Consider the following 144,179-nt stretch of genomic DNA (forward strand, 5'->3'; position numbering starts at 1 on the left):
TTTTATATTTCAGTGATCCAAGATCACATTGAGTCTATAGGAAAAGACAATACTATCAAGGAGGGATGAGGTGTTGCTTAATGAGCCTCTTGCTTCATGTGCTTAGTGATATGCTCCAAAACCCTCAACTACTTTCTCACATCCACATATGACCTAAACCTAAAGCCAAAATCGGTCACACCGATTCTTTCTATCCGGCGCCACCGAGTTCAGATGTCATAGCCACTGCCACAAACCCTAGGAAAATCGGTCTCACCGATAGGGATCTCGGTCTCACCGAGATGGGATTGTAATCTCTCTGTTTCCCTTCGTAACGTTTCAGTCTAACCGAAGTGAGCGATCGGTCCCATCGAGATTGCAATGTAAACTCTCTGTTTCCCTTTTGTAACATTTCGGTCTCACCGAAAAGAGCAAATCGGTCCCACTGAGTTTACCTGACCAACTCTCTGGTTAGCTAATTACCAAAATCGGTCTTACTGAGTTTGTGTAATCGGTCTCATCGAGATTACGTTATGCCCTAACCCTAATCATATCGGTCTCACCGAGTTGCGTTTCGGTCCCACCGAAAATCCTAACGGTCACTAGGTTTACTAAATCGGTCTGACCGAGTTTATTGATTCGGTCCCATTGAGATTGGTAAATTGTGTGTAACGGTTAGATTTTGTGTGGAGGCTATATATACCCCTCCACCTCCTCTTCATTCATGGAGAGAGCCATCGGAACAAACCTACACTTCCAACTTACCAGTTTTGAGAGAGAACCACCTACTCATGTGTTGAGGCCAAGATATTCCATTCCTACTATATGAATCTTGATCTCTAGCCTTCCCAAGTTGCTTTCCACTCAAATCTTCTTTCCACCAGATCCAAATCCTATGAGAGAGAGTTGAGTGTTGGGGAGACTATCATTTGAAGCACAAGAGCAAGGAGTTCATCATCAACGCACCATTTGTTACTTCTTGAAGAGTGGTGTCTCCTAGATTGGCTAGGTGTCACTTGGGAGCCTCCAACAAAGATTGTGGAGTTGAACCAAGGAGTTTGTAAGGGCAAGGAGATCGCCTACTTCATGAAGATCTACCGCTAGTGAGGAAAGTCCTTCGTGGGCGACGGCCATGGTGGGATAGACAAGGTTGCTTCTTCGTGGACCCTTCGTGGGTGGAGCCCTCCGTGGACTCGCAAAACCGTTACCCTTCGTGGGTTGAAGTCTCCATCAACGTGGATGTACGATAGCACCACCTATCGGAACCACGCCAAAAACATCCGTGTCTCCAATTGCGTTTGAATCCTCCAAACCCTTCCCTTTACTTTCTTGCAAGTTGCATGCTTTAATTTCCGCTGCCTATATACTCTTTGCATGCTTGCTTGATTTGTGTGATGATTGCTTGACTTGTCCAAAGTTCCTAAAATCTGTCAAACTCTAAAATTGGGAAAACCATAAGTTTTTAATTGGTCAAGTAGTCTAATCACCCCCCCCCCTCTAGACATACTTCAAGGTCCTACAACATGATATCCCATTGTCACCACAGATAATCACGGCAAGACATACATCAAGTGTTCTCATAAAGACTCAATCCGATAAGATAACTTCAAAGGGGAAACTCAATTCATCACAAGAGAGTAGAGGGGAAGAAACATCATAAGATCCAACTACAATAGCAAAGCTCGGGATACATCAAGATCGTGCCATAGAGGGAACACGTCAGAGAACACGAGAGAGAGAGAGAGAGAGAGAGAGAGAGATCAAACACATAGCTACTGGTACATACCCTCAGCCCCGAGGGTGAATTACTCCCTCCTCGTCATGGATAGCATCGGGATGATGAAGATGGCCACCGGTGAAGGATCCCCCCTCCGGCAGGGTGCCGGGAAGGGCTCCCGAGAGGTTTTTGGTGGCTACAGAGGCTTGCGACGGCGGAACTCCCGATCTAGGTTCTGTTCTGGAAGTTTTTGGGTACGTAGGTATATATGGGTGCAGGGGGTACGTCGGAGGAGGTACGGGGGTCCCACGAGGCAGGGGGGCGCGCCCCCACCCTCGTGAGCACCTCCTGTATCTCCTGACGTGCACTTCAAGTCCATCGGGTGGCTTTCCTTCCAAAAATAACTTCTTCAGTTGATTTCGTTCTGTTTTGACTCCGTCTGATATTCTTTTTCCTCGAAATACTGAAATAGGCATAAAACAGCAAATCTGGGCTGGGCCTCCGGTTAATAGGTTAGTCCCAAAAATAATATAAAAGTGGAAAATAAAGCCCGTAATCATTCAAAACACATAGTAATATAGCATGAATGCTTCATAAATTGTAGATACGTTGGAGACGTATCAGTGGCTACTCCCTTTTTCTTGCTCAACGCCAAGTTGGTGGCGTTCTCGCTCCTCTCTCTATCATCGTTTGTATTTTGATTTGCTTTGTAATTTAAGAAGGTTTTCTCACCAGCTTATGTCGGATTGGCCATTTGGGTTATAAAGTAGGGCAAAAGCCTAATTCGAGATATGTCATTGGATGGTTAGAAGGACAGTGGTATCTCCAGTCCACCAGAATTCAAGTCTTAGACTTGACACCGGTGCTTACATTTTTCTGAATTTATTTCAGGCCTTCAAGTGATGTGCGTTCAGTGGAGGAGACGTTCCCGTTGACTAGAAGGTGTCTGTGATGACTTCGTCAATTTCAAGATGATGTGTCGATTCAGTCTCTCGGAGGTGCTTATAGGGGTAGGGATGTGCGTGCGTTCATGGGGGTAAGTGTATGTGCGTATGTATGAGTGTCGATGTCTGTACTGTGTTAAAAAAACTAGTTAGATCACCATCGATTCTTTTAGCGGTTTCTTTTTGTTTCCGTCCAAAGAGAAGCTAACTTTTTTTGCCAGTTTAAGGCCCAGTAAGTTCTGCAATAGAGGCCAACGAATAGATTGCCCAGACCCAATAGGCATATAGGCTTCTAAACCCTCACCACGGCATTTCCTATTTGGCGCCACAGGCGCCAGTTAACGTGCATTTTTTTAACTGTCGCCCGTGGCGTCCGTAAATGGGCCAGCCCATCTAGGGGCTGGTTGACGATTTTTTTTTTGAAAATTCTGTGAACTTTTTTGAGATTAATGAACTTTTTTGAATACTGATGAACTTTTTCGAAATTTAATGAACATTTGTCTTGAAAATGGATGAACTTTTTTTGATTTATGAACTTTTTTTCGGTTCCATGAACTTTTTCTAAAAATACATGATTTTTTTTTTCAATTTCTATGAACTTTTTTCAAATTTAATGAACTTTTTCTAAATTGCATGAACTTTTTTTCAATTTGAATGAACTTTTTTTCAAATTGATGAACTTTTCAAAAATTTATGAACCTTTTTTAAAGATGTGAATGTATTTTTTCAAATGGATGAACTTTTTTTCTTTAAATCTGTAAACGATTCTTCATTTCATATTTTTAGTTCCGTAAAAAAATTAAAAACTTGAGGTAGCTCGCATCAGCAGCTTTAAAAGGAATAGAAAATGAGGCTTTTTCCACCACACCAGGGGCGCAGCACGCTAGTGGGCCGGCCCATGCTAGCAGTGCTGCAGGAGCCGGATCGTCAACGGGCGCCTGCAGCGCTGTATAGGAGCTCCCCCTCGCCACACCCATAGGCTAATTATATTTGCTTTTTCTCTTTCTCCCGGTAGACATTTGTGCTTGGGAGCTCCTCATGATGTGAACTCCATTCCTGTAAGAGGCAAGAGCACTGCAGACCCACAAACTTGCAATGAGTGTGATGGTTTAGTCCGCAAACTTGCAAAAGGTGATCACCTCATCCCTAAACTTGCAATGTATGTGAAGATTTAGTCCAAGGCCAATCAAAAGTTGATAAATGGTGCCACGATGGCCACGTCGCGGCCACCCGCTCGGCACAACATTTTTATGAAAAACCCCTCCACCTTTATAGAAATTATGAACGTTGTTGCGCTTGCGCCTACATGCCGAGGGCGCTGCTAGCAATCTGGCTAGGATTGGCGGCTGCCATACCTCAAGTTCCACCAATAAATATACTGGTATATATATGAGTACTAGTATGTGTGCATCTTGATTATAATTGATAAGGTATTGTACGTGTTGAGCCAGCTGAGTTGATTGCTGACTTGTTGATGGTCCTGATGCATCGGCAAGTGGTCTTGCGAGTTACACTCCACGCACAAATCAAAACACGTTCACCGGTTTCAAAACTCTGGAAAGTGGAAATCATTTCGTTGCATGGCCGAATGTGTGCAACAACAAACAACACGCAGGGAGCAGCAGTGGTCGGCACTGAATCGGGCCATATGAGGACGCAAGCGCGACTGAGCACAAAATGGAATAGAATAAGAAGATCAAGTAATGAATGAAAAGTGTTCTAAAAATGTAAAGAATGAAAGTTAATTTAGAATTGAAATTGAACTTTGAATTTTGAAGCAAATTTTGTTGCCGTCTGCCAAAATAAGCTCAAATATTTTAGGTATCCCCTATTGACAAAATTAATCAATTGGTTTTGAATTTTGATTGTGCTTGTTAAACACAAAGTATTTATATAACTAATATTTAGTGAAGCTCTTGCGTAATTACATTATATGTACATGGTTTTCTCCTTCGTAGATATCGCCACACCTAAGAATTATTCCTGCCTCCGCCACTGACAGTAATTAACATGGTTTCAGTACTAGTTTCAACAGTGACATAGTCCAACACATTTTTCTTTGTTGGTGTCCAATCCACAAGATGATGTACATCTGAGATTGAGTATCCAGAGCGCCTCAAATGGGTCTTACTCGCATTTGGTGACAGATCCTACTAAACAAGCACAAGATAATGACCATTTTCACATAAATGATGGCAACCCACTTAAAATTTACAGATGCGGCCAATTAGTCAATGCTTATTTTTCTCGGGCAATGCATATTTGCTTTTTTTGTGAGAATTGCATATTTGCATTACATCATGCTAGGATGTCGAGCGGGTGAGGACAATGGTGGTGGTTCATTCGGGTGAAATGTTTCTGATGGTTATATTTAGTTTGTTTCTAGGGAAGGTTATACTTAGTTGTGTGTGTGTGACCAAACTTGCTGCATCTACACAAAAAACTTGCTTTTTTTTGTTGAGCGGAACACAAAAAACTTGTTGGACAGGTGAGCCGTCTATCTAGAAGGTTGGGCTAGCACAACACCAGCGTATGTTGGTGGCGAGGGCGCGACTGCCTCGCTTGTAGCGAGGCACAGTCTAGCCTCGCGTCAAGCAGCGCCCGGAACGAGCAAGCAAATTAGGGACCGCAAGCATTGAGCATTTTTTTACTTTTTTTCACAGTTTTGCTTTAATTTTACCTTTGCTTATAATTATAAATATATCTATTATGAAAATCAATTTACATACATAATTGAAAAATGTTAGTCGTGCATTTAAAAAAGTTTACATGTATAGAAAAATATTTCTAATGTATACAAAAATGTACAATGTCCGTGGAAAAATGTAGACATCAAAATATCTATATGAGGAAAAAGATAATCATGTATTTATAAAAATTAGGTCTGCATACAAATATATTTCAGGTGAATAAAAAAGGTACAATATGTATAAAAAAGTAGACATCTAAACATATATATGAGCGTGTTACCTGTAATAAGTTTTTTTGGCAGCTACTTTAGGTTATGGCTAAGAGTTGTGAATCATCCTTGATGTGGACTTTCGCCTAGGCTTTTATAATAAAAATTTCGGGAAAGGGGCTCTTTGATTAAAAAATATAGATATGAAAAAAATATACCGCATGTGATTTTCATAAAGGTGGAGGGGTATTTCATAAAAACACCGGGCCGAGCGGGTGTGCTACAACGCGTCCAGCGTGGCGCCATTTGTCAATTTTTGATTGGCTTTAGACTAAATCTTCACATACATTGCAAGCTTAGGAATAAGATGATCACCTTTTGTAAGTTTGTGGACTAAATCATCACATCCATTACAAGTTTATGGGTCTATAGTGCTCTTGCCTCTTCATGTAAACCTTACCAATATTCAATAAAGCCTACATGCTGTTCGCTAAAAAAAAGTGATTTTTGATTTTTTGCCACTCGTTACTTCGCACTTTGACGATTAGCCACTCGTTACTTTGTATTTGCTTATTTGCCACTGCTTAGTTTGGACTTGAGTGTTTTGCCCCTGTCATGTGGGACCCGAGTGGAAATCACCAGATTGCCCCTGCCTGTTTGATTCACCAAGGAGACGAGCTCGTCTCCTCCCTCGTTCCCCGTCTGGTTCTCGTCTGTCGCTACTGGCGCTCGATGGAAGGCCGCGGCGGTTCGTTCCGGCGATTCCCCGTGGTCCTCGACGGCGGCGGCTAGGTGAACCTCTCTCTGTCTCTCTCTCTTAGCCCGGCGCCTGTCATGATGCAGGTGCTGTTATTTGCCGCCGCCGGTCCCGCGTGCTTGTGCATTGTCGTTGATCTGTTACGCCGCTGCTACTTCTTCTTGCCGACCTGTACCCCGTACTGTTGCTGTTGTTTGTGGCCCTGTGTGTTGCTGCTGCTTACTTGTGGTCAACGGAAGGCGCGGTGGAGGCGCTGGCTGCTGCCCAGCTCCATTTGGGCGCCGTCGTGTTCAGCCTTGGCGTGAACCTGGGCGACGCCATCTTTTCTGCTGCTCCCCGCTGCTGCACGTTGCTGCTGCCCATCAGCTGCCATTTGGTTCAGAGCACGAAAGTCTACGTGGCCGGCCAGTGCGGATGCACGAGACATGAGCAGCACCAACAGCACTACATGCGGCGGCGGCGACCAGCAGCAGCTGCTGTAGCACTAGTACGTAGGCGAAGAAGAGCAGCATGGGGCAAGCGGGTGTCACCGGCGAACTGAGTAGCAGGGGGCGGCGGATGGAAGTGGTTGAACGGCTCGGCGGCGGCCTGAAGCACTCGCCGGCGCTCCCTAGTCGCTGCGGTGCACTTGCTGGCGCCGTTCATCCCGATTTAGGAGGAGGCTGCAGTCAAACAGGTAAAAGGGTAGTTTTAGTTGAGTAATGCAATCTCACACCCTGCTTTATTCATGACTCAAGTGTACACTTATATACAGATTACAGCGACGGGAGAGAGAGAGAGCAGGGAGATCGTGTGAGATACAACAGCATGGGCCGGTAATCCTCCTGGCATGCAGGGATAAGCACGCACGCAGTGCGTGCCCGTTGGAGCTCCTGGCGACGCGGTCGTGGAGTTAGCCAGCTGAGGAACGTGGCGTAGTGACTTTCCAACACCCCCTGCAGTCGAAACGTGGGGCTCGTCGACGTTGAGACTGGACCGGAAGTCGAGGAAGACCAGCGTCGGTAAGCCCTTGGTGAAGATGTCGGCGAACTGCGAGCTCGTGGGGACGTGCAGGACGCGTATCTCCCCCAGTGCGACACGCTCACACACGAAGTGGAGATCAATCTCAATGCGCTTCATGCGTTGGTGCTGCACGGGGTTGCTCGACATGTACACGGCGCTGATGTTGTTGCAGTAGACCACGGTAGCACGCGACGGTGGTTGATGTAGTTCGCCAAGGAGTTGGCGCAACCACACCGACTCGGCGACGACGTTGACGACGGCCTGGTACTCGGCCTCGGCACTGGACCGTGAGACGGTGTTTTGCCTCTTCGACGACCATGTAAGGAGGTTGGAGCCGAGGTACACACAGTAGCCCGAGGTGGACTTCCGTGTGTCGGGGCAGCCGGCCCAATCGGCGTCGGGCGACGAGCTCAGTGGTGGTGTCGTGGTGGATGCGAAGCCCAAGATGCGCCGTACCACGCAAGTACCAGAGCACGCGTTTCACGAGCTGGAAGGGGCAGTCCCGGGGTGCCTGCATGAACATACAACACTGCTGGACGGCGTAGCAGAGATCAGGGCGCGTCGGCGTGAGGTACTGGAGGGCACCGGCCAAGCTGCGGTAGAGAGACGGGTCGTGGAAGAGTGGCCCGGTGTCGACGGAGAGTTTGGCCAACGTGTCGACCGGAGTGGAGAGGGGTTTGAAATTGAGCATGCCCGCACGGTCGAGGATCTCCAGTGCGTACTGTTCCTGGGAGAGGAACAATCCGCGCGCCATGGTGGTGACGTTGATGCCGAGGAAGTGATGGAGCGCGCCGAGGTCAGTCATCGAGAACTCCCGATGGAGCGCCGGAATGACCGAGTCGAGGACGACGGGGGAGTCCGCGGTGAGGATGATGTCGTCGACGTAGAGCAGCAGGTACGCCAGGTGCTGCCCGTGGCGGAGGATGAACAACGATGAGTCTTCCCGCGATGCGACGAAGCCGAGCGTGCGGAGGTAGGAGGTGAACTGAGTGAACCACACCCTCGGTGCCTGCTTGAGACCTTACAAGGAACGGTTCAGCCGGCACACATGTGATGGTGATGCAGCGTCGATGAAACCAGACGGTTGGTGGCTATAGACAGTCTCCGCAAGATGCCCATGGAGGAAGGCATTCTTGACGTCCAGCTGATGAATGGGCCACGACTTGCCGGCAGCAATGCTGAGGACCGTCCGAATGGTGGCCGGCTTGACGACGGGGCTGAACGTCTCAGCGTAGTCGACGCCGGCCTGCTGGGTGAAGCCGCGAAGCACCCACCGTGCCTTGTAGCGCGCGAGCGTCCCGTTGGGGTGGAACTTGTGCCGAAAGATCCACTTGCCTGTCACGACGTTTGCACCTGCAGGACGAGATACTAAACACCAACTATTATTCCGCATCAGTGCGTTATATTCCTCAAGCATCGCGGCGTGCCAGTTAGGGTCCTGGAGGGCTACACAATAGGAGGAAGGAATGGGACTGATGCCGGCGGCGGCGATGTGAAGTGTCTTAGGCTGGGCGAATCCGGACTTGCTGCGTGTATGCATGCGATGCTGATTGGCTGGTGGAGCGACTGGAACAGCGCGGGGCGGGAGAGACGGCACAGGTGGCGCGTCGGGAGCGGTTGCATGGGTGCAATCGGGTGCATGCGCGAGGTCTCAAGACGGAAGGTTCGGTGGACCAGGGGAGGCGCGGCGGGACGTGCATGCGCCAGGTGATTCGGTCAGCTCGGTGGAATTGGGATGTGGTGGCGGGCCCGGGCATGGCGTGGCGTGCGGGTGGAGTGGGGGCGGGCCCGGGCATGGCGGTGGAGGAGTGGCTGGAGAGGCGGGGCCAGCGGTCGATCCGAGGCGCGCGGGTGGGGTGGAAGGGTCAGGCGGCGATCCCGGGGAGGATCGACGAGGGGACCGGTACGAGGTAGGTGGCGCGCGGGTTTCTAGGAGAGATCGGATCCCGAGATTTTCTGCGGCAGCTGAGGGTGGCGTGTGCCGTGCAGGCTCTAGAGGGAGATAGGGAAAAACTTGTTCGTCAAAAGTAACGTGCCTGGAGATAATAACTTTGCGCGAGGAGAGATCAAGGCATCGATAGCCTTTGTGCTCCAGGGGGTACCCAAGAAAAACACAGCGGGACGAGCGGGGGCGAGTTTGTGCGGCGCGGTTGCAACAGTGTTGGGAAAACAAAGGCAGCCGAACACACGCATGTGGTCGTAGGCAGGATGGTGCCCTAGGAGCTGGTAGTACAATGTGACGAAGTTGATGGGAGAGCAAGGCCGCTGGTTGAGGATGTAGGTGGCCGTGTGAAGTGCTTCGACCCAGAACGGGGGTGGGAGTTTGGCATGGATGAGGAGGACGCGTAGGATATCGTTGGTAGTCCGGATGAGGCGCTCGGCCTTCCCGTTCTGCGGCGAAGTGTGAGGGCACGAGAGTCGAAACGAAGCCCCGTGACGAGAAAACAAGTCACGCAACGAAGAGGTGAGAAATTCACCGCCGTTGTCGCACTGCATGCATTGTATGGAAGTATGAAATTGCGTGAGGACGTAAGAGAAGGAGCGAGAAATAGTGTTGGCAGTGTCGGATTTGTTGCGTAATGGGAACGTCCACGAGTAGTGCGTATAATCATCTAGAATAACGAGATAGTACTGGAACCCGGAGAAGCTAAGAACAGGGGACGTCCACAAATCACAATGAACTAGTTGAAAAGGTGCACTAGTTTTTGATACAGAAAGGGAAAAGGGCAGCCGGGGCTGCTTGCCTAATTTACATGAGGAGCAAATAGTGGTGCTAGGCAAGTCTTTATTACATGAGGGAAGTAAATCATGAGCTAAAGCAGAAACGGATTTATTGCTAGCATGTCCCAAACGTTGATGCCAGAGGTCGCCGATGACGACAGAGAGAGCTTCGTGGACGCCGGAGTTGGTAAAGAATGGGTAGAGCTCCCCGTGGCTGTTGGATCTCGGAATTATTCTCCCTGTTGCTAGGTCCTTCAAGGAAAAGCTGGACGGATCAAACTCGATAGAAACAAAATTATCTTGTGTAAAACGGCGCACGGAGATTAAATTCTTGATAATAGTAGGGGAAATGAGAATGTCATTGAGAGTAAAATTGGAGAGAGATGTGGAGCCGACGGCAGTAATAGGAATAGCGAGCCGTCGCCTACGAGGATGCCTGAGGAGCGACACATAGAGGGAGAACCATACGAGGTGAGAGATCTCGTCTTACCAGCGACGTGCGACGTAGCGCCCGTGTCGAGGAACCAGTCCGGTGCGCCGTCGGCCTACTGGTGCTGCACGGAGAGGTTCTGAAGCGCGCGTACAGCTGGTTGTACTGCTCCCAAGACGGCCCGTTGGAGGAGGCCGCGATGGCCACCGGGTAGGCCTGATGAGGAGGCGGCGGACGCGGGCCTAGAACGCCCGCAGCGTTCGGTGCAGCCCACGGTGCGCGAGGCTGAGGAAGACCTGGAAGAAGCGCCCCATATGGGGCGAAGTAGCCGGTGGGCAGCGACGAGGACGAGCCGAAACCGGAAGGAGCTGCACTGCGGCCGGAGGAGGAGCCGCCAGGAGTTTGGGTGCCGAGGCCACGGCCGCGCCCACGCCCACGTCCGTGCCCTCTGCGGTCGCGATCACCAGGCTGCGGTGTGGCCGGCCCCTTGCCCCGATCGGTGGAGGCGCGATCAGGGGTGCGGTCGGAGGAGGAGCCGCCCGGGCTGTGGCCGATGGTGAGTGCGGTGGCCGTGGCTTCAGGCCGTCCGTCAAGGCGCGCCCGCTCGTTGGCCGAAATCTCCTCCATGAGCAGCCTCGAGCGCGCCTGCACGAAGGTTGGGAACGGCGATTGCATCGGCAACAGAGTAGCCATGACGTGAAACTTACGGTTGAGACCGCGGATGAGCTGAAGTGTGAGGGACTGGTCGATGACGCGCTCGTCGACGTCCTCGAGGGCATTCGCGAGGGACTTGGGACGCCTGCTGTATTCGGCGACGGAGAGGTCGCCTTGGACGAAGTTGCGGAACTCTGCACCGAGGATGACGGCGCGCCCGGGCTGGTTGTCCATGAAGAGGAGGTGGAGCTGCGACCAGATGTCGTAGGCGGAGCTGGCCGGGGTAGCGACAGCATCGAGGAGGTCGTCGTCGACCACGCCATGCATCCACAACACGATGGTGAGGTCGTCGTTCCTCCACACGATGCTCTGGCCGAGTGGCTCGGTGGCGATGTCGAGGTGGTGCTGGAACTCGTACTTGCAGGCGATGACGTAGAAGAGTTGGCGCCAACGGGAGTAGTTCCCCGACTCCAGCTGGAGCTTGGAGGTGAGTAGTGCGTGATGGAGGGCGGGAGACCGGCAACGGAGGAAGGGCCCGCGTCGGAGGCGCCCCCCCACGCGGCGAGGGACGATGGCGCCGCTGGTGCCGCCGAGTGCGAGACGGGGAGCAGGAGTACTGCCGGTGGTGCGAAGAACGCTCGTAATGGGCGTGGGAGCCAGGCGGGGTGCGGACGAGGAAGAGGCCATGGCGCCCTCGGGAACGGGCGTCTTGCCCCGGTCGGACGCGAGGGGTCTGGGGAGCACAGCGGGGGCAGTGGCGACCGAAGGAGCGGTGGCCGCGGGCGCCGGTGCGGCGGGCGCGGCGGTGGCGAGGGGCACCGCGGTGAAGGGAGCGGGCGCTGGCGTGTGGAAGTCTGCCGAACGGGTGCGGCGGAGGAGGCAGTGCATGGTGGAAGCGGAAGCAGGAAGAGGACCGGAGGTGCTCGGCGTCTGATACCAAGTTGAGTAATGCAATCCCACACCCTGCTTTATTCATGACTCAAGTGTATACTTATATACAGATTACAACGACGGGAGAGAGAAAGAGCAGGGAGATCGTGTGAGATACAACGGCATGGGCCGGTAATCCTCCTGGCATGCAGGGATAAGCACGCACGCAGTGCGTGCCCGTTGGAGCTCCTGGCGATGCAGTCGTGGAGTTTTTTTTGAGAGCAAGCATTAAGCTTTATTAAGCAACGACTTGGGCTAAATCGCCCATTACAGCGTCAGCTACAAGAGCTGGAACATCATCATCAGATACACGCACTCCTCCAGTGGGGAGAGATAATCCTAGCTTGGCTAATTGGTGGGCCGGCACATTTGCCTCCCGTCTACAATGGAGCACATCACACGAGGCGAACCAGAGATTCATTTGAAGCTTGAGATCCTCAATCAACTGTGCCTGCTTTGAGAAGTCCAGACCTCTTCTATTAAGGGCTTGTTCCACTAAAAGAGCATCAGTTTCGACAATTAGGCGCACTACACCCAGCTCTAAAGCAATATCAACCGCTTTTTGGACGGCGAGCAGCTCTGCGCCAAAAGCATCATCGACATGATCGCTTCGACCCGAACGAGCTGCGACCATCGCCCCTTCGCTGTCCCGCACTATTACACCCCATGCACCAGTCTGTTCGCCAGGGATGTGGGCTCCATCAACATTGAATTTGAGGACATCGGTCGGTGGCGGGCGCTAGAGCTGCGGTGTTGCATGTGGTTTGCCTGTTTTGCAATAATAACCCTGATACTCCTCCAAAGTGCATGCAGCCCTACAGGCGAATTGACCATGCTCCAGCGGTTTCTCGCCCTCCCTCACTTTGTTTCGCTGCGTCCACCATTGCCACCACATGACGACAATCAGCATCCGATCCTTCTCCGGTAAAGTCCACAAAGTGTCTAGGGTTGCACCTATAGACTCACATTCTTCTAGTTGTTGACGGGCATGCTTGAGATTAAGAGCCCGCCACACCTGTTTGATCTCCTTGCACTCCACAAACAGGTGTTTACCTGATTCGTTTCCGGAGTTGCACATGAAGCACTTGTGATTCTCAATAGTCATGCCCCTCCTACATAAGATATCCTTGGTGGCTAAAGTGTTGTGCGCCAATCGCCACCAAAAGTGCTTGATTTTCCCCGGGCAGGCCATACGCCAAATTCTCTTCCACTTGTCCTGACCCCCCTCATTCAGCGAGTCAACCTCGTGCTGGCCCTCCCCAGCTTGTCCCTCATCGGCTTCCACAAGGGCTCTGCTTAGTTTGTACGCTTGTTTAACTGAGAAGAGCCCTTTGGAGTCGTAATGCCATGCCGCAAAGTCGACCGCACCATCTCGTAGTGGCATCTGAAGAATCAGCTCAGCGTCTTCCTCCCAGAAATTGTCTTGAACAAGCTCCGTATCCTATTGGCCGGTACCCGGATCAATTAGTTCCGACACCCTGGTTAGTAAACTTCCTCCTCTAGGCGTAATAACTCTTCTCGACCAAGCCCTCGGGATCCATGGATCTTCCCAAATCCTGATATTCGCCCCATCTCCAACCCTCCAGATTATACCCTTGTTTATGAGCTCTATTCCATGGCAGATACTACGCCATTCATATGACATATTTGGGGCTGCTCCCGCTTCCAAAACCGAGCCGTGAGGGTAGTATTTGGCCTTCATTAGTTGTGCACATAGGATGTCGGGTTCCTGAAGCAGTCTCCACACCTGACGGGCAAGCATTGCAATATTGAAATCATGGATATCTCTGAAACCGAGACCACCTCGCCCTTTCGACCTAGTAAGTTTCTGCCATCCCACCTAATGGATTTTGTTCTGCTTATCTTGTTGGCTCCACCAGTATCGGGCAATCATGGCACTGATCTCCTCGCACAAGGTCTTGGTCAGGTAGAAAACGGACATAGCGAAGGTGGGGATAACCTGCGCCACCCCTTTCACCAAGATTTCCTTGCCTTGTCTAGACAAGGTTCGCTCATTACAGCCTTGCATTCAGTTCCAGATGGCCTCCTTCAAATATGCAAATGCCTTCTTTTTGGATCGTCCAATGTACACAGGAAGTCCCAAGTACTTCTCGTTGTATGCCTCACTAGATATGTCTAGGATGGCCTGTACCGCCGCTTTGGACTGTGGTAAGAAATTCTTACTGAACATGATTGCCGACTTCTCGTGGTTTATACACTGGCCCGAGCATTGCTCATATATTTGCAGAATACGTTGCAGCTCCTCGGCTTCACTTTCTGTAGCTTTCATAAGCAGTACCGAATCATCAACAAAAGAACAAGTGCGATATGGATGGCGCCCCGGGGCAGATTTGTATGCCGCTGAACACTCCCCTTCGTTGAGCATCATTAAGCAAAGCTGACAGACCCTCTGCACATATGACAAATAGGTACGGTGATATTGGATCGCCCTGTCGAAGTCCCCTGGATGGCTCGAACTGTTCCGAAAGATCATCATTCACCTTGATCCGGTACCTGGCCGTTGACACACACTTCATCACAAGTCTCACCCAGCGTCGGTCAAAGCCCAGCTTAATCATCATTGCTTCAAGGAAAGACCACTCGACCCGGTCATAAGCTTTGCTCATATCCACCTTGACCGCAACATACTCTTTCTTTCCTCCTCTCTTGCTCATCAGGAAATGTGAGATCTCATAGGCCATCAAGATATTATCTGTAATTAATCTCCCGGGCACAAACGCACTTTGGTTACCCGAAATGATCCGAGGCAGTACAAGCTTGAGGCGATTTGCTAGGACTTTGGAGATGATCTTGTATAAGACATTACACAAACTGATCGTGGAGTTAGCCAGCTGAGGAACGTGGCGTAGTGACTTTCCAACAGTTTTGTCCTCTGTTTTGTGCACTTATGTTGTCTATCATTTACATAGATTGTTTTTGTGTTGAAAAGTGGCAAAAAATCAATATGCAAACTAAGAAGTGTCACCAGATCAATTTCAATGTAATGAGTGGCAAAATGACAAAGTCCAAAGTAACCGGTGGCAAATAATCAAATCGCCCCCCCAAAAAAAAACACCCTTGTGCGAGATTCCATTTCCACTTCTCGCCCGAAACCCCAGCCATGGCGATCGCCGCGGATTCCACCGCCGAGCAAGCCCCGAACCCTGCTCCCCACGAGCCTTCGGACGAGCCCCGCAAGGCTCCCGACCAGCCCGACCGTGGCGAGGACAATGGGGTCGACTTCGACGAGGAGGAGGACGATCCAGAGGAGCTGGACAGGCCAGCGGCGTACAAGGAGAAGGTGAAGGCCGTCTTCCGTCGCCTGCACGCCGAGCCCGTCCGCATCCGCGTCCACGACGTCATCATCAGGGGCAATTTCAAGACCCGCGGCTCCCTCATCGAGGCGGAGGTCGGCGACCTGCTCCGCTCTGCCGGTACCGTGCAGGGCCTGGTGCGCGCCTCCAGCCATGCCAACGCGCTGCTGCGCCGTCTCGACGTGTTCGACTCCGTCTCCATCACCCTCGACGCCGGTCCGCCGGGGTTCCCCGGTACTGCGAACGTCACCATCCAAGTCGTGGAGGCGGCCAGACCCTACAATCGTGGCATCTTCTTCTTCCCCAAGAAAGAGGTGAAGATCTCTGTAAAATTGCAAGCAAGTTCCTTCAGTTTGTTATTTCTTCCGTTAGTGATGTGTTGGTCAGATGAAGTGGTGCTGAATTAGTTTGGATTCGTTACTGCTACTATGTGTGTAATTTAATTATTGCATTGCTGGCATGTTCTAAACCAAGGATGCTCAAAAGTGGCCACTTTTTTAGCTACATTACCCGACTGTTGGTAGAATTAGAGGTAACACTAATCAGTAGTCATGTGCTGTTATTCATTGTATGAATAGGAAATTTTTAATGCTTGGAGTCTTACTTTGGTTGCTTTGGTGCGTTCGTTTATCACCTAAGTTAGCATCCGCCCTCTCGAATGAATACATCTATTTATCTTAATAATTGTGTAGGATTTGTATAGATTATCAGACACAACCATTTGGTGGTGTGGCTACACTCAATTCTTCATCTCTATTTGAGAACACTCAATTGGTTACCATTTTATTATCTTGAGTGAAGCATACAACTGTGAACCATCTCTTATCCACGAAAACCACTTGACTATTGTTGATAAGGAAACATATATTTTGACGGTTGATCTACAGCATAGTAAATACACCGTATTACGTGACGCCATTCTAGTCAGAAAACAGAACCATGCAAACATCTTATTATTTGGGTAAAATAGGTAAATTGGTTTGTTATGTGACGTCATTCTAATGTCTAGTATACACTTAGTGTTAACAACATAAGAGCAGAAGATTGCATTGGAGGTCTTGAGTAATACGTGCCTTCTTTTTTAACTGCATTCAGTATCTGAAATGTTTTCGGGAATGATGCTTATATTATATTCAGGTAATATCATGGCCAGTTGAAGGATGGTTCATGTTGAAGAACCTATTTGGTTACGGGGACATGTGGGATGTTTCAGGGGAATATGGTTGGGATCAGTCATCAAAGATAGACATTGGAGTGTACCTGCCAAGATTGAAATCAATACCAACACCTTTGACGGCTCGGGCATCAATCCTTTCCGAAGATTGGCTGAAGTTTTCATCATACAAGGAGCGTCTTCTTGGCCTTAAGTTTGGTTTGCTTTCAACCTGGCACCATAACTTGTCTTATGATCTGGCATGGCGTACCTTAACTGATCCCTCACAAATGGCATCAGAATCCATAAGGAGGCAGCTAGGCCACAATCTGCTTTCTGCACTGAGTTATGCATATAAAATAGATAAAAGAGATTCAGAATTCCGGCCAACAAAAGGATATGCATTTGTCTCAACTTCTCAAGTTGGTGGTCTATGGAAAAATGGATTACGATTCTTCCGCCAGGTTCTTATGCAACTAACTTCTCGTGGTTAATCTTCCATGCAAAATTTATGCCTAGTTTACCCTCATTGCATTTTTGGTTTCTATGTCAAACATTGAAGGGGAGCCTTGGCGCAGCGGTAAAGCTGTTGCCTTGTGACCATGAGGTCATGGGTTCGAATCCTGGAAACAGTCTCTTGCAGAAATGCAAGAAAAGGCTGTGTACGGAAGACCCAAAGTGGTCGGACCCTTCCCCGGACCCTCCGCAAGCGGGAGCTATGTGCACCGGGCTGCCCTTTTTAATATGTCAAACATTCAGTACCTACTGTTTATCTGCTTTGGGTCGGGAGCTACGTGCACTGGGCTGCCCTTTTTAATATGTCAAACATTCAGTACCTACTGTTTATCTGCTTTGGGTCGGGAGCTACGTGCACTGGGCTGCCCTTTTTAATATGTCAAACATTCAGTACCTACTGTTTATCTGCTTTGTATTAGCTGCACTGTTAAGTAACCTGTGAAATAAATCAAGGAAAAAGAAGCCTAGGTGTTAATTGTGTGTTTTACCACTGCCTAGCGATTATATCACCTAAGCGCACACTTGAGCGTTTTGTTTTTCACCAAGTAACGCGCCAAATCCAGGAATGTGCTTTGTACCAGCATTACCATTTCATTAGAATACACCGTTAGATCGAATAATCCAAGAGTGATGGAGACCCTTACCACAATCAATAAGTAGACCCTCCGCAAGCGGGAGCTATGTGCACCGGGCTGCCCTTTTTAATATGTCAAACATTCAGTACCTACTGTTTATCTGCTTTGGGTCGGGAGCTACGTGCACTGGGCTGCCCTTTTTAATATGTCAAACATTCAGTACCTACTGTTTATCTGCTTTGTATTAGCTGCACTGTTAAGTAACCTGTGAAATAAATCAAGGAAAAAGAAGCCTAGGTGTTAATTGTGTGTTTTACCACTGCCTAGCGATTATATCACCTAAGCGCACACTTGAGCGTTTTGTTTTTCACCAAGTAACGCGCCAAATCCAGGAATGTGCTTTGTACCAGCATTACCATTTCATTAGAATACACCGTTAGATCGAATAATCCAAGAGTGATGGAGACCCTTACCACAATCAATAAGTAATTTCTTGTGAAACCATAGGAAGATGGATGTACAAAAGAGTGACTGTGCAAGGCCCCAGTATTTAATGCAAGTAATATCTGTTCTCTTCGGTTTTAATAAATTCCGTATGTCAGTGGAAATCTAGAATATATTGCAATTGACCATGTTACCAAAAACTCTCATTGTTTGTGAGTGACTTGTTTGTGGGGAGATTACCAGTGGAAAATAACTGTAAGTTCAATAAGAGATAGATATCAAAACTTAGCATGATCTTAACTGAATAATTTGGCATTGAACTATTTGGAAGGAATGTTCTAATGGATCACGGTCCTGAAGACAACTTTCAAATTTTTCCTCACACTTATAGCTTCACATCCCAATAGCGAACATAACCAACCATCCGAGGTCATATTATTTGAAATTAAGCCATCAAGAGTCATATTATTCTTCCTCTCACGTACAGTAGCTTCACATTCCAGTAGAGAACATAATCAATCATCCGAGGTCAAATTATTAGCACTTGAGACATCAAATTAGTCAACTATCTGATGACTGCGCGAAGGGCAGCTGAGTACTCGCCACCTGGTGGTGGAGCCAAGGTTGGGCCGGGCCCCAGACCAACCTAGGGCGGACATGCTAAACAATGTCAAACAAATGCTACCATCGTCCTCAGGATTCCGGTGTTACGACCCAGGCCACGGCCTGGCTTTTGGCTTCAAATAACCTTACCAGTGTCAATATGCAGCAATTACAAGTATTTGAGGTTTCTGGTATCTACTCACGGTTGGATAAATCAGTGTTCAGTTCATCTTTTTGATCTATCATGGATAACTTATGTTGAGTAATGCATTAGAAATCAATGCATTAGGTTACGAAAATCATGTATTAGAGTTTTAGGTACGTAAATTATTGCCATTTTTTCGTCATCAATACGTGTGTTTGGAGATATTTGGTCTGACTTTACGTGACCCAGTTCATGTGGTAAGTTTTGTTTCGATTTGGGAAGATAATTAATTACTATCCTTGGTAGGATATAGAAGAATTATTGCTCATTTGTTGGTAGTGCTCACTGTTTATTGATGAGTTATGTTTACCATGCACAATGTGATTTGAGATTTCTTGGTAGGAGCTCCTTTTGTTCTTTTCACATGAGTGGTGAACATCCAAAACTTGCATCACTCTGTTCTGCTTACCATACGGATTGCCCACTTACCCTGTTGTCCATGAGATTATTTATAATAATTGGCGAGTATTGTCATGAAAGCTGCATATAGTTAAGAGCTACACCTGGGGTGTAGGTTCTTTGATACTCTATATCTCTGTTAAGAGTTCACTGTTGGTGTCTCTGCTGTGGATGTTAGTACAGTTCATCAAAGAAGCACCAGTTTCATTATGACTGGCTAATGGTCACATGTTTCTCAAGGACTTGGACTGGAAAGGAGGAGAGTTAATAGGATTAGAAAAGATCTCAGTTTAATAAGGAAAGATCTAATAAGTCTAATTGTATTGTCCTATTAGGACTTACGAGAGGTCAAGGGCCTAATCATCCACTATATAAAGGTGGCATGTATTTATCTACGTTTGAGATAGGCAATAACAGACAATCTACTCGCTCAAAGTTATTCTAGTTTCAAACTATGTCTACCCAGTCACCTGTAGCCATGCTGGCTATCTTCAGCACGGTAGTTATCCATTGCGAATCAAGGTCCACAACAGTCTTGGTCATTTCTCTCATTCTCTTTTGTTGGTTTTGGGTTGTGGCCCTTGGATTGGTGCGTTATAACTATTTTTCATCATAAAGGCGAATATCACCTTATTCGAAGTTCCAGAGAAAGTTGGCGACCTTATGGCCGACCTTAATCAAAGCCATATGAATTGTACGGTTGTGATAGGTGTGGAAGTAGTGGAACCAATCCTTCTAATGCAATGCTACAGCACATTTGAATATGGGTAGCAAAGAGCGCTTGTGCTCCAACTCAGACCAATCAACTTGACACCTGCACATCACCTCCTTGACTCGTACTATCCACTATGAGGACCATGCCTGTTGGCACAATACCCTTGCCTCATGGCTTTGTTATAGATAGTATCTTCTAAATGGAATGAGGCAGAAGGAAGCATCTGAAAAGGATGGAAACCTAGAAGTTTGTAATTTTGTCAAATGAGTTTCCAGATAGAAGCCTTGTGAATATTTTCTCACCAAACATCACTGTTTTCTTTGCTGCAGGGGTTTGATGTTCGCGGCGCTGTTCCATTCGGTTTTTGCAATGCTGCCCTTAATGTTGGCATATCAGCAGGGGTGATTCTACCTTTGAGCAGAGGATTTATGGAATTGCCTTCACCTGTCCCTGATAGATTTTACCTAGGAGGTCTTTCTTCCCCTGTATGCAGCCTTGGTGTGATATCATCTCTGTTGGGTTTCAAAACAAGAGGAGTTGGCCCATCCGAACCACAGAGATCTGTCCCAGGCGAGTCAGTTACGGTCGACGCTGCTGCCTCTACAGGGAGGGATTACTTGGGAGGCGATCTTGCTGTTTCTGCATTTGCTGATCTATCCTTTGATTTGCCCCTAAAGCTGTTCAGAGATAATGGAATTCATGGTCATGCATTTCTTTGTGCTGGAAATCTTGCCAAGTTGTCTGAGGGTGAGTTTAAGAATTTCTCATTCCCTGAGTTTCGGCGCACATTCAGAAGCTCTGCTGGTGTTGGCATTGTCTTTCCAACCTCACTTTTCCGGATGGAGGTATGTTTTGAGATCTCGATCTTTCATTATGCAATCCGTAGTGTTTGTTGGGTGACTAACCCATGCTAGTGGGCTTCATTGTTCCAGTTAAATTACTGCCATATCTTGAAGAAACATGAACATGATCATGGAAAGAGTGGAATTCAGTTCAGCTTCTCCTTGGAGTAGATGTTCGAAAGTGGAGCAACATTTTTGACCTGTTGAAGAATTAATATTGCGTGCTATTGCACTGAACCATTTATCTTCGTCGCCGAGTCAGCTGTTTAACAAGTACTGTAGGAGACTAGTTGATCCCGTCATCCGATATATTTGACTTCTCGTGGTATGATCGAGAACTGGAAGGGTGTTGGATGCTGTATTAAATTATTCGATTTCACGGTGTTGCCATGTTTTGAAGTTGTCTTATTGGCTCGGTAGAGATTACGCTGTTGCTTTAAATTGTGATGGTTGATACTGGATAGAGTATTACTACATGTTGTTATGTTGGCAGGAGTTTTACACCATGGGGTTGGGAGGCCCTGCTACCTGTATGCATGCTTTTTATTCTGACCATTTTAACTGATATGTGTGTGCTCTATGGAATAGTGCGTGTTGGCAAGTGTTGTGTGGTGGAGGTCTGAAGAAAAGCTCCAGTGTCAGGCCGCGCAAACAGCTGGTGAACTGAGCAGAAATCAGTTGCACATCTCATCAGGGTCCTTTGGTTTCTCCGGGTTTTTGTTTTGTTTTGAAAAAGCTATCTGTTTCTTGATTCCCGCACCTCAAATGCACATGAAGCCTCCTTGACCTGTTGATTCATCTGATCCACTATGGTCATGGTCACTCTGTTTGCTACTAGTTAGCTTTGTATTGTACATTTGCACTACATAGTTGATCACTCTACATCAAATGACCAACAATCGCAAAAGTTCCAACTTACTCCCTCCGTAAATGCTCTCATATTTTTTTACAGAGGGAGGGAGTACATGCTATCACTAGATCATGTCGTCGTATCATCATGGCAGAATCTACAGGTCAGGAAGGGTTGGGTGTCGGCAGCCTTCATCGGGACTTCTCAAGTACAGTGGCCAGGTAGGCGTCCAGCTTCTCGTTCTGCTCCCTGGCGACGAACCTGATGCAGATGGGCGGCGTGACGTCGTACCTGGCGAGCAGCGCATAGGGGATGGAGAAGAGCCCGTCGCCGCAGATGAGCCCGGACGCCAGCACCGGCCCGAACACCTGCGCGCCGTCCCTGTCCGACCTGGTCCACAGGTAGAGCACCAGGCTGCCCACGCACATGTCGATGGCCACCGCCGGCACCAGCAGGAACGACATGGCCATGCCGGTGACGCTCGGGATGAAGTTCCTTGCGCGCCACTTGTAGTGCACCGCCGCCTCCCGCAGCGCGCACACCACCAGTGCCAGCACGAAGAAGCCCACGCTCATGCTCAGGCAGTGCCTGGGCAGGTCCAGGTCGCCGACGCCGACCACGGCGATGGCCCGGTAGATCTTGGCCAGCGGCACCTGGTAGATCTTGTTCCCGGCCTCCTCGTAGAAGTGGTGGAACACGGTGAACACGGCCGGGTTGACGACGCAGCCGATGCCGGTCCCGATGACCTGGCTGACGAAGAGCGCCCGCGGCGAGGTGAGCGTCAGGTACCCGGTCTTGAAGTCCGACATGAAGTCGGAGGCGGTGGAGACGATGGACGAGACGACGCCGCAGATGACGAGGCTCCCCACCACCCCGCCGTTGCCGTACCCGATCCACGACGCGAACAGCAGGATCACCAGCTTGCTGTACTGCGCCGCGAAGTTGGTCTCGGCCACCCCCGTGCCGTAGGCGTTGCAGAAGGCCAGCAGCGGCGCGAACACGTACGCCGTCGCCACGTGGTAGTGCCGCACCTGGCCGTAGAGGTGCGGGATGGCGACGGTGGACAGCAGCGCCAGCGCGGCGTAGCCGCCCATGGCGAGGGTGCCCGGGACGTGCTCCCGGAGGAACACCTGCGTCCGGCGCCGGTCGTCGAAGCTGAGCACGTTGCGCGGCACCGCGTTGGCGTCGGAGAAGGACCGCAGCGCCTCCGCCGCCTCCAGCTGGTGGTGCCGCATCGTCTGCAGGGTCCTCACCATGATCACCACCAGCTGGAAGATGCCGTCGCCCAGGATCATGCCTATGGCGCCAAACACCTGAAATTACATCACCAGTCGAATAGAGCGTGCGTGCGTGCATGTCTCGTCGAAATCTGTCGGTCGATCAGAAACCACGCACCTTGTACCCGTTGATGCCACGCAAACTGCCTTCCTGGAGATCGGCGGCGTACCAGCTCCCCTCTTTGGTTTCGATGTAGGGCCACATGAATCCCCAGGAGATGATGGCCCCGACCAGCATCGAGATGTTTATCAGGTAAGGGCTGATCATCCCGACGCCGACGTATGTTCCGTTCAAATTGAGGTAGAAGCTGCATGCAAGTATCACACAACACAAGTAGCTCTCACTGATCATCTCTAGCAAGTAGTTCTCAGTTGGAGCGCGACATGTAGAAGAATGGATGGATAAGTTACCCGCGATTGAAGGCGTCGAGCCCAAACGAAGGGAAGAAGGTCATGCCACAGTGCGGTCCGCCGGAGTAAAACCATTGGAAGATAGACATGAAAAAGCTTCCCAGGCACGAGTGGATCATCAGAGACACTTGCTTCCTGTGTTAAGAAACAGAGGCACTCCAATCGATTACCCAACCCAGCATTATCTTATCTTGTTGCTTGCTACCGGAGTTGAGCATGAGCAGTAGCTAGGTTTCATGTGACTTAGTAGCTCCGTACGTGCTTACTTTGCTTGCATGGCTCCGTAAGGGGTATGGAAGCTGTTGATGAGATGAGCCGTAGCTGAGCCGCTCGGAAACGTCAGCCGGTGGCGGATGATCATCGTCTACACGTTAACCGGCCGGCACAGTATGAATGCGTCAGAGAGCTAGTATAAGTTAAGGCGCAACGTACCGACGTACGGTTCAAGTTTCATCTCATTGGGGGCGCACGTAGGTAGGTACCTTCCTCATGGGGATAATGGCGAGAATTCCGACGAAGCTGATGAGAAAGTAGAAGGCCATAATCCGGGGAAGCGTCGGCTCGCTGACGTTTCTGCCGTTGACCTCGCCGGTGTTGATCTTCTCCGCCGTCCTATGGTCCATGGCGAGCAGGTACGACCCGAACCCTCCTAATTAGCAACGGCGCAAACACACGCGAAATCAACGGACCGGCCAGCCGAGCAGAGATTCATGGACGACGACCGATCGACGTGGCAGGCGAGGCGAGGCGTACCGCTGTAGGTCATGCTGGCGCAGGCGACGACGCAGGTCTGGACGACGACGTTCTCGTGGCGGGTGAAGGGTTCGTAGAACACGCCGAGCTTGTCGAGCAGGCGCGTCCACGCCTTGAGGAGGAAGAACCCCAGCAGGCCGGCGGTGATGTTCAGCGTGGGGACGATCCCCGACGTGAACACCAGGTTCATCATGACGCCGCTGAAGGCCGCGCCCAGAACCAGGCTCGCCACCACGGCGCGCGGCGTCACCTGCTCCGTCCATGGCGGGATGGTCTGGTCCTCGAACGCGCGCTCCGTCGACGGCCCCTCCCGCGGGTCGCCGATCGGCTCCATCGATTATCGTCCCACGGCCTAAGATTGCCGGCCTCTGAGGAGGGTGTCGATCGCGCGGGTTGTGCATGCATGCATGCAGTTGACTATTTGGGAATGGAGGAGGGACGAACGAACATGAGGGATGCATCGTTTGGCTTCTGCGATTACTATTATTGACGCGCTAATGAGAGTGGCCTGTCCAAGCAGGGACAGAACCTTCTTCATACTCCCGGAACAACATTACAGAGGGGATCAATATAAAGAGTGGTTTATCTGTCATACACGGGAGATCCTGTGCATGGATCCATCGTTCGTGATTGCTCTGAGATCCGTACCATACTTTTTAGGTTGTCAAAATTTACCTAGTTCTAAAATGTTTCGTTCGGTTTTGTTTGTTTCAACGTGTTTCATCATGTTCCGTTGTGCACAAATAAAAAATAATGCACTTGTTTTGAATCGGGTTTGCTGATACACTGTTATACACAATGAAGCATTAAGATGTAATTTGAAACTTGAAGAAAAAACCAACGTAACTCTTTGAAACAGACAAATTCTGGGGATACTTGGATGCATTCCTTGGATAGTACGTGAGCAAGGCCTCCTCCTCCTCCTCCTTCAAGAAAGAAAGTTAGGGTTCGTGCCTCTCGCCGGCGCCGGCGCAGGTCCGTCTCGTCTCCGATGGCCCTAGGACCATGGAGGCGCGGTGGATCCTGGCAAGGGCCGGCGGGAGGGCTCCGTTTTTAGTCGTTTTTTTCAATCTTGTTAGGGTTTGTGTCCTATTCAGGAAGGCGAGACGGCGACGGCTCCCTGAAGATGGAATAAAGGTCTCCCCGCCTAGCCCCCGTTTCGGCGGTGCGTCGAGCATCGTTGGTGGGCGTGTGGAGGTGTGTCTCCGGCAGATCTATCTTTGGTGGATTTGCTCGGATCTCGTCGTTGTTCGTCTATGTTCGTGTGCCTTCGGTTTGGATCCTTCCTGTCTACGTTATTTTTCATCGGCGAAGGTTGTTGTTCTGGGGTGCTGGTCCTATGGGGTCTTAACACGACGACTTCCCGACTGTCTACTACAACAAGTTGTGCCCGGCTCCGGCGATGGAGGGGCGATGACGGCGGCGCGCCTTCGGCTCGCTTCGGTGCTTGTAGTCGTCGCTAGGTGGTCTATGATTCTGGATGTAATTTTTATTTCTAATATTCGTTGTACTGCTATGATTGAAGATGAATAGATTGGAAGTTTTTCAAAAAAAAAAAAGAAACAGACAAATTCTAAAAACAGCAAAAACGTGACATGAATCTCAAAGCAAGCAGCGATGGTGGATCCATGCACAATAGAATAGTTATTCTTCATATATATGTAAAAAAAACATGCATTTTTGTTTTAAACAAATATAAACGTGGCACTATCTGAATCAATCAGATTGCCGGGTGTCCTGCTCTTTGTTGAGTGTCCGCATTCAACAAAGGCCTCCTAAGAGCATCTCCACTTGTTCAGCCCCCCAGTGTATAGGCCGGCGCTCTTTTAGGCGCTCGCGCGGCGGTTTTTAGGCCCTGAGGCAATCTAGGTCCCAGCCACACCCCCAGGTGCCGCCCCCAAGGCGTCGCAAATTCAAACTTGATCCATTCCCGCTTCCAAAAAACGCCACAAGTCCGGGGATCAGCGCCACAGTTCGACGATCATCATCTTGCCACAGTCCGGCGATCAAATAAAAAGTTCGGTGTACAAAAAGAAAGGATGCGTAGGCAATGCATCAAACGGCGGTGTCGGCCTCCGGCGTAGGAGGAGTCGGCGTGCACGGGTTGAGCCGTCGGCACGGCTTCTTTGCTGGGCGGCGTCGGCGCGGCTTCTGTGCTGTTGGGCATCGCGGAGGCATCATAACTCGGCCTTGGCGGCGGCGTGGGAGTTGGCGGCGCCGTCGACGGTATCTGGTTCAGGATGAGGCCGCGCTCCACCAGGTACCACGCCTTGAGCTTCTCGTCGTCGCTCCGGAGCATGTCCGCCTCGCCCATCAGAAAAGACAGGTCGGTGTTCCTCTTCTTCGCGGCGACGTTGGTCCGGAGCAAGTCGAGCTTGACGGCGTTGTTCGTCATCAATGCCGACCACCGCACCTCGGTTTTCTCTTCCCGCAGGGCGGCCCGGGTCTGGGCGTCGGTGAGGCAATATTCGATGGACTCTTGCACACGTGCGGTAGCCGGCTCGGCGTGTTTCGCCTTCTTGGTCCCTTTGTTGTCGTCCAGGCGACCGTCAATCGTGCCCGGCGTCGGCGTGTCCGGCTTGTACGTCTCCTTGGCCTTGGCGAGGGTGCGCCGGACATCCACCCACTTCTCGCACTTGTCGATCCGCTTGAAGACGTGGAGGTACTTGAACTCTTGGTCGTTGTTTTCCTGGCGAAACATGGCGAACATCCGCAGCAGCTGCGTCGAGGAACATCAGTCGGCGGGCGCGTGATACGTCCATTTTGCATCATGCTTTTATATCGATATTTATTGCATTATGGGCTGTTGTTACACGATTATGTCACAATACTTATGCATATTCTCTCTTATTTTACAAGGTTTACATGAAGAGGGAGAATGCTGGCAGTTGGAATTCTGGGCTAGAAAAGGAGCAAATATTAGAGACTTATTCTGCACAAGTCCAAAAGTCCTGAAACTCCACGGAATTTATTTTTGGAATTAATAAAAAATACCAAGCGAAGAAAATACCAGAGGGGGGCCATCCACCGTCCACGAGGGTGGGGGGGCGCGCCCAGGGCCTACCCCCCTGGGTGCGCCCCCTGCCTCGTGGGCCACCTGGCAGCCCTCCGGTGGCCATCTTCTGCTATATGAAGTCTTTTACCCTGAAAAAAATCATAAGCAAGCTTTCAGGATGAGACACCGCCGCCACAAGGCGGAACCTTGGCGGAACCAATCTAGGGCTCCGGCGGAGCTGTTCTGCCGGGGAAACATCCCTCCGGGAGGGGAAAATCATCACCATCGATCCTCTCATCGGGAGGGGGTCAATCTCCATCAACATCTTCACCAGCACCATCTCCTCTCAAACCCTAGTTCATCTCTTGTATCCAATCTTTGTCCCAAAACCTCAGATTGATACATGTGGGTTGCTAGTAGTGTTGATTACTCCTTGTAGTTGATGCTAGTTGGTTTATTTGGTGGAAGATTATATGTTCAGATCCTTAATGCATATTAATACCCCTCTGATTATGAGCATGAATATGATTTGTGAGTAGTTACGTTTGTTCCTGAGGACATGGGAGAAGTATTGCTATAAGTAGTCATGTGGATTTGGTATTCGTTCGATATTTTGATGAGATGTATGTTGTCTCTCCTCTAGTGGTGTTATGTGAACGTCGACTACATGACACTTCACCATTGTTTGGGCCTAGAGGAAGACATTGGGAAATAATAAGTAGATGATGGGTTGCTAGAGTGACAGAAGCTTAAACCCTAGTTTATGAGTTGCTTCGTAAGGGGCTGATTTGGATCCATATGTTTCATTCTATGGTTAGGTTTACCTTAATACTTCTTTTGTAGTTGAAGATGCTTGCAATAGGGGTTAATCATAAGTGTGATGCTTGTCCAAGAAAGGGCAGTACCCAAGCACCGGTCCACCCACATACCAAATTATCAAAGTAACGAACGTGAATCATATGAGCGTGATGAAAACTAGCTTGACGATGATTCCCACGTGTCCTCGGGAGCGCTTTTCTCTATATAAGAACTCGTCCAGGCTTGCCCTTTGCTACAAAAAGGATTGGTCCACCTTGCTGCACCTTATTTACTTTTATTACTTGTTACGCGGGACGAATTACCTTATCACAAAACTATCTGTTACCGATAATCTCAGTGCTTGCAGAGAAAACCTTACTGAAAACCGCTTGTCATTTCCTTCTGCTCCTCGTTGGGTTTGACACTCTTACTTATCAAAAGGATTACGATAGATCCCCTGCACTTGTGGGTCATCAAGACTCTTTTCTGGCGCCGTTTCCGGGAGGGAAGCGCCTTTGGTAAGTGGAACTTGGTAAGGAAAAATTTATATAGTATGCTGAAATTTACTGTCACTTGTTACTATGGAACATAATCCTTTGAGGGACTTGTTCGGGGTATCTTCACCCCGATCAGTAGAGCAAAGAGTTGCTCCTCAACCTACTGAACCCACTGAAAATGTTTACTGTGAAATTCCTTCGGGTATGATAGAGAAACTGCTAGCTAATCCTTTTACAGGAGATGGAACATTGCATCCCGATTTGCACCTAATCTATGTGGATGAAGTTTGTGGCTTATTTAAGTTTGCAGGTATGCCCGAGGATGTTATCAAGAAGAAGGTCTTCCCTTTATCTTTGAAGGGAGAGGCATTGACATGGTTTAGGCTATGTGATGATATGGGATTATGGAACTACAACCGATTGAAATTGGAATTTCATCAGAAGTTTTATCCTATGCATCTCGTTCATCGTGATCGTAATTACATATACAATTTTTGGCCTCGCGAAGGAGAAAGCATCACTCAAGCTTGGGGGAGGCTTAAGTCAATGTTATATTCATGCCCCAATCATGATCTCTCAAGAGAAATGATTATTCAAAAAATGTATGCTTGGCTTTCTCTCAACAATCGCTCCATGCTCGATACTTGTTGTACTGGTTCTTTTATGATGAAGACTATTGAATTTAGATGGGATTTATTGGAAAGAATTAAACGCAACTCTGAAGATTGGGATCTCGACGAAGGTAAGGAGTTAGGTATGACACCTAAGTTTGATTGTGTTAAATCTTTTATGGATACCGATGCTTTTCGTGAATTTAGCACTAAATATGGACTTGACTCTGAGATAGTAGCTTCTTTCTGTGAATCATTTTCTACTCATGTTGATCTCCCTAAGGAGAAGTGGTTTAAATATAATCCTCCCATTGAAGTGAAAGTAGTTGCACATATTAAAGTTGAAGAAAAGACTATCACTTATAATGATCCTATTGTTCCTACTACCTATATTGAGCAAACCACCTTTCCCTGTTAGGATAAAGGATCATGCTAAAGCTTCAACTGTGGTTCATAAGAGTAATACTAGAACACCTACACCACCTAAGCAAATTAAAGTTGAACCTAGTATTGCTATGGTTAAAGATCTCTTGGCTGATAATATTGATGGGCATGTTATTTACTTCTGTGATGAAGCTGCTAGAATTGCTAGACCCGATACTAAGAATAAACATAGACCTGTTGTAGGCATGTCTTTTATTTCTGTTAAAATAGGAGATCATTGTTATCATGGCTTATGTGATATGGGTGCTAGTCCTAGTGCAATACCTCATTCCTTATACAAAGAAATTATTCATGATATTACACATGCTGAGATAGAAGAAATTGATGTTACAATTAAGCTTGCCAATAGAGATACTATTTCACCAGTTGGGATTGTTAGATATGTTGAAGTCTTGTGTGGGAAAGTTAAATATCCTGCTGATTTTCTTATTCTTGGTTCTCCACAAGATAGCTTTTGTCCCATCATATTTGGTAGACCATTCTTGAATATTGTCAATGCTAGGATAGACTCGGAAACGGATATTGTTACGATTGGTTTAGGGGATATGTCTCATGACTTTAATTTTGCTAAATTTCATAGACAACCCCATGATAAAGAATTGCCTAGTAAGGATGAAATTATTGGTCTTGCTTCTATTACCGTGCCTCCTAATGATCCTTTAGAACAATATTTGCTAGACCATGAAAATGATATGTTTATGAATGAAAGAAGAGAGATAGATGAAGTATTCTTTAAACAGGGACCTATTTTGAAACACAACTTGCCTGTTGAAATTCTAGGGGATCCTCCACCACCCAAGGGTGATCCCGTGTTCGAGCTTAAACCACTACCTGATACTCTTAAATATGCTTATCTTGATGAAAAGAAGATATATCCTGTTATTATTAATGCTAACCTTTCTGAGCAGGAAGAGGAGAAATTATTGAAAACTCTGAAGAAGCACCGTGCTGCTATTGGATATACTCTTGATGATATTAAGGGCATTAGTCCCACTCTATGCCAACACAAAATAAAATTGGAGAAAGACGCCAAACTAGTTGTTGATCACCAACGGCGGTTAAATTCTAAGATGAAAGAAGTGGCAAGGAAAGAAATACTAAATCTCCTGGAAGCAGGTATAATTTGTCCCGTTGCTGATAGTCAGTGAGTAAGTCCTATTCATTGTGTCCCTAAGAAGGGAGGTATTATTGTCGTTCCTAATGATAAAGAAGAATTGATCCTGCAAATAATTATTACGGGTTATAGGATGGTAATTGATTTCCGCAAATTAAATAAAGCCACTAAAAATGATCATTACCCTTTGCCTTTTATTGATCAAATGCTAGAAAGATTATCGAAACATACACATTTTTGCTTTCTAGATGGTTACTCTGGTTTCTCTCAAATACCTGTGTCAAAATAGGATCAAGAAAAGACCACTTTTACTTGCCCTTTCGGTACTTTTGCTTATAGACGTATGCCTTTTGGTTTATGTAATGCACCTGCTACCTTTCAAAGATGCATGATGGCTATATTCTCTGACTTTTGTGAAAAGATTGTTGAGGTTTTCATGGATGATTTCTCCGTTTATGGATCCTCCTTTGATGATTGCTTGAGCAACCTTAATCGAGTTTTGTAGAGATGTGAAGAAACTAATCTTGTCTTGAATTGGAAAAAATGCCACTTTATGGTTAATGAAGGCATTGTCTTGGGGCATAAATTTTTTGAAAGAGGTATTGAAGTTGATAAAGCTAAAGTTGATGCTATTGAAAAGATGTCGTGTCCTAAAGACATTAAAGGTATAAGAAGTTTCCTTGGTCATGCCGGTTTTTATAGGAGGTTTATTAAGGACTTATCTAAAATTTCTAGGCCTCTGACTAATCTCTTACAAAAAGATATTCCTTTTGTTTTCGATGATGATTGTGTAGAAGCATTTGAAATACTTAAGAAAGCTTTGATTTCTGCACCTATTGTTCAGCCACCTGATTGGAATTTACCCTTTGAAATTATGTGCGATGCTAGTGATTATGCCGTAGGTGATGTTCTAGGACAAAGAGTTGATAAGAAAATAAATATTATTCAATATGCTAGTAAAACTCTAAACAACGCCTAGAGAAATTATGCTACTACTGAAGAAAATAGCAGTTGTATTTGCTTGTGATAAGTTTAGACCTTATATCGTTGACTCTAAAGTAATTGTTCACACTGATCATGCTGCTATTAAATACCTTATGGAAAAGAAAGATGCTTAACCTAGACTTATTAGATGGGTTCTCCTACTACAAGAATTTGATTTGCATATTATTGATAGAAAGGGAGCTGAGAACCCCGTTGCAGACAACTTGTCTAGGTTAGAGAATGTTCTTGATGACCCACTACCTATTGATGATAGCTTCTCTGATGAACAATTAGCTGTCATAAATGCTTCTCATACTGCTCCATGGTATGCTGATTATGCAAATTACATTGTTGCTAAATTTATACCACCTAGTTTCACGTACCAACAAAAGAACAAATTTTTCTATGATTTAAGACATTACTTCTGGGATGACCCACACCTTTATAAATAAGGAGTAGATGGTGTTATTAGACGTTGTGTACCTAAGCATGAACAGGAACAGATCCTACGCAAGTGTCACTCCGAGGCTTATGGAGGACACCACATTGGAGATAGAACTGTGCATAAGGTATTGCAATCCCGTTTTTATTGGCCTACTCTCTTCAAGAATGCCCGTAAGTTTGTCTTGTCTTGCGATGAATGTCAAAGAATTGGTAATATTAGTAGACGTCAAGAAATGCCTATGAATTATTCTCTTGTTATTGAACCATTTGATGTTTGGGGCTTTGATTACATGGACTGTTTCCTTCCTCTAATGGGTACAAACATATTTTAGTTGTTGTTGATTACGTTACTAAGTGGGTAGAAGCTATTCCAACTAGTAGTGCTGATCATAACACTTCTATTAAGATGCTTAAAGAAGTTATTTTTCCAAGGTTTGGAGTCCCTAGATACCTAATGACTGATGGTGGTTCACATTTTATTCATGGTGCTTTTCGTAAAATGCTTGCTAAGTATGATGTTAATCATAGAATTGCATCTCCATATCACCCACAGCCTAGTGGTGAAGTAGAACTGAGTAACAGAGAGCTTAAATTGATTTTGCAAAAGACTATTAATAGATCTAGAACGAATTGGTCCAAGAAACTTGATGATGCATTATGGGCTTATAGAATTGCATATAAAAATCCTATGTGTATGTCTCCATATAAAATGGTTTATGGAAAAGCATGTCACTTACCTCTCGAATTAGAACATAAGGCATATTGGGCCATTAAAGAGCTCAATTATGATTTCAAATTTGCCGGTGAGAAGAGGTTGTTTGACATTAGCTCACTTGATGAATGGAGAACTCAAGCCTATGAGAATGCCAAACTATTTAAAGAAAAAGTTAAAAGATGGCATGACAAAAGGATACAAAAGTGTGAGTTTAATGTAGGTGATTATGTGTTGCTTTTCAAGTCTCGTTTTAGATTTTTTACAGGAAAACTCCTCTCTAAATGGGAAGGTCCTTACATTATCGAGGAGGTCTATCGTTCCAGTGCCATAAAAATCAACAACTTCGAAGGCACAAGTCCGAAGGTGTTGAACGGTCAAAGAATCAAACATTATATCTCAAGTAATCCAATAAATGTTGAAACCAATGTTATTGAAACTGTAACCCCGGAGGAATACATAAGGGACACTACCCAGAATGTTTCAGACTCCGAAAAGGAATAGGTATTGGTACGATAAGTAAACCGACTCCAAAACAGTTCTAATAGTAGTTTTTCTCCATTTTGGAATATTTAAGAAAATAGGAAAAATAAGAAGTAGTCCGTGAAGGACACAAGGCATCCACGAGGGTGGAGGGCGCGCCCTACCCCCCTGGGTGCGCCCCCTGCCTCGTGGGCACCTCGTGTGCTCTCCGGACTCTGTTTTCTTGCACGATACTCCTTTTGGTCGGTAAAAAAATCATTATATAATCTCTCGAAGGTTTTGACCACCGTATCATGCAAATATCCTTTGTCTTTGTTTTGAGCCATTTTCTGTTAGAGTTGTCAAGGCCACACATCATATCGTCACCCTCCTCCAACAATGAAGGCAACGATGCTTGGCTAATGAAGATAGAACTGAAGAGAGAAGAACCCGTGGAGATCAACAAGGATGATAGGATCAAGAAGGTCATGGAGGATCAAGCTCTGGCGGCAGAAGAAGAAGACATCCTTCAACCTCATCACAACCTTCTTACCCCAACTGAGATTGAAGCTTTCAAGATGATTGAGTTAGCTTGCATACAAAACAAGTATCTCACACATGAAAATATTTTGTTGAAGGAGCATATCACCGCACTCAAGGGCATTATCCGCAAACTGGAGGATCTCCTTCGCTCAATGTGCGACTATCCATCATCACCACCACCTTAGTCACCTCCGAAGAAGGAGACATAATCACATGGGTGTGGGCACTCCCCTTGGCAACTGCCAAGCTTGGGGAGTTGCCCCGGTATCATATCACCATCACACTCCTATCTTTACCCTTTTTCTTAGTTTGATCCTTTTGGTAATATCTTGATCTAGTAGAGTAAAGTTTTGGTATGATTTAGTTTTGAGTTTTTCTTTATGATTCCTCTATGTAATCGAGTCTGTGAGCTATATATAATAAATATTAGTGTTGAGTCAAGGGCTTGATTATCTAACTTTGATCTTGAGGGAATAAAAAGAAAAAGAAAGAACAAAAAGAAATAAAGAGATCACATGGATCTTATGGAGAGTAATGACTTCACATATAAAAAGTATGATGAATAAAAGTTGTTGAGAGTTGACAAACATAGTTTTGGTCATCGTTGCAATTAATAGGAAGTAATAAAGAAAGAGAGGTTCTCACATATAAATATACTATCTTGGACATCTTTTATGATTGTGAGAACTCATTAAAATATGACATGCTAAAGAGTTGATGTTGGACAAGCAAGACAACGTAATGGGTTATGTGATGAGGATATAGACTTAGGGTAGGGTCATAGGCCTGACCTAGGTGCCCTACCCAAGGTCACTATCCTAGAAGCAAAGAAGCTCAAGAGATAACAGGAGGTACCCAAGGAAGACGTCGAGTGTTAGTCCACTCGACCAACCATATCACTCGGATACCCCAATTTTCTCAAGAAACCACTCGACCTATGAAGACCACGAGTCAGACAAAACTACAACGGTCGGACATTCACTCCGTAGTCTTCATGGACATTGATGGCACTTATAGCTGGCGTTATCAGTAACGCCCCTCCATTATGTACATTAAACCCTCTGTAACGGGGGGGGGGGGGTTGGGGTCCTGGCGCACTCTATATAAGCCACCCCCTCCTCTGGGACAAGGGTTCGCATCCCCTTTAACACACATGCATATACTGGAATCCAGTCGATCGCCTCCGGGCACCGAGACATAGGGCTTTTACCTCCTCCGAGAGGGGCCTGAACTCGTAAACACTTGCATACAACCTCGCCATAGCTAGGGCCTTGCCTCCTCCTACGTACCCCCTATTCTTACTGTTAGTCTTAGTACCACGACAGTTGACGCCCACCGTGGGGCAAAGCGTCTTAGCGACTTCCGGCGAGGTTGCAGTTTCTTCAGTCTTCATCAACATGGTTTCCGGTGGTGGTTTGATCATGGGCCACGAGTTCCGACTCGGAGCACTCATGTTCGTCGCCGACGATTCGGATTGGCTCCAGGACGTCCTTCCTATATCTGAAATAAAGTATATAGTCATGGATCATCCAACATGCTGAGCTTGCCTTTCCCTCCCATGCTAGCCAAATTCTTTGCACCAAGTAGAGATACTACTTGTGCTTCCAAAATATCCTTAAACCTGGTTTTGTCATGAGAGTCCACCATATCTACCTATGGATTGAGTAAGATCCCTCAAGTAAGTTGTCATATTGCATGCAATAAAAATTGTTCTCTAAATATGTATGACTTATTAGTGTGGAGAAAATAAGCTTTATACGATCTTGTGATATGGAAGCAATAAAAGTGACGGACTGCATAATAAAGGTCCATGTCACAAGTGGCAATATAAAGTGACTTTCTTTTGCATTAAGATTTCGTGCATCCAACCATAAAAGCACATGACAACCTCTGCTTCCCTCTGCGAAGGGCCTATCTTTTACTTTTTTCTTATACCTTTTACTAGAGTCATGGTGATCTTCACCTTTCTTTTTTATATTTTATCCTTTGGCAAGCACCTTGTGTTGGAAAGATCCTGATATACATATATCCAATTGGATGTAAGTTAGCATGAACTATTATTGTTGGCATCACCCTTGAGGTAAAAGGTTGGGAGGCAACACTATAAGCCACTATCTTTCTCTGTGTCCGATTAAAACTCCATACCCATAAGTATTGTGTGAGTGTTAGCAATTGTGAAAGACTAAATGATAGTTGAGTATGTGGACTTGCTGAAAAGCTCTTATATTGACTCTTTCTGATGTTATGATAAATTGCAATTGCTTCAATGACTGAGATTATAGTTTGTTAGTTTTCAATGAAGTTTCTGATTCATACTTGATATTGTGGATAGATTATTACTTGAGTATAAGAAATCATATGACAATATATATATGTTGCTATTATAAGAATAATCATGATGCCCTCATGTCCGTATTCTATTTTATCGACACCTCTATCTCTAAACATGTGGACATATTTTTCGATATCGGCTTCCGCTCGAGGACAAGCGAGGTCTAAGCTTGGGGGAGTTGATACGTCCATTTTGCATCATGCTTTTATATCGATATTTATTGCATTATGGGCAGTTGTTACACGTTATGTCACAATACTTATGCCTATTCTATCTTATTTTACAAGGTTTACATGAAGAGGAGAATGCTGGCAGCTGGAATTCTGGGCTGGAAAAGGAGCAAATATTAGAGACCTATTCTGCACAACTCCAAAAGTGCTGAAACTCCACGGAAGTTATTTTTGGAATTAATAAAAAATACTGAGCAAAGAAAATACCAGAGGGGGGCCACCCACCGTCCACGAGGGTGGGGGGCGCGCCCAGGGCCTACCCCTTGGGCGCGCCCCTGCCTCGTGGGCCACCTGGCAGCCCTCCGGTGGCCATCTTCTGTTATATGAAGTCTTTTACCCTGAAAAAAATTCATAAGCAAGCTTTCGGGACGAGACACCGCTGCCACAAGGTGGAACCTTGGCGGAACCAATCTAGGGCTCCGGCGGAGCTGTTCTGCCGGGGAAACATCCCTCTGGGGGAGGGGGGATCATCACCATCGTCATCACCATCGATCCTCTCATCGGGAGGGGGTCAATCTCCATCAACATCTTCACCAGCACCATCTCCTCTCAAACCCTAGTTCATCTCTTGTATCCAATCTTTGTCCCAAAACCTCAGATTGGTACATGTGGGTTGCTAGTAGTGTTGATTACTCCTTGTAGTTGATGCTAGTTGGTTTATTCGGTGGAAGATTATATGTTCAGATCCTTAATGCATATTAATACCCCTCTGATTATGAACATGAATATGATTTGTAAGTAGTTACGTTTGTTCCTGAGGACATGGGAGAAGTCTTGCTATAAGTAGTCATGTGAATTTGGTATTCGTTCGATATTTTGATGAGATGTATGTTGTCTCTCCTCTAGTGGTGTTATGGGAACATCGACTACATGACACTTCACCATTGTTTGGGCCTAGAGGAAGGCATTGGGAAGTAATAAGTAGATGATGGGTTGCTAGAGTGACAGAAGCTTAAACCCTAGTTTATGAGTTGCTTTGTAAGGGGCTGATTTGGATCCATATGTTTCATGCTATGGTTAGGTTTACCTTAATACTTCCTTTGTAGTTGTGGATGCTTGCAATAGGGGTTAATCATAAGTGGGATGCTTGTCCAAGAAAGGGTAGTACCCAAGCACTTGTCCACCCACATACCAAATTATCAAAGTAACGAACACAAATCATATGAGCGTGAGAAAAACTAGCTTGACGATAATTCCCATGTGTTCTCGGGAGCGCTTTTCTCTATATAAGAACTCGTCCAGGCTTGTCCTTTGCTACAAAAAGGATTGGGCCACCTTGCTGCACCTTATTTACTTTCATTACTTGTTAACCGTTACGAATTACCTTATCACAAAACTATCTGTTACCGATAATCTCAGTGCTTGCAGAGAAAACCTTACTGAAAACCGCTTGTCATTTCCTGCTGCTCCTCGTTGGGTTCGACACTCTTAATTATCAAAAGGACTACAATAGATACCCTACACTTGTGGGTCATCAGCTCGCACACAGCAAAAAGAAAAGGGAGAGACCGGCGTGCCATACCTGATCCTCGATGCCGGCGCCACTCTCCGGGCGAGCTGCGATCTCCTCACGATCCCATGCCATTTGTTGCACGCCATTTGGATGAGCCCCCAATGGTTCGCCATTGCTTTTGACCCGCGCTGCATGTATACGCCTTTGAAGTAGGGGTCGATGAGCTTGCGCTCGTCGAACTCGGCCTTGATGTGATCCCAATACGTGTCGACGCTCTGGTTCGTGTCGGTGATCGGGTCGAGACAGACAACTTTCCACACTTCGGCGAGGCACTCGTCCTCATTGGACGCCCACTTGATGCGCGGCTCGCCGGTCCTGGCTACATGCTTCTTCTTCTTCCTTTTCCTCGCCGGAGCAGGCGCCTCCTCCTCCTCCTTATCCTCTGGCTCTTCCTCGTCGTATTCGAGCTCGCCGTCCATGTCACTGTTGAGGTCCATTGTGTCGTCTTGGGCAGTGAACCCGGGGGAGGCGGCGGCGGCCGAGCCGATCGTGACGATGGCTTCCATGTCGGCCTCCATCGCGTCGGTGTCGTCGAGATGCGACGAGGAGGCTTATGAGAAGAGCAGCGCGCAACGGCAGAGAGGTGGTGTCGGGGAGGCTGCGTAGGTCGGCGGCGAGTAGCTGTACGGAGGATACTACACGCCGGCGAAGGCGGGCGAGGGCATGTGAGGGAGTCCTGGATTAGGGGGTATCCGGACTGCCGGACTGTATATATCGTCCGGACTATTGAAGCGTGAAGATACAAGACTCAAGACTTCGGCCCATGTTCGGTTGGGACTCTCCTTTGTGTGGAAGACAAGCTTGGCGATCCGGATATTATATTTCCTTCCTTGTAACCGACTCCATGTAAACCCTAGCCCTCTCCGGTGTCTATATAAACCGGAGAGGATGGTCCTTAGAAGGCCGATCACAATTACAATCATACCATCATAGGCTAGCTCTTAGGGTTTAGCCTCTACGATCTCGTGGTAGATCTACTCTTGTACTACTCATATCTTCAATATTAATCAAGCAGGAAGTAGGGTTTTACCTCCATCGAGAGGGCCCGAACCTGGGTAAACATTGTGTCCCTTGCTTCCTATTACCATCAGCCTAAGACGCACAGATCAGGACCCCCTACCCGAGATCCGCCGGTTTTGACACCGACATTGGTGCTTTCATTGAGAGTTCCTCTGTGTCGTCGCCGCAAGGCTTGATGGCTCGTCTCGTTTTCAAGGACGACATCATCTTTGGAGGAGCGCTGGCTGTAGGCCAGATTCTCTGACTTGGCGGCTTCATTATGGCCGCCCCATTGGCTGTCGCGCCAACGATGGCCTCTCGGGTCATCACGCATAACCTTCGCATCAATTCGGAGCTTGCCGAACAGATGGATCCAATAGAGCTCTCCTCTCTTAATGAGCTCTTGGATTGCATCACCGCTTTGGAGTTGCTATGGACTATGACTGGATTGGGCTTAAACCCGACCAGAGGGACATTAGATCCCCGCCGGCCACCCATGAGATAGCGGTAGTGGAGGAACCACACACGGGTCGCCCCTCAACTTTGAGGACGAATTATGTCCGGATCACCGAACTCAGTAAGCCGAACACCTACTCAAAGGAAGACATGACCCGAGTCCCGGACTTAGAATCGGGCATCGGGCCGAAGAGATTGGGTGATACTCCGGACCCCGAACTGTCGGGCTCGGAACCTTCTGTGCCCCCGGGTGTCAGATCCGATAAAAATTTGGACTCAGCCAATGACACTCGCTCGGACTTAAACCGTCTCTCCCGCATCAGGCAAGAGCCCCTAGAGACGGTACACCGTTACTGGGCCAGATTCCTCCTTGTGCTTAACAAGGTCGAGGACTACCACAAGGAGGACGTAGTCTTGCTTTTCTGCAAAAACTGCACGAACAAAGGACTCCTTAATGCCATAAGTCGCCGGGAGATAGTACACTTTGCGGACTTGGCAACCATAATACAGAAGTACTGTGCGATTGAAAGCGCCTGGAAGACCCAAACAGAATTTTGGGATAGTACGACCCTCACCAGAACCTTTGTCCGAACTAAACGGCCGAACTCTCGTAAGTCGACCAATTCAATTCCCGAGAAACCAAAGCCCGCCCCAGGGCGTGGAACCGTATTGGAAGAATGGCTCAATGGGCCATGTAAGCTTCACAGTATGCCGGATGCAACACCAACCCATAGCCTTAGGGCATGTTGGATGCTCCGACAGGTAGCTAAAAGTGGCGAGGATCTCCTCGAGAGCCATAAAGCAGAACAACATCCCGCCAAGGAACACAATACGTACTAACAGTCTTCGAGACCTTCGCCTCAAACAATAGGCGCAAGCGAGCTCATCGAAGCTCTGCTAAAATCTGCCATGTGGCAAAAATAAATCCGTGGAACGACACTGCTATAACTTTCAATGCCAGTGACGAACCCCAATTCCAGACCATCCGGGCACCAGCCGCTTTGGTCCTTAGTCCAATAGTGGACGACTTTCGGCTCACTAAAGTACTCATGGACGGCGGAAGCGGATTAAACCTGATTTATGAAGAAACACTCAAGAAGATGGAAATTGATAAAAGTTGCATTGAACAAAGCGGCACAACCTTCACGGGAATTATCCCCAGTTGGGAGGCACGGTGTGCGGGAAAAATCACACTTGATGTGGTATTCGGCACCCCAGAGAATTACAGGTCCGAAGAAATCACATTCCAAGTGGCTCCTTTCAGCAGCGGATACCACGCCCTTCTAGGGCGGGATGCGTTTGCAAGCTTTCAAGCTATACCCCATTACGGGTACATGAAGCTTAAAATGCCCGGACCCAATGGAATCATCACTCTAGCTAGTGATCCGGACGTCGCACTCTGCGCCGAAAACAAAACCGCAGCACTAGCCTTGGAAGCACTGTCCGAAGCCCTAGCAGCAGAAGAATTAACAACGCTGCGTGCCGTCGTGGACAGGGACGACGTGATACTCGACAAAAGACCCAAGTCCACCTCATTTAAACCCGCAGATGAGATAGTCAAATTCCAAGTCCACCCAACGGACCCCACGAAGACAGCTTCCATCGGGACACAGTTGAGCCCCGCTATGGACGCCGCACTGCGAGACTTCTTACGCGAGAATTGGGACATTTTCGCCTGGCACCCATCGGACATGCCGGACATCCCACGCGAATTGGCCGAACATAGACTTAACATACCAAAGGGATACAAACCTGTCAAACAGACCCTAAGGCAATTTTCAGAGCCCAAACGGCAAGCCATGGGGGAGGAGCTAGCCAAGCTACTTGAGGCCGGATTCATCAGAGATATCAAACATCTGGATTGGCTGGTGAACTTGGTAATGGTACCAAAGAAGGACAAATCCTGGCACCTGTGTGTCGACTTCAAAGACCTTAACAAGGCTTGCCCCAAGGATCCCTTTCCCCTCCCTCGCATCGATCAAATCATCGATGCCACAACAGGACACGACTCGCTGTGTTTCCTCGACGCTTACTCTGGATACCATCAAATAAAGATGGCAGAATCCGACCAAGCTGCAACAGCTTTTATAACGCCATATGGCCCTTTCTGCTTCAACACTATGCCTTTCGGGCTTAAGAATGCCGGCGCAACCTACCAACACATGATTCAAACATGCCTGGAAAAGCAAATCGGCAAAACAGTGGAGGCATACGTGGACGACGTAGTCATAAAAACAAGACACGTCGAAACCCTAACAGATGACTTGAGGCTTACGTTCGACAACCTCCGAACATACGACATCAAGCTGAATCCAGAGAAATGCGTTTTCGGCGTCCCCTCTGGAAAATTGCTGGGCTTCATCGTTTCCAATAGAGGAATTGAAGCTAATCCGGCAAAAAACCGAGCTTTGTTGCAGTTGGCTATACCAACGGACCTCAAACACATCCAGAAACTAGCTGGATGCGTGGCTGCTTTGAGCCGCTTTATCTCCAGGTTAGGAGAAAAGGCATTGCCTCTTTACCGCCTTCTTAGGTGCACCGAACACTTCGTGTGGACAGATGCAGCCGCGGCCGGACTCGATGAAATAAAGACCTTATTGGCCAATAATCCAGTCCTAACAGCGCCAAATATCGGCGAACCTATGCTGCTGTACATAGCTGCAACACACCAAGTTGTAAGCGCAGTACTCGTCGTTGAACGAGAGGTTGACGGATACAAATTCCCGCTACAGAAGCCGGTTTATTACGTATCCATGGTCCTCATCCCATGCAAATCCCGATACCCACACTATCAAAAAATAGCATACGCGGTCTTCATGGCATCCCGAAAGCTACGACACTACTTTCAAGAGTGTTCGATTACGGTGGCCTCCGAATTACCACTAAACGATATAATAAATAACCGCGATGCCACGGGTCGGATCGCTAAATGGGCCATCAAGCTCCTTCCGTTCGACATAATATACAAGCCTCGGCGGGCTATCAAGTCGCAAGTATTAGCTGACTTCGTCGCCGAATGGACGGAAGCCGAACTCCCTAAAGAGTACGACACGTACTCTAACTGGATCATGCACTTCGACGGCTCTAAAATGCTGGCCGGATTGGGAGCAGGTGTAGTCCTGACGTCTCCCACCGGAGACACGGTCCAGTGCATCCTCCAAATATTATACATAGACTCCAACAATGCAGCCGAATATGAGGCTTTGTTGCACGGTCTTCGGATGGCAGTCTCTATGGGCATTCAATGCCTAGAGGTGCACGAGGATTCAAACCTAGCAATATCCCAAATAAACGGAGACTTTGATGCCAAGGATCCAAAAATGGCGGCCTACCGTAATGTCGTCCTTAAAATGTCAGCTCGGTTCGAGGGGCTCGAATTTCACCATGTGGCTCGAGAAAACAATCAAGCGGCAGATGTCCTTGCTTGCATCAGCGCTAAACGCGACCCTGTCCCACCTAACATATTCCTGGAAAGGTTGTTCAAGCCATCCGTGGTATGGGAAGGGGAGTCCGGCAATACCAGCACGGATCCGAATACATCCCCAGATTCCGAACTATCAGACATAATCGGAGGCTCTACCACCGAAATAACATCGTCAGTCCACGAAATAATGGCTGTCATCGCCCCGTGGACCGAGCCTTTCTTGGCCTACCTAAATAGGCAGGAGCTCCCCGAAGACCAAAATGAAGCACGTTGCATCGTCTGGCGTTCTAAAGCTTACAAAGTCCATGAAGGGGAACTCTATAAGAAAAGTGCGACCGGAGTGCTCCAAAGGTGCATCTCCGAAGAGGAAGGGCGGTAGCTCTTGGCTGAAATCCATGCCGGACTGGGCGGGCACCATGCCGCGGCTCGAGCACTAGTCAGCAAAGCCTTCCGTACAGGTTTCTATTGGCTGACGACCCGAGCAGACGCACAGGACCTTATCCAACACTGCGTCGATTTCTAGCTCTTTGCCAATCAGAGTTATATGCCCCCTACCGCTCTCCAAACAATCCCCATAACTTGGCCCTTCGCGGTCTGGGGGCTGGATATGGTTGGACCCCTTAAAGGGGGAAGCCACAAGAAAAATAACTTATTGTTCATGGTAGACAAGTTCACCAAATAGATAGAAGCCAAACCAGTGAAAACGGCCGAATCCGGACCAGTAATAGACTTCATATCCGGGGTCGTACACCGATATGGTGTCCCCCACAGCATCATCACCGATAATGGCTCAAAATTCACAGCCGATGAAGTGAAAGCTTGGTGCGGCAAAATGGGCACTAAGCTCGACTATGCTTCTGTCTACCATCCTCAAATAAATGGCCAGGTCGAACGGGCAAACGGTCTCATCATGAGCGGCATCAAACCCAGACTAGTGCGATCCTTGACAGAGTCGGATACTCATTGGGTCAAGGAGCTCGACTCCGTGCTCTGGGGGCGGCGGACCACGCTGAATCGCACCACCAGATACACACCATTTTTATGGTGTACGGTGCGGAAGCAGTACTACCTTGCGACATAATACATGATTCGCCACGTCTACACATGTATGAAGAGAAGGAAGCCGAGTTAGATCGGTAGGATAACTTGGATGCCCTGAGGAGGAGCGCGATGTCACTAAGGCCCGTTCCGCATTCTATCAGCAACAGGCTCGACGATACCAAAGCAGAGAAGTGCGGGCCAAAACTTATAATATTGGCGAGCTCGTCCTACGCTTACCGGAGAAGAAGAAGGACAAGCTCAAACCCAAATGGGAAGGTCCCTTCGGCATTGACAAAGTTCTCATCGGAGGAGCGTACCGCTTACGTAATGCGTCCGATAACAGACTCGAGCCGAACCCATGGAACGCGGCTAGACTCCGGAGATTCTACGCCTAGTGCCGAACTCAGTGTTTTTCTCCTTACCTCCCCTTTTTTTATTATTCCCCACCCCTTTTTCCTTTCTCGATCTTTTTCTCTTCACACAAAGTATTTAATATAGTGCGGACTCCCGGATTATTTCGACCGCACTATGTGTGTAAGCAATACCTGGGGGCTTCCTATACGGAAGCTAAACATAACTTACTCTAAAAGGCTTTTTTGCCCATCACACATGTATTTTCCATGTGTGCCTTTTCTTCACCATTATATGCATCGATATGACTTAAGACGTGGCCAAGCTGGGTTGCCTGGCTCCTGTGTTTATGCCCTACGTTCCCGTTAATTCGGCTAGGGCATAAGGGGAGCACCTCTGCGATTGTTACTGCCGATTCAGCCGGATGTGTACCTCAGACTGGGTGAAGCCGAAAGCTAGTTTCCTTAAGAGAATATTCGGTCGGCGAACAAAAGATGTCTTTGTTTATTATAACACAAATCCCTAGAAGTTTTGTATCCTGTGCCATGGTTCGCAGTTCGGACATGTGCCTTGTCGCATGCCTACCCAGGGAAAGGAACCCTTAACGGAACTATTCTCCCTAGAAGATGTTTCTTACTATCCATGTAATATAACATAACTAGTTGGGTACTTGTCTGTTCAAGCACTTATGACCCCTACGCCTGGTTTCCACGCATACTCCGGTTTTGTATAACCGAGCGGGTATTCGGACACACCCCGGACTATAGGATCCGGGGGCTGAAGCGAAAAGGTCCGCCATGACAAATGATTTTAATCCGGCTAGGGGCTACTTATGTCCATTGAATTACATAGTCACTTGGACTGACCATATTCCTCCTCTATACCATCCAACAGGCTATCTAGCTTACAATCCTGTTGAGAATACTTCGCGGCTAAAGCCACCTGGTCATATACCAGACTCACGGGAATTTCTTGCCCATCTGGCCCTGCCGGTCCGACTTCGGCCATATGGTTCGGGTCCAGCTTGGTGTAGCGCGTCTTCACCATAGCCCATGCTTCCCTTGCACCCTGCCGGCAGGCTGAAATCTTCCATAGCCGGAAGCGCCGCCGTGCTCCTTGAAGCATGTCCACAAGCTCCCCCATGCCATTCGGCAGGAAGCTTGATGGCCACAAGGCCTGCACTACGCCCTGCATTGCCTGCCGAGCTCGCTCGTGCAGCTGCGAGAGGTCTTGCAGTAAATCGCCCGCAGATGCGGGCATCTCCTCCTCAGGGCGACCGGTCAGCATTCCTACAAGCAAAACTCTTTCGATATACTTCCTCGCCAAACTATGCTATAGTTCATCTAGGCACTTACCATAAATGCCGCGGCGAAGCCTTTTGTTCTCCTTCACGGAGTCCGCCAGCTGTGCACGGACGTCTTTCAATTCCACGTCCAGCCGAACATTGGCATCTTGGAGAGTATTCTTGTCCTGCTTAACTTGCGTAAGAATGCGCTCGCCGGCTTTTAGTTGCCTCTGGAGATGCGACTCGTCATCCCTCCCGCCCTCCGGATTTACTCCGGGGTTATCTGCAGAATTTTCTATTAAATTTGTCATACCAGCCAGTTGCTAACTGATACATTTTCGTACAATTGAGATAAATGTTACCATATGAGGCCTTCTGGGATTCCTCTAGCTTGGCAACTGTGGCCCTCAGTTGGGTCTTGCACTCCTCTAGCTCCCGAGGCAATTGCTCATTCTTATCTACAAGAACCTGCGCATAAATTGATACTTAAAATTGTTGTGCCAACCGTTTCAAGTCTCAGGGGCTACTGCTATACATGCTTATCAAACTTTCTTACCCGTATATCTTTGGTATACTGGTCCGTCGCTCGGGCGAGTCCGCCTTGAGAAGCTCGGATGTATGCGTCTCCCGAATGGAAAGCATTGAATGCCTCTTCGGAAAAGATGTTGTTGCGGAGCACGGCCCGTCAACGTCGGTGATTCATGGCGCTCTCTACTTCGGAATTCATGGCAGAGAGCATGTCTGCATCCTCTGTTGGAGGACTATGCGGCATTGGACCTACGTCCGCCTCCTCTCTCGAAGTCGGTTTTGGAGCCCGACTGGTGGAGGCGTGGTTGGCAGGATCTCCGGATATAGTCCGGATACTCCTCTACCTGCCAGGATGTAAAGGGCGCTGTTATACTTCAAATAACAATAATTACATGACAGGTTGTTTCCTTACCTCTGTAGAGGCGTGTCGGCCCTAATCGCCTTCCTCTTGAGCCTACCCAATCCGGACGCTTGTGGCTGATGGGTCCCTAGGGGCTCGGCCCTGCGCTCCGAACGTCGCCTCTGCAAAAAGACGACGCTTCAGGGATAAGGCGTGACATCAGGAAAGAGTCCTCTTCGGAGGATCGAGTCTTCGGTTGGCTTACACGCGATGAAGGTAGCAGTCCGGGATAATCGGCAGTAATAGCCACTGGGGCGCCGTCACGGCTCGCCCGATAAAATATCCCGTCGACAAGCTCCACGGCCGCGTCCGGGTCTTCTTCAAGTCCTGGATCCAGGGCCCTTTCGGGGTCCTCTGGCTGCGGGGAAGGGCTAGAGATTCCTTCTACGGCCCTCCTCAGTTCCTGCTCGTAAATATCAAGGCATGTAACCTTAGCAAAGAACGCCACAATAAGTGAAGCGAGAAAATAAATGACGACTTACCTAGTTTGGGGGATTATACATGGAGAATCCGTCCCGCGGTTTGATATGGAGGAAGTCTTCCTCTTCTCCATTGTATAGGTCGGACAATATCCTTGCCAGAGCGATGGCGGAGTCCGAACCCTTACGGCCACAACGGGTGGCATCGTCTGTCCCGTTGAAATGCCACATGGGATTGCCCCGGTATTGGAGGGGCTGCACTCCCTGTATTATGCATATTGCCATGACCTCGACTATCATCAGTCCGGATTTGGCCAGTAACTTTATCCTGTTCATCAGGAAATGTATTTCCCTGGTATCCTCTTCTTGGGGGCCTCGGGGGCGCCAGCTTAGGCGTGCCCTCGGCGGGGCGTTACTGAACTTGGGGAGTCCTGTCCGGACTGGATCCAGAAGGGGAGCATCGTCAATATAAAACCACTCTGAAGCCCAGTTCTCGGGTGCCTTCTTGGGAGTGCCGGATAGGTATCCGGTCTCAGCGATACGCCATACTTCAGCCCCGCCCACTTGACATAGGGACTCTCCCTGGTTGCGGGGGACAAGGCAGAACAACTTCTTCCACAAACCAAAATGAGCCTCGCAGCCTAGAAATAGCTCACAAAGGGCGACATACCCTGCTATATGTAGTACGGAGGCTGGGGTAAAGTTGTGCAACTAGAGGCCATAGAACTCCAGGAGCCCACGAAAGAATGGATGAATAGGAAACCCGACGCCCCTTAATAGATGCTGAATGAGGCATATTCGCTCCTCTGGAGACGGATTAGGGGATCTCTCCACTTGTTCTCCGCCGTCATAGGTGGCTATTTTGGCTCGGACGGGGACCATGAACGCCGGTGAGAGAAGCCCTTGGGTTTGTAACTTTATCAAGCGGCTATGAGAAACCGGACACTCTCCCCAGTCCCCCGACTTGGGACAAGGGGAGCGAGCAGAAGAGTTGCGACGACCGGTCATGTTGGAATGGTTTTTTCGGGGCGCTCTGTTGGATGCTTGCTCGAGGAGGGAGAGTGAGGTTTGGATCTGGGAATCCCCGTCTCTTCAAATAGACGGTTAGCCCGAAGGATTGAGGGTGTCAAATGAAAAAAATGCCTCGACTCCTCGCATTCGCTCGACACGTGGAAATGGTCATTATTGAGGCACTGAAGTCGAGGAGTACAACATTGATGAGATGCCGAACACTGTTTGTCGTGATAGGTACATTGGAGTATTCGGAGAAGGAATCCACCTTGCAATGCCAAAGACAAGACTGCGCGCCGGACTCATCGTCATTGAAGCCTGGTTCAGGGGCTACTGAGGGAGTCCTGGATTAGGGGGTATCCGGACAACCGGACTGTATATATCATCCGGATTATTGAAGCGTGAAGATACAAGACTCAAGACTTCGGCCCATGTCCGGATGAGACTCTCCTTTGCGTGGAAGACAAGCTTGGTGATCTGGATATTATATTTCCTTCCTTGTAACCGACTCCATGTAAACCCTAGCCCTCTCCGGTGTCTATATAAACCGGAGAGGATGGTCCTTAGAAGGCCGATCACAATTACAATCATACCATCATAGGCTAGCTCTTAGGGTTTAGCCTCTATGATCTCATGGTAGATCTACTCTTGTACTACTCATATCTTCAATATTAATCAAGCAGGAAGTAGGGTTTTACCTCCATCGAGAGGGCCCGAACCTGGGTAAACATTGTGTCCCTTGCTTTCTGTTACCATCAGCCTAAGACACACAGATCGGGACCCCCCTACCCGAGATCCGCCGGTTTTGACACCGACAGCGTGCGCTGGGCCGGGTGACCATGGGGGAAGGTGATGTTGGGGTTGAACCCGCTATGCGCGTCGCCGTCGGCGTGCAACCCCAGGGTTGTGGCGACAACGAGAAGCCGGCCGAAGATCCGACACTTTGCTGGCTCTAAGACACGTACGGGCCATGGCCGTTGGGCGGATTCATCATTCCCGCGCAAACCGCCTCAGTTTGTTCGGCCGAGCGCTCCGCCACCGCCGCAGCCACGAGCATCGCCCTGTCCCGGGCCTTCTTGGCGTTTGCCCTGGTCCGTCGGTCGGTGGTGACAACCTCCTGGCGCTGAACTTCCGCCTTCCAGTCGGCGTTAGACATGCCCGGGGGTTTGGACGGCGGCACCCTCTGCTTCCTCTGCTTCGGCTGGGTGGCGGCTGCGGTAGTATCCGTCGCGGCGCGAGGGGCCACGTACTTCTTCGGCGGCATGGCGGCCGGCTTGGAGGGAAGGAGGAGGAGATTGGCGGGAGGAATGGAGAATGAAAAGGAAACAGAGGAGAAAAGCGGGAGGAAACGGCGGGCAAAGGGCCTCCTCTCGCCGACAGAGCGCCCCCCCATCCCTTTTCGCTTCTGCCAGCGCCCCCAGGCAACCCCGGGCGCTTGAGTTCGGCTCGGGGTCGCCGGCTATTATTTCGGCCCAAACCGACGCTAAATGAGATTCTGGGGCGCGACTAGGCCGATTTTCAATCGCCGGCGCTAAAAAACGCGTTGAGGGGGTCTATTGGGGACGCGGCTGGAGATGCTCTAAAACTGAGCGCAGCAGAAAAACACTCAGCACAAAGCTAACACTCACCATGGGCTTGCCTTTGCCAAGTGCAGACTAGAAAGCACAACAAAGAGTCGGGCACTCGGCAAACACATGGACATGTGTCCCTGCTCACGACAGTTGACGTCGTGTGTGTCGGTACGTGGGAAACTCAGACACATATATTCCTTCCGTTCTAAAATAGATGACCAAATTTTATATTAATTTTGTATTAAAGTTAGTAGTACAAAATTAAGTCATTTATTTTGAAACGAAATGAGTATTAAATAAAAAACACCTGCCAAGTTTTGATCCACATTTAAACCGCATGTGAGGACCGAGTGTTGGACTACAAATTTCTGGCCAAAAAAGACCATAAATATGTTGTGCACCTTACTCTATCAGGGTGATCTTCTAAATTAACTGGACTCAAAATTTTAACTTTTCTTATAAAACGGTTTTGCTAAGTCTCAGTCGACTGAGACTTTGTTATGTCTCAGTCGATTTATATTTCTTTAATCTTGCATGAAGATTCATAATTTTTTTTTCAGATTTTCTTTTTTGTTTTACATACTATATCATTTAACTAAAACTTGATTAAGTCTCAGTCGACTGAGACCTAGCTACATTCAAAAAAAAGTTCAGCACAAAAACAATGAACTGAATTGTGCCGTAAGCCCGTAACATAACAGATCGAGAGGACATAGGACTGAGATATGAACAAGTCAGTACAGAGTTTGAACGAGCATCTCAAACATGCAGTTAAAATTAGCAACGTGCCGTAGCAGATGGAGATGCATGCAACTCCAAAAAACAAGATCGGGGCCGAACGACGTGTTGAGAATGTTTAGAATCTTAAACAAACAAAGATATGGCTCCAGCGTTACCTCGAGGGCACGCCCAAATTCCTAACGAGATCGGATCACCGGAGTATAAAGCACGCAGGTCGCAGCAGCATTCCATATCCAAAGCAAGAAGCAAGCCCTCTGCCTTGTGAGCAAAAGAGCCTGCCAACAATGGCCATTCCGGCTAAAGCCAGCAGCTCCTTCTCCATGTCCTGCCTCTTGGCCGCCATCTTCCTCTTCTCCTCGGCGCCACGGAGCCACGGCGGCAGCATCGCCATCTACTGGGGCCAGAACGGCAACGAGGGCACCCTGGCCGAGACCTGCAGCACCGGCAACTACGCCTTCGTCAACATCGCCTTCCTCTGCAGCTTCGGGTCGGCCCAGGAGACCCCGCAGCTCAACCTGGCGGGCCACTGCGACCCCTACTCCAACGCCTGCACCAACCTCACCGCCGACATCAACCTCTGCCAGTCCAAGGGCGTCAAGGTCATGCTCTCCATCGGCGGGGGCGCCGGCGGGTACACGCTCAACTCCGAGCAGGACGCGGCCGACCTGGCCAAGTACATCTGGGACAGCTTCCTCGGCGGGAGCTCACCCAAGCGGCCGCTCGGCGCCGCCGTACTCGACGGCGTCGACTTCGACATCGAGGGAGGGAACCCAGACTACTACGGCGCCCTGGCGGCGCACCTCAAGGCCTACGGCGGCAAGGGGGGCAGCAAGGAGGTGTACCTGTCGGCGGCGCCGCAGTGCCCGTTCCCGGACCAGTGGGTCGGCAAGGCGCTCCAGACCGGCCTCTTCGACTACGTGTGGGTGCAGTTCTACAACAACCCGCCGTGCCAGTACGTGCAGGGGGACACGGCCAACCTCATGGACTCGTGGAAGCAGTGGACGTCGGGGGTCCACGCCAAGTACATCTTCCTCGGGCTGCCGGCGGCGCCGGCGGCCGCAGGGAGCGGGTTCATACCGGCGGGGAGCCTGGAGTCGCAGGTGCTCCCGGCGCTCAAGGGCTCCAGCAAGTACGGAGGGGTGATGCTGTGGTCCAAGTTCTACGACGACCAGGACGGCTACAGCTCCGCCATTAAGAACGCCGTCTGATGATGATCGATCTCATTCCTTCACGGTCCGGGTTATGGGAGCCGACAGTGGTGTGTATATAGTTGTGGCGCATATGGTCTGGCAATTGGCGTAGTTAATTTATTTGTGCGCACACAGCAGGATTTATATCGAATAAAAGGATTATTTGTCACAACTACAGTGTTCTGCTGCTGGACTTGTGGAGTCACTGTGAGAATATATGTTAAATCATACGAGTATAATATAGAACTGAAGAACGCGCCAATCATGTTCAAATGCTACAAGACTGAATCAACATGTTGTTGAATGGTTAGGAGGACAGTGGTATCACAACCCACCAGTGTTTAAGTCGCGTTGCTCGCATTGAAAGGAGACGTTCCCATCGACTACAAGGAGCTTACGGTGACTTCTTAAAATCTTAAGATGATATGCCGGCTCAGTCTTTCGGAGGTGCTCCTAGGGGCAGGATATGCGTGTGCGCATTCATAGGTGTGTGTGTATGTGCGTATATATGAACACTTGCCTCTGTACTGTGTTAAAAAAATTGATACAAGACTATATTTGTGACCAAGGCGCTCTCAATAAGTAATTTTACAATTATATATGCACAAATGCCCCATTTTATTATCTGGCACGTGGGCCCCTCATATATCAGGGACGGCCCGCCCTGCGTCGGAGGTGCCCTTTCTATCCAGTCCAAAGAACCAGAAACAAAATTGAGCTCGGAAGAGGCTAGCCAACTCCCCTCCAGAACACTCCCCCGATTGCAGCTTCGTCGGCCGTCGGATCTGCCCCTCTGACGCGTTTGAGCCGTTGGATCTTCACAGCAGTAAAACCCAATTTTCACCTCACGGTCAATTTTCGCTGGCCAATGATGGGTGGGCTCGCGCCGTGTGCTTGTTGGCTGGGTTCGTCGTCCCCCCGTGTAAGAAGTTTTGGCCAATCTGCTCCGCGCGTTCCGCGTCCAATCCTACCCTCGCATCGTCCCACTCCCACTCCCATTCTAGCCGCCAGACAAACCCTAGCCCCCTTGCCCAATGCCCCCCGATCCCCACAGCCGCCGCACGGCCTCGCTCCTCCTTCCCTCCCGCCGCAGCCTCTCCTTGCTCGCAGCCGCCTCCTTCCCACCTCCGCCCGAGCTCCGCCTTCCTCGCCCGCCTCCTCCTCCTTGCCATCGGCGGAAGCGGTGAGCATAGTGGCAGCGGCTGGACGCAATGAGCTCGCCTCCGGCGGCGCTAGGAACCTGCACGCAAAGGGCGACCCCATGGATCTGTCCCTGCAGGAGAGAGAAGATGAAGGGAGGATTGAAGGATAGGGGGAGGTAAGCGTGCTGGGGCGGGGTGGTCTCGCCTGCGCTCTTGGACGGCTCGGCTCCAACTCCCTCTTCCACCTCTCCGCTCCCCGACACTCAAATCTGGTAAATCTCCTCTTAGTTCATTGCGCTCTTGGACGATTACCCGATTAGTTATCAATACTAATCCTGATGCTACCTTGGAACTGTATGGTTGGCTGATTTATCTTGTTTGACCCCTGTTCCAGGCTCTTCTACACACATCCGTAGCTATGGAAAGAAAGTTTGTAGTGGAGTGGCTTCCTTTGTATGATCTTGGAAGATGGTCTGTATTGTTGACTATGGACTTCAGACCGTTTCTATTTTCCTCCGTGAACCTACCACTGATGTTTTGGAGGTGCTTGCTTTGTGTAGATGACCTCTGAAGCCCATTATAAAGCATGGCAACGGCTAAAGGTTAGCGCATTTCGAGAAGCCAACAGATCGCCGCCTACTTCCTTAGGCTGACAATCACCTGCAGGATAAAGTGCGATGTTTTGCCCGAGGGGTTGGAGCAGGACCGCAGGATGAGGTGAGAACAAGGGTCGTTTCAGATTCACCTGAACCATCCAAAGTATTTGTTAATAAATTTCTTCAAATGAGCAGTCCATCCTATTAATTACAATCCTTTTAGTTCATGTGAGTAGTAGCTGACTGAGTTGTTTATGTGCTTATGAACAGATGGGTATACTTTTATTTGCTTGGCAGGGGCAAGATCTTGCTATTAATCAACTTTCTAGAATATTTTTTCTTGATATGAATTATGAAATTTGCTTTGTTAACATCTTCATATATTGTCACCTAAAAGGTGTAGGCTGAGATGATCGTTTTATTTGCAGACAAGATCAAGGACTGGGCCAACGCGGTCGTCACGCACGAACCAGTGTAGCCCATTGGCACTGGTAAAGTAGTATCGGCGGCTCAGGGGCATGAAGTAAGTTCCTCCGTTTAGGTGTATTGGTGTTTCTGAACTACCAGGCACAATTCATCTCGTGACCGCTGGCCGTTGTCTTCCCGTCTCCTAAAATTTGTGACCAAGCGATTATACCTGAATGAAGCTTGGTCTTTCTCAAGATTTACCATGGTGTAATTTTATGCTACAGTCAAGCCTTGGATATAAAATAAACATGTTATGAAGATGATATATCAGTTTTAGAAATACATATTGAAGGACTATAGCAGCGTTTCTTTTTACTGAATTTCGTTTTGTTGCTTTTTCATCTATATCACTCATTTTGTTGACATGATTATTCAAATATGCCTAATGTTTCTTTGTTTTTTCAGGTTTCTCAAAACTAACAAATGCTGCTCTCTGATAAATTAGGAGGCTGAAGATGGTAGCTTACTGAACTCTCATTTTGGAAAAAATCTGGAGATGTGTAGTGCTGATAAAGAAATGCAGGTATGTATGAGTCTGATGTTTCCATCTTGTGACGCTCACATGCTCGTGCAGCTGCTATCTGGATTTGCCGCCACCGCCTCAAGTCGCTTCCGCCTGTAAATCCAGTCGCCACCATGGTAATTTCTTTTCAGTCCCAACTCTCCTCCTGTCCCCTGCATTTGCTTGCTATGGTAATTTCAACAGTGGGCATGACAGCATCAAACTTCTCTCTTCAATATTGAAGAAGCGGCTTACCCGGATCAATGGGCATGCACTTAGAAAAATAGCTAAAGAGTATGTGATATTCCTAGAGCAAATAAAGGACATGGTGTGCTCGTAAGTTAGACAGAAGCAAAATGTTATTTATTATGCTCCTGTTGTATCTTCGGACATTTTGTTCCACCTACCAATACCCCAGTATTGAATATCTACTTTCCCATTGTCGTACAGAAACTGATGTTAGTATTTGTGCATACTCTTTATCTTAAGTGGGCTTTCTTTTAAAAAACATGCCTTTATATTACCCAAATAACATAACAGATTATGTAATCTAAGTATATATTTTAAGAGATAAGTCTTAGTTTTTCATATAAATGGGTTACAAATTGTATGGATTCAAATTGGACTCTGTCATTTGGTCGCAAAATGATCACAGTGATGTCTACGACCTCCTCCTAGATGTATTAATCTCAATCTCATGTTTGGTTTTCTTCCCTTTTCTCTTCTAATGATGTAATTTCTTTTACTAAGATAACACCATGTTTGTTGTAATGCCTTACTTGATGTAAGATCCCTTTTCTACTTTGAATGAATTTACTTCATATATTAGTTTCGTTCATCATTGTCCTTCACGGTTAAATGAGCATTGTATAAAAGTATGTCTAAGTTCTTTTTCTTTAAGTGCTTCAAGTAAATGAAATTGTTTATTTCGAATTCAATACCTTTTAATAATAATCATAATGAGAGGGGTATGCTTCTCTCTCTGGGCAAATGTTACTTAACATGTACTAAGAAATAAAAACTCTGGAAATGTATTTGAATCGCACAAAAATAGTTCGTAGTTCTTATTCATACTTCAAACACGTGAGGCTCTGCAAATTAAACCATGTTTTTTTTTCAAGGCGCATATGGATTTAGCAGACCACAACTAAACCGACTCTATATACATGGCCTGTCGGATTTAGCAGACCACAACTAAATTGACTTTATATACATGGCATGTCCTTAGTAAAGGAAACTATTTTCATCGCGAACATGGCTTTAGTTGAAGGTTCTTGCAGCATGAAACTATTTTCATCAACAATATGTCTTCAGCAGGTCTTTGCGCCATTTGGCGCAACGGGTCAACTAGTGAATGTTAAAAGCTTCCTTGGCAGTGCTATGAGCTGCCTCATTTGCCCGGCGACGAACAAAATGAAGCTTGAATACATCATGTGTTCAGCACCTCAGAAGAGGGCGTTCCTATCAAATATGACACGAATCAAGCTGCCCATGCATACATTGATACATGATCCACAGTGAAATATGTAAAGACGGCCGTTTATATTTCTTGAATTGGCATCCGAACATGAGCTCGTTTACAACTGAAGAACCAAAAACAAAATGGACACATGGACTCTCGCAATTATTTATTGTGTTTTACTCGGTTTTGAGACCTTAACCTTTTGGTTGTAAGTTTTAAGCACCTAACCAGTTCACCCATCAGACCAATCTGATGAAAGAGATTAGAGAATAATAAAGTTGTTGTTTTATATTTCCTTATTCATGATAAACGTTTATTATTCATGCTAGAATTGTATTGATCGGAAACTTAAATACATGTGTGAATACATAAACAAATACCGTGTTCCTAGTATGCCTCTACTAGATTAGCTCGTTGATAAAAAATGGTTAAGGTTTCCTAACCATAGACATGTGTTGCCATTTGATAACGGGATCACATCATTAAGAGAATGACTCATCCGTTAGCTTAGCATATTGATCACCCAGTTTATTGCTATTGCTTTATTTATGTTAAATACATATTCCTTCGACTATGAGATTACACAACTCCCGGATATCAGAGGAATACCTTGTGTGCTATCAAACGTCACAACGTAACTGGGTGATCATAAAGATGCTCTACAGGTATCTCCGAAGGTGTTTGTTGAGTTGGCATAGATCAAGATTATGATTTGTCACTCTGAGTTTCGTAGAGGTATCTTTGGCCCCTCTCGGTAATACACATCATAAGCTTGCAAGCAAATGACTAAGGAGTTAGTTATGTGGTGATGTATTACGGAACGAGTAAAGAGACTTTCCGGTAATGAGATTGAACTAGGTATAGAGATACCGACGATCGAATCTCGGGCAAGTAGCATACCGATGGACAAAGGGAGTTATGTATGTTGTCATAATGGTTCGACCGATAAAGATCTTCGTAGAATATGTAGAAGCCAATATGGACATCCAGGTTCCGCTATTGGTTATTGACCGGAGAGGTGTCTCGGTCATGTCTACATAGTTCTCGAACCCGCAGGGTCTGCATGCTTAACGTTCGTTAACGATATAGTGTTATATAAGTTATAAGTTTTGGTGACCGAATGTGGTTCGGAGTGCAGATCACGGACATGACGAGGATTCTCGAAATGGTCGAGAGGTAAAGATTGATATATAGGACGATGGTATTTGGACACCAGAAGTGTTTAGGGACATATCGGGAAGAAATCGGATCACCGGAAGGGGTTCCGGGCACCCCCGGCATGTATATGGGTTTAATGGGCCAAGAGAGGGACAGACCAGCCCACAGGGGGCTGGTGCGCCCCTTTCCCTAGCCAAACAGCCCTAGGAAAAGAAAGGGGGGAGGGCTAGCCCCTCCAGCCTTTCCCTCTCATGGGAGAAAGGAAAGGGGGGCACCCTCCCCTGCCTTTCCCCTTGGCTGCTCCTCCCTCCCTCCCGCCTATATATATATGGGAGGGGACGCTTAGCACACCACAAACAATTTCTTAGCCGTGTGTGGCGCCCCCTTCACCGTTTACACCCCCGTTCATATATTTTTGTAGTGCTTAGGCGAAGCCCTGCGAAGATCACTTCACCATCACCATCACCATGTCGTCGTGCTGCCGAAACTCATCCAATAATTCACCCGTCTTGTTGGATCAAGAAGGCAAGGAAGTTACCAAGCTGAACGTGTGCAGAACTCGAACGTGTCGTACGTTCGGTACTCGATCGATTCGATCACGAAGAAAGTTGTTCGACTACATCAACCGCGTTGTGAAACGCTTCTGTTTACGGTCTACGAGGGTACGTGACACACTCTCCCCCTCCTTGCTATGAATCTCCATGGCTAGATCATTGTGTGTGCGTAGATTTGTTTTTTGAATGCAACATTTCCCAACAGTGGCATCCGAACCAAGTCTATGCGTGGATGATATGCATGAGTACAACACAAAGAGTTGTGGGCGGTGAGAGTCATACTTCTTACCACCAATGTCTTATTTTGACTCGATTCTATTGTGGGATGAAGAGGCTCAGACCAACCTTACATATCCACGCACATGAGACCGGTTCCACCGACTGACATGACTAGTTTTGCATAAAGGTGGCTGGAGGGTGTCTGTTTCTCCTACTTTAGTAGAATCGAATTTGACTATGGACGGTCCTGGAAGAAGGTTAAAATAGCAAACTTGACGAATCGCTGTTGTGGTTTTTGCCGTAGGTAAGAACGGTTCTTGCTAGAAACCCGTAGCAGCCACGTAAAACTTGCAACAACAAAGTAGAGGACGTCTAGCTTGTTTTTGCAGGGTATGTTGTGGCGTGATACGATCAAGACATTATGTGATATACGTTATTGTATGAGATGATCATGTTTTGTAAGATATCAGGCAACCAGCAGGAGCCTTATGGTTGTCTCTTTATTGTATGAAATGCAAACGCCATGTAATTGTTTTATTTTATCACTATGAGTTAGCAATAGTTGTAGATGCAATAGTTGGCGAGACGACCACGACGCAACGATGGAGATCAAGGTGTCGAGCCTTATGGCTGGAATCAAAGAATTTGCCATCAGCCAGTTCTTTGCCGTCGGCTAGCAGATGGCAAAGAAGGTCTTTGTCGTCCGCTCACGGAAAGTGGACGGCAAAGAACTGGCTGACGGCAAACTGCGCCTTCACCGTCAGCCAGCTCTTTGCCATCCGCTAGCAGACAACAAAGAGCTTCCGCCATCAGCCAGTTCATTGCCGTCCGCTAGCGAACGACAAAAATACTTTGCCATCAGCTGGCGGACGGCAAACAATATTCGACCTAACGTTGCTAATGCCCCCGCCCCCACCCTAACCCTAACCCTGTCTCCCACCCCCACCTCACTCTCTGTCTCCCACCCCCACCTCACTCTCTCTCTCTCCGACCGTACCCAGCCGCCGCCACCCCCGACTCCACGCCGCCCGCCGCCACCACCGCCCCGCCGCTAAGGCCCCCCTGGCCCCATGCCCCTCCGCCACCGATGCCCTGTCGCTCCATCACGCCGGCCCGGCCCGCCTTCGCCGGCACCGCTGACGGTGTTAGTAAAAATTTTCATTGCATTTTCATTCAACATAGATTTTACATACTCCAACATAATGTAAACGAAAAATAAAAAACGACATTAGTCGTCATCGCTAGCCGCCAGAAGGTCCATCACGATGGCGCCTTCGCCGTCACCGTCGTCATTGCTGCTGCTGTCATCCCAGTCGACAGGGCCGTCCTCCTCCTCCTCCATCACCTCGGTGCCGCGTGCTCCTCCTCCGCTGGCGCCGCATCCTCCTCCTCCACCGGCACCATCGCGGCCTCCTCTGCCGCCATGCCCTCAGCGGCTTGGATTGCAGTCGCTATCCCAGCGGCCTCCCTTGCAGCCACCGCCGCCGCCGCTTCCGACGCCCGTAGGGCGACGTGCCAACTCGGAGCGTTGTACGGATCGCTGTCCTCGCGGAGGACCACTTGCTCCGGCGGCAGCGCCACAGCGGGGGAGCGGGTGATGCGTGAGCGGGGGCAGCCGCCGAGGGTGCTGGCTGGCGGCGGGTGAGGGAGTCCTGGATTCAGGGGGTCCTTAGGTGTCCGACCCAGGAGTATGGGTCGGGTTGGATGGGCCGTACAAGATCAAGCTGAAGACCATCCAACGTGTCTGGGTGGGACTTCTCCATACATGAATGACAAGATTAGAGTTCAGCTGTATCATTTCCTTCCCTGATGAACCGACCTTGTACAAACCCTAGGCCCCTCCGGTGTGTATATAAACTGGAGGGGTTAGTCCGTAGAGGCTATCCTCATTATCATCATCGGAATATTCATAGGCTAGACATCTAGGGTTTAGTCGCCACGATCTCGAGGTAGATCGACTCTTGTAATCTCCATACTTTTCGAATATAATAGAGCAGGAGTAGGGTTTTACCTCCTTTAAGAGGGCCCGAACCTGGGTAAACATTGTGTCCCTTGGTCTCATGTTACCATTGATACTTAGACACACAGCTTGGGACCCCTACCCAAGATCTGCCGGTTTTGACACCGACATTGGTGCTTTCATTGAGAGCTATGCCGTGCTGTCTACAAAAGTGATATATGGCTCGCCTAGTCATCAACGACAATATCACTTCTAGAAGGAGCCTGGCTTCTGGGCAGACCTTCCAGCTCAGCGGTTTCACCATAGGAGCTTGTATGGCTGTCAAGCCCACATCACCCCCTACGGCCGCCGAACACCGTCTTCGCATTGGCCTCGTGTACTCGGAAAAGATGGATCCGACAGATGTCTCGTCTTTGAACAAACTGTTGGACCGCATCACCGCCCTGGGGGTCTCAAAGGACTATGATCGGATCGGTATCAAGCCTGACCAGAGGGAAATTAATCACCCGCCGATCACCCACCTTGTAGCGGTCATTAAGGAAACGGCTGAAGACACTTCCCTCCCTATGTTGAAGACCAAGTATGTTCAGGTCTCCAAATCCCCTGAGCCGGATACTCTCCCTTCAAACGGGACTTCATGTCCTCCGGACTCTGGCTCAGGCATAGGATCACGGGAGCCTCTGGACCTCCCTGGACCCGAATCAGTCGCCGCGGAGACCTTTCAAGCCCCAAATGCATATGCGGGACGGGATCTAAATTTTAAACCACCCACCCACCACAATCAATACTCTCCAAGCAACTCAGGTCCTCCAGATATACGACCTAATGTATGTGCGGCAGCAACCTCAGGAAACGGTCCACCACTTTTGGGACAGATTCCTGCTTGTTAAAAACAGGATCAAAGACTGCCCGAACGACGACGTAGTTTCGGTCTTTCATCGTAATTGCACCGACGAGGGAATATTGAATGCCCTCGGCCGTCTCCACATACAGAGCTTCACGGAACTATCACATGTAGTGCAAAAGTGTCGTGCGATGGAAAGCATGTGGAGGGCCCAAAAAGCTCAACTGGAGCCCGCTGCCTTTAAGCAGTGTGTGATCCGGACTAAACGGATACATCCTGGCGGGTCACCCGACCATCAGTTGATGGGTAGGAAAATTAAACCCTTCACGGGACATAGGTCTTTTCTTGATGAACTCCCTGACAAGCCCTGTCTGATACACGCCACTCCGCGCACAGACCCAACCCATAGCCTTCGAGCATGTTGGGTACTCCGACAAGTAGCAAAAAGTGGAGAGGCCATCCTCACCACCACTCCAAAGAAATACTCTCCAAAGAGGGACGACTTTAACGTCCTCACGGTCTTCGAGACCTTTTCTTCGAATAATCGGCACAAAAGGGCACTCCGCGACCTCGCCGAAGTCCACCAAGTTACCGCACTGAGCCCATGGAACGACACAACAATAACCTTTACAGCCGATGATGAACCAAAGGCTCCGTCAGTCCGAGCACCCGCTGCCCTAGTACTAAACTCCATTATGGATGGTCTTCGGCTTACTAAAGTGCTCATGGATGGCGACAGTGGGATTAACCTCATTTATGAAGACACGCTCGACAAAATGCAGATGGATAGATCACGCATCGAGCAAAGCAATACCACCTTTCGAGGCATTATCCCCAGTCGAGAAGCACGATGCTCTGGGAGAAGTAAACTGGATGTGGTATTCGGCACACTTGAAAACTACAGATCCGAAGAGTTGCTCTTTCATGTAGTCCCCTTCAATAGTGGGTATCATGCCATCCTCAGACGGGATGCTTTCTCATGCTTCCAAGCTATACCCCATTACGGGTATATGAAGCTCAAAATGCCCGGACCCAACGGTATCATAACAATTTCGAGCGACCCGGACAAGCCCTCCGTGCCGAAAACAAAACCGCATCCCTGGCCATCGAGGCGTTATCTGAAGCCTAGTGGCCGAAGAATTAACAAATTTATGGTCCACAGTGGATATGGACGATGTGATCCTTGATAAGAGATCTAAATCCACCTCTTTTAAGCCAGCTGAGGAAATAGTTAAATTTCAAGTGCACCTGACGGACCCTAACAAGACATCATCTATAGGAGCACAGCTGGATCTAGCAGTGGACGCCGCTCTACGCACATTCTTGAGAGAGAATTGGGATATTTTCTCCTGGCACCCTTCAGACATGCCCGGCATCCCACGCAGGCTGGCCGAACACAGTCTCAATATAATCAAGGGATTCAAACCTGTGAAGCAGACACTGCGGCGATTCTCCGAACCCAAGCGTCAAGCCATAGGAGAAGAGCTAGCCAAGTTGCTAGAAGCCGGGTTTATTAGGGAAATCAAACATCCGGATTGGCTAGCCAACTTGGTCATGGTACCAAAGAAGGACAAATCCTGGCGCCTGTGCATCAATTTCAAAGACCTCAACAAGGCTTGCCCTAAAGACCCTTTTCCACTACCCCGCATCGACCAAATCATTGATGCGACTGTAGGACACGATTCTTTGTGTTTCCTCGACGCCTATTCTGAATACCATCAAATTAAGATGAAGGAATCGAATCAGGCCGCAATAGTGTTCATCACCCCTTACGGTCCTTTCTGCTTCAATACTATGCCCTTCGTACTCAAAAATGATGGGGCTACCTACCATCGTATGATTGAAACATGCCTGGAAAAACAAATCGGCAAAACAGTCAAAGCATACATAGACGACGTGGTCATCAAGATGAAGCACGTCGAAACACTGGTGGACGATCTTCGCCTCACCTTTGATAACCTCCAGACATACGACATACAGCTTAATCCGGAAAAATGTGTCTTCGGAGTCCCTACCAGAAAATTGCTAGGGTTTATTGTTTCCCATAGAGGAATTGAAGCAAACCTAGCCAAGATTCGAGCTCTGTCATAAGTGGCTATACCAACAGACCTATAGCAAGTCCAAAAACTAGCAGGGTGTGTTGCGGCATTAAGCCATTTTATCTCCAAGTTGGGAGAAAAAGCATTACCACTCTACAAGCTATTATGACACACTGATAACTTTGAACAGACGAATGCTGCAACAGCCAGATTTGAAGAAATCAAGGCTCTACTTGCAAGCAACCCTATCCTAGCTGCCCCAGGTGTTGGCGAGCCTATGTTATTATACATTTTGGCAACTAACCAAGTAGTTAGTGTCGTACTCGTCATCGAACAAGGGGAGGAGGGACATAAATCCCCACCCAAAAACCAGTCTATTTGTAACGGAGGTCCTTAGACCTTGCAAATCCCTATACCCCCGCTACCAGAAGATAGCCTATACAGTCTTCATGGCATCCCATAAACTGCGACACTACTTTCAAGAATGTTCGATCACAGTGGCATCCGAAGGACCACTTAATGGCATTATCAATAACAGGGACGCCACTGGCCGCATAGCTAAATGGGCCATCTAGCTTTTACCGTTCGAAATAATATACAAGCCACGTCGGGCTATTAAATCCCAGGTGTTGGCCGACTTTGTCGCTGAATGGACAGAAGCCAAACTCCCTAAAGAGTATGGTTCATACTCCAATTGGATTACGTACTTCGACGGCTCCAAAATGCTGGCCAGACTGGGGGCTGGTGTCATTCTAACATCTCCTACCAGGGATACAGTCCGCTATGTATTACAGATTATGTATACGGACTCCAATAATGCAGCAGAATATGAGGCGCTTCTGCATGGTCTTCGCATGGCTGTCTCCATGGGTATACAACGCATGGAGGTGTGCGGTGATTCCAACCTCGTAATATCCCATGTCAATGGAGAGTTCGATGCAAAGGCTCCAAAAATGGCGGCATATCAAAACGACTTATTAAAAATATCAACTCGGTTCGAGGGACTTGAGTTCCATCATGTCGCTCGAGACAGTAATTAGGCAGCCGACATCCTCGCCTGCATGGGCGCTAAGCGCGACCATGTGCCACCTAACACTTTCGTGGAAAGGCTCTTTGTTCCATCCATAGTATGTTAGGGTGAGAGCAGAGAAGATAGTGTGGACCTTGTCACACCCCCAGCTGCCGAACATAATGCAGACACCGTCGGGGGTCCCGGTATCGAGATAACACTCTCTTCTCATGATATCATGGCCCTTATCGCTCCCTGGACTGAACCATTCCTGGCCTACCTTAATAGGCAGGAGCTTCCCGACGATCAAAATGAAGCTCGATGCATAGTTCGGCGCTCTAAAGCCTTCAAAGTGCATGAGGGTGAACTGTACAAAAAGAGCACTACCAGAGTCCTCCAAAGGTGTATCTACGAAGAGGAGGGAAGACAACTCTTGGTAGAAATACATGATGGCTTGGGCGGTCATCAAGCCGCAGCTCGAGCCCTCATAGGCAACGCGTTCAGGACATGTCTTTTTGGCCCACGGCTCGAGCAAACGCTCAAGCCCTTGTCCAATGTTGTGTAGGCTGTCAGCTTTTCGCCTATCAAAGTCACATGCCTCCCACTGCATTAAAAAAAATCCCCATTACTTGGCCTTTTGCGGTCTAGGGGCTTGATATGGTAGGTCCCCTTAAAGGGGGAAGCCACAAAAAGAAATACTTGTTGGTAATGGTAGATAAATTCACTAAATGGATAGAGGCCAAACCAGTAAAAACAGCTGAGGCAGGGCCAATGATTGACTTTATATCTGGTGTAGTCCACTGTTAGGGTGTCCCGCACAGTATCATCACTGATAATGTCTCCAATTTTACAGCTGATGGGGTGAAAACCTGGTGCGTTAAGTTGGGCACTAAACCCGACTATGCATCTGTATACCACCCTCAAAAAAATGGCCAAGTCGAAAGGGCCAATGGTCTGATCATGAGTGGCATTAATATCATCATCACAATGAGTAATAGGAGCAACATCATTTGGAAGGGATACCTTTTTACCTTTGCTTCTCCGTCTTTTCTTTTTCTTCTCCATATTATGTGTGGGTTTAGTCCTTTTTTTGGAGCTCCTTATTAATGAGATTGGTTGAATAGAAAGCTCCTCCTCGTTACCTCATTCATCATAATAAATAATAGGAGGATATTGGTAAATCTATTCCCTTTCATTAGTATTCTCTTCATCTTCTATTTGTTTCCTTGTCTTTATGTAATTGGAAATATAAGGATTTTCAGTGCAATTCACTGCACAATACATATAAATTTCCTCTAGATCAAAATCAAGAACTTGCTCAAGGGAAAATTCTGGAATATCCTTAGTTATACGTTTCATTTCTTCATAACCCATAAGCAAACTAAGTTCATTATGATGCGCAAGGGAAATCAAGTCATCACAATTTTTGGACATGATACGATCATGAAACAATTTGCATTGGATATTTAAGTGATCATGTTCATTGCAAAGTTCACAAGGATGCCTAAGAAAATTTAAATTTTCAGCACAAACATCTAGCCTTTCTTGCAACCATTTAGTTTCTAAATACTTATGCCTCTTGGAAAATATATCTTCCCTATTTGGTGTGTACTTGCAAACTCTACACACTCCACAAAAGTTGACATGCTTATAAGAGATATTTTTATCATGACTAGTACAATCATCATTAGTACTATGGATATTCAAAGAGTTCATACTAACAACATTGCAATCATGCTCATCATTCAAAGATTTAGTGCCAAACATTTTAGTGCATTCTTCTTCTAACACTTTGGCACAAATTTTTTTTCCATCATTTTCACGAAACATATTAAAAATATGAAGCATACGAGGCACCCTCAATAACAGTTTTTTTTGTAGTTTTCTTTTATAGACTAAACTAGTGATAAAATAAGAAACAAAAAGATTCAATTGCAAGATCTAAAGATATAACTTCAAGCACTCACCTCCCCGGCAACGACGCCAGAAAAGAGCTTGATGTCTACTACACAACCTTCTTCTTGTAGACGTTGTTGGGCCTCCAAGTACAGAGGTTTGTAGGACAGTAGCAAATTTCCCTCAAGTGGATGACCTAAGGTTTATCAATCGGCATAGGATGAAGATGGTCTCTCTCAAACAACCCTGCAACCAAATAACAAAGAGTCTCTTGTGTCCCCAACACACCCAATACAATGGTAAATTGTATAGGTGCACTAGTTCGGCGAAGCGATGGTGATACAAGTGCAATATGGATGGTAGATATAGGTATTTGTAATCTGAAAATATAAAGACAGAAAGGTAGCAAGTAACAAAAGTGAGCACAAACGGTATTGCAATGCTTCGAAACAAGGCCTAGGGTTCATACTTTCACTAGTGCAAGTTCTCTCAACAATAATAACATGATTGGATCATATAACAATCCCTCAACATGCAATAAAGAGTCACTCCAAAGTCACTAATAGCGGAGAACAAACGAAGAGATTATTGTAGGGTATGAAACCACCTCAAAATTATTCTTTCCGATCAATCCATTGGGCTATTCCTATAAGTGTCACAAACAACCCTAGAGTTCGTAGTAAAATAACACCTTAAGACACAAATCAACCGAAACCCTAATGTCACCTAGATACTCCAATGTCACCTCATGTATCCGCGGGTATGATTATACGATATGCATCACACAATCTCAGATTCATTTATTCAACTAACACAAAGAACTTCAAAGAGTGCCCCAAAGTTTCTAACGGAGAATCAAGACGAAAACGTGTGCCAACCCCTATGCATAAGTTCACAAGGTCACTGAACCCGCAAGTTGATCACCAAAATATACATCAAGTAGGTCACGTGAATATCCCATTGTCACCACAGATAAGCACATGCAAGACATACATCAAGTGTTCTAAAATCCTTAAAGACTCAATCGGATAAGATAACTTCAAAGGGAAAACTCAATCCATTACAAGAGAGTAGAGGGGGAGAAACATCATATGATCCAACTATAATAGCAAAGCTCGCGATACATCAAGATCGTGCCATATCAAGAACACGAGAGACAGACAGAGAGAGAGAGAGAGAGAGAGAGAGAGAGAGAGAGAGAGATCAAACACATAGCTACTAGTACATACCCTCAGCCCCGAGGGTGAACTACTCCCTCCTCGTCATGGAGAGCGCCGGGATGATGAAGATGGCCACCGGTGATAATTCCCCCCTCCGGCAGGGTGCCGGAACGGGCTCCGGAGAGGTTTTTGGTGGCTACAGAGGCTTGCGGCGGCGGAACTCCCGATCTAGGTTATTTTCTGGAGGTTTGGGGATTTATAGGAGAGGTTGGTGTCGAGAACAAGTCAGGAGGCCCCACAGGAAGTCCATGAGGCACAGGGGCGCGCCCCAGGTGGGTGGACGCACCCTCCACCCTCGTGGGGTCCACGGGCCTCCCCTCCGGTAACTCTTTGTTCCAGTAATTTTTATATTTTCCAGAAAAAATCTCCGTGGATTTTCAGCGCATTCCGAGAACTTTTATTTCTACACAAAAACAACACCATAGTACTTCTGCTGAAAACAGCGTCAGTCTGGGTTAGTTCTAATCAAATCATACCAAAATCATGTAGAATTATTATAAACATGGCATGAATACATAAAAAATTATAGATACATTGGAGATGTATCAAGTCCCGACTGGGTATCTGGATCCGGCTATGCGCCATACTTCGGCGCCGCCCACTTCAAATATAGGCCCACCACCGTGGTGGCGGGGGACGAGGCAAAAGAACTTTTTCCATAGTTCAAAATGAGCCTCGCAGCCTAAGAATAATTCACAGAGGGCGACAAAACCAGAAATATGCAGAATGGAACCTGGTGTGAGGTTGTGCAGCTGGATCCCGTAATATTCCAATAGACCCCTGAGGAAGGGGTGGATCGAGAATCCTACGCCCCTCAGAAGGAACGAGATGAAGCACACCCTCTCCCCTTGCCTGGGGTTGGGGAAATTCTCTGCCAATGCACCATCGCCTGTAGAAGCTAATCCTGCCCGTACGGAGACTAGATCCGCGGGGGAAGATATCCTTGCGTCTGGAGACAATTGAGCTGGAGATGGGAGACATAACAACTTTGCCAATCCCCCTCTTGAGGTCCATGAGGATGCGAGGAGGAGCCAGGGGCGCTAGCCATGGTTTAAGTTTTCCGTGGTTTGCTCTGTTGCTCTTTGGGCGATGTGGGATGGCGTTCGGGGATCTAACCTTGTTATATAAATGCCGCCCGTGCCTATTAAAGGGTTAAAATGTAAAAAGGTAATGGACCATTCACATTCGCTCGGACACGCGGAAATCGAGGCGACCATAGGGAGGAATCATAAAGACTGGACACAAAAGCCGATGTCCGACTATCGTCAATCCGAAGTATGGTGGAGAACCCGCCTTGCAAAGCCGAAGACTTATATCTGCATACTACATCGTCATTGACGACAAGTTCGGGGGCTACTGAGGGAGTCTTGGATTCAGGGGTCCTCAGGTGTCCGGCCTAGGAGTATGGACCGAGTTGGATGGGTCGTACAAGATCTAGCTGAAGACTATCCAATGTGTCCGGGTGAGACTTCTCCATACGTGAACGGCAAGATTAGAGTCCGGGTGTATTGTTTCCTTCCATGATGAACCGACCTTGTACAAACCCTAGGCCCCTCCGGTGTGTATATAAACTGGAGGGGTTAGTCCGTAGAGGCTATCCTCATTATTATCATCGCAATATTCATAGGCTAGACATCTAGGGTTTAGCCGCCACGATCTCGAGGTAGATCAACTCTTGTAACCTCCATACTTTTCGAATATAATTGAGCAGGAGTATGATTTTACCTTCTTTAAGAGGACCCGAACCTGGGTAAACATTGTGTCCCTTGGTCTCCTATTACATTGATCCTTAGACGCACAGTTTGGGCCCCCTACCCGAGATCTGCCGGTTTTGACACCGACAATGGACAGATCCACGACGACGCTCCCGCCAGGCCGGGCCATGCGCTAGTGCCGGGGCGCAAAGGCATACGCTCGCGCCAGTGGGGTCGGGGGTGACGCCGGCCTCGGCCACCCGGAAGGCGGCGATAACGTCGTCGAAGACCTTGGCTCTCCAGAAGTTGTGGCGGCCGACGATGTTGTGGTGGCCGCCGATGTGGGTCCGGAGCTCCTCCGCCGTCGCGCCAGGGCCGAGCGGCAGATAGCCGTCCGCGCTGACATGCCACTACTAGGGAAGACGGCAGCCCGACGACACGAGGAGGCCGTACCGGCACAGCTCCATCGTCTCCAAATTGCCGAGGCTGGACGACCAGGCGCTCGGGGCATCGCCGTCGCCGTCGGCACTGCTGCTCCCGCAATGGTACAATATCGCCGGTGCTGCGCTAGTTTTCTCATCGGCGGTGTGATCGGGTGTGAGGTCGGGTGTGGCGGTGTGGGCGCCGGGGTGGGGTCTTATAGTCATCCGGGCGACGGGAGGTGGGCGGCTGGGCCGGCGGCCGGCATTACTGCTCATTAATGTCGGCACCTCGGGACGGGTCGCAACGACAGGACGGGGTGGAAGGCGAGGTGGCCGTCGATGGGACGGGGCGTCGGGTGGTGGCAGACGACGTACTTTGACCGAGCGACAAATGTCGGTTTGACTGGGTGATGTGTCGAAGCACGTTTGCTGTCGGTGGCAGACGACAAATCCTCCTGTTAGCCACCTAACGTGGCTAACGTCTCTTTTTTGCCGTCCAAACTCTTTGTCGTCTGCCACCGATGGCAAAGGGCATTTGTCGTCCGCTTTGAAGAAGCAGACGGCAAAGAACCTGTTTACCATCACTCTCTTTGCCGGGCATGTTTGCCGTCGGTGGCGGACGGCAAAGAGTTTTTGCCGTCCGCTTTTGGTGCCTTTGCCGTCAGCCATGGTGGACGGCAAATAAGCTGATTCATGTAGTGTTGATACTCCTGGAACAAAATTGCACAGGGGAGAAATATAGAGTGGTTTATCTGTCATGCACGGGATATCCTGTTCATGGATCCATCATTCGTGATTGCTATGAGATCCGTACTAACTTTTAGGTTGTCAAAATTTACCTAGTTTTAAAATGTTTCATCTGGTTTTATCTTGTTTCAACATGTATCATCATGTTTCATTGTGCACCAATAAGAAAAGAATGCATTTGTTTTGATCGGGTTTGCTGATACAGGGTTATACACAATGAAACATTAAGATATACTTTGAAACTGGAAAAAAAAACCAATGTAACTCTTTGAAACAAGACAAATTGTGAAAACAGCAAAAATGTAGCATGGATCTCAAAGCAACCATGGACGATGGATCCATACACAGAATAGAATAGCTTCTCTCTCTATATATGGAGATAATAATGCATTGTTGTTGTAATGAATAAAAATCATAAGAAGGCACTATCCAAATTGACGAGTTTACCGAGTGTCTTGCACTTTGTTAAGTGTCTGCATTCTGTCGGGCACTCAACAAAGGCCCTCCTAAAACCGAGTGCAGCGGAAAAGACTCGGCACAAAGCCAGCAGTCACGAAAGCCTTGGCTTTGCCAAGTGCATACTAGAAAACACTATAAAGAGCCGGGCACTCGGCAAACATGGGGACACATGCCCCTGATCACGGCGGTTGACGGAGGGTTGACAGTTTTGTCGTGTCTGTCGGTACAAGGTTCACATTGGAAACTCAGACATATGCAGTAAATGAAAAACAACGATCAACTTTTGACCCACATTTAAACCGCATGTGAGGACTGAGTGTTGGACTATAATTTTTTGGCAAAAAAAGACTATAAATATGTTGGGCGTGGCTACAGGTAAGTCGACCGAATTTCGAATTAACGTCAAATGCACATCCAACATCACGCGACCCTTCTTTTTCCTCTAGCTCGCCTCCTTTCCCGGACCGCCACACGGACCACCCGCCACCACCACCAGCGGCCGGCGACACTCCCGCGCAGCCTCGCCGCCCTACTCTTCCTGCAACCTCCTCCTACCGTCATGTTGGCGCCGCCCCCGGCCATCCCCCTAGCCCCGGCGATGACTAGTCTTTTCTCCGGAAAATTTGCACCACCACATGCTGCCCCTCCCCCCTCCCCCCCACACACACACCCCACCACCCCCTCTGGCCAGCTTCTTCCTCCCCTCCAGTGAGCTTCTTCCTCCCCTCCGGCTGTTTCTCCCGTCAATCCAAAATCAACTGACCCAAATTGAAAAGTCAAGCGACTGGTATGGTTTTTTCTGAGAGAAACTTCCAATCTATTAATCAACTGTCAAGGTAGTACAAAGAACGTTAGAAGTAAAATTTACATCTAAGTCAGTAGCCAACCTAGCGACGACTACAAACACTAGAGCGAGCCGAAGGCGTGCCGCCGTCATCACCCCTCCCTCATTGAAGTCAGGCAAACATTGTTGTAGTATTTAAACTTCTTTTTTTAATTAAAAAAGGGAAAGTTCAAAAAAAAAAATGATTTGGGTTGTGCCGTAAGCCCGTAACATAACAGATCGAGTGGACTGAGATATGAACACATCATTACAGTGTTTGAACGAGTATCTCAAACATGCAGTTAAAAACCTAAAATTAGCAACGTGCCGTAGCAGATGGAGACGCATGCAACTCCAAAAAACAAGATCGGGGCCGCGCTACGTGTTGAGAATGGTCAGGATCTTAAACAAACAAAGATATGGCTCCAGCGTTACCTCGAGGGCACGCCCAAATTCCTAACGAGACCGGATAACCGGAGTATAAAGCACGCAGGTAGCAGCAGCATCCCATATCCAAAGCAAGAAGCAAGCCCCTCTGCCTTGTGATTTGTGAACGAAAGAGCACTGTAGCTGCCAACAATGGCCATTCCGGCTAAAGCCAGCAGCTCCTTCTCCATGTCCTGCCTCTTGGCCGCCATCTTCCTCTTCTCCTCGGCGCCACGGAGCCACGGCGGCAGCATCGCCATCTACTGGGGCCAGAACGGCAACGAGGGCACCCTGGCCGAGACCTGCAGCACCGGCAACTACGCCTTCGTCAACATCGCCTTCCTCTGCAGCTTCGGGTCGGCCCAGGAGACCCCGCAGCTCAACCTGGCGGGCCACTGCGACCCCTACTCCAACGCCTGCACCAACCTCACCGCCGACATCAACCTCTGCCAGTCCAAGGGCGTCAAGGTCATGCTCTCCATCGGCGGGGGCGCCGGCGGGTACACGCTCAACTCCGAGCAGGACGCGGCCGACCTGGCCAAGTACATCTGGGACAGCTTCCTCGGCGGGAGCTCACCCAAGCGGCCGCTCGGCGCCGCCGTACTCGACGGCGTCGACTTCGACATCGAGGGAGGGAACCCAGACTACTACGGCGCCCTGGCGGCGCACCTCAAGGCCTACGGCGGCAAGGGGGGCAGCAAGGAGGTGTACCTGTCGGCGGCGCCGCAGTGCCCGTTCCCGGACCAGTGGGTCGGCAAGGCGCTCCAGACCGGCCTCTTCGACTACGTGTGGGTGCAGTTCTACAACAACCCGCCGTGCCAGTACGTGCAGGGGGACACGGCCAACCTCATGGACTCGTGGAAGCAGTGGACGTCGGGGGTCCACGCCAAGTACATCTTCCTCGGGCTGCCGGCGGCGCCGGCGGCCGCAGGGAGCGGGTTCATACCGGCGGGGAGCCTGGAGTCGCAGGTGCTCCCGGCGCTCAAGGGCTCCAGCAAGTACGGAGGGGTGATGCTGTGGTCCAAGTTCTACGACGACCAGGACGGCTACAGCTCCGCCATTAAGAACGCCGTCTGATGATGATCGATCTCATTCCTTCACGGTCCGGGTTATGGGAGCCGACAGTGGTGTGTATATAGTTGTGGCGCATATGGTCTGGCAATTGGTGTAGTTAATTTATTTGTGCGCACACAGCAGGATTTATATCGAATAAAAGGATTATTTGTCACAACTACAGTGTTCTGCTGCTTGATCTGAAGAACCCGCCAATCATTTTCAAATGATACAAGACTAGATCTGTGGCCGAGGCACTCTCAAATAACACATGGATCAACGACATCAGATGTACACTTCCTGTCCAGGCCACTGTAATTCATGGACCTGTGGCGTCTTCGTCTCGTACAGGATGCTGCCCTGTGGCAGTTTATTCAGTTGGCGAAGTCATACCCGGTTGCAAAATGCGAATCAGTAAAAGCAGGGATTACATCATAGTTTATTACAGAATCATCAATGCAGGAGCAAAAAAAAGATTTCAATGTTTAAACCTTGCCAGTTCTATGAGCGGCCTCATTTGCCTGGCGATGAACAAAATGAAGCTGGAACAAGTCTGCTTCGGTACAACCCCCTAAACACATCAATGGATGAGATCTTTCGATACCTCTTCATAATAAAGGATAGGATGGTCCTTTTACATATTTATTTTTTGAGAAAGGGTAGTTTTTTTGCAAAATACAATTCCGTATACAGCCAGGCGTACCTGGGAGGTCAACTGAGCCGGCCCAGCAACTCTCTCTGTGAAACAGTAATAGTGAAAAATCGAAAAATAATCAGTATGTAGTGGGAATTGAACACAAGACCTCCTGCTCTCACCGAAACGGGCGGACCAATAGGCCAAACAAGTTATCTAATTTGCAGCAAGTCCTAAAGAATGTTAACACCATCCAGGATTTCAAGGGCAGCGAAGGATGAGTGCGCATACGTTATTTGAAGGCTGCTCCAGAAACACGAGACTTTCTCTCTGAGGCGTTGCAACGAGCCGGCATGCAGGAGCGATGGCTGGATTAATTAACTAAGTAATATAACCGACGTCCTATATTAGAGGACCAGCCAATGTATCCATTCGGAAAAAAAAATGAGCCAATGCACGCAGGCAATCGTGTCTTGAGCCATCGGCATTAACTGCCTCCCAGGATTACAGCTCTACCCAACGCTATAAATTAACCATTGTGGATTTTTTGGTACTGCCGCTTCGGCTAGCTGGCCTTCAAATCCCAGACGGAGGTAGTATGAACAGCGACAAGTTTAAACCTTTTTAGAAATTTTGAATATGACTTTTTTTTATTGCGAAACAAATTTGAACGTAACAATTTGAACATTGTTTGGAATTTTGAATGTGACTCTTTTAAACATGAAACAAATGCAAACAATTTTCTCAAAAACTGGAACAAATTTTGAAACTCTAAACAATTTTGAACAAATTTTGAAACTCTAAACTCTAAACAAATTTTCTCAAAACGCAAACAATTTTGAAACTCTTAACTTTGTTGAAAACGTGACCATTATTTGAAATATTCGAATCTTTTTGGAAAATATGAACAAATAAATACATTGAACTTTTTAATTTTGAAAAAGAAAAAGAAATAAGAAAAAGACAAAAAATGGATTCATGAACCTTCTAGAAGGTATCCAAACCGGTAAAAAACGACCTGGAACCATCTAGAAGGTTCCCAAACCCATCATGCGTAGAGGCAACAAAAAATTTAAATGGGTTGGCCCATGTTCACTCGTATCAGTCGGGTTTGTGAGAAACAACGACTGTTTGACGCAATAAATGTCAAATAAGGTTTACTCCCAGCAGGCGCCCCACAGGAGCGTCGCCTAGTTGGACCAGGGCTTAAGCATTTCTTTTCTATATTTTTGTTTTTATTTTTCTTGGTAATTTATTTTTCTCCTTTTAATACTTTATTACTCTTTTTAAAATATGATCAAACATTTGAAAAAATGTTCTTATTTTCAAATATTCTTTGCAATTTTAAAAAGTTTTCTAGAAATTCAAAAAATGATCACGCTTTTCAAAGTTTGTGTTCACAAATTTAAGAAATGTTTGCGTTTTAATAAAAGGTCATAGATTTCAAATGTACGTAGTTTTCTATTTGTGTACAAAATTTTCATCAAGTATTCAGAATTTGTTAACAATTTCAAAAAAAAGTGTTCAACCTTGTAAAATTTTCACACACAATTTGTTCATGTTGATTGATAATGACAGAAATTGCAATTAACATTCAAATTAGAAAAAACTACATGCTCATGGAAGCACCTCAACTGATGGTTTATTTTGATATATGAATAAGTGACCCCAACTTCTTGCAGGAGCCTAACATGGACATATGAGGCGTTCATGTCAGGTTTGAATGACTTCCAATAAAGTTTGCACGTTGCGACACATCTAACCAATTATCTATCTTTTTTGACCAAGAAAACTCCAGAAAATGCAAAACTTTTCAAAATCCAAATAACTTGTCATGATGTCTTGAATTGTTCATATAAACTGGTGGGAAAAAATGGGGTCATTCAACGGATGTCGGAAAACAACATGCTTTCAAACAGACCCTTCTGGTCTCTACTCGAACACCATTTGTTGAACATGGTATATTTTTTGACATGCTTGTAATGGCCCCAACTTTTGCAAGATGGTGGCCTTGCCAGTTCTATGAGCGGCCTCATTTGCGTGGCGATGAACAAAATGAAGCTGGAATACATCATGTGTTCAGCACCCCAGAAGAGGTTGTTCCCATCAAAATATGGCAGAATCAAGTTTGCCCATACATACATTGATACATGATCCACTGTGAAATACATGAAGACGACAGTTTCTATTTCTTGCATTGGCATCCGAACATGAGCTCGTTTACACAGCAGACGAACCAGAAACAAAAATGGACAACAAAAGAGAAGCACCGTGGTTCTCTTCGTTGTCGTGGACGATTATACAAGCCACGAAACGTCCTTTTATCATGTAACTTGTTCTTCTCAGTCTCATACTGCTGCTGTACACATGGTCACATGGGCTTCCTTAGATAACCATCGTATGGTATTTCAGATATCTTTCAGATATCGGGTGATATTTCGCAGACTTGTTGAACCAAGAACTTAGCCAACTGATCCCTCCAGCTTCAGGTTCATAAGTGCATCCACCTCCTGGGCAAACTCGTAAGGAAGGTGTTCAAAGACAGCCCTACAGAACCCACCTATCATGGCTGCAACGGCCTTTTCATGATCTATCCCTCTTTGCTGAAAGTAGAATAGCTGGTCCTCTCCAATTTTGGATGTGCTTGCCTCATGCTCAACACGGCCACTAGTGCAACCCACCTGTTGCCATGAAAGTTGGGTCAAAATCATACTATAAATGAGAATTTTTTTTTGATGAACTATTATTGAAATGAAGGTAAACAAACCCTTGGTAGAACCACTTGTCATAAAGAATTGTTGTTAACATGTGGAGGTCATGTAAATATAGTACTAGACGCACACTTATGCAAGTGCAGTATGAGATACACATGCAGCTTAGGCATGGAGACATAGGAGTTGTTGGCCCAGATATTCATGCGGCTTATGCAAGTGATTGCATTAGTTAGAACAAGAATAGGCATGACAATGCGCACGTGCCCCTTGAGATTATAGGGACATCAGACGAAGCATCAAGATTAACCGGTAGACCTAATTGAGTAATTCAGCCAGCTATAGAAGTCTATTTAGCATGGATGTATATGTAAGATTCTGAAAGTGCACTAGTATATCTGTATATACCTAAAAAAAAGTTAGGTGTGAAGGAGAACATTATGAAATTCAGCACTGAACTTCCCATAATGCCTATTAAACTTATCTTGATTAATGATTATATGGCTCATATGCCTTATCAGTCTAACCATAAAACTCCCATCAATGAGTTGCAAAGTTTCTCTCTCTCTAAGTCAATGCAAGTTCTACCCTATTATTTTCTTCCATCATTATCATGACAACTTCTGAGTGTGCTTTTCGTATGCAAATGACAGGAGTGTTTATAAGGTTGCACAGATCAATGCTATATCAAGATACTGATACCTTCTGAGTTCCAGTGCATGTGGGAGTTTAATTCAGAATTAGGCAGAATAGCATTCACATTTATCTTGCATGTCTAAAACTTAAATGGAGAGAAATTTAATTTTACGCTAGGAATTGTTATGGTTCAGCCTGGGAAGGGTTTGAAGACCAGCGGCAACACGTGCCCTCAACTAGCCCTTGCAGGGCATAATCCCTCTCATGGTTACGAGAAAAGGCCCTTCATATAGCAGATATTGAACTATTGTATGAAGAATTTGATAAATTAAAAGTTCTACTTGAATGATCGATGATTCATTGCTTGACTATAGGAGACTAACTTGCGCACAAGTCGGAGCACAACTCAAACTCTTCACAGACCCATGACTCTATCGAAGTTAATTGGACTCTTCCTAGTCTAAAGACCCATCTAATCCAAATCCAACATGAATACTTCTCTTACTGTCTTCCTAGTCCATGTTGCTGCTGCCGGCTTGTCACATGGCCGCTGCGGAAACCACCCCACATAACAAATGGTACCCTCAAACAACCAAATTACCAAAGCTCCTTAATTCTGATATCATGTCAGCACATAGTTTTGCCTCAAATCGTATATACCATATGTACCACAGAGGTCCCCACTCCCAACTCTATATGTACTTCGACACTTGTTAGCTACTAACCACAAATTAGTCACAGACACAGAGCCTGCCCTATGCCAGCAATCGAACCTTGCATGCCAAACTAACCTAGGACAGAGAAAAGGCCCTTTATATATCAGATATTGAACTATATCTACATGAGCAATTCAATAAATTATGAATTCTAACTGAATGTTCAATTATCTGTTGCTTGGTTGAAGAGTTACACAACTGCCCTTTATATAGGTGACTGACGCAACCACAAGCTGGAGCACAACTCAAACTCTTCACAGAACCATAACTCTATTTTCCTAATTTAATTGGACTTCACAGAGTTATACAGCATGAATACTTCTCTCAAGACTATCTATAAGCATGCCATATCCTATGCATTAAAGGATGTGCAAACATGACGCTGCTATCGCACACATAGGCTAAGTCCATGTTCTTGCTGTTGCTGGTTGCCACACGGCCACTGCGCAACGGCCCCATAACAAATGGTATCCTCAAAAAAAACAGATTACCAAAGCTCCTTCATTCCAACATCATGTCAGCAAAGTTTTGCCTCAAATCTTATCTACTACATGTGCAACTGAGGTCCAAAGTCTATGCGTGCTTCACCAACCGCAAATTAGGCACAGAGACAGAGCATGAAATCTTATCTACTACATGTGCAACCAAGGTCCCAATTCTATGCGTGTTTCACCACTTAACAGTAACTAACCACAAATCAGGCACAGAGACAGAGCGTGACAGCAACTGAACCTTGCACGCCAAACTAAGATAAATAAACATGTAATTAAGAAGCGGAAAGTACCTGAATGGTGGGATAGGTGTTAGCAGCAGCGTTGTCCCCAATCAGCAATGAATCACACTGCGAAGAATTATACGCATTCTCTGCACCTGAATTCATCTGGACCAGCCCACGGTAGCAATTCCTTGACTTTCCTGCTGAGATACCTTTGGATATAATCCGGCTGCGTGAATTCTTCCCCTTATGGATCATCTTTGTCCCTGTATCGGCCTGCTGGTAATCCTTGGTCAGTGCTACCGAGTAGAACTCTCCAACAGTGTCATCCCCAACAAGCTCCACACTTGGGTACTTCCAGGTGATTGCTGACCCTGTCTCAACCTGTGTCCATGAGATTTTCGAGCCACGCCCCTTGCACCGCCCCCTCTTGGTCACAAAATTGTAAATGCCCCCTTTGCCCTCCTCATCACCAGCATACCAATTCTGCACGGTGGAGTACTTAATCTCAGCCCCCTCTTCGCACACAAGCTCCACCACCGCAGCATGGAGCTGGTTGGAGTCATATGCTGGAGCAGTACAACCTTCCAAATAGCTAACCGTGCTCCTCTCATCAGCCACAATCAGAGTTCTCTCAAATTGCCCGGTCTCCTTGTCGTTGATTCTGAAGTAGGTAGATATCTCCATGGGGCAGACCGTGTCCTTGGGCACGTAGCAGAAGGATCCGTCACTGAACACGGCTGAATTGAGCGCGGCATAGTAATTGTCGCCAGGCGGCACGATGCTCCCGATGTAGCGCTTGATGAGGTCCGGGTACTCGCGGATGGCCTCAGAGATGGAGCAAAATATGACGCCCTTGGCCATGAGCGCCTCCCGGTGGGTGGTGGCGATGGAGGTGGAGTCGATGACGGCGTCGACGGCGACGTTGGAGAGGCGCTTCTGCTCGCCGAGAGGGATCCCGAGGCGGTCGAAGGTCTTGAGCAGCTCGGGGTCGACCTCGTCGAGGCTGTTGAGCTTGGGCTTGGTCTTGGGCGCGGAGTAGAAGCAGAGGGACTGGAGGTCGACCGGCGAGTAGACGTTGTCGCTCCAGGTGGGCTCCGCCATGGTGAGGAAGCGGCGGTAGGCGGCGAGGCGGAAGTCGAGCATCCAGGCCGGCTCCGCCTTGAGCTCCGAGATGCGTCGAACGGTGGCCTCGGAGAGGCCCTTGGGGATGGAGAAGGACTCGAAGTCGGAGACGAAGCCGTACTTGTACTCCCGCTTGAGCAGGTTCTGCAGCGCCTCGGCCTCGTCCGCCGCCGGGGACGACGGCGAGGGCGGCGGCGACGGCTTCTGCGGGCCCGTCTGCACGGCCACCACCGAGAGGCGGCCGCGGCCGCGCGCGTCGACGCGCCGGCGCGGCCCGCCGGACGGGCGCCCCGCCCCGAGCCTGGCGGTGAGGGCGCAGGGCCCGAAGAGGGACGTGGAGGCAGAGGCGGCCATGGTCGCGGCCGGCGAGGCGGAGGCGAATTCGGGAGGGGTGGGATGAGCGGCGGGGAGAGGAGGAGGAGACCGTGGGATGAGAGAGAAACGAGGGGGGGAGAGCAGTTGTTGACAGGGAGAGGCCGGAGCGGTGGCACGGGCGTATGGTCCGCGCGCGCCGCTGGGCCCGGTGGCTCGGGCGTGTGTCCACGGCGTTGGTGAACCAGGTCCAGGGAGGGCCGCGCTGGCGGGGCAGGGGTCGTGTGGCGGCCGAGCGGCGGAGCACGGCACCGGATGGGGTTCGCGACACGTGGCTTTTCCTGGAGAAGCGCTAGAGAACACAGATTTTTCATCCTTCCATTTATCGGGTTTTTTCCTGCCGCAGACGGGACGGAGACACCGAGGATGGGCCCGGGCCGTCCAGACGCGATCCGACGTCACCCGGCTGCGGATCGAGCGGCGCGGAAGCCCGGGCCCGCGGGCCCAACGGCCCCCCGTTAACTCGCCTCACTCCTCGCACTCGCTCCCCGTAGCGTTCGCATCTCGTGAGTCGTCTCGCCATGGCCGCGTCCTCCCTGCTCCGCTCGCTCTCCCGCGTCTCGCGCCGCGGCTGCGCGCCCGCGTTCTACGGCCGCGGCCCGCTCTCGCCGCTCTCGACCGCCGCGGCTGCAGCGGCGTCCGACGCGGGGGATGCTGCGGTGCTGCGGAGGGGGCTCGCGGGGCTGGGGCCGACGGCCAAGGGGGAGAAGCCGCGGGTGGTGGTGCTCGGGACGGGGTGGGCGGGGTCGCGCCTCATGAAGGACCTCGACACCACCGGCTACGACGTCGTCTGCGTCTCCCCGCGCAACCACATGGTCTTCACGCCGCTGCTCGCCTCCACCTGCGTCGGCACGCTCGAGTTCCGCTCCGTCGCCGAGCCGCTCGCGCGCATCCAGCCCGCCGTCTCCACCTCCCCCGGCTCCTACTTCCTCCTCGCCCGCTGCACCGCCGTCGACCCCGACGCGCACACGGTGAGCCCGGTTCCTCGGTTGGTTCGGTTGGTGAGAGGCGCCGCGCGCGTTGATCCTGTCAGTCAAACGGAGGTCGCTTTTACAGATGTGGAATGTGTGTCCCCGAGATTCGTGGAAGGGGATGATGCTCTATGCGCAGCTGTGCTTGACCTTTTCTCATGTCCATAACCACGTCCGATCTTTTTGGATATTGGGTGGGGAAAAGGAAGAGGAATCTGCGCTTTACTCCCATTCAGCAGGCGCTGCATGTCTATTAGCCTATAGCTCTATGTGGCGGTGCTAATGGAATGAGAAAGACAGAAAAGTTATCACCAGCTCCCACTCATTTATGACTTTGTGGATATTTTTCTTTTGAGACAATTGTGGATATTTTTCTAACTGTACTAGCTTTAGAACTTCATTTCCCTTGGGCCAAAAACTGTTCACATAAACACGGGGAAATCAGCTAGAGGGGAAGGCAAACTTGTTCATTTTAGTTCATCACAATTCAGGCCTTCTACTTTTTTAGAAAAAAATCGCGTTATACACCTGAGACTTCTATATCATTTTAGCTAGTTCATGCATTGGCATTACTTACCTTTGCTTGTTAAGAGTCTGTCTAATAGAAGACTCACTCTGCAACTTAGACAGTTCCTGTTGGCTTTGTGCCTAACACTCCTCAGCATCTCTATCACTATAAGAGGGAATGGCTCTTCACAATTTTGAGCGGTAGACATTTACTTAAGAAGGATTTGGCATATTGCATCAATTTTGGAGGAACAACATGAGTGTTTCTCATTTTCTTCCCACAGTTTTTCCATCGATTTATTCAAACTCCTCTGGCTTCAGATTGATTGCGAGACAGTCACTGAAGGTGAGAAAGATACCTTGAAGCCGTGGAAATTCAAGGTTTCGTATGACAAGTTGGTCTTTGGATGTGGAGCTGAGGCATCGACTTTCGGTATACGTGGTGTTACTGAACATGCAACCTTTCTTCGGGAAGTTCATGATGCTCAAGAGATCCGCAGGAAGCTCCTTCTGAATCTGATGCTGTCTGATGTACCTGGTATGGTAGCAGCTCAATATGTATCTAATTACCCTCTGGCACAAAGTCGTCAATTATTACTTCCGCGTGTTGCTGTCTCTGTATAATGTTTTTTTTTTACTTAAGTCAAGTGGATACAGTTGCGTGTACTTTTTGTTCAATGAATTTTGGATAATTCTATGTCATCTCTCATATGCTTCATTACTGTACTTTTTGTTCAATGCATTTTGGGCAAATCATTTTTTTATGTCTCATATGCTTCATTCTCAGAATATACCTTGTGTGCAGAAACATTTAATACCCATTTGATTATCGCTTATGGATCAATGCTATTTTGTTAAACAGGCATATCAGAGGGCGAGAAGCGCAGACTATTGCACTGTGTTGTTGTTGGAGGTGGTCCAACAGGGGTTGAATTTAGCGGGGAACTTAGTGATTTCATCATCAGAGATGTGAAAGAACGTTACTCACATGTGAAAGATTATGTCCATGTGACCCTGATTGAGGTTTTTGTTGTTGATTTTCTGATTTGATCCCTACTCTTGTGAATTTGGGGCTTAGCAACTGGTATTCTGCTTTCATTTCAGGCAAATGAGATATTGTCATCCTTCGATGTTCGCCTGAGGCAGTATGCTATAAACCAACTAGTTAAGGTCAGTAATCTTTGTTCGGTATCTTTAGCCATCATCAACCAAGACTTGGGGACCAGTAGATTTTCAAATAAGGCATTCAGATCGCCCCATGATATACATAGTTTTTTTTTCGGGAACATGATGTACATAGTTGGTACTTGTAATAGCTGTGTATCATTCTCTCCCATGTCATTTGGAATATGAATATAACCTGCCCTTGCATGGTCATCGACCAGTCAGGTGTTAGGCTTGTACGAGGAATCGTGAAGGATGTACAACCTGACAAATTAATCCTGGACAATGGAGAGGAGGTTCCTTATGGTTTGCTGGTATGGTCTACTGGAGTTGGTGCTTCATCATTCGTCAAGTCATTGCCATTTCCTAAGTCACACGGAGGAAGGTATAATTGATTGGTAGGACCTTATAATTAATTTACATAGTTTATTGATTGGACCCGCGGGGGGGGGGGAGTGATCTGTCGCCTGTTGGCTCATGTGTCATGTGTAAATCCTAGGATTGTTAATAGGTTATGTACTGTTTGCAGGATCGGTGTAGATGAGTGGTTACGTGTTCCTTCTGTCCCAGATGTATTCGCTGTTGGTGATTGCTGTGGTTTCCTTGAAAGCACCGGCAAGGAAGTTCTCCCAGCCTTAGCGCAGGTAATTTCATGAACTATCTTGACGCAGTTCAAGAGTATGAAAGCATTTTGTCAAGTTACTATCTCAGAAAAAAAAATGGGGATATGCAGCAGCGCAAAGAGATGCTTATACTTCCCACCAAATTACAGACACTTGGGGTGTTGGGCATGACATAAGACTATCTCTTTGCGCTGCTGCATATCAGTCATGCATTCTATGATTTTGTTCCCCACTTGTACTCCTGAACAGGTTGCCGAGCGGCAAGGCTTGTACCTTGCTCGCCTGCTCAACCGTGTGATGAAGGCTGGAGGAGGGCACGCAAATTCCCAGGTCGAAGCCGATCTAGGTCCAAAGTTTGTGTATAAGCATCTAGGGAGTATGGCAACCGTTGGAAGGTACAAAGCTCTGGTGGACCTGAGGCAAAGCAAGGTTGGCTGCTCCTCCGTTCTTTGTGAATCTTTGCAGTTCACTAGACTCGAACTGAGCGTTTTTTTTTCCTATTCGCAGGACTCGAAGGGCATATCCATCGCAGGATTTGCAAGCTGGTTCATCTGGCGCTCAGCATACCTGACTCGTGTTGTCAGCTGGAGAAATAGGCTCTATGTGGCTATCAACTGGCTGACCACGATGATATTCGGCCGTGACATAAGCCGTATCTAGGGTATCGATCTGTAGATCTTTGGGCTCTGAACTGTATGAGTTCGATACAACATATAGGCCACGAACACTAAAAGAAACATAGGTCTTGATCACATTGCATCTTTTTCCCCCTCCTGCTCCTCTCTTTATCCCTTTCAGACTTGTCAGCCACGTGAGTTCCAAATGCACAATCTTTTTTTTTTGTAAATTATGAATAAATGAGATGCAATTTGATGGTCTTCAAGTTACTTGGTGTGTAGACGATGAATACTTATGCAACTGTAGTTTCTTTGCTCAGGAACTAGTGATCGGTCTCCAAGAACCTCACTATACACGTTGTAAACGTCCGGCGAATAAATGCAAAACCAAGATAATGGAAGATAATATCAGAAAGACTACACGAACCAGCAAATGAAACAATGCCGTAGTCAGGTGTTTCTTTAGAGGTTCCATTTCCAGTTTGTTGTTTCCTATACCACGTTTTAACTTGCTCTCATGAGAAAAAGAACTTCTATTAACATTGCGAAAATGATGAGTTGGCTTGCTGCCAGAACTATCAGTGAATGAAATATATGCTTTTGAGAGTAACTTATGTTGGAGGATAAATGAGCATAAAAGATCAGGCTTGGCTTCTCAAGCAACAAAGGCAACATTTCCATCCATTTTCTGGGTATTTCATATACTATCCTATATAACCTCTCAGTTTGATACTTTGATGACCAGAGTTTCTATGAATTATAAGCAGTACATAGAAATCTCATTGCTCTGAATGCACATTTTGGCATCCAATCAACAGGGGAAATTTCATCCCACAACAACCCTCCACATTTGGCTTGACCAACAGTTTGACAGACTAATGAGGTACAACAGGCCCCAGGGGGACTAAACAGAACCATTCTAGTAAACAAATGGAAAGGGAAAAAACATTGTTACACTACAACACAGCAGATACCATCCAAAGAAACGAAATGGAATAACTGGAATCAGAACCATGAAGTCCAAAGAAACTCCGCGACCGAGAAGGTCTACATCCTCCGCCTCTTGTTGCGCTGTGGGGGGGCACCATCCACATCTAAAGAAGCCAACGCGCTGCTCCTCCCCCTCCTCAGGGTTCTCGAAGAACCTGCGTTACTAGGCTCTCCCGCCGTCTCAGAAACACCTGCATCCCCCTGTATCACTGCAATGGTGCTCGAGTTTGATGCTTGGTCTGTAGAAGGTGCTGCACCAACATGGGTTCCGTCAACTGTTGCCTCGGGATTCAAAGGGTTCGGCGATGAAGCAGATGCTCCGTATTGGCCAGGTGTAGCTAACCTTCTAAGGTATGAAGCAGATGCTCCGTGTTGGCCAGGTGTAGCTATCCTTCTAAGGTCACTCATGGCAGTTGCCAATCTTTCTGTATTTGCAATGCCAATAAGAGTAAGCCGTTGCAACAAATCAAATCCTTCTGGTAAAACCGGGCTTGAACCATCTCTAGGTGCATCTGGCGCACTATTTCCAGGCAGACCACTATCAGGGGCAGCAAAAGCACCATCAGGAGAGTTATCTACCTCGCTCAGCAACCGTCTTGCTCTCATCCTTGTGGTCAATCTACTTAGGCGGCCAGTGTGTGGAGCAACGTCACCTGTTTCATGCACAGCAGGTTCAGACGGGCCTTCGAATCTACTCACACTACTCATGATCTGTTGATCAAGAAGGCGCCTCCATGATGACAGTATCCCATGTGCGTCACCAAGCCTTCTTGACATTGGGCGTAAGTGCTGAAACTGCTGCCGGAAACTTTCAAGACGATTTCCATGTGGCCTTGGTGGGATTGTAAGACCTGGCTGCTTGCCTTCATCCGCAGCCTTCTCTGCATCTGAACAAGAATTCCCTCTGCCATAGATAGGAGTGATATTAGCCTCCGTCACCTCGCCCTTGCAGACTGGGCATTCCTTGTGGTTGGAGTAGACATTAAGCCATTGGTATAAGCAAGGCCAGCAGAAGAGATGGCCACAAGAAGTGACCACCGGCTCTCCGGCCATATCAAAGCATATGTTGCACTCAAATGTGGCGACGCTCTTGCCCCGCTCCTCCGACTCCTCTGAGGCACCTACTTCTACTCCATTGCCGGTTACCTTATCATCTCCAACGATATCAATTGCCACCTCATGATGTGGCACCGGCACTGCTGCATCATGCCCTAGAGGTTGAACCTCGGAGCTGAGCGGTGGAAGGTCCGATCTAAACCGCCCAGTGGGCCTAGAGCGGAGCCACCGGCTTCCTGTCTGCTCAAGCAGCCGCCTGTACCTTGTTGCAGCGTCAGGGAGGAAGGAGGAGGAGGCCGTCGATGAAGACGGGCGATCCTCCCAAAGAAAGGCGCTGGCTCGCACCAGCGAAGGCGGGGGGTGGAAGCCGAAGCCGATGTCGTCCGGGAGCTCATCGATGACCGGCGCTGGCGCGTACGGCAGGTGCGCGTCCTCGGGATGGTACGAGGAGTACACCTCTGGTGGCGGAGGAGAAAGGCCGGCGCGAGACGGGGAGTAGGGGGCATGCGGGGGCTCGGGAGGCGGAGGGGCGTCGACGGAGGCGGCAGAGGAGGAGGGCGAGGAGGGCATCGGGGTGCTGAGCGCGAGGTCGGAGCCGAGGTCGGAGCGGCGAGACCGCGGGGCGCGGGGGAGGCCGAGGTACAGGTTCAGATCCATCCTCCTGCTACTTCCCGCAGCCTCATCGGCGTCCATCCGCCGGCGAGGCCCCGCCCCAGCTTCCTCCGGGTAACACCAGGTCGCCTCCTCCCCGCCTTAGCATGGCAGGGCGGCGCGAGAGGCAAACCCTATGTCGGGGAGGTGGCGCGGCGCGGGGGGACGGCTCGTCATGGATGGGCTTGCCGTGGCGCCCCCTCTCCGGCGCTGTTCCAGAGGATTGGCTGGCGAGGGCGAGGGCGGCGGCGGTGGCGGTGGAAGGACGCGGCCTCGCCCGGGGTGGAGGGGTCCGGCTGGGCGGAGGCGCGGGTGGGGATGGGGAGGCGCCGAGGAGGAGAGGGAAAAAGGTATAGCAGCAAAGCGGTGCGGGGGAGAATTGCCTTTCTATTGCCTACCGCGGAAGAACAGCATGCTGCGTCAGGTTAACAGCTGGTTACAAAACGCTTGACTGTAGACCTTTCATCGACAGCTGTTTTTTTACCAATTTACCTCGAATGGAAAATATAGCCATCTAGCTAGGCTTGCAAACACACTCCATGGAGTGGCCCGGCACAAAGAGGAAGAAGAAAGAAAAAAATAATCAAGGAAAAAATGGGTAGAAAAGGAAGGCAGCGATGGAGCACGAGGAGAAGGCGGTCGTCGAGGGAGGAGGGGCGTGGAAAGGGCGGTAGATGGTGAGAGATAGGAGGCATCGGAGAAGAAGTTTTTGTGTATTCTTGTCAAGTTGTCGTTTTGTGGCATCTTATTACATATTTTTCATACATGCCAGTTGCATATGAGTCGTGTTTATGCCATTGTCGATGTATCATTCTTTGGCGGGTAATGATAATAAATAAAGTTGTAATGCCAACGTGCAATAATAGTGGTAGGCATGTAAATAACCCTATCAAATAAAAAAGGACGTCTTATTTAGTATGAGCAATTTTATGACACAACAAAACTAGAACTCTACTTCTGAGCTGATCTGAGCCATATCGCATTGATGCATTCCTTTCGTAGCACAGGTGTAGTCTTCAGCACCTTATGAACACATGTATTTTCTCTCTCGCATGCACACTTGCCCCAATATTACATGTTTCGAATTCTCTTTATCTTTGCAAACATGCCTTCTCCTCATTCCATATTTTCTATGCTTCAGTTTCAAAAATTAATTAATTTGAAAAACAATAAATTTTCTATGCTTATTGTTAGGTCCAGCTGGGATGCCACATCGACGAGTTTTTCCCTGACGGTTTTTCTGCATGCCGAACCGCATCGCCTAACTTCTCCCGGCCAACCAGGCTCGATATGATCACACCAGAGCAGCTCACCAGTGCCCGATGGCCAAGTCACCCAGGTCGGGCCACACCACACTGGCATCCATTATTCACAACACACATCACTCGCATTCCAATCGTTAGGAGGGGTAGGACAACGTAGATGACGAGTGGTAGGCAAGACTTCAAGGCGTGGCCGTTGGCGATTGCCAGAGTGAGCGGCAGCTAGTACGGCAATCTTCTCCCCTTGGATGCATCCTCTATTTATCACCCTCTGGTAGTTAGCTTCTTTGTGGCTAGATTTTCTCTCAGACTGGGATGCATATTAGATGGGCTTAGACTACTCGTTTCCAGTTCAAAGAAGTATTGTGGATAGATGAATGTACTTAATCAGCGTGGCATGTTCCCATTGAATAAATTATAGGTGAAACTGTTACTGGTATAATTTGAAATCATGTATGTTTTTATTTAGTATTATCATATACGACCTTAAGTGTGAATGATTCAATGGATGAGATTAAAAGTGGTGCAAATATACTATTTTACTTACTCTGAGTCTGGCCGATCGGGAGAAGTTAGGCGATGCGATTCGACGTGCAGAAAAACCATTAGGAAAAAAGACTGATGTGGCATGCTAACTGGACTGACAATCGGGACTCATCGGTTAGAGCGCTAAAAAAATTTAAATAGAGTAAATTGTGAAAACACACTTTGCTAATGGGGTAAAATGAATGAAATCCCGCTAAATGGGGTAATTAGTGTAAAAAATGTCAAAATATTTAGTAAAAAACAGGGATTCACTCTTAAAAAATAGTATACCAAAGCAATGGCAAACTGAATCTTGGCTTACAAAATTAATGAAGCAGTGAATTTAAAAAAAATGCGAGTTCAACGCACAAATTTCAATCTTAATCCTGACACCAATTTTAGAAGATTACAACAATTTTGACACATTATATTAGAAAATTAAATTTTGTGTTTGGCCCCACATGTCAGCCTCACATATGAGTGGGGTTATTTTGAGGATGACAGGTGGGACGGGATTTTTTTTTTTTTTGTAGTTATCTGAAATTGACATCAAAAGTTGTAGTTTTCTAATAAGAGATCACAAATAGTTGTTGTTTTCTGAAATTTTGTTGTGCGTACGGATGGAGATGGAACTTACAGGTGGGCCTCTGTAGTGCTACAGAATCGCTAGGTGCACACCTTGCTGATGCACATCAGAATGTTCTGGGAGTAGAAAAGAAGAACTCAAATAATATGCCAAGGGTAACCATACCATTTTATAAAATGATATTTGTTCATTTTGCATCCATCTACCTAAGCAGAAACTGAAGCCGCCATGTTCATCATTCATCCCTCATACCAAACAAAAAATGGCTCATGTCATTAAAAGAGCAACAAAGGCCGACAGGTTCTAGAAAACAGGGTGATCCCACTTTGACCCCAAAACAAATGCACCCAACATGACATTTCCAACTATTTTGATTTTCTCCTTATATAAGTACTACTAGTAGTAGACAACTCTAAAGATATGTGGGGGATATAAAGAATTATGGGTCCCACAATAAAGATATGCACAATGAAGGAACGGTGGAGGTTGTGTGACACATGGCTCTTGCAGAGCTCTCTACAAGGGTCACTTTCTTTATCTTTTCTCCTCAAGCACATCGAGTGAATGTCTGGTGCTCCGGGAGCGCCTCAGCCGTTCGATCTCAGAACCAACGTTTACGGTTAGAGCTCGCGCTTGTTTGCAAAAAAATACCCCGGGGAGTCCGATGATTACGTATAGGTCTTACGCATCTTTATATCACCGTTGGATCTAGATCTAGTGGCAGAGCTCGCACGGGAGCACTTGTTCTTAGGTTCTCCCGGAGCACAGGATGTTTTCCCCAAGCACATCATTATATAGCTATATGGTGGGATAAGTGGCAGTTGTGAGTAAATAACGACCAAGATTGATGGCCAATTTGATTAAAGGTCCAGCTTATAAATATAACACTTCGCTACCCAGAATGGTGTGCTTGTTCATCTCTTCATAACTATTCCACTAAATCCACGAACGTCGATGTCATCACCACCACAAAGCAGCAGCAACAATGTCGTAGGCAGGAATGGGCAAGTTAGTTTCACAACCGGGTCTAGGTTTGGGCACAAACCGCTCTTCTTCTGGCCTTCTCCATGGCCTGATTCCCGACAATGCGGTCAAGCCGGCTTCCTCCTCCTAAGCGCCTTCGATCAAGGTCTTTGTGATCTTAGTAGGCAACATGGGAATGACCATCACATTTACCATCCTAATGTGCCATCTTGCCGACAAAATTGTTCTGCTGGCAATGGAACCTAACAAGGTCCGGGGAGAGGTGTTGGATCTCCAGCATGCCGCGGTTTTCTTGCCGCTTACCGATCAGGTGTCGGGCACAAACATGTCTGTGACCAAGGGATCTAACCTTGTCATCAACGACGGGGCTATGTGTGCTCTAGGGGGTTGGTGCCCCCCCCCAAACAATGATGTTTTGAGATAGTTGCCTAGCTCTGCCACTGCTGGTCATCATCACCTTCTATAGAGGAACCATGACATGTTCAAGAAGATGTTGTAAATATGCCCTAGAGGCAATAATAAAATGGTTATTATTATATTTCCTTGTTCTTGATAACTGTTTGTTGTTCATGCTATAATTTTATTTACCGGAAACCATAATACATGTGTGAATACATAGACCACAACATGTCCCTAGTGAGCCTGTAGTTGACTAGCTCGTTGATCAATAGATGGTTATGGTTTCCTGACCATGGACATTGGATGTCGTCGATAACAGGATCACATCATTAGGAGAATGTGTGATGGACAAGACCCAATCCTAAGCATAGCACAAGATTGTGTAGTTCGTTTGCTAAGAGCTTTTCTAATGTCAAGTATCATTTCCTTAGACCATGAGATTGTGCAACTCCCGGATACCATAAGAATGCTTTGGGTGTACCAAACGTCACAACGTAACTGGGTGGCTATAAAGGTGCACTACAGGTATCTTCGAAAGTGTCTGTTGGGTTGGCACGAATCGAGACTGGGATTTGTCACTCCGTATGATGGAAAGGTATCTCTGGGCTCACTCGGTAATGCATCATCATAATGAGCTCAATGTGACTAAGGAGTTAGTCACGGGATCATGCGTTATGGAACAAGTAAAGAGACTTGCCAGTAACGAGATTGAACGAGGTATTGGGATACCGACAATCGAATCTCGGGCAAGTAACATACCTGTGGACAAAGGGAATTGTATACGGGATTGATTGAATCCCCGACATCGTGGTTCTTCCGATGAGATCATTGTGGAACATGTGGGAGACAACATGGGTATCCAGATCCCGCTGTTGGTTATTGGCCGGAGAGATGTCTCGGTCATGTCTGCATGATTCCCGAACCCGTATGGTCTACACACTTAAGGTTCAGTGACGCTAGAGTTGTTATGGGAAATAGTATGTGGTTACTGAAGGTTGCTCGGAGTCCTGGATGAGATCCTGGACGTCACGAGGAGTTCCAGAATGGTCCGGAGATGAAGATTTATATATGGGAAGTCCTTATTCGCTCGCTGGAAGTGTTTGGGGGTTTACCGGTATTGTACCGGGACCACCGAAGGGGTTTCGGGGGTCCACTGGGAGGGTCCACCTGCCCCTGAGGGCCCTATGGGATCAATATGGAGGGGAACCAGCCCCTAGGTGGGCTAGGCGCCAACTCACCCCTAGGGCCCATGCGCCTAGGGTTGGGGGAAACCCTAAAGGGGGCGCCCCCCTTGGCTTGGGGGGCAAGCCTCCCCCTTGGCCGCCCCCTCCCCCCCCCCTCTAGATGCATCTAGAGGGGGCCAGCCCCCTCTCCCTTTCCCCTATAAATAGTGGGGGGGGGGAGGGCTGCCACACCCCTTCCCTTGGCGCAACCCCTCCCTCCCCAACACCTCCTCCTCCTTCGTAGAGCTTGGCGAAGCCCTGCAGAAATACCACAAGCTCCACCACCACGCCGTCGTGCTGCCAGAGCTTTCCCTCAACTTCTCCTCTCCCCTTGCTGGATCAAGGAGGAGAAGTCCCCGGGCTGTACGTGTGTTGAATGTGGAGGCGACGTCCGTTCGGCATTAGATCGGATCGTCCGTGATTTGAATCGCCGCGAGTACGACTCCATCATCCGCGTTCTAGCAATGCTTCCGCTTAGCGATCTTCAAAGATATGAAGCTGCACTTCCTCTCTCTCTTTCTCTTGTTACTAGAATCTCCTAGATTGATCTTGGTGATACGTAGGAAAATTTTGAATTATTGCTACGTTCCCCAACAATGGCATCATGAGCTAGGTCTATGTGTAGACTCTATGCACGAGTAGAACACAAGTACTTGTGGGTGTTGGTTTGTTCAATTTGCTTACCGTTACTAGTCTTATCTTGGTTTGGTAGCATTGTGGGATGAAGCGGCCCGGACCGACCTTACATGTACGCTTACGTGAGATAGGTTCCACCGACTGACATGCACTTGTTGCATAAGGTGGCTAGCGGGTGTCTGTCTCTCCCACTTTAGTCGGATCAGATTCGATGAAAAGGGTCCTTATGATGGGTAAATGGCAATTGGCATATCACCGTTGTGGCTTTTGCGTAGGTAAGAAATGTTCTTGCTAGAAACCCATAGCAGCCACGTAAAAAACATGCAACAACAATTAGAGGACGTCTAACTTGTTTTTGCAAGGTATGCTATGTGATGTGATATGGCCAAAAGAATGTGATGTATGATATCGATCATGTTCTTGTAATAGGAATCACGACTTGCATGTCGATGAGTATGACAACTGGCAAAATCCATAGGGGTTGTCTTAATTTATTGTATGACCTGCGGGTCATTGAAAATGCCATGTAATTAGTTTACTTTATTGCTCACCGTTAGCCATAGTAGTAGAAATAATATATAGTTGGCGAGACAACTTCATGAAGACACGATGATGGAGATCATGGTGTCATGCCAGTGACAAAGGTGATCATGCCGCGTCTCAAAGATGGAGATCAAAGGCGCAAGATGATATTGGCCATATCATGTCACTTTATGATTTGCATGTGATGTTTACATCTTATTTGCTTAGAACGACGGTAGCATAAATAAGATGATCCCTCACTAAAATTTCAAGGAAGTGTTCCCCTAACTATGCACCGTTGCGAAGGTTCGTTGTTTCGAAGCACCACATGATGATCGGGTGTGATAGATTCTAACGTTCGCATACAACGGGTGTAAGCCAGATTTACACATGCAAAACACTTAGGTTAACTTGACGAGCCTAGCATGTACAAACATGGCCTCGGAACACAAGAGACCGAAAGGTCGAACATGAGTCGTATAGTAGATACGATCAACATGGAGATGTTCACCGATGATGACTAGTCCATCTCACGTGATGATCGGACACGACCTAGTTGACTCTGATCGTGTATCACTTAGATGACTAGAGGGATGTCTATCTGAGTGGGAGTTCATTAAATAATTTGATTAGATGAACTTAATTATCATGAACATAGTCTAAAATATCTTTATAATATGTCTTGTAGATCAAATGGCCCATGCTAATGTTGCCCTCAACTTCAACGCGTTCCTAGAGAAAATCAAGCTGAAAGACGATGGTAGCAACTAGCAACTACACGGATTGGGTCCGAAACTTGAGGATCATCCTCATAGCTGCAAAGAAAGCATACGTCCTTGAAGCACCGCTAGGTGACGCACCCATTTTCCCAGCAACTCAAGACGTTATGAACGCCTGGCAGTCGTGTAGTGATGATTACTTCCTAGTTCAGCGCGGCATGCTTTACAGCTTAGAACCGGGGCTCCAAAAGTGTTTTGAGCATCACAAAGCATATGAGATGTTCCAAGAGCTGAAAATGGTTTTCCAAGCTCATGCCTGGGTCAAGAGATATGAAGTATCCAACAAGTTCTACAGTTCTAAGATGGAGGAAAACAGTTCTGTCAGCGAGCATATACTCAAAATGTCTGGGTTGCACAACCGTTTGTCTCAGCTGGGAGTTAATCTTCCAGATGACTTAGTCATTGACAGGATCCTCCAGTCGCTCCCACCTAGCTACAAGAGATTTGTGATGAACTACAATATGCAAGGGATGGAGAAGTCCATTCCTGAGTTATATTCAATGCTGAAATCAGCGGAGGTGGAAATCAAAAAGGAACATCAAGTGTTGATGGTGAATAAGACCACTAGTTTCAAGAAAGGCAAGGGTAAAAAGAACTTCAACAAGGACGACAAGGGAGTTGCCGCGCTTGGTAAATCAGTTGCCAGGAAGAAGCCAAACAATGGACCCAAGCCTGAGACTCTGTGCTTTTATTGCAAGGGAAATGGTCACTGGAAGCAAAACTGCCCCAAGTACTTAAGGGATAAGAAGGCCGGCAACACCAAAGGTATATGTGATATACATGTTATTGATGTGTACCTTACCAATACTCGTAGTAGCTCCTAGGTATTTGATATCGGTGTGGTTTCTCATATTTATAACTCAAAACAGGAGCTGCGGAATAAGCGAAGATTGGCGAAGGACGAGGTGATGATGCGCGTCGGGAATGGTTCCAAGGTCGATGTGATCGCCGTCGGCACGCTACCTATACATTTACCTACGGGATTCGTTTTAAACATTAATAATTGTTATTTAGTGCAGCTTTGAGCATGAACATTGTATCTAGATCTCGTTTAATGTGATATGGCTACTCATTTAAATCCAAGAATAATGGTTGTTCTATTTATATGAGAGACATGTTTTATGGTCATGCCCCGCTGGTCAATGGTTTATTTTTACTGAATTTCGAACGTGATGTTACACATATTCATAGTGTGAATACCAAAAGATGTAAGGTTGATAATGATAGTCCCACACACTTGTGGCACTGCCCCTTGGTCACATTGGTGTCAAATGCATCAAGAAACTCCATGCAGATGGACTTTTGGAGTCTCTTGATTATGAATCATTTGACATGTGCGAACCATGCCTCATGGGCAAAATGACCAAGACTCCGTTCTCTAGAACAATGAAGCGAGCAACCAACTTGTTGGAAATAATACATATTGATGTGTGCGGTCCAATGAGCGTTGAGGCTCGCGATGGCTATCGTTATGTGATATCACCCTCACTGATGACTTAAGTAGATATGGGTATGTCTACTTAATGAAACACAAGTCTGAGACCTTTGAAAAGTTCAAGGAATTTCAGAGTGAGGTAGAGAATCAACATTACAGGAAAATAAAGTTCTTACGATCAGATCGTGGAGGAGAATACTTGAGTCACGAGTTTGGTACGCACTTAAGGAAATGTGGAATTGTATCACAACTCACGCCGCCTGGAACACCTCAGCATAATGGTGTGTCTGAACGTCGTAATCGCACTCTATTGGATATGGTGCGATGTATGCTGTCTCTTACCGATTTACCGCTATCATTTTGGGGTTATGCTTTAGAGACAGCCGCATTCACTTTAAATAGGACACCATCTAAATCTGTTGAGACGACACCGTATATTATGGTTTGGGAAGAAACCTAAGCTGTCATTTCTAAAAGTTTGGGGATGCGATGCTTATGTCAAGAAACTTCAACCTGAAAAGCTCGAACCCAAGTCGGAAAAACGCATCTTCATAGGACACCCTAAGGAAACCATTGGGTACACCTTCTACCTAAGATCCGAAGGCAAGATCTTTGTTGCTAAGAACAGATCCTTTCTGGAGAAAGAGTTTCTCTCGAAAGAAGTAAGTGGGAGGAAAGTAGAACTTGATGAAGTACTGCCTCTTGAACTGGAAAGTAGCGTAGCTCAGGAAGATATTTCTGTGGTGCCTGCACCGACTAGAGAGGAAGTTAATGACGATGATCATGGAACTTCAAATCAAGTTGCTACCAAACTTCGTAGGTCCACAAGGGCACGTTCCACACCAGAGTGGTACGGTAACCCTATCCTGGAAATCATGTTGTTAGACAACAGTGAACCTTCGAACTATGAATAAGCGATGGCGGGCCCGGATTCCAAAAAATGGCTTGAAGACATGAAATCCGAGATAAGACCCATGTATGAAAACAAATTATGGACTTTGACAGACTTGCTCGATGATCGGCAACCCATAGAAAATAAATGGATCTTTATGAAGAAGACTGACGCGGATGGTAATGTGACCGTCTATAAGGCTCGGCTTGTCGCTAAGGTTTATCGAAAAGTTCAAGGGGTTGACTACGATGAGACCTTCTCACCCATAGCGAAGCTGAAGTCCGTCCGAATCATGTTAGCGGTTGCCGCATTCTGATTATGAGATATGGCAAATGGATATCAAAACGACATTCCTTAACGGTTTCCTTAAGGAAGAATTGTATATGATGCAGCCGGAAGGTTTTGTCGATCCTAAGAATGCTGACAAGGTGTGAAAGCTCCAGCGCTCCATCTATGGGCTGGTGCAAGCATCTCGGAGTTTGAACATTCGCTTTAATGAAATTATCAAAGAGTTTGGGTTTATGCAGACTTATGGAGAAGCTTGTGTTCACAAGAAACTGAGTGGGAGCTCTGTAGCATTTCTCATATTATATGTGGAAGACTATTGATGGGAAATGATATAGAACTTTTGGAAAGCATAAAGGCCTACTTGAATAAGTGTTTTTCAATGAAGGACCTTGGAGAAGCTGCTTGCGTATTAGGCATCAAGATCTATAGAGATAGATCGAGACGCCTCATCGGTCTTTCACAAAGCACATACCTTGATAAGATATTGAAGAAGTTCAATATGGATCAGGCCAAGAAGGGGTTCTTGCCTGTATTGCAAGGTGTGAAATTAAGCACGGCTCAATGCCCGACCTCGGCAGAAGATAGAGAAAAGATGAGTGTCATCCCCTATGCCTCAGCCATGGGGTCTATTATGTATGCTATGTTGTGTACCAGACCTGATGTGAACCTTGCCGTAAGTTTTGAAGGGAGGTACCAAAGTAATCCCGGCATGGAACACTGGACATCGGTCAAGAATATCCTGAAGTACCTAAACAGGACTAAGGATATGTTTCTCGTTTATGGAGGTGACAAAGAGCTCGTCGTAAAGGGTTACGTCGATGCTAGATTCGACACAGATCTGGATGACTCCAAGTCACAAACCGGACACATGTATATTTTGAATGGTGGGCAGGCAGCTGGTGCAGTTGCAAGCAAAGCGTCATGGCGGGATCTACATGTGAAGCGGAGTACATGACAGCCTCGGAGGCAGCGCATGAAGCAATCTGGATGAAGGAGTTCATTACCGACCTAGGAGTTATTCCCAATGTGTCAGGCCCGATGACTCTCTTCTGTGACAACACTGGAGCTATTGCCCTTGCCAAGGAGCCCAGGTTTCACAAGAAGACCAGGCATATCAAGCGTCGCTTCAACTCCATTCATGAAAATGTTCAAGATGGAGACATAGATATTTGTAAAGTGCATACGAATCTGAATGTCGTAGATCTGTTGACTAAACCTCTTCCATGAGCAAAACATGATCAACACCAGAACTCTATGGGTGTTCGATTCATCACAATGTAACTAGATTATTGACTCTAGTGCAAGTGGGAGACTATTGGAAATATCCCTAGAGGCAATAATAAAATGGTTATTATTATATTTCCTTGTTCATGATAATTGTCTATTGTTCATGCTATAATTGTATTAACCGGAAACCATAATACATGTGTGAATACATAGACCGCAACATGTCCCTAGTGAGCCTCTAGTTGACTAGCTCGTTGATCAATAGATGGTTATGGTTTCATGACCATTGACATTGGATGTCGTTGATAACGAGATCACATCATTAGGAGAATGATGTGATGGACAAGACCCAATCCTAAGCATAGCACAAGATCGTGTAGTTCGTTTGCTAAGAGCTTTTCTAATGTCAAGTACCATTTCCTTAGACCATGAGATTGTGCAACTCTCGGATACCGTAGGAATGCTTTGGGTGTACCAAACGTCACAACATAACTAGGTGGCTATAAAGGTGCACTACAGGTATCTCCGAAAGTGTCTATTGGGTTGGCACGAATCGAGACTGGGATTTGTCACTCTGTATGACGGAGAGGTATCTCTGGGCCCACTCGGTAATGCATCATCATAATGAGCTCAATGTGACTAAGGAGTTAGTCATGGGATCATGCGTTACGAAACGAGTAAAGAGACTTGCCAGTAACGAGATTGAACAAGGTATTGGGATACCGACGATCGAATCTCGGGCAAGTAACAGACCGGTGCACAAAGGGAATTGTATACGGGATTGATTGAATCCCCGACATCGTGGTTCATCCAATGAGATCATCGTGGAACATGTGGGAGCCAACATGGGTATCCAGATCCCGCTGTTGGTTATTGGCCGGAGAGATGTCTCGGTCATGTCTGCATGATTCCCGAACCCGCAGGGTCTACACACACTAGTAGAAAAAGGGCCATTCGAACCGGCTCGTGAGGGCCATTTGTCACGGTTCCCGAACCGGGACTAAAGGGTCGTAACTAAAGCCCTCTACCTTTAGTCCCAGTTCGATCGGGAACAGGGACAGATAGGGCTCCACGTGGCCGGAGCGGCTTGCCCAGGCAGGGGAACCTTTTGTCCCGGTTGGTGCCACCAACCCGGACCAAAAGGCTTCCACGCGTTAGCAGTTCAGAGGCTGGATTTTTTTCTGAAAGGGGGGGGGTTGGGGGTTTTGTAGGGTTAATTTAGGGGCTTCATATATTATGTTAGCTAGCTAATAGAGAGGAGTGTCCTCTCTTATCTCTGTGCTTAGTCGACGCTACGTATAGAGAGGACTCGACACGCTAGCTATCTAGTAAGCAAACGAAGGAAACCATTAAGTACAGAAGATCGTCATGAACATATATACATAGAGAGAGGTGATCGACCTCTCATTCTCCAATAGATTGGTCGAACAACAAGTTTTCGTATATCTATCCGACGCTACTGGCTACATATATATATATACAATATAAGATCTCTTACGTCCCCTAACATCTGAACTCAACTTCCACATGGTATTCTCCGTGTTTGTCGATGACGTGGTTGATGTCTACTACGCAACCTTCTTCTTGTAGACGTTGTTGGGCCTGCAAGTGCACAGGTTTGTAGGACAGTAGCAAATTTCCCTCAAGTGGATGACCTAAGGTTTATCAATCCGTAGGAGGCGTAGGATGAAGATGGTCTCTCTCAAACAACCCTGCAACCAAATAACAGAGTCTCTTGTGTCCCCAACACACCCAATACAATGGTAAATTGTATAGGTGCACTAGTTCGGCGAAGAGATGGTGATACAAGATCAATATAGATGGTAGATAAAGGTATTTGTAATCTGAAATTATAAAAACAGCAAGGTAACTAATGATAAAAGTGAGCGTAAACGGTATTGCAATGATAGGAAACAAGGCCTAGGGTTCATAATTTCACTAGTGCAAGTTCTCTCAACAATAATAACATAGATAAATCATATAACAATCCCTCAACATGCAACAAAGAGTCACTCCAAAGCCACTAATAGCGGAGAACAAACGAAGAGATCATGGTAGGGTACGAAATCACCTCAAAGCTATTCTTTCGGATCAATCTATTCAAGAGTTCGTACTAGAATAACACCTTAAGGCACAGATCAACCAAAACCCTAATGTCACCTAGATACTCCATTGTCACCTCAAATATCCGTGGGCATGATTATACGATATGCATCACACAATCTCAGATTCATCTATTCAACCAACACAAAGTACTTCAAAGAGTGCCCCAAAGTTTCTACCGGAGAGTCAAGAACGTGTGCCAACCCCTATGCATAGGTTCATGGGTGGAACCCGCAAGTTGGTAACCAAAACATACATCAAGAGGCACATGATATCCCATTCTCACCACAAATAAGCACGGCAAGACATACATCAAGTGTTCTCATAAAAGACTCAATCCGATAAGATAACTTCAAAGGGGAAAACTCAATTCATCACAAGAGAGTAGAGGGGGAGAAACATCATAAGATCCAACTGCAATAGCAAAGCTCGGGATACATCAAGATCGTGCCATAGAGGGAACACGAGAGAGAGAGATCAAACACATAGCTACTGGTACATACCCTCAGCCTCGAGGGTGAACTACTCCCTCCTCGTCATGGATAGCGCCGGGATGATGAAGATGGCCACCGGTGATGGGTTCCCCCTCTGGCAGGGTGCCGGAACGGGCTCCCGAGAGGTTTTTGGTGGCTACAGAGGCTTGCGGCGGCGGAACTCCCGATCTATCTTGATATTTGATGGTTTTAGGGTACGTAGGCTTATATAGGCGAAAGAAGTCGGTCGGGGGGTGCTCGAGGGGTCCACGAGACAGGGGGTCGTGCCCTATAGGGGGGCGCCCCCCTATCTCCTGGGCTCCTCGAGGATCTTCTGACTTGATCTCCAAGCCTCCAGGATGATAATCTTCCAAAAAAACACGTTGCCGAAGGTTTCATTCCGTTTGGACTCCGTTTGATATTCCTTTTCTTCGAAATACTGAAACAGGCAATAAAACAACAATATGGGTTGGGCCTCCAGTTAATAGGTTAGTCCCAAAAGTAATATAAAAGTGTATAATAAAGCCCATAATCATTCAAAACAGATAATAATATAGCATGAATGCTTCATAAATTATAGATACGTTGGAGACGTATCAACATCCCCAAGCTTAATTCCTACTCGTCCTCGAGTAGGTAAATGATAAAAATAGAATTTATGAAGTGTGAATGCTAGAAGGTGCACAAGTTTGATCAATGATAATTTCAGTCACCTTTTCTAGCATGATTATATGTCATAACAGTAGTTCATCTCATAAAACTTTTCACGATAAAGTAACAAGCAATCCACATGTCAAAGCATAGACCATAAACTTTCTTGAAAACTAGCAAACTTCATTCTTAGCCATCAAACAATTGCAATTCATCTTACTTTCAGGAAGAGTCTGTGTCAGAGCTTTGGTTTAGCAAACTTCACATACTCAACTATCATATAGTCTTCTACAATTGCTAACACTCACGCAGTACTTGTGGTTATGAAGTTTCAATCAGACACAGAGAAAGATTGGGGCTTATAATGTTGCCTCCAAACTTATTCACCTTTGGGTGATGTCAACAATAATAGTTCATGCTAACGTATATCCAATTGGATATATATATCAGGATCACCCTAACACAAAGTGCTTGCCAAAGGATAAAATGAAAAAGGGAAAGGTGAAGATCACCTTGACTCTTGCATAAAGTAAAAGACATAAAGTAAAAGATAGGCCCTTCGCAGAGGGAAGCAGAGGTTGTCATGCGCTTTTAGGGTTGGATACACAAAATCTTAATGCGAAAGAACGTCACTTTATATTGACCCTTGTATATGGACCTTTATTATGCAGTCTGTCGCTTTTATTGCTTTCATAACAAGTTCGTACAAAGCTTATTTGCTCCACACTAATAAGTCATGCATATTTAGAGAGCAATTTTTATTGCTTGCACCGATGCCAACTTACTTGAAGGATCTTACTCAATCCATAGGTAGATATGGTGGACTCTCATGGCAAAACTGGGTTTAAGGATATTTGGAAGCACAAGTGGTATCTCTACTTGGTGCTAGGAATTTTGGCTAGCATGAGGGGGAAAGGCAAGCTCAACATGTTTGAATGATCCATGACAATATACTTTAATTGAGATGCGAGAAAACATAACCCATTACATTGTATTCCTTGTCCAACATCAACTCTTTAGCATGTCATACATAATGAGTGCTCACAATTATAAAAGATGTCTATGATAGTATATTTATATGTGAAATCTCTCTTCCTTAAATATTCTTTCATGAATTGTTCAAATGACTAATACAATGCTTGCTAACCATTAATAAATTTACAACCTCTACTTCTTAGATGTGAAGTCATTACTCCCCATGGGATAAGCAAAAGAGACATGTATAATTTCAGATTTATGACATTCAACTCATTCAACCATTTACTCATAGGATATAAGTGAAGCACACGAGTAAATGAAAACTTACTCCAAAAAGATATAAGTGAAGATCAATGAGTAGCTAAATAATTACGTAACTATGTGAAGACTCTCTCTCCTTTAAGAATTTCAGATCTTGGTATTGTATTCAAGCAGCAAGAAAAAAAATAAAATGACATTGCAAGGATAGCACAACTCATGTGAAGAAGCAAAAACTTAGGTTGAACCGATACTAACCGATAGTTGTCGAAGAAGAAAGGTGGGATGCCTACCGGGGCATCCCCAAGCTTAGATGCTTGAGACTTCTTGAAATATTATCTTGGGGTGCCTTGGGCATCCCCAATCTTGAGCTTTTATGTCTCCTTAATTCCTCTCATATCATGGTTTCTCTTGTTTTTATCAAAAGCTTCATTCACAACAAACTCAACAAGAACTCGTGAGATCGGTTAGTATAAACCAATGCAAAACCTTATCACTTTCTACTGTAACAAATCACTAAAATTATTATTCAACAATGCACACTAAATTCCTCTGCATATTTAATACTCCTATCCTCAAATAGAATCATTAAACAAGCAAACAGATGCAAACAATGCAAACATAACAGCAATCTGCCAAAACAGTACAGTCTGTAAAGAATGCAAGAGTAACAATACTTCCCTGACTCCAAAAATTATGAACTAAAATTACCACTGTAATAAATTTATCAGAGATTAATATGAAAAAATATTCAACATTATACCATTCTCTGACTTTTCTAGGGAATTTTTTCAACAGCGGTAAACTTTCTGTTTTCAAACAGCAACATGTATACTAGCAAAATAAGCATGGCAAAGGCTATCCTTGACTTTTTTATTGAAACTAAAGATGCAAAACATTAATATAACTAACAGAAAGCAAAAACTAACAAAATAAAATGATGCTCCAAGCAAAACACATATCATGTTGTGAATAAAAATATAGCTCCAAGTAAAGTTACCGATGAACGAAGACGAAAGAGGGGATGCCTTCCGGGGCATCCCCAAGCTTAGGCTCTTGGTTGTACTTGAATATTACCTTGGGGTTCCTTGGGCATCCCCAATCTTAGGCTCTTGCCACTCATTATTCCATAGTCCATCGAATCTTTACCCAAAACTTGAAAACTTCAACCACACAAAACTCAAAAACAAAACTCGTAAGCTCCGTTACTATAAGAAAATAAAACCACCACTTAGGTACTGTAATGAACTCATTCTAAATTCATATTGGTGTAATATCTACTGTATTCTAACTTCTCTATGGTTCATACTACTTAATACAAGCCATAGATGCATCAAAATAAGCAAACAACACAATGAAAACAGAATCTGTCAAAAACAGAACAGTCTGTAGTAATCTGTATCAAACGTATACCTCTGGACCCCCAAAAATTATGAAATAAATTGATGGACCTGAGGAATTTGTATATTAATCATCTGAAAAAAGAAATAACCTAAAATAACTCTCTAATAAAAAATGGCAGCTAATCTCGTGAGTGCTAAAGTTTCTGTTTTCTATAGCAAGATCACATAAACTTCACCCAAGTCTTCCCAAAGGTTCTACTTGGCACTTTATTGAAACAAGAGCTATAAAACATGATTACTACAGTAGCATAATCATGTGGACACACAAAAACAGTAAGGATAAATATTGGGTTGTCTCCCAACAAGCGCTTTTCTTTAATGCCTTTCTAGCTAGGCATGATGATGACAATGATGCTCACATAAAAGATAAGAATTGAAGCATAAAGAGAGCATCATGAAGCATATGACTAGCACATTTAAGCCTAACCCTCTTCCTATGCATAGGGATTTTGTGAGCAAAAAACTTAGGGGAACAATAATCAACAAGCATAGGAAGGCAAAACAAGCATAGCTTCAAGATTTTCAACACATAGAGAGGAAACTTGACATTATTGTAATTCCTACAAGCATAAGTTCCTCCCTCATAATAATTTTCAGTAGAATCATGAATGAATTCAACAATATAACCAGCACCTAAAGCATTCTTTTCAAGATCTACTAGCATAGAAAATTTACTACTCTCCACATGAGCAAATTTCTTCTCATTCAGAATAGTGAGAGTATCATAAAAGACTTGAACACTTAAAATTGTTTCCGCATTAAAAGAGTAATGTTCAGAAAAAGGGTAATCATAATCATGACAAGTTTTATAAATATAATCATCACTACTTTTTATAGCATAAGTTTCATCACAATAGTCATCATAAGTAGCAACTTCATTCTCATTATAATCGATTGAAACCTCTCCCAAGATAGTGGAATCACTAAATAAAGTTGACACTCTTCCAAATCCACTTTCATGTTCATCACAATAAGATTCAATATCCTCCAAAATAGTGGGATCACTACTTCCTAAATTTGACACTCTTCCAAACCCACTTTCATCAATATAATCATCATAAATAGGAGGCATGCTTTCATCATAATAAATATTCTCATCAAAACTTGGGGGACAAAAAATATCATATTCATCAAACATAGCTTCCCCAAGCTTGTGCCTTTGCATATCATTAGCATAATGGATATTCAAGGAATTCATACTAACAACATTGCAATCATGCTCATCATACAAAGATCTAGTACCAAACATTCTAATGCATTCTTCTTCTAGCACTTGAGCACAATTTTCCTTTCCATCATACTCATGAAAGATATTAAAAAGATGAAGCGTATGAGACAAACTCAAATCCATTTTTTTTGTAATTTTCTTTTATAAACTAAACTAGTGATAAAACAAGAAACAAAAAGATTCGATTGCAAGATCTAAAGATATACCTTCAAGCACTCACCTCCCCGGCAACGGCGCCAGAAAAGAGCTTGATGTCTACTACACAACCTTCTTCTTGTAGACGTTGTTGGGCCTGCAAGTGCACAGGTTTGTAGGACAGTAGCAAATTTCCCTCAAGTGGATGACCTAAGGTTTATCAATCCGTAGGAGGCGTAGGATGAAGATGGTCTCTCTCAAACAACCCTGCAACCAAATAACAAAGAGTCTCTTGTGTCCCCAACACACCCAATACAATGGTAAATTGTATAGGTGCACTAGTTCAGCGAAGAGATGGTGATACAAGTGCAATATAGATGGTAGATAAAGGTATTTGTAATCTGAAATTATAAAAACAGCAAGGTAACTAATGATAAAAGTGAGCGTAAATGGTATTTCAATGATAGGAAACAAGGCCTAGGGTTCATACTTTCACTAGTGCAAGTTCTCTCAACAATAATAACATAGATAGATCATATAACAATCCCTCAACATGCAACAAAGAGTCACTCCAAAGCCACTAATAGCGGAGAACAAACGAAGAGATTATGGTAGGGTACGAAACCACCTCAAAGCTATTCTTTCGGATCAATCTATTCAAGAGTTCGTACTAGAATAACACCTTAAGACACAATCAACCAAAACCCTAATGTCACCTAGATACTCCATTGTCACCACAAGTATCCGTGGGCATGATTATACGATATGCATCACACAATCTCAGATTCATCTATTCAACCAACACAAAGTACTTCAAAGAGTGCCCCAAAGTTTCTACCGGAGAGTCAAGAACGTGTGCCAACCCCTATGCATAGTTCATGGGAGGAACCCGCAAGTTGGTCACCAAAACATACATCAAGAGGCACATGATATCCCATTGTCACCACAGATAAGCACGGCAAGACATACATCAAGTGTTCTCATAAAAGACTCAATCCGATAAGATAACTTCAAAGGGGAAAACACAATTCATCACAAGAGAGTAGAGGGGGAGAAACATCATAAGATCCAACTATACAATAGCAAAGCTCGGGATACATCAAGATCGTGCCATAGAGGGAACACGAGAGAGAACACGAGAGAGAGAGAGATCAAACACATAGCTACTGGTACATACCCTCAGCCTCGAGGGTGAACTACTCCCTCCTCGTCATGGATAGCGCCGGGATGATGAAGATGGCCACCGGTGATGGGTTCCCCCTCCGACAGGGTGCCGAAACGGGCTCCCGAGAGGTTTTTGGTGGCTACAGAGGCTTGCAGCGGCGGAACTCCCGATCTATCTTGATATTTGATGGTTTTAGGGTACATAGGCTTACATAGGCGAAAGAAGTCGGTCGGGGGGTGCTCGAGGGGTCCACGAGACAGGGGCCGCGCCCAGTAGGGGGGGCGCCCCCTATCTCCTGGGCTCCTCGAGGATCTTCTGACTTGATCTCCAAGCCTCCTGGATGATAATCTTCCAAAAAAACACGTTGCCGAAGGTTTCATTCCGTTTGGACTCCGTTTGATATTCCTTTTCTTCGAAATACTGAAACAGGCAATAAAACAACAATATGGGCTGGGCCTCCGGTTAATAGGTTAGTCCCAAAAGTAATATAAAAGTGTATAATAAATCCCATAATCATTCAAAACAGATAATAATATAGCATGAATGCTTCATAAATTATAGATACATTGGAGACGTATCAGTGGTCAAGAAAGAATCCCACCAATTCCTCTTGAATTGCTCGTATGCGATCTTGTGGTAGGAGTTCATCCCGCGTCTGCCACATCTAATTTCAAGAAGGGGTTCAATACATATATATGAATGAAACTGAACACAAATTATGGTAATAAAATAAAATTGTGAATATTATTGCTTACACACTTCATATTGTTGTTTAGAGTAGCCCCGCTCACAGGTGGTGTGGTGGATGAACTCGCAAATGTAGTATCTGTTGGGTTTCGTAGTAATTTCAAAAAAAATTCCTACGCGCACACAGGATCATGTGATGCATAGCAACGAGAGGAGAGTGTTGTCTACGTACCCAACGCAGACCGACTGCGGAAGCGATGACACGACGTAGAGGAAGTAGTCGTACGTCTTCACGATCCAACCGATCAAGTACCGAAACTACGGCACCTCCGAGTTCGAGCACACGTTCAGCTCGATGACGATCCCCGGACTCCGATCCAGCAAAGTGTCGGGGAAGAGTTTCGTCAGCACGACGGCGTGGTGACGATCTTGATGAACTACAGCAGCAGGGCTTCGCCTAAACTCCGCTACAGTATTATCGAGGAATATGGTGGCAGGGGGCACCGCACACGGCTAAGGAATCGATCACGTGGATCAACTTGTGTCAACTTGTGTGTTTAGAGGTGCCCCTGCCTCCGTATATAAAGGAGTAGAGAGGGGGAGGCTGGCCGGCCATAGAGGGAGGCGCAGGAGAGTCCTACTCCCTCTGGGAGTAGGATTCCTCCCCCCAATCCTAGTCCAACTAGGATTCCTCGGAGGGGAAGGGAGAGAGGGGGGCCGGCCACCTTCTCCTAGTCCTAATAGGACTAGGGGAGGGGGAAGAGGCGCAGCCACCTTGGGCTGCCCCTTTCTCCTTTCCACTAAGGCCCATGAAGGCCCATATGGCTCCCGGGGGGTTCCGGTAACCTCCCGGTAACCCGGTAAAATCCCGATTTCACCCGGAACACTTCCGATGTCCAAACATAGGCTTCCAATATATCAATCTTTACGTCTCGACCATTTCGAGACTCCTCGTCATGTCCGTGATCACATCCGGGACTCCGAACAACCTTCGGTACATCAAAATGCATAAACTCATAATATAACTGTCATCGTAACCTTAAGCGTGCGGACCCTACGGGTTCGAGAACAATGTAGACATGACCGAGACATGTCTCTGGTCAATAACCAATAGCGGGACCTGGATGCCCATATTGGCTCCTACATATTCTACGAAGATCTTTATCGGTCAGACCGCATAACAACATACGTTGTTCCCTTTGTCATCGGTATGTTACTTGCCCGAGATTCGATCGTCGGTATCCAATACCTAGTTCAATCTCGTTACCGGCAAGTCTCTTTACTCGTTCCGTAATACATCATCTCACAACTAACATATTAGTTGTAATGCTTGCAAGGCTTATGTGATGTGTATTACCGAGAGGGCCCAGAGATACCTCTCCGACAATCGGAGTGACAAATCCTAATCTCGAAATACGCCAACCCAACATCGACCATTGGAGACACCTGTAGTACTCCTTTATAATCACCCATTTACGTTGTGACGTTTGGTAGTACCCAAAGTGTTCCTCCGGTAAACGGGAGTTGCATAATCTCATAGTCATAGGAACATGTATAAGTCATGAAGAAAGCAATAGCAACATACTAAACGATCAGGTGCTAAGCTAATGGAATGGGTCATGTCAATCAGATCATTCTACTAATGATGTGACCTCGTTAATCAAATAACAACTCATTGTTCATGGTTAGGAAACATAACCATCTTTGATTAACGAGCTAGTCAAGTAGAGGCATACTAGTGACACTCTGTTTGTCTATGTATTCACACATGTATTATGTTTCCGGAAAATACAATTCTAGCATGAATAATAAACATTTATCATGATTATAAGGAAATAAATAATAACTTTATTATTGCCTCTAGGGCATATTTCCTTCAGTCTCCCACTTGCACTAGAGTCAATAATCTAGATTACACTGTAATGAATCTAACACCCATGGAGCTTTGGTGCTGATCATGTTTTGCTCGTGGAAGAGGCTTAGTCAACGGGTCTGCAACATTCAGATCCGTATGTATCTTGCAAATCTCTATGTCTCCCACCTGGACTAGATCCCGGATGGAGTTGAAGCGTCTCTTGATGTGTTTGGTCCTTTTGTGAAATCTGGATTCCTTTGCCAAGGCAATTGCACCAGTATTGTCACAAAAGATTTTCATTGGACCCGATGCACTAGGTATGACACCTAGATCGGATATGAACTCCTTCATCCAGACTCCTTCATTTGCTGCTTCCGAAGCAGCTATGTATTCCGCTTCACATGTAGATCCCGCTACGACGCTTTGTTTAGAACTGCACCAACTGACAGCTCCACCGTTTAATGTAAACACGTATCCGGTTTGCGATTTTGAATCGTCCGGATCAGTGTCAAAGCTTGCATCAACGTAACCTTTTACGATGAGCTCTTTGTCACTTCCATATACGAGAAACATATCCTTAGTCCTTTTCAGGTATTTCAGGATGTTCTTGACCGCTGTCCAGTGATCCATTCCTGGATTACTTTGGTACCTCCCTGCTAAACTTATAGCAAGGCACACATCAGGTCTGGTACACAGCATTGCATACATGATAGAGCCTATGGCTGATGCATAGGGAACATCTTTCATATTCTCTCTATCTTCTGCAGTGGTCGGGCATTGAGTCTTACTCAATTTCACACCTTGTAACACAGGCAAGAACCCTTTCTTTGCTTGATCCATTTTGAATTTCTTCAAAATTTTGTCAAGGTATGTGCTTTGTGAAAGTCCAATTAAGCGTCTTGATCTGTCTCTATAGATCTTAATGCCTAATATGTAAGCAGCTTCACCGAGGTCTTTCATTGAAAAACTTTTATTCAAGTATCCCTTTATGCTATCCAGAAATTCTATATCATTTCCAATCAGTAATATGTCATCCACATATAATATCAGAAATGCTACAGAGCTCCCACTCACTTTCTTGTAAATACAGGCTTCTCCAAAAGTCTGTATAAAACCAAATGCTTTGATCACACTATCAAAACGTTTATTCCAACTCCGAGAGGCTTGCACCAGTCCATAAATGGATCGCTGGAGCTTGCACACTTTGTTAGCTCCCTTTGGATCGACAAAACCTTCTGGTTGCATCATATACAACTCTTCTTCCAGGAATCCATTCAGGAATGCAGTTTTGACATCCATTTGCCAAATTTCATAATCATAAAATGCGGCAATTGCTAACATGATTCGGACGGACTTAAGCATCGCTACGGGTGAGAAGGTCTCATCGTAGTCAATTCCTTGAACTTGCCGAAAACCTTTTGCGACAAGTCGAGCTTTGTAGACAGTAACATTACCATCAGCGTCAGTCTTCTTCTTAAAGATCCATTTATTCTCAATCGCTTGCCGATCATCGGGCAAGTCAACCAAAGTCCATACTTTGTTCTCATACATGGATCCCATCTCAGATTTCATGGCTTCTAGCCACTTTGCGGAATCTGGGCTCACCATCGCTTCTTCATAGTTCGTAGGTTCATCATGATCTAGTAGCATGACCTCCAGAACAGGATTACCGTACCACTCTGGTGCGGATCTTACTCTGGTTGATCTACGAAGTTCAGTAGTATCTTGATCTGAAGTTTCATGATCATTATCATTGGCTTCCTCACTAACTGGTGTAGGTGTCACTGAAACAGTTTTCTGTGATGAACTACTTTCCAGTAAGGGAGCAGGTACAGTTACCTCGTCAAGTTCTACTTTCCTCCCACTCACTTCTTTCGAGAGAAACTCCTTCTCTAGAAATGATCCATTCTTAGCAACAAATGTTTTGCCTTCGGATCTGTGATAGAAGGTGTACCCAACAGTTTCCTTTGGGTATCCTATGAATACACATTTCTCCGATTTGGGTTCGAGCTTATCAGGTTGAAGCTTTTTCACATAAGCATCGCAGCCCCAAACTTTAAGAAACGACAACTTTGGTTTCTTGCCAAACCACAGTTCATAAGGCGTCGTCTCAACGGATTTTGATGGTGCCCTATTTAACGTGAATGCGGCCGTCTCTAAAGCATAACCCCAAAATGATAGCGGTAAATCAGTAAGAGACATCATAGATCGTACCATATCTAATAAAGTACGATTACGACGTTCGGACACACCATTACGTTGTGGTGTTCCGGGTGGCGTGAGTTGCGAAACTATTCCACAATTTTTCAAATGTACACCAAACTCGTAACTCAAATATTCTCCTCCACGATCAGATCGTAGAAACTTTATTTTCTTGTTACGATGATTTTCAACTTCACTCTGAAATTCTTTGAACTTTTCAAATGTTTCAGACTTATGCTTCATTAAGTAGATATATCCATATCTGCTCAAATCATCTGTGAAGGTGAGAAAATAACGATATCCGCCACGAGCCTCAATATTCATCGGACCACATACATCGGTATGTATGATTTCCAACAAATCTGTTGCTCTCTCCATAGTACCGGAGAACGGTGTTTTAGTCATCTTGCCCATGAGGCACGGTTCGCAAGTACCAAGTGATTCATAATCAAGTGGTTCCAAAAGTCCATTAGTATGGAGTTTCTTCATGCGTTTTACACCGATATGACCTAAACGACAGTGCCACAAATAAGTTGCACTTTCATTATCAACTCTGTATCTTTTGGTTTCAACATTATGAATATGTGTATTACTACTATCGAGATTTAGTAAGAATAGACCACTCTTCAAGGGTGCATGACCATAAAAGATATTACTCATATAAATAGAACAACCATTATTCTCTGATTTAAATGAATAACCGTCTCGCATTAAACAAGATCCAGATATAATGTTCATGCTCAACGCTGGCACCAAATAACAATTATTTAGGTCTAATATTAATCCCGAAGGTAGATGTAGAGGTAGCGTGCCGACCGCGATCACATCGACTTTGGAACCGTTTCCCACGCGCATCGTCACCTCGTCCTTTGCCAGTGCCCGCTTATTCTGTAGTCCCTGTTTCGAGTTGCAAATATTAGCAACAGAACCAGTATCAAATACCCAGGTGCTACTGCGAGCATTGGTAAGGTACACATCAATAACATGTATATCACATATACCTTTGTTCACCTTGCCATCCTTCTTATCCGCCAAATACTTGGGGCAGTTCCGCTTCCAGTGACCAGTCTGCTTGCAGTAGAAGCACTCAGTTTCAGGCTTAGGTCTAGACTTGGGTTTCTTCTCTTGAGCAGCAACTTGCTTGCCGTTCTTTTTGAAGTTCCCCTTTTTCTTCCCTTTGCCCTTTTTCTTGAAACTAGTGGTCTTGTTAACCATCAACACTTGATGCTCCTTCTTGATTTCTACCTCCGCAGCTTTCAGCATTGCGAAGAGCTCGGGAATAGTCTTGTTCATCCCTTGCATATTATAGTTCATCACGAAGCTCTTGTAGCTTGGTGGCAGTGATTGGAGAATTCTGTCAATGACGCAATCATCCGGAAGATTAACTCCCAATTGAATCAAGTGATTATTATACCCAGACATTTTGAGTATATGCTCACTGACAGAACTGTTCTCTTCCATCTTGCAGCTATAGAACTTATTGGAGACTTCATATCTCTCAATCCGGGCATTTGCTTGAAATATTAACTTCAACTCCTGGAACATCTCATATGCTCCATGACGTTCAAAACGTCGTTGAAGTCCCGATTCTAAGCCGTAAAGCATGGCACACTGAACTATCGAGTAGTCATCAGCTTTGCTCTGCCAGACGTTCATAACATCTGGCGTTGCTCCAGCAGCAGGCCTGGCACCCAGCGGTGCTTCCAGGACGTAATTCTTCTGTGCAGCAATGAGGATAATCCTCAAGTTACGGACCCAGTCCGTGTAATTGCTACCATCATCTTTCAACTTTGCTTTCTCAAGGAACGCATTAAAATTTAACGGAACAACAGCACGAGCCATCTATCTACAATCAACATAAACAAGCAAGATACTATCAGGGACTAAGTTCATGATAAATTTTAAGTTCAATTAATCATATTATTAAAGAACTCCCACTTAGATAGACATCCCTCTAATCCTCTAAGTGATCACGTGATCCAAATCAACTAAACCATGTCCGATCATCACGTGAGATGGAGTAGTTTCATCGGTGAACATCATTATGTTGATCATATCTACTATATGATTCACGCTCGACCTTTCGGTCTCCGTGTTCCGAGGCCATATCTGCATATGCTAGGCTCGTCAAGTTTAACCTGAGTATTCTGCGTGCGCAACTGTTTTGCACCCGTTGTATTTGAACGTAGAGCCTATCACACCCGATCATCACGTGGTGTCTCAGCACGAAGAACTTTTGCAACGGTGCATACTCAGGGAGAACACTTCTTGATAATTTAGTGAGAGATCATCTTATAATGCTACCGTCAATCAAAGCAAGATAAGATGCATAAAAAGATAAACATCACATGCAATCAATATAAGTGATATGATATGGCCATCATCATCTTGTGCTTGTGATCTCCATCTCCGAAGCACCGTCATGATCACCATCGTCACCGGCGCGACACCTTGATCTCCATCGTAGCATCGTTGTCGTCTCGCCAATCTTATGCTTCCACGACTATCACTACCGTTTAGTAATAAAGTAAAGCATTACATCGCGATTGCATTGCATACAATAAAGCGACAACCATATGGCTCCTGCCAGTTGCCGATAACTTGGTTACAAAACATGATCATCTCATACAATAAAATTCAGCATCATGCCTTGACCATATCACATCACAACATGCCCTGCAAAAACAAGTTAGACGTCCTCTACTTTGTTGTTGCATGTTTTACGTGGCTGCTACGGGCTTAAGTAAGAACCAATCTCACCTACGCATCAAAACCACAACGATAGTTTGTCAAATAGACTCCGTTTTAACCTTCGCAAGGACCGGGCGTAGCCATACTTGGTTCAACTAAAGTTGGAGAGGCAGTCGCCCGCAAGCCATCTCTGTGCAAAGCACGTCGAGGGAACCGGTCTCGCGTAAGCGTACGCGTAAGGTTGGTCCGGGTCGTCTCGTCCAACAATACCGCTGAACCAAAATATGACATGCTGGTAGGCAGTATGACTTGTATCGTCCACAACTCACTTGTGTTCTACTCGTGCATATAACATCAACATCATTAACCTAGGCTCGGATACCACTGTTGGGTTTCGTAGTAATTTCAAAAAATTTCCTACGCGCACACAGGATCATGTGATGCATAGCAACGAGAGGAGAGTGTTGTCTACGTACCCAACGCAGACCGACTGCGGAAGCGATGACACGACGTAGAGGAAGTAGTCGTACGTCTTCACGATCCAACCGATCAAGTACCGAAACTACGGCACCTCCGAGTTCGAGCACACGTTCAGCTCGATGACGATCCCCGGACTCCGATCCAGCAAAGTGTCGGGGAAGAGTTTCGTCAGCACGACGGCGTGGTGACGATCTTGATGAACTACAGCAGCAGGGCTTCGCCTAAACTCCGCTACAGTATTATCGAGGAATATGGTGGCAGGGGGCACCGCACACGGCTAAGGAATCGATCACGTGGATCAACTTGTGTCAACTTGTGTGTTTAGAGGTGCCCCTGCCTCCGTATATAAAGGAGTAGAGAGGGGGAGGCTGGCCGGCCATAGAGGGAGGCGCAGGAGAGTCCTACTCCCTCTGGGAGTAGGATTCCTCCCCCCAATCCTAGTCCAACTAGGATTCCTCGGAGGGGAAGGGAGAGAGGGGGGCCGGCCACCTTCTCCTAGTCCTAATAGGACTAGGGGAGGGGGGAGAGGCGCAGCCACCTTGGGCTGCCCCTTTCTCCTTTCCACTAAGGCCCATGAAGGCCCATATGGCTCCCGGGGGGGTTCCGGTAACCTCCCGGTAACCCGGTAAAATCCCGATTTCACCCGGAACACTTCCGATGTCCAAACATAGGCTTCCAATATATCAATCTTTACGTCTCGACCATTTCGAGACTCCTCGTCATGTCCGTGATCACATCCGGGACTCCGAACAACCTTCGGTACATCAAAATGCATAAACTCATAATATAACTGTCATCGTAACCTTAAGCGTGCGGACCCTACGGGTTCGAGAACAATGTAGACATGACCGAGACATGTCTCTGGTCAATAACCAATAGCGGGACCTGGATGCCCATATTGGCTCCTACATATTCTACGAAGATCTTTATCGGTCAGACCGCATAACAACATACGTTGTTCCCTTTGTCATCGGTATGTTACTTGCCCGAGATTCGATCGTCGGTATCCAATACCTAGTTCAATCTCGTTACCGGCAAGTCTCTTTACTCGTTCCGTAATACATCATCTCACAACTAACATATTAGTTGTAATGCTTGCAAGGCTTATGTGATGTGTATTACCGAGAGGGCCCAGAGATACCTCTCCGACAATCGGAGTGACAAATCCTAATCTCGAAATACGCCAACCCAACATCGACCATTGGAGACACCTGTAGTACTCCTTTATAATCACCCATTTACGTTGTGACGTTTGGTAGTACCCAAAGTGTTCCTCCGGTAAACGGGAGTTGCATAATCTCATAGTCATAGGAACATGTATAAGTCATGAAGAAAGCAATAGCAACATACTAAACGATCAGGTGCTAAGCTAATGGAATGGGTCATGTCAATCAGATCATTCTACTAATGATGTGACCTCGTTAATCAAATAACAACTCATTGTTCATGGTTAGGAAACATAACCATCTTTGATTAACGAGCTAGTCAAGTAGAGGCATACTAGTGACACTCTGTTTGTCTATGTATTCACACATGTATTATGTTTCCGGAAAATACAATTATAGCATGAATAATAAACATTTATCATGATTATAAGGAAATAAATAATAACTTTATTATTGCCTCTAGGGCATATTTCCTTCAGTATCCACACAAATCATTCCCGGGTTCCTGCCACAACCACTTTACAAGAAATAGAGGTCAATCAAATTGATAAGCAAGCATGCTAAATGGTATTGATGAAACTAGCTAGAATCAATGGGAGATGCGCAGAACTAGCTAGTAGCTAGTACTTACTTTCGGGTGGGCAAATCGCAGTTGCGCCGGCAGTCCCGGAGCTTGTGCGATGAACTTTTTCCAAACCCTGCCAGACAAAGAAAACAATTACTTGATATTAGGAAATGAACAAAGTTGCCGATATGGTGCGATAATGATCGATTGAACTTACTTCTCGAGCATTTTAGTCATGGTTGCATACTCCTCCGGATTTTTCCGTTTGGAGTCTATGACGGTTACTAGTCCCTTCTCAAGTTTAATCTGTAGCAGAATAAAGTGGAACCTGCGCATGCATGCATAACTCATCAACTACATTACTATAACCTCGAGTAATAAGGGAAACCGAATATGCACAAGACAGTAACACTCACTTGTATTCGTAAGGAAAGAGTATTGTAGCTTTGTTTTGATTTCGAAGTAACGATGCAAGAAACTTGGCCTCGGTTTGTGTGGCATCATGTTTAACACTCCATTCATCCATGAGATTTGTGTTAATGAACCCAATTTCACCTACTTGTCTTTTCTTCAATTCGGCGATCTTCAATCTGCATAATATAGTGAGGATAATTATATATACATGCAATGAAAGAGCTGAGCTATATATAGAGACTTAACTAATTACAGAGAAGTAGTACTTACAGACAGTAGCAAGTGATGATTGTTTTATCGAGGGCATTTTGATTTTAGAACTGGAAGAACTCCTCATATGGAACTAACAACAGATCAATTCCAACAAGGTCGTGCTCCTCTTTAACCGATAGCGACAAAGTATTTTTCCCAGACTTCCTGTAGATGTCCATGTACCAATCATGGAATCTTCGCATCATCGTTGTCAGGGAAGTACCAGGTCTGACGAGAGGCTTCCCATGCTCGAATCTTAATATGTCCACCTCCATTGTTCCAAGAATTATTGCATCATCGTCGGCCATGTAATCTCCAGGATTGGTACCAGGCAGCACCCCCGGAAGATTAGCGACGATATCGCTAGACACATTGAGTGGGGGGCACGATTGCTTCACTTGTTTGCCGAGCTGGGGAATTTGTTTCCCTTTTCTTTGTTCTGCTTTTGGCTGTACTGCCTCCCGTTCTAGAGGCTTGAGAGACGATGGACCGTATCTGCTTTGCCTCCCACCTCTGGCTGTACTGCTAGACGCCGGAGCAACCGGAGTGACTGCGGCTGTCTTCTTTTGTTGCTTAAGAGGTGGAGCAGCTAGAGGCGGACTGCTACGACGCGCCGGAGAAGCTGGAGCGGTGGCGTATGTGTTCCGCCGTTGCTTACTAGGCGGCGAAGGAGGAGGCAGGCTGCTCGGACGCGCCGGAGTAGGCGGAGAAGGAGGCGGAGTACTGCCGCCCTCACGTGCCGGAGCAGGAGGCATAGCACCCTGATCACTCGTCGGAGGAGGAGGAGGAGGTGGAGTGCCTAGCTGACTAGCAGGAGCCGTGAAGTTCAGAAGCTTGATGTGCTCCTTCCGTCATAGGCACAGAGTATGCATAGCAAGACCCAGCAAAGTCTCCCCATCACCTGTAGGGTGGTCAAGCTGGAGCTCCTCAAATCCCTCCGTTATTTCGTCCACCATCACAACAGCATAGCCTTGTGGAATCGGACGACAGTTGAAAAGTTGCTCCGAGTGAAGGAGGGAACACAGAGCCGACAGCCGCCTTGACTTTGAGCTGGTCCCATTGCGTCATAAGGTGGCACTGGTGTGAATCCGTGATAAAATCCATGGGGTAGCTAGGACCCATCAAGTCGGGCTGCTGAACGAGCTCGGTGGAAGCCACGCTGCTTCTCCGCTGAGATGGCGGGGTAGCTTCTGGGTAGCATCTTGGGCAGGATCTCGCAGCTGCTGGTTCTCAGCATCTCGTTCCTCTAGCTTTCTTACCCTTGCCTTAAGCTCCTGCAGTTTGCTCTGCTCCACTTTCCTCCTCCTCTCTTGGGTTTTGTAACCGCCTATGTTCGGAAACCCAACCTTTCACGGAACAGAGCCTGGCGTGCCTCGTGTTCGTCCAGGGTGCTCAAGATTCCCGAGGGCCCTTGTGAGCTCGTCGTTCTCTCTGTTGGGAACGAACTTACCTTCCTACACTTTGTTGATTGCTTTCTGAAGCTTCATGACAGGTGTTGCATGTTTCTCGTCCGTCCAGCATCACTTCCCTGTTTCAGGGTCAAATGTTCCACCAGCCCCGAAGAACCAAGTCCTACAACGGTCTGGCCAGTGCAATTTCTCTGGTTCGACCCCTTTAGCAATCAGGTCCTGCTCAGCCTTGTCCCACAACGGCCGGGCTTTGAGGTAGCCACCTGACCCCATGCGATGGTAATGCTCCTTCTTTGTAGCATTTATCTTGTTAGTCGCTGACATCTTCTTACTGCTCTCTGATGTCTTGTTGGCCACAAATGCGGGCCAGTAATCTCTTATCTTCTCAAATTGGCCAGTGAATTCTGGAGTCTTGTCTTGGTCGACATACGTTGTTTTCAACTCATTCTTCCACCTCCTGAATAGATCTGCCATCTTCTTGAGAGCATAGGACTTGATCAATGGCTCTATAACTGGATTCTCCGGATCCTCCTCTTCCGGTAGGGTGAAATTTACCTTCATCGCTTTCCAAAGATCTTCTTTCTGTCTATCTTCGACAAAAGAAACTTGAAGAAGCTCTTTCTTCTTAGGCTCATGTCCCTAACAAGAACCCCGCACTGAGCAGAAAATGCTTCCTTGGTCCGGAGGGGTTTAATCGGTTGGCCATCGCGCGCGATTTCTGTGATCGTGAACCTTTCATCCTGGCGCAACTTTTTTTTGGGGCCTCGTTTCTTTACTGAAGTATTGCTTGATCTGGAGAGCTACATAAAAGAAGAAAGAAGAGTTAATATATGTAAATACCAAAACAATTAATGCACAATTAGCTAGTCAGCACATGCTTAATTAACAGCTGATCCGGACTCCGTTCGGTCACTGGAGCCGTCATCACGGTCGCCGGAGCCACCATCACGATCATGAACCTCCTTCATTGTTTGATCAATGTAGTCTACTTCCTCTCCTTGCAGACCTTCTTTGATGTCTTTGAGAAATGACAAGACTACATCACCTCCGTCGCGGATTATGTCCCCCAATATCTCTTCTTGATCGAAGTCTCTTTGATGATCCATAGTTTCTGCAAATATTACAACATGGCAATTAATACAAACATGAGAGATGGGTATATCGGAGTTATCGGGGAGGGGGTATATATATCGACCCCCCCTCATGTCGAAGTTATCCGAGAGGGGGTATATCGACAACGAGGACATATACATAGAAAAAAATGTTATCGGGGATGGGGTATATTGACCGCCTCCCTCTCATGATTGTTCGACATTTGTGTAGTGTCAAAGGATTCAAACTGTCAGGACCCCGATCCTAAGTCACACCGATCTAGCACGTAACACATCATATCACTTTGCAGCCTCACGCACGGTATTCCCACGGGTGCCACCTTACCTGGCCCGGGACCGTTTGCGCCTTTTGGCTCACATATATGATAGTGCCGCTAGCATCCATATGACAAAGAACCCGGGCTGACATGGCTAGTCGTGAACCCAAAGTGGCACTAACTTACAGGGACATGCATACATGACCCAACAACGAACGTGTCGGTCATCAGCGAGTGAATCCAGGCTGTAGCACTGGGCTAGCAGGACTCCGGTGAACCGGGCTGTAGCGGGCTAACAGGACTCCGGAATTCATCGCGTGACATTTCCCCGAGGGGACAGACACAGGAACAAAGAAGGACACATGCCGGCCAGCCTAAGTGTTCCGGAGCAGTAGCAAGCTACCATGGCTCAGTGGAAACACTAGGAGACATTTCCCGGTAAGAGAGGCTACCAAGGATAAACAACTAGATAGTCAGATCCCACACATACCAAGCATTTCAATAACATACACAATATGCTCGATATATGCAAATACAACATGGCATCACAACATGACTCTACGACTCAAGTATTTATTCAATAGGCTCCAAGGAGCGAGATATTACAAACATGGGTCTCACGACCCAACATTCAGAGCATACAAGTCAAAGCACAAGCGGAAGCTTAACATGTCTGAGTACAGACATCTACAAATGAAAAAGGCTGAGAAGCCTGACTATCTACCAGATCCTGTCGAGGGCACAAGATCGTAGCTGAGGTAACAAGCTAAACGTCGAAGTCCATGTGGAACTACTAGCGAGACTGAAGTCTCTCTGCAAAAACATAAATTAAGCAACGTGAGTACAAATGTACCCAGCAGGACTTACATCAGATCTAACTACATATGCATCATTATCAACAAGGGGATGGTGGGGTTTAACTGCAGCAAGCCAGCTTTGACTCGGTGGCTATCCTAAACTACGACTGCAAGTAACTCTTTTGAGGTGGCGCACACGAGTCCACATATTCACCATATCAATACACCACTATGGATCCGCTCCCATCTCCCTACGAGAACGCCATCCATAGCACTCACGCTTATCTTGCGTATTTTAGAGTATTCACTTTCACTTGTCTATGAACTGTACAGGCAACCCAGAAGTCCTTTACCGCGGACACGGCTATTCGAATAGATCATATTAACCCTGCAGGGGTGTACTTCTTCACACAAGCTCTCACCACTTACCGCCGTTTACACGACATGTACTCGGCAACCTTCAAGAGGAAGCCCGGCGAGGGTGTCGGCCACGACCTAACTAACCACACAAGTCTCTCGTCCAGGTTTATCGCCTATTCGGGTTCCATCCGCAAGGAGATCCGGCCGGGGTGTCGCTCACGGCCCCAAACGATGTGAGCAGGGTTGCCAAGCCCACCATCCGGGTGCCACTTGGTACACCGTGCCACTGTGCCTAGTCTGTCCCAAGCCCACCTGTACCGGGTGCCACTTGGTAGACTACTAACACTACCTACAAACACCAGAAACTAGTTGCATCTCCTGGACAGAGATCAAGTTGATTAATAAGTCGAGAGGGGCACTTAAGCATTCCAATGCGTGGTAGTAGCTGGTCATGGATCACAAACACAGAACTCAGTTTTTGAGGACGGTTTCAATGAGACAACCCACCATGTACTCCTACATGGCCTCTCACCGCTACCTTTACCAAATCGTGTTCACACACTTAGCTTTCTACAGTAGGACATGTTCACACACCTCCAATTCATCCCCGATGAATCAGACCTGACACAACTCTAAGCAATAGCAGTCATGACAACAAGCATGAATGAGTAGGCACATCAGGGCTCAAACAACTCCTACTCATGCTAGTGGGTTTCATCTATTTACTGTGGCAATGACAGGTCATGCAGAGGATAAAGGGGTTCAACTACCGCAGCCAGTAACAGTTGAATCGTTGTTGTCCTAATGCAGTAAAAGAGAGCAGGAGCGAGAGAGTGGGATTGTATTGGAATGAGCAAGGGGGGTTTGCTTGCCTGGCACTTCTGAAGATAATATAGTTCTTCATCGGTGTCATCGAACTCGTCGTCGGAACAACGTCTACTGAGAGGGGACAAATACCGGCAAACAAGGAAGAACACAATCAATGCTATGCAACAATATGATGCATGATCATGACATGGCAATATGATGTGGTTTGAGCTAATGCAACTAGCAGGAAGTTAAATGAAGTTGGTTTGAATCCAAGATTCAAATTCAAACTCCATATGTGAAGGTTTAAATGGCATTTATATGATTTGGCCTAAACAGCAGCCATAAGTTGCTCCAGCATGCATGAAAATAGTACAGATGGATAGATTGGATTTTTCTGATCATTTTTCATATATAACTTATTTCATTTGGAGTTACGGTTGAATTTCTATGATTTTTTAAAGTTTGCAACATTTTCTGAAATTTCCAAATCATTTTTGAATTAGAAATATTCCAGAAAATGCTTACTGTGTCAGCATGACATCAGAATGACATCAGCAGGTCAGCTGACCGGGTCCAGGTCAAACCTGACGTGTGGGGTCCACACGTGAGTGGCACAGAGTCGGCTAGTGTCACAGACAGGTGGGCCCAGTCAACGGCCCCTTCAGGACGGTCAACTCTGGCGTGTGGGTCCCGCCGGTTTTAAAACTAATCTAAACAGAAATTAAGTTAACCTAAACAGGCACAGGGGCCCACATGCAGTGGCTCTAGGGGTGTTTAGAAGGTCATTAGTGCTAATTAAATTGGCGCCACGTCAGCAGTTGACGCCGGCGACCAAACCCAACGGCGGAGGATCGCCGGAGTTGCTCGGAACGGCGCTACAGGGGTCGGCTCGACGCGCTGGAGGCACCAGAGGGATGCCCATCATCGCACGCATCCAAGGGATCACGCGGGAGGCTGTGAGGTGGCCGGAGACAATGGCCAGGACAACCATGGCGGTGGCCGGAGCTCGGCTAGATGCGGGCGCGGGGCTGCAGCTCGATTCCAAGTGAACGGAGAGCACAAGCAGAAGCTACGGGGCCCTAGGAGCTCGACCAGGTGCTCGGATGCGGTGTTGGCCCTCCGTAATGACAATGGCGACATTCGCGGCGGCAACAATCTTCGACCGCGGTGGCCAGGGGGGGCTAGAGAAGGGATTCGACGGTGGGGAGAGAGGGGTTGGGAGCAGGAGCTCACAGGGAGGCGGCACAGTAGGTCAGTGGGCTCGGGGACATCCTTGACGGCGCGAATCGACGGTGAGGGGCTCGGGTGCCCGAGGTTGAAGATGACCACCATGACGATGAAGCAGGGCCTCCCGGCGTCACGTAGCTCGATTGGGAGGATGAGGAGGTTTCTGCGGTGCTTCTGGACTCGGCGGAAGGGCGAGGGTGCATGATGGCCGCGGCAGCGGTGATCGGGTGTGCTCGGTGGTGCAAGGAAGAGAGGCCAGAGGAAGGGGGCGATGCAGAGGAAGGAGGGGAAAGTGAGAGGGGGCCGCCCTCATCTCCTGGGCGTGCAGGTGGACTCGGGGGAGGCTAGCCAGCGCGAAGCAGGAGGTGGCGGAAAACGCACGCGCGGGCGCCACGCTTCCCCTCTGCCTACTGGCAGGAGGAAGAAGACGGCTCTGCCCTCGGTGGGCTGGGCCGCTATAGTGCCAACACAGGTAGGCCGGTAAGTCTTCTGCCTCTTCGTTTTTTCCTATTTAGTTTCTAGTTTTCTATTTCTGCTGCAACTGTTGGGCTTTATTAAAAATACTAAAACGTTTCCAAAAATCCTTCAAATAATTGTGGGCTCTGTTGGGTTTATTCCGAACATCCCACACTTAAGTTCAGAATTAATTGAGCACTTAAAATAATATATATCATTTAAATGCCCAATTGCAAATACTGTATGATTTAATTCAGTGACCAAATATGTCATGGAAAAATGTGCAACACCACTGGTTATGGTTTCTAGCATTAACCAGAAATGATGAACATTTTTGAAAGCCATTTGGACTTACTGAAAATATTTTAGGTGAACCTAGTGAATTCCTTTAATGCTAGGGTTTGGACAATCCCCATTTCAAGTTTATTTGAAAAAATTAAACATGATGCACACATAAAGGGCTAGCCTAGTGCATGCCAGGACTAGGGATGTGACAACTCACCCCCACTAAGCAAAAATCTCATCCCGAGATTCAAGCATAGGGTAAGATGAAGGGGGAACGCAAACTAATACAATCTTCACGATCCAGGTTGCACTTCCATAGGGGCGTTGATTCAGTCACCATCATTGTCTTGTCGTCTTGCTCTGAGAACTCCAGCCAACATGACAACGAGAGGAGAAGGAGACTCTAGAAGAATCGATCTTCTCGAAGATCGAACAACTTAGGATCAACTCGCGGAATGAGGCATAGCAGCACCACTCGAGCTGAGACACAAAACACACATCTAGAGGGATGGAGTGGAACAAATGACGAGGGTTCACTAGGTAGACAACAATTCCACGCTTAAAAGGGTGGTGAACGGTTGTCAACATAGCGAGGAGTTGAGTTGCCATGATGCCACAGCGGGACATCCTGGAGGAGGGTGATTTGTAGATTATTACCTTAAGTGGCAAAAAGAATTACCTTTGATTCAGACATCATTGAAACTCTTTTATACCAACCTAAGGCAATTCTCGAGCGATCGTTTGGAAGGGTTCGGTAGAATGGCATACCCGGATTAGAATGGATGATGTTGGTTACCTTGTTGAAAACAACACATGGGATGATTTTGCTTGCGCGTGCTCTCCAAAACTTGAGCATTTCCATATTCATCAAGGTTTTACCAATATCCGTGACAAGGGACCTGGCAACACAACGTACTACCATGATGAATGATAATGGACGATGCAGACGCAAAGGAAGATAACACCTTCTCAGATTTCACCTTAGCGAGGCCAAGGAAACAAAATCTGGATGATCGATCGAGAGACATTTAGCACTCCGCTTCTAATGTTCTCCTTGATGTGCTAGCGTAACCCATTCATAAAGACGGTTTGATGTCTAGAACATCAAGTAAAAGGTCGGACTTCGTGAACACAAAAATCCATAAGGAACAACTACTGAAATAAGTTCTACGAGATCCTTATGGGGAAGAGGCCAACTTCCTCAAACAAGCTACTATAATAATAGGTCTTCCGGCTGGGTGTGTTGCCTACGACATCCACTTACCGGGTTACAGAGAGACCAATATTATAGCTCTTGGGAAATGTTCCAACCATCATATCTGCCTGAGATTCAGACCTGGTTGGTGTCAGAATAATCCAGACTCATTGAGTCTAGGAAGAAAAATGAAAGTTTGCAACACAAATCGATGAGATGATGTTGCGAGATTCTCAAGGAATGAACTACGATAGCAAGCTCCAAAACATGAGCTGGTTCTGCTACATACATGTGAACACGTTGTCCAAGACAAGCATGACCACGTAGTAGTGTTATAATGAAACATTACCGAGTTCAGGTGGGGAACCATCATCAAGGATTTCGAAGTCTTTACGCGCGCTAGACTTCTTTTCCTTGAACAAATCAATCAGTGGCTTAGTGTGCTACGGAGTTCATATGGAACAAAGATGATCAGTCTAATAGACCACAGAATACTTTGCACGTGCATGACTGACTTGGGATGATTCCGGAGGAGGTAAAATAAGCCTTCTCAAACTCATGGCGGCAACTTGCATCAAATGCACATGAATTAGAGGGACTCACTTCTTTCGTCCAAACATATGCTTCATGAACGGGTCATGAAGATAACGCTTATAAAAGTTTCCAATACTAGCTGGATGTTCAACACAGATCATGAAGAAAAAGACAATGTTGCTGATGGGCTCAACAACAATTCATCCAGGTTTCCATATAGTTGGAGTTCCACAATTGTGTGAACACGGTGATAGCATTGGTCAGACCAAAGGATGTAATGGTGTATGCTCGAGGAATCAACCACGAGTAAGACAATATTACGAATATCGTTGGTTCTGATTTGATTTGAGGATAGCCCACACTCAAATCAAAGTTTTGACAAGACAACAGATCCAACAACTGATCACGAGGACCAATCGATGATAATATCATCTTTCTTCAACACACACACAAGGATATCCCTTTGGAACGACTAAGTTAGGTAAGCTTTTATCTTCCAACTCTCCAAGTTGTCGTTTAGCTTAACCAACTAGCACAGGGGTATCCAACACGGATTCTTGGAGAAGGGGTGGTTTATAAGAAAACCAACTTGATCACGAGCTCAACATAACAGTCAGGTGACAACCTGGTGATACTACCGAGAAGATATTCAGAAAATCACGAACCACCGATATGTTACTAAGCTCGAGAACAACCTTACTTTTCAGGGCAAGACGATATGATCACAAGAGCGAGGGACTGGCACAATCCTAACTCATTGATCGAGGAGTGCACCGGAAATAAGGACTAGGTAGCACAATCTATCTTAGAATGATGATTCAAAGATCAACACACTAAGGATGAGGTTGTTGTCCATTTAACTACCAAGCAACGGAGTTGCTAGGAGTATAGATTTCACACACCATGATTCACTTGTCGGTGTTCCGGTTACAATAACATGGAACCGAGAAATGAAAATGATGGCGAGAAGTATCACTGCGTCAAGAATTCATAAGAGGTGGTGCAATTCTCATGACAATCCTGACATAAAGAAGGTAATACTTCAAGGTAGAGCAGAGCAGAAGCTGGATTGGCATTTTGATCTGCGGAATACAATTGCTTTGACCCAATCCTAGATATGGATGAGGTTCTGGAGTTTGTTTCTCCTATTCATTCTGAAATAGAATGGCTTGATGGACCACAAGAGTAATAGGCAACGATTACGAATGCACACACACTCTTGACTATCAATTGATAGACGAGGTCAGAAGACAACTAAAGAGGGACGACCCAAAAGAACATATGATTTTCTGAGTTGTGGATGCATGGTTTAGCATGTCAAACGAAGTTCAACATATTTCTTCCGGATAACCCATGCAGAAAGGTAGAACTGGCAGAGCCACAATATAGAATGGAGAACTCATCGAGGGCACTCCTGTTGTGATCTTTTGATCCAACAAACTACTGCCATAAAGTGGTTCATAGTATTTGGAAGAAGGAAATACCATGAACTTCGAGGACTATTGCAAAGGTTACTAATTTCCTAAAGGAACTAGCAAACACTAACAACATGAAGTAGGTAGAGTGAATCTCGGATCAGAAGCCCAGGAATAGAAAAACTACCAACTAAATGGCATCATGGGATGCTTTCGAGGATGACGGCCAGAATGATCACACTGGGAACACAAAACATGGCTAGACTACTAGATGGTACTCTAAGACACCTAGGGTCATAATACTAGCTCCAACATATATACCGAGGCAATGAAGTACCTCAACACACTAGTTGGTGTGGTTAATCTGGCCAAAGGAACACCGGAACGGTAAGAAGGGATTTGCAAATGCATCATACTATTTAGAAATCTGGGATGACTCGGACAGCATAACGGCTGTAAATTCTCAAAAAGATTGGAGACATGCTACAAGATGGTGGCAGAGCCACTCAGAAGCACAATATCAAGGTTTCGAGATCAACAGTTAACATACGGAGGTAGTCGGAACCGAACTGAGGCTTAAATCTATCAATCCTTAAGTCTACAGATTAGTACCACGTGATCCTGATAGAAAGAAAAGAAAGCCTAGTTCCTTAACCCCGTAGGAAAGATAAGATGACTCAGATCAGAAGGGCATAAGGTATAAGGAGTAAAAAGAGCCTTACGTTCCTAACCACAATCAATTCCCTTATATAACTAGAGAATTTCTAGACTCAACTTCGACCAGTTTGGCTTGGTAATCCTACAGGTAGTCAAGTCTGATACCAAAGCTGTCAGGACCCCGATCCTAAGTCACACCGATCTAGCACGTAACACATCATATCACTTTGCGGCCTCACGCACGGTATTCCCACGGGTGCCACCTTACCTGGCCCGGGACTGTTTGCGCCTTTTGGCTCACGTATATGATAGTGCCGCTAGCATCCATATGACAAAGAACCCGGGCTGACATGGCTAGTCGTGAACCCAAAGTGGCACTAACTTACAGGGACAGGCATACATGACCCAACAACGAACGTGTCGGTCATCAACGAGTGAATCTAGGCTGTAGCACTGGGCTAGCAGGACTCCGGTAAACCAGGCTGTAGCGGGCTAACAGGACTCCGGAATTCATCGCGTGACATTTCCCCGAGGGGGCAGACACAGGAACGAAGAAGGACACATGCCGGCCAGCCTAAGTGTTCCGGAGCAGTAGCAAGCTACCATGGCTCAGTGGAAACACTAGGAGACATTTCCCGGTAAGAGAGGCTACCAAGGATAAACAACTAGATAGTCAGATCCCACACATACCAAGCATTTCAATAACATACACACAATATGCTCGATATGTGCAAATACAACATGGCATCACAACATGACTCTACGACTCAAGTATTTATTCAATAGGCTCCGAGGAGCGAGATATTACAAACATGGGTCTCGCGACCCAACATTCAGAGCATACAAGTCAAAGCACAAGCGGAAGCTTAACATGTCTGAGTACAGACATCTACAAATGAAAAAGGCTGAGAAGCCTGACTATCTACCAGATCCTGCCGAGGGCACAAGATCGTAGCTGAGGTAACAAGCTAAACGTCGAAGTCCACGTGGAACTACTAGCGAGACTGAAGTCTCTCTGCAAAAACATAAATTAAGCAACGTGAGTACAAATGTACCCAGCAAGACTTACATCAGATCTAACTACATATGCATCATTATCAACAAGGGGATGGTGGGGTTTAACTGCAGCAAGCCAGCTTTGACTCGGTGGCTATCCTAAACTACGACTGCAAGTAACTCTTTTGAGGTGGCGCACACGAGTCCACATATTCACCATATCAATACACCACTATGGATCCGCTCCCGTCTCCCTACGAGAACGCCATCCATAGCACTCACGCTTATCTTGCGTATTTTAGAGTATCCACTTTCACTTGTCTATGAACTGTACAGGCAACCCAGAAGTCCTTTACCGCGGACACGGCTATTCGAATAGATCATATTAACCCTGCAGGGGTGTACTTCTTCACACACGCTCTCACCACTTACCGCCGTTTACACGACATGTACTCGGCAACCTTCAAGCGGAAGCCCAGCGAGGGTGTCGGCCACGACCTGACTAACCTCACAAGTCTCTCGTCCAGGTTTATCGCCTATTCGGGTTCCATCCGCAAGGAGATCCGGCCGGGGTGTCGCTCACGGCCCCAAACGATGTGAGCAGGGTTCCCAAGCCCACCATCCGGGTGCCACTTGGTACACCATGCCACTGTGCCTAGTCTGTCCCAAGCCCACCTATACCGGGTGCCACTTGGTAGACTACTAACACTACCTACAAACACTAGAAACTAGTTGCAACTCCTGGACAGAGATCAAGTTGATTAATAAGTCGAGAGGGGCACTTAAGCATTCCAATGTGTGGTAGTAGTTGGTCATGGATCACAAACACAGAACTCAGTTTTTGAGGACGGTTTCAATGAGACAACCCACCATGTACTCCTACATGGCCTCTCACCGCTACCTTTACCAAATCGTGTTCACACACTTAGCTCTCAATAGTAGGACATGTTCACACACCTCCAATTAATCCCCGATGAATCAGACCTGACACAACTCTAAGCAATAGCAGGCATGACAACAAGCATGAATGAGTAGGCACATCAGGGCTCAAACAACTCCTACTCATGCTAGTGGGTTTCATCTATTTACTGTGGCAATGACAGGTCATGCAGAGGATAAAGGGGTTCAACTACCGCAGCCAGTAACAGTTGAATCGTTGTTGTCCTAATGCAGTAAAAGAGAGCAGGAGCGAGAGAGTGGGATTGTATTGGAATGAGCAAGGGGGGTTTGCTTGCCTGGCACTTCTGAAGATAATATAGTTCTTCATCGGTGTCATCGAACTCGTCGTCGAAACAACGTCTACTGAGAGGGGACAAATACCGGCAAACAAGGAAGAACACAATCAATGCTATGCAACAATATGATGCATGATCATGACATGGCAATATGATGTGGTTTGAGCTAATGCAACTAGCAGGAAGTTAAATGAAGTTGGTTTGAATCCAAGATTCAAATTCAAACTCCATATGTGAAGGTTTAAATGTCATTTATATGATTTGGCCTAAACAGCAGCCATAAGTTGCTCCAGCATGCATGAAAATAGTACAGATGGATAGATTGGATTTTTCTGATCATTTTTCATATATAACTTATTTCATTTGGAGTTACGGTTGAATTTCTATGATTTTTCAAAGTTTGCAACATTTTCTGAAATTTCCAAATCATTTTTGAATTAGAAATATTCCAGAAAATGCTTACTGCGTCAGCATGACATCAGACTGACATCAGCAGGTTAGCTGACTGGGTCCAGGTCAAACCTGACGTGTGGGGTCCACATGTCAGTTGTACAGAGCCGGCTAGTGTCACAGACAGGTGGGCCTAGTCAACGGCACCGTCAGGACAGTCAACTCTGGCGTGTGGGTCCCACCGGTTTTAAAACTAATCTAAACAGAAATTAAGTTAACCTAAATAGGCACAGGGGCCCACATGGCAGTGGCTCTAGGGGTGTTTAGAAGGTCATTAGTGCTAATTAAACTGGCGCCACGTCAGCAGTTGACGCCGGCGACCAAACCCAACGGCGGAGGATCGCCGGAGTTGCTCCGAACGGCGCTACAGGGGTCGGCTCGACGCGCTGGAGGCACCAGAGGGATGCCCATCATCGCGCGTATCCAGGGGATCACGCGGGAGGCTGCGAGGTGGCCGGAGACGATGGCCACGACAACCATGGCGGTGGCCGGAGCTCGACTAGATGCGGGCGCGGGGCTGCAGCTCGATTCCAAGCGAACGGAGAGCACAAGCAGAAGCTACGGGGCCCTAGGAGCTCGACCAGGTGCTCGGATGCGGCGTTGGCCCTCTGTAATGACAACGGCGACATTCGCGGCGGCAGCAATCTTCGGCCGTGGTGGCCAGGGGGGCTAGAGAAGGGATTCGACAGCGGGGAGAGAGGGGTTGGGAGCAGGAGCTCATAGGGAGGCGGCGCAGTAGGTCAGTGGGCTCGGGGACGTCCTTGACGGCGCGAATCGATGGTGAGGGGCTCGGGTGCCCGAGGTTGAAGATGACCGCCATGACGATGAAGCAGGGCCTCCCGGCATCACATAGCTCGATTGGGAGGACGAGGAGGTTTCTGCGGTGCTTCTGGACTCGGCGGAAGGGCGAGGGTGCATGATGGCCGCGGCAGCGGTGATCGGCGGTCTCGGGTGTGCTCGGCGGCGCGAGGAAGAGAGGCCAGAGGAAGGGGGCGAGGCAGAGGAAGGAGGGGAAAGTGAGAGGGGGCCGCCCTCATCTCCTGGGCGTGCAGGTGGACTCGGGGGAGGCTAGCCAGCGCAAAGCAGGAGGTGGCGGAAAATGCACGCGCGCGCGCCACGCTTCCCCTCTGCCTACTGGCAGGAGGAAGAAGACGGCTCTGCCCTCGGTGGGCTGAGCCGCTATAGTGCCAACACAGGTAGGCCGGTAAGTCTTCTGCCTCTTTGTTTTTTTCCTGTTTAGTTTCTAGTTTTCTATTTCTGCTGCAACTGTTGGGCTTTATTAAAAATACTAAAACGTTTCCAAAAATCGTTCAAATAATTGTGGGCTCTATTGGGTTTATTCCAAACATCCCACACTTAAGTTCAGCATTAATTGAGCACTTAAAATAATATATATCATTTAAATGCCCAATTGCAAATACTGTATGATTTAATTCAGTGACCAAATATGTCATGGAAAAATGTGCAACACCACTGGTTATGGTTTCTAGCATTAACGAGAAATGATGAACATTTTTGAAAGCCATTTGGACTTACTGAAAATATTTTAGGTGAACCTAGTGAATTCCTTTAATGCTAGGGTTTGGACAATCCCCATTTCAAGTTTATTTGAAAAAATTAAACATGATGCACACATAAAGGGCTAGCCTAGTGCATGCCAGGACTAGGGATGTGACACAAACAAAACCATGTCTTCATCATTAGGCGAAAGTAACAGGCGCATGATGGTACGAAGCTCTCCAAAGTTGTTCTGGAACGGAGTCCCAGATAGGATAATTTGCTTTTTGGTACAAAGTACAGCAAGAGACTTCCGAATATGCTATTTGGAAGGCCTTTGCTGAAATTCGTACCAAAAGGCGGATCATCCTATTCGGGACTCCATTCCAAAACAACTTTGGAGAAATTCGTACCATCATGCCCTGGTTACTTCCGGCTAATGATGAAGCCATGGATTTCTTCAATACTTTGACACTAGGCCACCCTCTCGACCCCTCGGCGATCCTCGACCCCTCGACGACCCTCAACTCTCGATCCTCGACCCTCGACCCCTCGGCGACCCTCGACCCTCTACCCTAGTTCACAACCCTCGACCGCTCGGCGATCCATGACCCTCTACCCTAGTTCCCGACCCTCGACCCCCTCATGTCACGTTTGTCTAGTGTCAAATGATTCAACAAAACCATGTCTTCATCATTAGGCGAAAGTAATAGGCGCAAGATTGTACAAAGCTCTCCAAAGTTATTTTGGAACGGAATCCCAGATAGGATAATTCCCTCTTTGGTACAAAGTACAGCAAGAGCCTTCCGAATATCGCTATTTGGAAGGCCTGTGCTAAACTTTGTACCAAATGGCGGATTATCCTATCCGGGACTCCGTTCCAAAATAACTTTGGAGAACTTCGTACCATCATGCCCCGGTTACTTCCGGCTAATGACGAAGCCATGGATTTCTTCAATACTTTGACACTAGGAAACCTCTCGACCCCTCGGTGATCCTCGACCCTCGAACCCTCGACCCTCGAACCCTCGGCGACCCTCGACCCCTCGGCGACCCTCGACCCTCGAACCCTTGACCCCTCGACGACCCTCGAACCCTCGACCCTCGAACCCTAGAACCCTCGAACCCTCAACCCTCAAACCCTTGACCCTCGACCGGCCTCGACGACCCTCGACCCCTTTGTGACCCTCACAACCCTCTAGCCTAGTTCCCGACCCTCGACCCCTCAGCGATCCTCGACACCCTCGTTCTCGATAAAAAGAAGAAGAAGAAGAAAAAATAGAGGAGAAGAAGAAGAAAAAATAGAAGAAAAAAAAGAAGAAAAAAAGAGGAGAAGAAGAAGGAATAGAGGAGAAGAAGAAAAATAGAAAATTTCTATTTTTCTTCTTCTCCTCTATTCCTTCTTCTTCTCCTCTTTTTTTCCTTCTTCTTCCTCTTCTTATTTTTCTCTCCTCTTCTTCCTCTCTTCTTCTTCTTCTTCTCTTCTTCTTCTCTCTTCTTTTTTCTTTTTTTCTCTCCTTCTTTTTCTTCCTTCTTCCTCTTTTCCATACATATAAAAAGTACATACATGCATACAAAATATACATCTAAAAACTACATATATCTAAAAAATACATACATACATATATGAACACATATGAACATACATACATACGTACATACATATATGAATGAGGCGGCGGTGGTGGGGGAAGGGGCGGAGCGGTGCTCACAGAGGGGGGCATCGGAGTAGGGGGCGCACGGCGGGGCAGAGGGCGTCGGCGGCGGGCAGGGGTTCGGCGGGGCAGAGGGCGTCGACGACAAGGATGGCGGGCGGCGACAGGGCAGGCAGGGGCGCATCGGGGCAGAGGGTGTCGACGGTGGTGAGGGAAAGGCTGAGGGCGCGTCAGCGACGAGGACGGTGGGCTCGAGGTCAGCGACGAGGACGACACGCGGCGCGGGCGAGGGCGGGGGCGAGGGCGTCGACGGCGGCAAGGGCACGGCCGAGGGCGTCAGAGGCAGGGCAACAGGAGTGACGGGCGCGGTTGACAGGACAGAGGGCGGCGTCGGCGGCGGGAGAATGAGGAACTGAAACAAAAATTTCACAAGTAATGTTTATATAGATGAAACATTGGTCCCGGTTGGTGGCTAGAACCGGGACAAATGCCCCCCTTTAGTCCCGGTTGGTGCCACCAACCGGGACCAAAGGTCTATTTTCAGCAGCCCAAAGGGCGGGAAGCAGAGGCCTTTAGTCCCGGTTGGTGGCAACAACCGGTACTAAAGGGGGGCATTGGTCCCGGTTGATGCCACCAACCGGTACTAATGCCCCCTTTGGTACCGGTTGGTGCCACCAACTGGGACCAAAGGTCCCGTGCTGCCCGTGGCCAAAACTTTAGTCCCACCACGCTAGTTGAGAGGGGCGTGCAGTGGTTTATAAGCCCCACTGCCGCACCCCTCTCGAGCTCCTCTCGATTGCAGGCTTACGGGCCTAATAGTCACTGCTATGCCTGATGGGACTACTGGGCCTTCTGTGGGCCTGAATCCTAGCCCATGGTAGGGTTTCTAGTCATATTCAGGCCGTAGTAGAAACCCTACCATGGGCCAGGGTTCAGGCCCGTAGAAGGCCCAGTAGGTGGCATTTTTTTTATTTTCCCAGTTTTTATTTTCTGTTTTTTGCATTATTTATTTTCTTTTGTTTTTTGCTTTATTTTTTAGTTCCTTTTGCTTTTAGGTAATAAAAATATAAACTTTCTGTTTGTTTTCCAATTTGAATAGTTTCAATTTGAATTTTTTGAAATTTGTGTGAATCACTAGTTTTTGAATAACTTTACTATAAACATAGATTTTTGAGTGATTCTTTTTCCCGCTATTTAATATTACTGTGTTTTATCATTATATTCAAAAACAGATTTTGTTATTTTAGTTTCTAACACAAAAATTCTTTATGATAATTCTTTTTGCTATTAAAGTTTCTAACAAAAAAATCTTTACGAAAATTCTTTTTGCTTTTAATGTTTTGAACAGAAAATACTTTGATAATTTTGGTTGCATAAATTTTATATAATTTTAGTTTCAATAATACTAGAGGTTTATAAAAGTTTTTGAGTTGATTCCTTTTGCTATTGGAGTTTTATAAAAGCTTTTAGTTCATTCTTTTTGCTATAAGTTCATTCTTTTTGTTATTAGTTCGTTATTTGAGATAAATGACCCTTAAATTGAAAAGCACTACAAATGAACTCTGAAAAGGTTGAAAGTTGGCATGGTATTTCACCCACATAGCATGTGCTAAAAATTTGAGAGGGTTACGACAAAAACTGGATACAAAACACACAATCTCTTTCGAAGTATCAGGGTTTCGGACGAAAACTCATGTGTTACAAAGGGATTTCATTTGTTCAAATGTAACTGCAGTGATATTCTACATCAAAGGCATCATCATAATAGTTGTTGATATAAAGTCTTCACTTTTTCTTCGCTTGTATTCTTTGCTTATTGCACCGTAACCATGGATAATCTTCATCGTTTAACAGGATGCTTGGGTCAGCCTTAACTTTGAAGGGAGGAATTTCATGAAACTTTTCATAATCTTCAGACACGTCTGTCTTGCCCTGCAATCCCATGATGTCTCTTTTTCCTGAAAAAACTATGTGGTGCTTTGGCTCATCGTATGATGTATCCGCTTCCTTATCTTTTCTTTTTCTCAGTTTGTAGACATGTCCTTCACATAGAAAACCTGCGCCACATCATTGGCTAGGACGAATGGCTCATCTGTGTACCCCAGATTGTTCAGATCCACTGATGTCATTCCGTACTGTGGGTCTACCTGTACCCCGCCTCCTGGCAGATTGACCCATTTGCACTTAAACAAAGAGACCTTAACATCATTTCCATAGTCAAGTTCTCATATGTCCACTATGTAACCATAATATGTGTCCATTCCCCTATTGGTTGCTACATCAAAGAGGACACCACTATTTTGGTTGGTGCTCTTTTGATCTTGGGCGATCGTGTAAAATGTATTCCCATTTATCTCGTACCCTTTGTAGGTCATTACAGTCAAAAATGGTTCCCTCGCCGGCGAGTACAGGTCATCGGAAACAGTGTTGTCACACGTGAGACGTGTTTGGAACCAACTACCGAAACTCCTGATGTATTCACATGTAATCCAGTCCTCACACTGGTCCAGGTGTTTGGAGCGCAGAATGTTCTTGTGTTCATCGACATACGGGGTCACCAAGGTAGAATTCTATAGAACCGTGTAGTGTGCTTGAGACCAAGAGTGCCCGTCCCTACATACTATTGAGTCCCCTCCTAGCGTGCCTTTTCCACCCAGTCTCCCCTCATACCGCGATTGAGGGAGACCTATCTTCTTAAGGTCAAGAATGAAGTCAACACAAAACCCAATGACATCCTCTGTTTGATGGCCCATGGAGATGGTTCCTTCTGGCCTAGCGCGGTTACGGACATATTTCTTTAGGACCCCCATGAACCTCTCAAAGGGGAACATATTGTGTAGAAATACAGGGCCCAGAACGACAATCTCGTCGACTAGATGAACTAGGACGTGCGTCATGATATTGAAGAAGGATGGTGGGAACACCAGCTCGAAACTAACAAGACATTGCGCCACATCACTCCTTAACCTTGGTAGGATTTCTGGATCGATCACCTTCTGAGAGATTGCATCGAGGAATGAACATAGCTTCACAATGGCTAATCGAATGTTTTCTGGTAGAAGCCCCCTCAATGCAACCGGAAGTAGTTGTGTCATAATCACATGGCAGTCATGAGACTTTAGGTTCTGGATCTTTTTCTCTGGCATATTTATTATTCCCTTTATATTCGATGAGAAGCCAGACGGGACCTTCATACTGAGCAGGCATTCAAAGAAGATTTCCTTCTCTTCTTTGGTAAGAGCATAGCTGGCAGGACCTTCATACTGCTTTGGAGGCAAGCCGTCTTTTTCATGCAAACATTGCAGGTCCTCCCGTGCCTCCGTTGTATATTTTGTCTTCCCATACACGCCCAAGAAGCCTAGCAGGTTCACGCAAAGGTTCTTCGTCATGTGCATCACATCGATCGAAGAGCGGACCTCTAGGTCTTTCCAGTAGGGTAGGTCCCAGAATATAGATTTCTTCTTCCACATGGGTGCGTGTTCCTCAGCGTCATTCGGAATAGATAGTCCGTCGGGACCCTTTCCGAAGATTACTTTTAAATCATTGACCATAGCAAGTACGTGATCACCGGTACGCATGGCGGGCTTCTTCCGGTGATCTGCCTCGCCTTTGAAGTGCTTGCCTTTCTTTCGACATTGATGGTTGGCCGGAAGGAATCGATGATGCCCCAAGTAAACATTCTTCCCGCATTTGTCAAGGCATATACTTTTGGTGTCATCTAAACAGTGCGTGCATGTGTGGTATCCCTTGTTTGTCTGTCCTGAAAGGTTACTGAGAGCAGGCCAATCATTAATGGTGACAAATAGCAATGCATGCAGGTCAAATTCCTCCTGTTTGTGCTCATCCCACACACGTACACCTTTTCCAATCCACAGATGTAAAAGTTCTTCAACTAATGGCCTTAGGTACACATCAATGTCGTTGTCGGGTTTCTTAGGGCCTTGGATGAGAACTGGCATCATAATGAACTTCCGCTTCATGCACAACCAAGGAGGAAGGTTATAGATACATAGAGTCATGGGCCAAGTGCTGTGATTGCTGCTCTGCTCATGAAAGGATTAATGCCATCCGCGCTTAAACCAAACCATACGTTCCTTGCGTCACCTGCAAACTCCTCCCAGTACTTTCTCTCGATTTTTCTCCACTACGACCCGTCAGCGGGTGCTCTCAACTTCCCATCTTTCTTACAGTCATCTCTGTGCCATCGCATCGACTTGGCATGCTCTTTGTTTCTGAACAGACGTTTCAACCGTGGTATTATAGGAGCATACCACATCACCTTGGCAGGAACCCTCTTCCAGAGGTGCTCGCCGTCAACATCACCAGGGTCATCTCGTCTGATCTTATACCACAATGCACCGCATACCGGGCATGCGTTCAAATCCTCATACGCACCATAATACATGATGCAGTCATTAGGGCATGCATGTATCTTCTGCACCTCCAATCCTAGAGGGCAAACAACCTTCTTTGTTGCATACGTACTGTTGGGCAATTCGTTATCCTTTGGAAGCTTCTTCTTTAATATTTTCAGTAGCTTCTCAAATCCTTTGTCAGGCACAGCATTCTCTACCTTCCACTGCAACAATTCCAGTACGGTACCGAGCTTTGTGTTGCCATCTTCGCAATTGGGGGACAAACCTTTTTTGTGATCCTCTAGCATGCGATCGAACTTCACCTTCTCCTTTTGACTTTCACACTGACTCCTTGCATCAACAATGACCCGGCGGAGATCATCATCGGGCACATCGTCTGGTTCCTCTTGATCTTCAACAGCTTCCCCCGTTGCAGCATCACCGTATTCGGGGGGCACATAGTTCTCATCATCCTCTTCTTCTTCGTTGTCTTCCATCATAACCCCTATTTCTCCGTGCTTGGTCCAAACATTATAGTGTGGCATGAAACCCTTATAAAGCAGGTGGGTGTGAATGATTTTCGAGTCAGAGTAAGACTTCGTATTCCCACATATAGGGCATGGACAACACATAAAACCATTCTGCTTGTTTGCCTTAGCCACTTCGAGAAAATCATGCACGCCCTTAATATACTCGAAGGTGTTTTTGTCAGCATACATTCATTGCCTGTTCATCTGCGTGCATTATATATAATTAAGTGTGTCAAAAACCATTACAGAACATCATGAATAGATAATTAAGTGACCAAATTAATAGAAGTTCATCATCACATTAAAACCAAAGTACATACATAGTTCTCATCTAACGACATATAGCTCTCCAGAGCATCTAATTAATTAAACCATACATTGAAACTATGTAAAACATTTCAATGCGAAAACAAATGCGATCATAATCCCAACCAAGGTAACAATTGATCCAACAGTATAATGATACCAAGCCTCGGTACGAATGGCATATTTTCTAATCTTTCTAATCTTCAAGCGCATTGCATCCATCTTGATCTTGTGATCATCGACGACATCTGCAACATGCAACTCCAATGTCATCTTCTCCTCCTTAATTTTTTTTAGTTTTTCCTTCAAGAAATTATTTTCTTCTTCAACTAAATTTAACCTCTCGACAATAGGGTCGGTTGGAATTTCCAGTTCACATACCTCCTAGATAAATAAACTCTATGTCACGTTGGTCGGCATAATTGTCATAAACAATAAATGAACTAAATAGTATAAAGATAATATATACCACATCCGAATCATAGATAGGACGAGGGCCGACGGGGGCGGATACCAAAACCATCGCACTAAATAATAAGAAGCAATAATAAAAGTTAGAAAATTATACAAGTACCTATATAAACATACAAGTAAGAATTTTTTCCTTTCAGAAAGAAGATAAGAACAAGAGGCTCACCACGGTGGTGCTGGCGACGAGATCGGCGCGGGCGACCAACGACGGTGAAGACGGGGACGGGACGTGACAGACCGCTAAACCTAGACAAATATTGAGGAAAATGGAGCTTGGAGGTCGAGCTTGGAGAGGAGTGTGGCTCAGGCATTCCATCGAACAACTCGTGTGCATAAGAGTTGAGCTAGAGCACCACAAAGCTCTCCCCTCGTCAACCAGGAAAAATAGAGCAGTGCGAGTGCTCTACTCGCGGGCGAGGGGTATATATAGGCAGCTCATTGGTCCCGGTTCGTGGCACGAACCGGGACTAAAGGTCACCCTTTCATCCCGGTTCGTGCCACGAACCAAGTCCAATGGTGGTGGGCGAGGAGCGAGGACCATTGGTCCCGGTTCTTCCCCCCAACCGGGACCAAAGGGCCTAGACGACCCAGGACCAATGCCGCCACGAGGCCCGGTAGGCTCCCGGCCTCGCGAACTGGGACCAATGGTGTCACGCCCAAGATGCGACCCTATCCTAAAGGAACTCGAAGGTCCCACCAAGGATAGAAGCGCATCTTGAAAACGCTTTTGCAAGGTGGATATCATTACATCAACATTACATAATAGTGGGGATACATACAAGAGGCATACAATGCCACACGAATACAACATCACAATACATTAGAGCATCATCCGACTACGGATGAAACACAAACAGAAACTCAAATGACAACCACCCTGCTAGCCCAGGCTGGCAACCTGGAACATATCCCCTGATCAAAGAAGAAGCAGAAGAAGAACTCCAAAACAAGTAAGCATTGCTCTCACGTCATGAACATCGCAATACCTGTACCTGCAACTGTTGTTGTAGTAATCTGTGAGCCACGAGGACTCAGCAATCCCATTACCATGGGTATCAAGACTAGCAAAGCTTAATGGGTAAGGAAGGGGTAAAGTGGTGAGGTTGCAGCAGCGACTAAGCATGGTATGGTGGCTAACATATGCAGATAAGAGCGAGAAGAGAACAAACGGAACGGTCGTGAAGCTAGAAACGATCAAGAAGTGATCCTGAACTCCTACTTACGTCAAACGTAACCCAAAAACCGTGTTCACTTCCCGGTCTCTGCCGAAAAGAGACCATCACGGCTACGCACACGGTTGATGCCTTCTAATTCGAATCTGGTGTCAAGTTATCTACAACCGGACATTAACAATTTCCCATCTTCCATATAACCGCGGGCACGACTCTCGAAAGTTTATACCCTGCAGGGGTGTCCCAACTTAGCCCATGATAAGCTCTCGCGATCAAAGAAGGATATTCCTTCTCCCAGGAAGACCCGATCAGTCTCGGAATCCCGGTTACAAGACATTTCGACAATGGTAAAACAAGACCAGCAAGACCGCCCGGTGCGCCGACATCCCGATAGGAGCTGCACATATCTCGTTCTCAGGGCAACACCAGATGAACACTACGTACAACTAAAACCAGACCTCAATTTTCCCCGAGGTGGCATTGCAAGTGGTTCTGGTTCGGACCAGCACTTAGAGAAGCATTGGCCCGGGGGGGCTAAAATAAAGATGACCCTTGGGTTAATTACTCCCAAGGGAAAAGTAGGTGGTGGTGAGGCAAATGGTAAAACCAAGGTTGGACCTTGCTGGTGGAGTTTTATTCAAAGCAAACTGTCAAGGGGGTCCCATAAATCACCCAACTGCGTTAGGGACGCAAAATCCGGGAACATAATACCGATATGACGGAAACTAGGGCGGCAAGAGTGGAACAAAACACCAGGCATAAGGCCGAGTCTTCCACCCTTTACCAACTATATAGATGCATTAATTAAATAAGTGATATTGTGATATCCAACATAATCCTGTCCACCATGGAGCAATCTTCAACTTCACCTGCAACTAACAATGCTATAAGAGGGGCTGAGCAAAAGCGGTAACATAGCCAAGCAATGGTTTGCTAGGAAGGGTGAAAAAGGTTAGAGGCTGACATGGCAAATTGGGAGGCTTGAAGAGCAAAAGATAGGTAGCGCAGCAAAGCGATAGAACGAAGCAACTAGCATAGCAATGATAGTAGTGAGATCTAGGGTGGCGGTCATCTTGCCTGAAATCCCGCAAGGAAGAAGAATGAGTCCATCAAGAAGACGAATGGATAAAGCCGAACCAAGCATAGATGAACGGATCCTCACGATCGCAACGAAACGGGAACTATTGAGAAGAAGCACACAACATGGTAAACACACCACACATAGACAAGACATGATGCACAATAAGCATGATGCATGACAAAGCTAGATGAGGCTACTCATGGCAAGAGATGATGCATACAAGAACAACGCATCAAAGCAAGGTTAAATGAGGCCGGAAACAACATATAACAATTCCGGTAAGTCCTCATATGCAAATTTCTAAATTGGTCCAGATCTGAATAAACCTTATCTTCAAGTTGTTAAACAGCAAGTTAAGATGCACCAAGATGATCTACACGAGATTCTAGTCAAGTTACATATAAAGTTCATTTAATTCGGAGTTACGGCCTGGAAGATATGAGCAAAACAAGTCAAACATGGCATTGATGCTAAAAGCATACAAACATCAAGCAAACACTCTCAAGACAAGGATGCAACATGATAATATGAAACTACATGCAAAACTAAGCAAGTTTCCTATAGAACTCACTCAAAACGGAGCAACGGTTCAACACATACACATGAAACAAGTTTAAAGGACAAACTGTCCAAAACAGCAACTAGGCATCTAGCAAGCAACAAAACAATATGCTACAGCACCTCAACATGAAAACAAAAGGCATGGACATGATGTACATGTAAAGCATAACAAAACATGAACACTGAACTATCTTCAGAAATCACTAGAACATGCTCAAAAACACATGGCAAGATTGCAAATAATAACAGTTTCAGACTTGGTAGACAATACCATCAGGTTGCAATGTTTAGAGCTATCAAACAACATGCTACAGGAACTTATCATAGAAACTAAAGGCATGGCATGATACTACTAAATGGATAGAACAAAAGACCTTTACTGACCATGAGCCAAAGAGGATCATAAGATATGATGGCACCCATGTAAACATGGCAAATGATATGACAGATTCAAACATGGCAGGAACAACGATAAGTATGTATATTGGTGAGCTTGTACCACTCACCACAGAGCAATACATGGCATGACAAGGTGCTTAACAGTAAGAGGACATGTCTATGTAGCTAAGCATGGCAAGAGCAAGTTCATAGGATGCATGGACTAGCAAAGCTCATGGCAAAACTGAACTTAATGTTAACAGGCTGACAACAACATTATTTAGCAACTTTGGAGCAAGATTACAACAAGCTACAATAGGCTATAAATGCAAACAGGGGCATGTGTGGATAGAGAATGGCATGTATAACAAAACATCCTTAGTGAACATCTCTAGATTATGCATAGAATGACTTGTAGCAGCAGGTGTACATATCATCACGAAATAACAGATTTAGCCTAGCAAAACAGTAACAGCAAGTACCATACTTCACGAACTCAAAGCACTCACTACAAGACTTAAAAAAATACATGGATGGCACCACTGTAAAGATGGCATGATTTAGCATAAAACACATGTAGAGCTCATGCTCATAGGATACACACACAAAATGCAACGAAAAAGACTAATCATCAAGTTCTGTTAACAAACAGCAGTTAACATCATATAGCACTCTTGCAACAATGATTAGGGCATCAAGATGAACTCAAACAAGCTTAGCACAATGTAACAAAATGTAGAGCATCTCATGGCGAACATATTGACATATTATATGCATGAAATGGAGCAGCACACATGAAGTTATGGCAGGTCCAAGTTAGCACTAGAATGTAGGGTAACAGAGACTTAGCGGATTTTCACCTCGCGGGAAACTCGGATGGGGAGGACCCGGGACAAAGGGGATCCGGGACGGGGCCGCATTTGGATGGCCGGGCGGGTGGATCTCGTCCCACCCGCCGGATCCGGCGACGAGGCGGTCGGCGACGGCGGCCGGAGGGCGGGGCGGCGCCGGAGGAGGTCGGGGAAGGCCGGATCCGGGCGGTGGCTCGCCGGATCCGCGGCGAGGCGGCGGCGCACGACATGGGAGGCGTCCGGATCGGGAGGCGGTGACTGGCGGCGGCGGAGCGGGGCGCTGGCGTTCCGGCGACGGGGAAGGCGGGCGGCGGCGGTCGCGGGCGCGGCGGCAGAGGCGAGCGCCGGTGAAGGGCGGCGGGGCTGTGCCCGCGGGCGAGCGACGGCGGAGATGGGCCTACGGGGGCCAGCTTCGGGCCGAACGGGCCGCAGCGGCGGGGACGGCGCGGGGGCCACGTGGCGGCACGCCACTGGCTGGGAGCGGCGGCGGGGTTTCGTCAGGTCCGGGACGGACATGTCCGGCGGCGTAGAGGGGAAGAGGCTAGGGTTAGGGTGGAAATCATCCGCGAATTTCGGGGGAAGGGGCTAATTTATAGATAGAGGGAGCTAGGAGACTCCAAATGAGGTGCGGTTTTCGCCCACACGATTGTGATCGAACGGTCGAGAGCATGGGGATGACTTAGATGGGTTATGGGCCACTTTGGAGGGGTGTTGGGCTGCAACACAAAGAGGCCTTTACGGTTCCCCGGTTAACCGTTAGAGTATCAAATGGACTCCAAATGGCACGAAACTTGACAGGCGGTCTACCGGTGGTGTACCAAGGCCGCTTGGCAAATCATGGTCCATTCCGAGAATGTTTAACACCCGCTCACAACAGGAGACAAAAGGGGAACGCCAGAGGGCATAGGAGTGCCGGATTGCAAAAGGACAACAGGGAAAATGTTCGGATGCATGAAACGAACACGTATGCAAAATGAGATGCACATGATGACATGGCAAAATGCAACACGCAAGCAAATGACATGGCAATGCCGATGAATAACTGGAATACACCTGGCGCATCGAATCCGGGGCGTTACAACACTCCTCCACTAACAAGAGATCTCGTCCCGAGATCTTAGGAACGAGATGGAAGGAAAAAAAGATGAGGTGAAATAAGAACAAAAGAGAGAGGATGAACAAAGTCGAGAGCACTCAGGTAGAGAAGAGGAAAGACGAGAATGACGAGAATCAAAAGCTCACAGAATCATATAGACTATGAAACCACTCCGGTTAGAACGAGATAAGAAACGATAAGACTGAAAGGATTTAGGCAGCACTCCGGCTGGAATGACACTTGACGACATAAGCAAGGCAATGCCTCCAGAAGAATTGAAAGAATTGAATGAAAATAACTTAGAAGGAAGGGTCGAACGGAGTTGTTGAGAAAATCAACAACGAAAGAATAAGCTTGTTATGGTCTTATCAAAACCATCTCAAAACTTGAGGTGAAATTAGACCACAAACAAAGTCCGAATAGCTAAGAAGAACGAAGAAATGCAAAACTCCACTTCACAAGAATACGGAGAATTAATTGCACTTCGAGAGGCAAGAAGGAAAAGATACTTGCGCTCCTCCAACAATAATCTTGATGAACTCTTGAAGAAATGAATTAAATCATGAGGAACCACCATGAAGAACTCTCGTGACAAAAGGATGATGAGATAGAATGAAGGAAGAAAGAATAAGATGAGCCTTGCGGTGATTTAGATGGAGGTTCCAACGAAATGGCCGAGGAAAATTGAACTCCAAAAAAGAAAAGACGAAAAGACTTGGAACTAGAATTTATTTAACAAGAACAAACTCTGAAGGAAGGGATTACTCACTTGGATGAAATAAGAATAAGATTTATCATATGATTATCCTTCATCAAATTAAATTGATGACAAGCAATGGATTTTGCATACTACTTATTCTTCTTAAAAAAGGATTGAGAAGTGACATATTGCAAACTTGAGAAGGTCTTCATGAACCACCGGTAGTATTGGAAAGAACGAATGAATTAATATGATAATCAAAGAAAAGAATCTTGAATGAACCACCGTAGGAATTCGAAAATGAGTAATGAAAGAGAATGAATCACCGGGAAGAATTAGAGGAACAAATATGCTTGAGGGGATTTAGATGTGAAAGAACAAAGAGATCATGAGCTGATTAAAGAACACTTGAACGAAGCACCTGGATAATTGGATAACAGTAGCTGAAATGTGAGGACGAAGAATTCTTCTGGAATGATGGCCTCCGGTGAAGAGAAACGGGAAAACAACTCCTGACATACTCCGGATGGGTAAGAAAAAAATCTCTGACAAATGGAATAATCCGAGAGGATAACATGAAGCTAGAACCACGAATCTTCGAGAGAACAGACAAGATTTAGAGGATAAACTCTTCTTCGGTCTTCAAATGACGACGAGAAACACCACCAAAATTACTGAGATACTCCCGGAGAATGAAAAGCGAAGGGGTTGAGCCAACAATGAAAAGAATTTGAAAGAGATCTTGGAGAAGGCATGTGACTGATGGGATCCATTCTTACGTCACACTTGAAAAGAATTAGGAATGGCTCCAGAATAATTAGAAGAGTCAGGTAAGATCCTGGGAAAAGACCTGTGGGTTAGGGCCCACTGAAGAGATAACACCGTTGAAAAAGGATTGTTGAACACGTAGATGGTGCACCAGAATAATTGAAATATTTGAATGAGGTGACAACCTCGAATAAATTCAAACACAGACGAATCTCCTGAGATGTCTTGAACACTCCGGAAGGACAAACTGGCGAGAGGCAAACGAACAGGTAAAACATTTGAGCCGAGGAAAAGAATATACTCACTACCGAAAAAAAACTTGAATTGAAACCACCGGAAAAGAGATGAAGAATGTCCACCGAGACGAGAATTCACCGGTTGAAATGATTGAAGGAAGACTGAAGAGGCTCCATACAAATGAAAATTGATGTTCGAAAGAGACTCAGGCTCCGGGAAGAAGAGGGTGGGAGGGCGGGAAAACAAAGGCAACTTGAAAGGGAGAACCGACGAATATCTTGAAGAGAAAACACCGGTTGAAATCATTGAGGAAAGAAAGCAAAGACTTCGCACGAGTAGGATGGATACTCTATTACGGACTCCGGCTCTGAGATGAAAAAGGGTGGGTGGGTGGGAAAAACAAGGACAACTTCGGACAGGGAAACAATGTCGTGGAGGAAGAACTGAGGATTGATCTCACGAAAGACAAAGAGGTTTGAGTTGACTTGACGAGAGA

The 144,179-nt window shown here is 46.7% G+C and overlaps 7 protein-coding genes and 1 long non-coding RNA gene across 8 annotated transcripts; 5 read left to right on the top strand and 3 right to left on the bottom strand.

The window, feature by feature from the left end:
- The first annotated feature begins 15,082 nt into the window (after nucleotides 1–15,082).
- On the top strand, nucleotides 15,083–21,360 carry LOC123071286 (SAM50-like protein SPAC17C9.06). The gene is made up of 4 exons (XM_044494813.1): nucleotides 15,083–15,661; nucleotides 16,485–16,964; nucleotides 20,287–20,802; nucleotides 20,890–21,360. The coding sequence occupies exons 1-4, from the start codon at nucleotides 15,155–15,157 to the stop codon at nucleotides 20,968–20,970; spliced, it is 1,584 nt and encodes a 527-aa protein (XP_044350748.1). The 5' UTR covers nucleotides 15,083–15,154; the 3' UTR covers nucleotides 20,971–21,360.
- Nucleotides 21,361–21,565: 205 nt separating this feature from the next.
- Nucleotides 21,566–24,557, bottom strand: LOC123071285 (probable metal-nicotianamine transporter YSL18). The gene is made up of 6 exons (XM_044494811.1): nucleotides 24,091–24,557; nucleotides 23,820–23,986; nucleotides 23,604–23,701; nucleotides 23,338–23,472; nucleotides 23,045–23,234; nucleotides 21,566–22,962 (listed from the first exon to the last, which is right to left on the bottom strand). Exons 1-6 carry the CDS (start codon nucleotides 24,422–24,424, stop codon nucleotides 21,841–21,843), a joined length of 2,046 nt encoding a protein of 681 aa, XP_044350746.1. The 5' UTR covers nucleotides 24,425–24,557; the 3' UTR covers nucleotides 21,566–21,840.
- A 25,720-nt stretch (nucleotides 24,558–50,277) lies between these two features.
- LOC123065871 (acidic endochitinase-like) lies at nucleotides 50,278–51,369 on the top strand. Its single transcript, XM_044489074.1, has one exon. The coding sequence runs from the start codon at nucleotides 50,280–50,282 to the stop codon at nucleotides 51,201–51,203; it is 924 nt and encodes a 307-aa protein (XP_044345009.1). The 5' UTR covers nucleotides 50,278–50,279; the 3' UTR covers nucleotides 51,204–51,369.
- A 1,383-nt stretch (nucleotides 51,370–52,752) lies between these two features.
- On the top strand, nucleotides 52,753–53,447 carry LOC123065872 (uncharacterized). Its single transcript, XR_006431156.1, has 3 exons — nucleotides 52,753–52,798; nucleotides 52,888–53,044; nucleotides 53,352–53,447. It is a non-coding gene; the product is annotated as an uncharacterized lncRNA (long non-coding RNA).
- Nucleotides 53,448–70,917: 17,470 nt separating this feature from the next.
- On the top strand, nucleotides 70,918–72,056 carry LOC123065873 (acidic endochitinase-like). The gene has a single exon (XM_044489075.1). The coding sequence runs from the start codon at nucleotides 70,979–70,981 to the stop codon at nucleotides 71,900–71,902; it is 924 nt and encodes a 307-aa protein (XP_044345010.1). The 5' UTR covers nucleotides 70,918–70,978; the 3' UTR covers nucleotides 71,903–72,056.
- A 2,532-nt stretch (nucleotides 72,057–74,588) lies between these two features.
- LOC123071288 (UPF0051 protein slr0074) lies at nucleotides 74,589–78,854 on the bottom strand. The gene is made up of 2 exons (XM_044494815.1): nucleotides 77,360–78,854; nucleotides 74,589–75,193 (listed from the first exon to the last, which is right to left on the bottom strand). The coding sequence occupies exons 1-2, from the start codon at nucleotides 78,767–78,769 to the stop codon at nucleotides 74,975–74,977; spliced, it is 1,629 nt and encodes a 542-aa protein (XP_044350750.1). The 5' UTR covers nucleotides 78,770–78,854; the 3' UTR covers nucleotides 74,589–74,974.
- Nucleotides 78,855–79,173: 319 nt separating this feature from the next.
- On the top strand, nucleotides 79,174–82,939 carry LOC123071289 (internal alternative NAD(P)H-ubiquinone oxidoreductase A1, mitochondrial). The gene is made up of 8 exons (XM_044494816.1): nucleotides 79,174–79,758; nucleotides 80,587–80,803; nucleotides 81,128–81,288; nucleotides 81,370–81,435; nucleotides 81,651–81,814; nucleotides 81,959–82,073; nucleotides 82,302–82,481; nucleotides 82,560–82,939. The coding sequence occupies exons 1-8, from the start codon at nucleotides 79,309–79,311 to the stop codon at nucleotides 82,710–82,712; spliced, it is 1,506 nt and encodes a 501-aa protein (XP_044350751.1). The 5' UTR covers nucleotides 79,174–79,308; the 3' UTR covers nucleotides 82,713–82,939.
- A 485-nt stretch (nucleotides 82,940–83,424) lies between these two features.
- On the bottom strand, nucleotides 83,425–85,759 carry LOC123071287 (uncharacterized). The gene has a single exon (XM_044494814.1). It carries the CDS (start codon nucleotides 85,406–85,408, stop codon nucleotides 83,717–83,719), a length of 1,692 nt encoding a protein of 563 aa, XP_044350749.1. The 5' UTR covers nucleotides 85,409–85,759; the 3' UTR covers nucleotides 83,425–83,716.
- Between the last annotated feature and the right edge of the window lie 58,420 nt (nucleotides 85,760–144,179).

This window comes from Triticum aestivum, chromosome 3B, assembly GCF_018294505.1.
Source record: "Triticum aestivum cultivar Chinese Spring chromosome 3B, IWGSC CS RefSeq v2.1, whole genome shotgun sequence".
Taxonomy (NCBI): domain Eukaryota; kingdom Viridiplantae; phylum Streptophyta; class Magnoliopsida; order Poales; family Poaceae; genus Triticum; species Triticum aestivum.

What these genes read in the sequence shown, in the direction of transcription:
- LOC123071286 (XM_044494813.1), top strand. Translation starts at nt 15,155, where the DNA reads ATGGCGATCGCCGCGGATTCCACCGCCGAGCAAGCCCCGAACCCTGCT. An exon ending in GATTACGATTCTTCCGCCAG is followed by an intron (nt 16,965 to 20,286) that starts GTTCTTATGCAA and finishes TCTTTGCTGCAG; the next exon opens with GGGTTTGATGTTCGCGGCGC. An exon ending in CCTCACTTTTCCGGATGGAG is followed by an intron (nt 20,803 to 20,889) that starts GTATGTTTTGAG and finishes TCATTGTTCCAG; the next exon opens with TTAAATTACTGCCATATCTT.
- LOC123071285 (XM_044494811.1), bottom strand. Translation starts at nt 24,424, where the DNA reads ATGGAGCCGATCGGCGACCCGCGGGAGGGGCCGTCGACGGAGCGCGCG. An exon ending in CGCCAGCATGACCTACAGCG is followed by an intron (nt 23,987 to 24,090) that starts GTACGCCTCGCC and finishes GTTGCTAATTAG; the next exon opens with GAGGGTTCGGGTCGTACCTG. An exon ending in CCATTATCCCCATGAGGAAG is followed by an intron (nt 23,702 to 23,819) that starts GTACCTACCTAC and finishes GTTAACGTGTAG; the next exon opens with ACGATGATCATCCGCCACCG.
- LOC123065871 (XM_044489074.1), top strand. Translation starts at nt 50,280, where the DNA reads ATGGCCATTCCGGCTAAAGCCAGCAGCTCCTTCTCCATGTCCTGCCTC.
- LOC123065873 (XM_044489075.1), top strand. Translation starts at nt 70,979, where the DNA reads ATGGCCATTCCGGCTAAAGCCAGCAGCTCCTTCTCCATGTCCTGCCTC.
- LOC123071288 (XM_044494815.1), bottom strand. Translation starts at nt 78,769, where the DNA reads ATGGCCGCCTCTGCCTCCACGTCCCTCTTCGGGCCCTGCGCCCTCACC. An exon ending in ACACCTATCCCACCATTCAG is followed by an intron (nt 75,194 to 77,359) that starts GTACTTTCCGCT and finishes TCATGGCAACAG; the next exon opens with GTGGGTTGCACTAGTGGCCG.
- LOC123071289 (XM_044494816.1), top strand. Translation starts at nt 79,309, where the DNA reads ATGGCCGCGTCCTCCCTGCTCCGCTCGCTCTCCCGCGTCTCGCGCCGC. An exon ending in TCGACCCCGACGCGCACACG is followed by an intron (nt 79,759 to 80,586) that starts GTGAGCCCGGTT and finishes CTCTGGCTTCAG; the next exon opens with ATTGATTGCGAGACAGTCAC. An exon ending in TCCATGTGACCCTGATTGAG is followed by an intron (nt 81,289 to 81,369) that starts GTTTTTGTTGTT and finishes CTTTCATTTCAG; the next exon opens with GCAAATGAGATATTGTCATC.
- LOC123071287 (XM_044494814.1), bottom strand. Translation starts at nt 85,408, where the DNA reads ATGGACGCCGATGAGGCTGCGGGAAGTAGCAGGAGGATGGATCTGAAC.